The sequence below is a fragment of the Passer montanus genome, unplaced genomic scaffold, assembly GCF_014805655.1.
Source record: "Passer montanus isolate IOZ18808 unplaced genomic scaffold, ASM1480565v1 scaffold167, whole genome shotgun sequence".
Classification (NCBI taxonomy): domain Eukaryota; kingdom Metazoa; phylum Chordata; class Aves; order Passeriformes; family Passeridae; genus Passer; species Passer montanus.
This window is the reverse complement of record NW_024363938.1, coordinates 459181-599511: the sequence shown is the minus strand read 5'-3', so window position 1 is coordinate 599511 and position 140331 is coordinate 459181. Positions and strand designations below refer to the sequence as shown.

The 140331-nt window shown below is 47.7% G+C and overlaps 5 protein-coding genes across 11 annotated transcripts in view; 2 read left to right on the top strand and 3 right to left on the bottom strand.

Annotated features, from left to right (window-relative positions):
* The window catches only part of LOC120499697 (lipase member M-like), a 6144-nt gene extending 4538 nt beyond the window's left edge, over positions 1-1606 (bottom strand). Inside the window, exons 1-3 of one of the 2 annotated variants that reach the window (XM_039703697.1) lie at positions 1502-1606; positions 835-952; positions 349-547 (exon numbers count right to left, since the gene is read on the bottom strand). In XM_039703697.1, coding sequence (XP_039559631.1) covers positions 349-547; positions 835-952; positions 1502-1606 — 422 coding nt within the window. The remainder of the gene's footprint in view (positions 1-348; positions 548-834; positions 953-1501) is intronic. The other variant, XM_039703698.1, reaches the window with a different exon arrangement.
* Positions 1607-9642: 8036 nt separating this feature from the next.
* Positions 9643-15550, bottom strand: LOC120499700 (putative lysosomal acid lipase/cholesteryl ester hydrolase). Its single transcript, XM_039703705.1, has 9 exons — positions 15466-15550; positions 14833-14998; positions 13691-13889; positions 13374-13483; positions 12905-13041; positions 12374-12517; positions 11782-11853; positions 11138-11203; positions 9643-10712 (listed from the first exon to the last, which is right to left on the bottom strand). Exons 1-9 carry the CDS (start codon positions 15547-15549, stop codon positions 10479-10481), a joined length of 1212 nt encoding a protein of 403 aa, XP_039559639.1. The 5' UTR covers position 15550; the 3' UTR covers positions 9643-10478.
* A 9975-nt stretch (positions 15551-25525) lies between these two features.
* Positions 25526-28661, top strand: LOC120499701 (putative lysosomal acid lipase/cholesteryl ester hydrolase). The gene is made up of 9 exons (XM_039703706.1): positions 25526-25624; positions 25923-26040; positions 26458-26656; positions 26770-26879; positions 27097-27233; positions 27385-27531; positions 27999-28070; positions 28275-28340; positions 28428-28661. The coding sequence occupies exons 1-9, from the start codon at positions 25526-25528 to the stop codon at positions 28659-28661; spliced, it is 1182 nt and encodes a 393-aa protein (XP_039559640.1).
* Positions 28662-35197: 6536 nt separating this feature from the next.
* Positions 35198-46616, bottom strand: LOC120499706 (lipase member K-like). Its single transcript, XM_039703722.1, has 9 exons — positions 46344-46616; positions 40096-40279; positions 39288-39486; positions 38928-39037; positions 38652-38788; positions 38085-38222; positions 37898-37969; positions 36813-36881; positions 35198-35452 (listed from the first exon to the last, which is right to left on the bottom strand). The coding sequence occupies exons 1-9, from the start codon at positions 46614-46616 to the stop codon at positions 35219-35221; spliced, it is 1416 nt and encodes a 471-aa protein (XP_039559656.1). The 3' UTR covers positions 35198-35218.
* On the top strand, positions 46557-114021 carry RNLS (renalase, FAD dependent amine oxidase). 6 transcript variants are annotated; one of them, XM_039703712.1, is made up of 8 exons: positions 46557-46726; positions 46816-46912; positions 47543-47685; positions 48296-48454; positions 90686-90859; positions 95617-95792; positions 101531-101647; positions 113998-114021. In XM_039703712.1, exons 1-8 carry the CDS (start codon positions 46615-46617, stop codon positions 114004-114006), a joined length of 987 nt encoding a protein of 328 aa, XP_039559646.1. In that variant the 5' UTR covers positions 46557-46614; the 3' UTR covers positions 114007-114021. The 6 variants fall into 6 exon arrangements, with proteins under 6 accessions (XP_039559646.1, XP_039559644.1, XP_039559643.1 ...); XM_039703710.1 differs by lacking the exon at positions 113998-114021 and adding an exon at positions 113308-113882; XM_039703709.1 differs by lacking the exon at positions 113998-114021 and adding an exon at positions 111556-111829.
* Positions 114022-140331: the final 26310 nt, after the last annotated feature.

The following is a 140331-nucleotide window of genomic DNA, read 5'->3' as shown; positions in this document are numbered from 1 at the left end:
CTGGAGAGGCAGTAGCAGCTTAAAAAAGGGGGACAAATGGCAACAAGGTCTGGGAGCAGGGGAGGTGGCAATGACACTTGTGGACAGCTCAGTGGAGGCCTCTGAGACAGGGCTGATGTCTCTGTGTGTCCCCACGCAGGTGGCAGTGCCCCGTGCTCTCGGCAGCTGCAGGGAGGTGCTGGCACCGTGTCAGCAGGCAGGTCTGCTCATGCCCCTCCATCCTCCCTGGGGAAGGCTCTGCCAGGGATTAGGTGCTCTGACACACCTGCTCAGAGGCACCCACCTCTGCCTAGAGCCTGGTGACAGGCAGAGAGCATGGCCAGGCTTTGGTAACGCGCTCCAGCCCACCTGAAATCCCAGAATTCCACCTGGTCAGCTGAAAGGTGCTGGTGTCTCCGGGACCAGCTGGTCCCCCGGCTGTTTGCCAGCCACACATCGTAGCCAGAGTCTGCTAGTATGAAGCCAAGGCTGTTGTTAGCCAGATTTTCCACCCAGTGGCTGCCTTCTCCAAATATCCCATGCTGGAGAAACACGACTGGCTTGGCCCCTGGGTGCAAAAGAAACAGCACATTTCATTGAGCCACATTCTCTCTATTCACTCACCCCGAATTAAGGCCAGTAAAGCCTCTGCCTTGCACTGCCAGAGGACGTGCAGAATGTGCATTTTGACAATGTCTTCTGGTGCTCCAGCTTTGAGTGTAAATTGGAGAAATCCCACAGATTCTGTATTTTTGCTTTAACAATGACTATTCCCCTGCCTGTCCAGGTTCATCCATTCCCCTGCTGATGTTCAGGGCTTTTTTTTGGCTGGCTCTGAGTGAAATAGAGCTGTACCTCTGTTCTTAGGCTTTTCTCTTCCATGAGGAATTCTGTTCAGGTGGATGTAGTAGCCATCACGAGTCAGCACTTCATACTCCTCACTGGGGTACCCTCTGTGGCAGATGATTTGGCTCTGGGGGAAGAAAAACCCAGGTGGGAAACATGGAACCTGCCCTCCTGGGCTGACTGGAAGGGCACTGGGATAAACCCCACAGGATCCATTGCAGGGCTCCAGAGGCTCTGCCTGAGCTTTATTTATGCTGAAAACTCCACAGACTGAGCAAATCCAGCTGTGGTCCTGCCCACAGGTTGCTTTGTTATGAGATTGGCAGGAAAGATTAAATGCAGCAATTTTATCTCATAACCCAGCTTCAGAGCCTCGCAGGGCTCACCTGGACATGGCCCTGAGTGCTTTGCTGCTGCTGAAGGAGAGGAGCCATGCACAAATTTCTACCCTCTGGGGAGACACCTGATCAAATCCAGTGTGGGATTATCCCCATCTCTAACTGCCCTGCTGGTAATTGAGCTTAATTCTGCTGGGAGGAGGAGCTTGTTAATGATGGCGTGGAGGCAGCATCATATCGCAGCAGCTCAACAACACCAGCCCTCTCCAAGCCTCTCTCTCCTCCAGCTGAACGTGCCCAAGCCTTCAGACAGGAAATTCAAAGTTCTCCTGGCTTACAACGTTCATGAGAGCCTCGGGGTTTAGAGCCTTCTTCTGCTTGGTGGCACCTTCGGAGCTCGTGGGTGCTTGTACGAGGAGCAGGATTGCAATGAGCAGCCACATCGTGTGCCTGTGTAAATAATAATAGTGACAGCAACAAATGATGATAATGACAGCAATAATAGCAACAGCAGGAATGGCAACAGCGAAACCGGTAACACGGATGCTGTTGTTGTAATTATTGTTGATTGTTATTGTTACTGGAATTGATGTGAATGTTCCTACTTGGTTGGGATGTGTTAAGTTCCTCACATATCTGAAGATCACCTATCATTTTCTGGGCTGGGAAAGTGGAGGGATTCCCAGTTTCAATTTTCTTTGCAGTCCACATGATAATTTTTATATTGTACAGACAGGATCTGGTAGTAGGCAGGAGCCTTTTTAATGTTTTTAATGGCAAGAAGAAGAGAACCAGCTGTGCAAAACAAGAACTAAAGCAATACTGGGACAATCCCAGACTGGGCCAGTTGTCTCAGAGAGGAAATTAACCTAAAGGGGGAGTTTATGCTATGGAAAGAACATGTTTAGTAGGGCTGGGCTATGACTATGTCTATACTTTTCGTGTTTCTCTATTGATTAGCTTTTCTACTCAAAACCCACTGTAAACAGAAGGATCCTATGAGCTGAAACTGGTACAGCCTCACAGGAAGGCTATTGGTTAAATAAGTGTAGCCTGAAAAAGAAACAGAAACCTTTCTGATCACCTCAAATTCTCCTGGGCTGAGCAGAGGCCTATTTTTAATGCACACACTTAACATTACATATGATTTCTAATGTTTTGCCAGGCTCTCAAAAGTTAGAGCCTAACTTCAGCCCAGCAGCATGAACTGTGAATTACTCCCTGCCTCCCTCCTTCTGCTCCCACACCACGAGACTTTCCTACCCTCTGAAACACTCCCAGCAAACCTACCTGTGGTGTCACCACGGTGCCAGTTAAGACCAAAAATAAAAAAAAGATCGAGCGATGCTTTTCCCCCCTGTTGGGGCAGCTCCAAAAGGACACAAATCTGAAGGACACGGAGGGAAACACGTTACCAGGCAGAGCCCAGTGGCACGTCTGAGCAGGCTGGTGGTGGCAGGGCCAGTGGCTCTGTCATCACCAGAGTTAAAAGGACCACGCTGTGTCAGAGCCCAGCCACGCTGGCACTTGCTGTTCACGTGTGCTCCAATTAACAGGTGGGTGCTGATGGCTCCTGTGGCACCTCCCTTCATGGGAGGCTCCACGTGGCTTTCGTGCTTGCCGAGGATTGCGGTTTTGCAGAGGCAGCCGGGTTGGTGTGCTGAGGAATTCCAGCTATGGAGCTGCACCTTAAGCTCTTGATAGCCAGGGTGGAAAAGAAAAAAGCCAACAAGCCAGGGTAAAAAAAAAAAAAAAAAAAGGCAAAACAAAACAAAAAACTAACAGCTTTTCTTTGTAAAGGGTCATTTCCTAACTCTCAGGGTAATTTCCTATCTCCTAGGGTCATTTAGAAGAGTTCCTGGGGTAACAAAAAAGCTTGGTCTGAAGTGATGTCTTGAGAAGCTGACCTAGAACAGAGGCTGGACAGAGTTAAAGAATAAAGCAGGGATTTATTAAAAGGCCTCCATGGATCCACCTTGGGCAGCACAAGAGCCCAGCCAGGGCTGCACCCAGGATGAACCAAAATGGTCACAAAATGGACACCAGGTCACAGGATCTATCACTTTGATCAGTTCTGCTCCATTTGCATATTGGAGTTAATTGTCTAATTATACCTTCAGGTTATGAAGTCCCATCCTTCTTGTTTTTCTCTCTTCAATTCACCGTTGTTTGTGCTCTTGGGCCTGAAATTTGGATCATTTGTCCTTGGTCCCCAGCTGGAGCAGGAATTGTTTTGTCACCTACTCTGTGCAGGGAGCTCACCATGCCTTAATGTGAAGCTCAGAACTACACACCAAAGCAGAACAGAATCTGAAAAATATAAAAGTTAAAACTTAAGGCATCATTCTTAAGGCATCACTCCCACCTTTCCAAAGCCTCAGCAGCATGCTGAGCTCCCCAAGGACACCCCAAGGACAGGCCAGGCCTCACTGCCTGGATGGGAGACACTTGGGCATCCCATTCCTCATGAGAAGTGACAGTAAGGTCCAAGAGTGTTGTGTTATCAAGGGGCAATTCACAAAAGCTCTGCAGGGCTCTCTGGGAAAGCACCAGGCTGGAGGTGTCACCAGCAGCCAGAGGTGTGGGGCAGAGCTGGTGCAACACCCCTGCTCGGCCAAAGCCACAGGAATTGCCAGTGCCAAGGTGTTTGCACCCCACCTGCAGCCCGTGACTGCCAGCCCACACCTTTCCCTGCCCTGGTAGCCACCTGGGAGCCCGAGCCTGTGGCTGGCTCTGCTGGTGTGTGCCTTCCCTGGCTGTGGGTCAGGCTGCCTCCCGAGGCAGGGAATGTGGGTTGTGAAACACAAACCACCTTGCTCCATCGCTGCGCTGAAGTTTCCTCTGGCTGCCACAGCTGCTGGCACAAAGGGGCTCTGCGGGTGCCTTCCTCCTTATGGCAGGCCTGGCCACAACCTTCACTCCTTCCTTACCTCCCCTCTGCCTGATCTGGGCTCCTGGAAATGTCTTCCCTTGCCTGTGAGCACTAAAATCCCACTGCAAAGAGTCAGAGAGTCGTGGGATGTAGGTTGGAAGGACCTTAAAGCTCAGCTCATTCCACCTCTGCCATGGCAGGGACACCTTCCACTGTCCCAGGCTGCTCCAAGCCCTGTCCAGCCTGGCCTTGGGCACTGCCAGGGATCCAGGGGCAGCCACAGCTGCTCTGGGCACCCTGTGCCAGGGCCTGCCCACCCTGCCAGGGAACAATTCCTTCCCAAAATCCCATCCATCCCTGCCCTCTGGCAGTTTGAACCCATTCCCTGTGTCGTGTCACTCCAGGGACAGATCTGCATCTTTCCCGATGCAGGGTCCCTCTCCAGCTCTCCTGTGTCCATTCAGGCCCTGGAAGGAGCTGTGAGGTCTCCACACACCCTTCCCTTCTCCAGGCTGAGCATTCCCAGCTCTCCCAGCCTGGCTCCACAGGGAAGATGCTCCAGACCCCTCAGCAGCTCCATGGACCTGCTCCAGCAGTTCCATCCCTCCTTATGTTGGGAGCACCAGGACTGGGCACAGGTGGGGTCTCACCTGAGTGGGGCAGAGGGGCAGAATCCCCCCTCCCCTGCTGCCCACGCTGCTGCCTTCTAACTTCACTCCTTGTTCTCTAGTGGAGGTACTAAGTAGTAGTGATAGTAGTGATAAATTAATAGTAGTAGAGGTTGGAAAGGCAGCAGAGACTTCTCTGACATCCTCAGGCTGTGGAATGAGGCCATGGGAGCACTGTGTCAGTGCTGAGGTGAGTGATTCAGCGCCTGGGGTTATTCCACCTGTGGTGGAAGGACAGAAGGTTCTAAAAAAAAAAAAAGCTGCTGTATTTTTACTGAGGAACTCTTGTGTGGCTTAGTCAAAGGGAGGAATGAAGACCTTTGAGGACTTGAAGGAGGTTGTGTTTAGATGGGATATTGCAAGGAATTGTTCCCTGGCAGGGTGGGCAGGCCCTGGCACAGGGGGCCCAGAGCAGCTGTGGCTGCCCCTGGATCCCTGGCAGTGCCCAAGGCCAGGCTGGACAGGGCTTGGAGCAGCCTGGGACAGTGGAAGGTGTCCCTGCCTTGGCAGGGGGTGGAATGAGGTGATGTCTGAGGCCTCTTCCAACCCAAACCACTCTGGGATCCCACATTCCCAGAGGGATGTGTGTCCAGCTGGGCTGGTCAAGGTGTGACATGGAAGGCCAAGGTTTCCAGCCAACGAGTCATCCTGGGCTCTGCCTGACCCCCAAACCCCGGATTTTTCTTGGCCTCTGGGGCCCTTTAAGGATCAAAAGTTACATCTTCTGGTGTGGTGTGTTGCTTGTTAGCTTCACACTTCACAGACATTAGGCAGCATTGCTGCTGGATGCCTTTCATGTTCTCATTTGAGACATCACAGGACTGCAACCCCACCTGCTGCTGGCACAACAGGAAGGGATACAGCCCGTGGGATCAGCTGTGTCCCCACTGCTGTCCCTCAGGTGCAGGTCTGCTGCTGCTGAGTCACCTCCTCTGAGGCACGCCGTGGTGCAAGCAGCACGTTCCTCAGCTCTGGCTTGGGGTTAATCCTGTCCTGGGCTGTCCATGCCCACCTTCCCTGCAGCTGCTGCTGCTGCTTTCCACCAGGCTGTGAGCCCAGGGTGGTGCCTCCTGCCAAGCACGAGGGTAAAGCAGTCACAAATCACCTGCTCCTGGCATCCAGAGCTGGGAAAGGGAGTAGCACCCTGATATTGGCAAGAAGAGAATGCCAGCTCTTGTGCAATTCCTGCCAGATAAACACAACTCCCTTGCAGTAACCTTGGAGAACGTGGCTCAGGTTAAAGAACCTGATGAGGGAAGCAGTCCTTATCTGCTTGTGCTTCTCCTAGTTTAAAGTCCCTTTGGCTAGGCTGGGATATCTCCTTTTTACACATTCAGTAGGGGTTTTGCCCGTGCTGGAGTTGCACAGTGGAGCTTGAGGAAACAGCTGATCTTTTCACAACACCTTGTTAGGGTTGTTCATGCAATCATTCCATTCTCTATAATGAAATGGAATAAACAAAAGCATAAAGGTGGGTTGGGAAATAATGGAGATGTGGTCACTGGTGTTTCTTCTCTGGCAATTCCTCCCCTGTTCCTGTGTTCAGAAGAGCCCAGAACAACCCTGAACGTTTTGTACTTCTTCCCTGATCTCCTTCATTGTACAACTGGCTTTAAAGTGTATTCTACAGCTGAAAGAGTTTGGTTTGTGGCTGAACAGACCTGGGACAACCTGAGCAAAATGTCTCAGTAAACAAATACCTGCAGTTTTCAAACTTGGTGCCATAGTGCTCTTGAGATTATTTTCCAGCATAGTGGAGAAAAAAGCTGATCTGGCTCAGCTTTGCCAAAGCCCTGATCAGGGCCATGAAGGAGCAGGAACATGTCCCACAGGACACAGGGTCAGGGGTGATCACAGGACCACAGAATGAACTTGGTTGGAAAAGACCTTGGAGATCATCAAATCCACCCTAGGACCTGACACCCCCTCCTCAACTAAACCATGGCATCGAGTGCCACATCCAGTCCTCTTTTAAAGATGTCCAGGGATGGTGACTCCCTCCAGCACCTCCTTGGGCAGACCATTCCAGTGCCCAATCATTCTTTCAGTGAAGGATTTGCTCCTGATGTCTAAGTTAAACTTCCCCTGGCACAGCTTAGGGCTGTGTCCTCTTGTTCTGTCAGTGGTTGCCTGGGGGAAGAACCATCATGATCAACACTGGTTTGTGAAGTTTTAGAGAAAATAACATCTGATCTTGATTTCAGCTAACTGTAACTTTCCATGGCCTTATAGTCCCACCTGCTTGAAGTCCCATCACATGAAAATGCAAGTCTCAGAACCAGAGTCTCTCTCTCTCAGAGCTTCGTCCAACAAACTCAAAAGCAAATTTGAAAATTACATTGGAAATAACATGGAAATTGCTGTGAGTTCCTGAAATAAGAAAGCACAGTGTTTTCAACCAAATGAAACCCTGAATCTACTCAGAAATCAATGTCAGGCTGTAAAGGATCAAAAAGATGTGAAAAGGCAGCGCACCATCTGTCATAACTCCACGAAAACCTTGTCCTAGATTAACTCTGGGACAAATCAGTTTCTAAATAACCCCACAAGCCAGCACGTTGCTTAAAGCAGCCACCAGAGCAACCCTTGGATGACTTGCAGAAGCAGCGCTTCTCTTCAAGCCTGTGCCTGTGGGAAGGAGGCAGTGCCAGGGGTGTTCAGCAGCTCTGAGTGTGGGCACAGCCTGGGGCTGGCCCCGTGGCCCCTCCACGGCTCCTGTGTGCTGCTGAGGAGGGTGGCTCAGCCAGCAGGGTGACACTGCCGTGCCCTGAGCGGGATGTGACACAGCTCTGAGCCCTCATGTGACACCCTCTGCGTGAGCACACCTGCAACAAAATGGAATCAGAGGCCGTGACCAACATCCTCCCCACGTGTGGCTGAGGCTGGTTTGCCCACACAGGGAGGGGGAAAGGGTGGTGAAGGCTTTGTGCTGCCTGAGGGTGAGGGGTTGCATGGGTCACCATGGGCTGAGGTAGGTGGGACATTGATCTGCTGGAGAGGCACCAGGATGAGCAGAGGGATGGAGCAGCTCTGCTGGAGGAAAGGCTGGGACAGCTGGGGGTGCTCACCTGGAGAGGAGAAGCTTTGGGGTGACCAAATTGTGGCCTTGCAGGGCCTGAAGGAGATATAAGAGTCATGAAGAGAGACTGTTTAAAAGGGATGGAGGGACAGGACACAGGGAATGGCTTCCCAATGCCAGAGGGCAGGGATGGATGGGATAGTGGAAGTAATTGTTCCCTGGCAGGGTGGGCAGGGCCTGGCACAGGGTGCCCAGAGCAGCTGTGGCTGCCCCTGGATCCCTGGCAGTGCCCAAGGCCAGGCTGGACAGGGCTTGGAGCAGCCTGGGACAGTGGAAGGTGTCCTTGGGGTGTGATGAGATGGGCTTTGAGGTCCCTTCCCACTCAAACCATCCATGATTCCATGATTCTGTGATAGCCTGTGCAATCACCACAAACCTGTCTGGTGGTGTTTGTCTTGCCTGACAGACCCAGGCCTCCAATCCTGCCATGGCCATCCCAGGAAATGGAATTTCACAATATTTATTCTGCAGGCATAAGTCAATTTGCTTCCAAAACACACCTCTTAATTTATTATTGATCCTTTGACAGCAGAGGGGAAGCAAGTACCAGAACCTGATTGAGCCAGAACTTCACCAAAGTGCTCTGTCAGGGGAGAATGAAGATAATGCATTGCAAACACTGAACCAGATAATTGCAGGAGTGGCAGAAACTTCATAACCTGAACAGAAAGACACTAAACCCTTTTAATGAGTGTTTAGTACACTTTAAATGAGTTTTCAGAAGTTAAAAGTTAGTGCTTTAAAACTGAATTTGAATAAATGGTAGGTGTGGTTTGGTGGTGAGCATCGTTGGCTTTCATGACCTTGGGGGTCTCTTAAGGATTCTGTAATTCTGATTTCCTGCCAGTTTTTCAGAAGTTTGCAGGGGGAACATCTGGCCAGCATCTCTGTGTGTTTATTTTCCGAGGTGGAGAAGTCATCCTGCATTTTCATTGACATCCATGGCATGAGCACAGTGCAGTCCTGTCAGGCGCTGCTCCAGGGCACGGCCCTGCCGTGAGCACAGAGGAAAAGATGTCATTACAAATATCCTAAGTGAGGCAGCTAATCACTGGCAATCCAGGCAGATCCTATCTGACCTATAGCCTCATTCCTGCGCCCTGGGATTGCCTCACCCTGCCCTGTTTCTGTTGTGGTCAGTGAGGGTAGAAAGTGAAACACTTTACAGGTGGTAATTCGAGCAGAGCCAGCCCTGTGCCACCATCTCCAGACACCTGGATGAAACTCAGCTGCTAAAACCCCACAGCCTGGCTCTGGAGAGCAGCTGTGCTGGGCTCCATACCCTCCTCACCACCCACCCCTTCCCTGCAGGGAGATGCTGGTGGCACCCTGGGCATCTGCCAGCACAACCAGCCACTGGAAATGATCCCTGAGCACAAGGAGCATTGGGCAAGCAGCTCTCCCTCACCTGCACCTGCTAAAAGGTCTGTGCTGAAAACACCCACAGAACCCTGGAATGGTTTGGGTGGGAAGGGACCTCAAAGCCCATCTCATGCCACCCCCTTCCACTGTCCCAGGTGGCTCCCAGCCCCATCCAACCTGGCCTTGGGCACTGCCAGGGATCCAGGAGCAGCCACAGCTGCTCTGGGCACCCTGTGCCAGGGCCTGCCCCCCCTGCCAGGGGACAATTTCTCCAGAGTTTTAACCTCTAGTTAACAGTACAACCACACAGAACCCAGTAGACTCTATCTAATTTATTATTATTAATTATTATTATCATCATCATCATCCTCATCATTACGTATTTGTGGAAAGAGAACCTTATCCTTTTCCTTGCTTGCTCCCAGGCATATTTTAAGAAGGTAGTTACACAAACTGGCAAATTTACCATTCCTCCTCTGATCAAGGTATTATTAACAATTTAATGCAGAAGCTGAAAACAGATTTAGGCTCATTACTGCTTTCCACCACACTCTTCTTCTGTCTCTCTGAGAGGCAGCAAAAGATGGTTTTTGCAGCTGGGTTTGTGCCTCAGAATAGCTTAAAGTGGTGCAAAATGGTGTTTCCTGCTAGAGCTTATTGAAACTCCTTTGTGCATAAGTAAGATTATCCAAATCAGCGTGGATCTCAGAAAGATGTCCCCTTTGTTAGTAACGTGGGAGGTTCTCATGGATACAAACCTATGGGCACTCTTCACTGTCACCAGGCAGGACGTTTACAGCTCCTGCCAGCTGTGGAGGAAGGCACTGAGTGCCAGGATGTTGAGATCCTTGGTGTGGAGGTGATGCCAGAAGGTGAATCGAGCAGGATCCATCCACCACGTGGCTTCATCCCAGCAGACCTGCTCCTGTGGGACACCAGCATCCTGGAGGGCACGGAGCTTCTGGCCAGATGTTTGCAGCTGGGAACCCAAGCTCAAGGAGCCCAGAGTCCACAGTGGCCACCAGGAGCCAAGTTCCACTGAACTGGGTGTGAGGGAGGCACGTGGGAGACTCAGGGTGTGAGGGCTGTGCTCAACTTCTGCAGGGACCTCACCCTAGAGAACCTCAATCCAGAGTGCTTCCCCAGTCATTGGATTGCCTGGTTTTCCTCCCTGGCCAGAGCAATATCAATCCAGACCAAGTGTAGCAGTTTATTGAGCTTTTCCCCCCAGTTTTTCTTCTTCTTTTTTTTTTTTTTTAATCATTTCCCCCGCCAAGATGAAAGAAGCCCCAGAAGTCATTGAGAATCCAACAATCACTGCCACTGCTCCAGCTCTAGGTGCCCTTCTCCATCAGGTCAAGCATTTCTTTGTAGACCTGCTCGTAGACCTGCTGGCCCCAGAGGAAGTCGAAGTGCACAAATTCGGGGATGTACTTTTTGTAGGCCACGTTGGAGATACGGGGCAGGGTGATGTTCACATCCTCAGGGGCTGAAATCCAGTCCTTGCCCCCATACCAGGCAGCCAGAGGGGTCTTCATGTTCTCCAGCTCATAGAAGGGAGGAGTGGTCTGGAAGACAGGAGGGAGGTAAAGGGCAAGCCAAAAATTCAAAGTCTATCTGGTGGCTGCTTGGAATTTCTTCCTTATCCCAAGGGATAGAAGAGGAGCTATCACCAGGGAGCCTCACTGTGCCTTGGGCTCTTCTTCTTTTCACCAGAAGGTCAAAAACTCATCTGAGTGACTGAGTCACTTATTTTTATTAGAAAGTTACCAACCTGCTTCCTCATACAAAGCAAATTCCACAACTACCATGTAATTAATGGAATCATAGCATGGTTTGGATTGGAATGGACCTCAAACATCACCTTGTCCTGGCGTGGGCAGGGGCACCTTCCACTAGCCCAGGCTGCTCCATTCTCCAAATGCAGTCTCAGCCACTGCCATATTTTCATTGCAATATTTATTTTTCTCCTCTGAGCATGGCTCTCTCTTACCTGGTTGTAATGAAGCATGTTGTCACTGCCGTAATCATAATGCTTGAATTCCCCTGTCTGATAGAGCTGGAAAAGGAGAGTTATGTTTATTATCCACGCATTGGAGGGGGCTCTAACAAAGATAAAACAGGTGACAGGGGACTGCACTGTTCCCTCCTGCCACCAAGGCTCAGGGAACCCCTTTTTACACCTGGTGCTGGATTTTGGGAGGAGGGCCCAGCCCCAGGAAGATCTCAGTGAGGAAACCCACAGGGAAGAACCTGGTGTACAGCCAAGAGCCTCAAAGGAGACACGAATCATACCTTTGGGCAAGTTTTTTGTGTGTTGTGGTCAGTGCCAGCAGCAGAAGGACATGAGTAGAACATTTTCAGTTTGTATCATTAGTGGTCTTACTGACCCTCAGCCTTTTGGCATCTGACCCTCAGATGACTCTGGCATCTCCTGTCCTGGTTTATCACCAGCCTTTGTTCCACCTCCACCTCCTACAAGCCCCAAGGACCTCTTTTGTTGGAATAAATATCTTAATCTGCAGCGGTGTTTCAGGGCAGATTTCCTCCCTCTCCCTTACACGGCCCTGCAGGGGGAGCAGTGGGGGATTGCGCCCAGCCCCTGAGCAGAGGGAGGAGAACACGAGGTGGTGTTACCTGGCGCCAGTGCAACATGTTTTTTAGGGATGTGGAGTCAGGGTAGCGGGCCAGGTAGACATCCATGCGGCTCTGCAAGAAACCATCAGAGAGGTTTATCCTCTGCCCCCCAAAAAATCCACGTCAGAAATAAACCAAACCTGTTCAGTAACCACACCAGCCTCACCCGCACAGAGCTGCAGAGCCCCCTGCAGCAAGCTGGGCAATTCCCATGGCAGGAGCCTGCCTGGTTCCCAAGGCAAAGTAAGGCTCCATACCCCGTGCTCAGGATCCTTTTGCAAAGACAAAGCTCAGCTCGTGTAGCTCTCTGTGTTGTTCCTAATACATTTCCTTCTTGGAATAATAAGGAATACACCTATGCTTTACTTGAGATACTCCCACCCTGGTGCCTCCAGCCTGAATTTTTCTACCAGCCAAAGATGTGGAAGGCCATGTGAAGGAAGCAGATGGAGAGCTTGGGCTCGGACAGTGAGGAAGTGCATCTCTTGAGAGGGAAATGGATCTTTTGAGAGGGAAGTGGATCTCTTGAGAGGGAAATGGATCTCCTGAGAGGGAAGTGGATCTCCTGCGAGGGAAGCTGCAGTGTACATACCACGTTCAAGCTGTTGGTAAACCCGCCGGGCAGGTAAAAGACCAAAGAGCACACGGTTTTCAGCATGGGGTAGATGCACATTCTGGAAATCACTTGCTTCAGGACCTCACCCTTATCAAAGACCACTGTCTGTCCTAAAATGATCTGTGGAAGTCAGAGGGGTGTATCAGTGGGGTGTATCACGCTCTTTTTTGCCTCAAGGTGCTCCCCACCTCTTTGCTCACCCCTGAAAGTTGCTGACAACTTTGCTGTCCTTCATCATTTTGGCTTTTCAGAAAAGGCCACGGCCCTGGAAGAGCCCTGACCTTCCTAGGAGAAGTTTCTCCCGGGAGAAGGGACCCCAAACCAATTCCTGTTAATAGTTCTGTGATTAAGGCTGGGCAGGAAGATGATTTTCCTGCCCTCCAGGCTCACAGCACACACACAGACTCCCAGAGCGGGGAGGTGGAGGTGATGTACAAGCCCCGCGTGTCTCAGGTGACCTTCCCAGCCCCTCCTCCCCCTCACACTTCTCCTGTGGTGAGGACACACCTTAATCAGCACCTCGGGGAGGTCGAACACCCTCACCAAGGGGGACTTCATGTTTGAGTTCACCGTGATGGGAGCCAAGGCGAAGAACATCTTGATTTTGCGATCCAGTTCGGGAATGGATGAGAAGGCAATGAAACCTGCGTGAGGGAGAAGGAAGCAGACCCTGCCCTGTTGTTCCTGTTGTTTCTGAGGCAGCTGTTGACTTCCAGGTGTGTGTGCCCACCAGAAGGGCCCTCAGAGGTGGCTCTAGCAGGTCGGGCTCTGGCAGCATAAGATAAGCATGAGATAAACTCGGTTTGGGGCTGCCAGAGCTCAAAACTCTTCTGCTAAAGCAATTACCTGCTCTTTTCCCTTTTGTGGTTTGGGAATGCCTGGACATTTCCCTCCCTGACCAAGGTTTTAGGAACACTCCCAGACTGGGGGTGCACAGCTGATGTGACTCTGCCAGGCCTGCTCTCCTCCTCAGTACCTATGGTGGTGCCTTGGGAATAAGCCACGTAGTACAACTGCTCCTGCCCCGTTTTCTCCAGGATGTAGTTGATGGACACTGGAAGGTCATACATGGCCATCTCATGGAAGCTGCAGGGGAGACAGGCACATGACAAAATCACCCTTGCTGACCTTGCCACGGCTGCTTGGGTGTGGGCAAGAGCTTTGGCAGCAACAAGCAACCCAGTTTCTGCCCACTGGCAGAGGGTGTGACTGCCAGGAGCACCCCTCCTCCAGCCTGCAGACGCTGCTGGGGGTACCAGGGACCTGCCCACCCTCCAGTTTCATGGAAAATACCTGTAAGCTGAGTATTCCTGCTGGTGGAACTCAAACTCCTGGTGTTTCCGTGACCAGCTGTTCCCGCGGCTGTTCCCGATCCAGACGTCATAGCCAGCGTCGGCGAGGATGAAGCCCAGGCTGGTGTTGGGCAAGTTGGTGACCCAGTTGCTTCCCTCCAACACCAGGCCGTGCTGCAGGAGGACCACGGCCTTTGGAGCTGGAGGAAGAAGAGGAGGAATCATTTTCTGTGACCACGAGCAAAATCGATCCCTCACATCCAGGTATTGCTTTGGCAGCACCTCCTGGGAGGTGACACCAGGGCAAATGGAACTCAAACTCCTGGTGTTTCCGTGACCAGCTGTTCCCGCGGCTGTTCCCGATCCAGACGTCATAGCCAGCGTCGGCGAGGATGAAGCCCAGGCTGGTGTTGGGCAAGTTGGTGACCCAGTTGCTTCCCTCCAACACCAGGCCGTGCTGCAGGAGGACCACGGCCTTTGGAGCTGGAGGAAGAAGAGGAGGAATCATTTTCTGTGACCACGAGCAAAATCGATCCCTCACATCCAGGTATTGCTTTGGCAGCACCCCCCGGGAGGTGACACCAGGGCAGGGACACTGTCCCCTGTCCTCAGCCTCTCTGGGGAGGTGTTTTTGAAGAAGGCCAGGGCAGAGACTGGAAATATGAGGGTTTTTTACATTTATTTGCCATGTACATGACAAGAACTGGGCATCACCCCAGCACTGCTTTGAAGCAGGGGGCTCAGTGCAGAACAGGAAGATCCCCAGATGGTGAGAGGGCACTGAACTGGACACAGGAAGGATGCAAAATAGTGAGATGGCATTGGATTGGCCACCTGGTTTGGTTTCCTTTCCTGACTGATGGCTTTTTCCTGCTCCACTCTGGTTTTGAGCTGAGGTAAAACCTGGGGCAAGATTTCTCTGCCCCATTCATCCTCCTTCCTCTCAAATCCTCTCAGAACAAGGTCAGCATGGTGGGCACCTGCATTTCTTCTGCTCCTGAGGCTGTTTGCCTGGATTTTCCTACAGGAACAGCTGCCTCCTGGAGGACCCAGCCCAAGGTGAGGTAGCCTTGGCCGTGGCTGCTCCAGCCCAGCAAAGCCCTCAGGGTGCCAGGGCCAGGCAGAGCTCCCTGTGCCACTTACCAGGGCAGAACATGTTGGATGCCTGCGCCCCTGCCTTGTGGGAGAGGCTGAAGCTCTCTGGGCTGTCTCTGCCGTGGGGGATCCTCTGCAGGGTGAGGTAATATCCATCCTGTGTCACCACCTCGTGCTCCTCGTAGGGGTACCCGTGGTACCGCACAATTTCGCCCTGTGGGGAGGGAAGGACAGCATGGGACAGTGCCCAGGGAGGGAGGGTCTCTGTCCTCAGGGGTGGCAGGGCTTGGCTGGGCAAAGCCATGAGTGCTGGTGGTGACTCCAGGGGGAGGGTGGGCTCAGGACCTCCCAATGTCCCTTCCACCAACGCCGGGGCGATGCCATGACTCCAGCCAGAATTTTTGACAGGTCTGGCAAAGAACTGTCACTTTTTGTGTTGCAGTCAAGAGCAGGGCAGCACAGACAGCCAAACTCTGAGCCTGAGAGGGCTGTTCTGACCAAACCTGCTGACTTGGATTGAAGCCTCCCCCCCCCCATAAATCTCCTTGTATGTAAGAGCAGGGAGACAAATATCTCATAAAATCCTGGTGTCAATCCTCAGTGAAGACACACAGAGCCCGTGGGTCTTGCACAGATCATGTGGATAACTTGCTCAACCAAGCGGGAAAAGAATGGACTTACAACATCCATGGACACCTCGGGGTTCTCTTCTGACTTTTCAGCAACGAGCATGAAACAAGAAATGGTGAGGAACAGCCACATCATGGTGCTCTGCAAAACACAGTCAAAACAGTGAGAGACTTTGCTAGAACTGATGCAGAAGCTGGGGGGAGTTCTCTTGATGTACACTGCACTTCCACCAGAATATAAACCTGGCCCCTCCATGGGGTGAAATTATTCTAAACCAGAAGTCCTCTAATTGTGAAAATGGCTCATTTTGCTAATCTTGAACAAAGCCAGAGTCCAAATTCCATCACATTTTAATCCCATGTTCTCCATCAGGCTCTTGTATTCAGGAACATGCACAGGTACAGGTAAATCTGTACATGCCTGGGCAAACCTGGTTTTCAAGGAGGTGATTATAAATTATTAATGTAAAATAATTTCTTGGATAGTTGGAAGAATAGGTTGTTTTGTTCCACTGATAGCTGTACCAATGAGGAGTAAACCACCCAATTTTAAGTTGCAGGGCCATGATCTTAAGAAGAAATCAAATAATGTGCTTTGCTTGGCTTCTCCTTGTGGCTGAGAAGGACCCTGGGATACCCTTGGCTTGTTTTTGCAGACCTGAGTGAAACACCATCTCAGGACAGCCCTGTTCCTCCTGGGAAGGGTTTTGGTGTCTGCTTCGGCTTGTTCCTACCACAAAACATCTCCCTGCTATTTATCTCATGGAAACAGGATCACAGAGTGCTCTGGGTGGAAAGGGACCTTAAAATCATCTTGTTCCAACCCCTCTGCCGTGGGCAGACGGGTAAATTTGTTGGAGGTGACAAATTTGCAGCAGAAATACCCCCTTAGCTACTTAGAGGAGCAAGACCCCATCTGCCCCCCGGGAGATGCCACCGCCACCCTGAGCCCTCCTTGTGTCGCCTGTCGCTGGGCTCTGCACTTGTTAATCCAAGGGCGAGCCTTCAGCAGAGCCAGGAGAGGCTGGACACATTTTTGTGACGCAGCGTCAGGAGAAGGGCATGCAAATTCCAGGGCCTTGCCCGGGATGGATGGACCTTTCCTCCCGGCAGCCAGCCTGGAGAAACATCCCCTTTGTGAAAAGGTCATGGCAAATGCTGCTCATCCCAGAACCCCCGGCGACACCCCAGCGGTGCAGCAGGGTGAAAGACTCCTCTTTTAGCACGGTGCTGACCCCTCTGCAAGCACTGCCACCCTCCTCTCCGAGCAGAGCATTCCTTTGGAGCCGCGGCTCCCGGGGGAGCGCTGCTGTCCCATCCCCGCGGCTCTCCCAGCCCCGTCCCGCTGTCCCCGGGGAGGGATGGCCCCAAGCAGGAGGGATTACCGTGGCTGTCCCCGCTGTCCCCCGAGCAGAAGGTCGCTGCTGCCTGCGCACGCCGCTCGCATGGGGCTGCTCTTCCCTCTGCTCCGAGTTCGGGAGCGCCGGGAGCCGCCACCCCCTCTGATCCCTCCTCCCACGAAGGTGTCATTTACCTGCGGGCAGATTCCCTGCCTGGGAATGTTCCCGTGGCGCTGGGAAGAGCTGGGAGCTGTGACCAATGGGTTGGTTCCAGCCGAGGGAGTCGGCACCGGCCGTGACCTCTCTGAAGCGCAGGGTGGGCGCTCCGGGCTCGGACCTGCCCCGGGACCGGCCCTGGTGCCAGGGGATGCTGCTGGTGCCCCGGGAGCTGAGGAGGGCTGAGTGGGGCCAGCCCAGCTCATCCCACCAAACTCCACTGGGAAAGCTCCTTGTGGCTCCTCCTGGCACGGAATGAGCCTGAAAATGCAGAACCTCCCAGGCCCAGTAGTGACTTCAGGGGGTGCTCAATTAAAAAAGAAAGAAAGAAAGAAAGAAAGAAAGAAAGAAAGAAAGAAAGAAAAAGAAAGAAAAATAAATCCATCCCCAGACAGGGAAGGAGCTGAGGATGGCGATCTCACATCTTGCCAGGCTTAACCCTCTTGCCAGCTGGCGATGCCTTTGGCCAGGAGCTGCCTGCTGCCTGAGGAGGTCCCTGCAGGGATGGGGACAGGCCACACGAGCTCTGGGTGTCATTTCTGGCACCTCTGCACTCCTTGCCCAGGTGCCCTCTCCTTGCTGCAGGGCCGTGGTGCTGAGTGTGCAGCCCGTGGGACCCTGCAGCCCGACCTGCCAGGGCTGGTCCAGCCACGCTTGCTCAAACGCAGACAGGCTTTGGAAAGCCTCAGCAGCTCCACCTCTACCTGCAGCTCTCATGACTGCTCTTTACCAAAGACTAGCTGGAGGCAGTGCCAGAAGCCCTCCCAGCTGCCTCACCCTCAAATAAGCAGATGCTCAGAGAAGAATCTCATTTTTTCCCTGCAGGGAGAGGAGGAAAGGTGGAAGAACAGGATCAGGTATGCCCAGATGAGAAAAAAGCCACTCCCTCTTCCTCCCAGCACCGACAGAATTTGGCTTCCTTTTGGGGACAGGGCATCAGAAAGGCTCCTGTGGCCACTCCTGGTCCTGGCAACAAGTTTAGGGCCACATCAGTGGGCAGCCCCCCAGGGTGAATCACTGCACAGCCTATTAAGGCATGAGCAAATCAGAAAAAATAAAAAATCTGGATAAAAATTAAGAGATCTGAGCCAAGCTCATTCCATAGGTTTTAACAATTATTTTATTTCCCTGCAACAATCACCCACTGAAAGGCATGGGGAGAGGAGGGGATTGCTGGAAAGCAGCCAGAGGGGGACCACTGAGCTGCTTTCCCACCTGCTGCTGCCAGGACAGGACTGGTGTGACCAGGATGGGAGCCCTGGGAGGGAGCATCCCCCACACAAGGGACCTGAGACCTCCTGCCCCACACTGCTTTTATCTCAGGAAGCTTTTCCTAAATTTCCTTGCTCTTCAGCTTGCTGCTGGTGGGCCATGTGGGCACTGAGGTCTTGTGCTGGAACCCTGGTTGCTGGGAATTTCAGACTTTCTGTGCTGCCAGGCACTGACCCACAAGAGAACACTGCATTGACCTGAGGCCATGGAGAAGGCTTCCAGAATGGAATGATAGAACTGGGATTGTGGGTGTGGAGTTTGGATAGAAGTGTGTGATATCACAGGGTGGGAAACTTAGAGTTTAAAGGTCTAGAATACAGTAATATATGTAAAGGAAGATGGAGGTTTTAAGGTGGAGGCTGGTCCTCCTTCTTCACCACCTTCTTCACCTTCTTCTCCATGGGTTTGGGTGATTTTTGTGTAATTGGATACAAAAGTCCACACTGCAGACAATGAGTTGTTGGTTATTGGGTTAAAAGTAAAAATAATTCAGGTTTCATTTCTTAATTGGACAGTTTATCCTTAAAAAGCCTTGCAGAGAGAGAGATGGGGCTCCATTTTTAGTTTGTTAAAGTGCTGTAGAACTCAGGGTTTGTGAGACTGTAATGTAGGTAAGAGATAATAAACATCTGAGTCCAAACAAGAAATACCATCTCGGGATTTAATCCCAATCCTGGCAAAAAAGAAGTTAAGACTCAACAGTCTTGGAGCAGTCCCTGTCCATGGGATGGTGCTCTCCAAAGGAAACAGGACAGCCTGGGCAGCAGAGGGTGCTGTGAAAGTGCAGGTGAGGCAAAGGAGCTCCTGTCCAACCCCTCACAGAAAGTGTGGAGGTTTAGTGCATGGAGAAGCCCCAAACCCAACAAACCCCACGTCTCTTGAGCATGGGGTGGTATGTGTGGCCTGGCTGTGGCCACCCGGGGCTCTGGGGGGATGGAGCTCTCTCCTGGAACCCCTCACAGAAAGTGTGGAGGTTTAGTGCATGGAGAAACCCCAAACCCAACAAACCCCACGTCTCTTGAGCATGGGGTGGTTGTGTGGCCTGGCCATGGCCACCCGGGGCTCTGTGGGGATGGAGCTCTCTCCTGAGGGGAGATGGAAATCACTTTCAGCTGATTATAAAGGTTTTTGGTGTTCCTTCTCTTACAGAGCAGGTGGGATGTTCCTTTCTGTGTGTGCAATCAGTGCTGCTGAGTTTAATTTAGAGAGAAATATGGGCTCAGGTTTCCCTGCTTTGTCAGTAACAAAATGTAAAGTCTGCTGGTGAAAAAATCCCACCCAACCCCAAAACCCCAGGCCACCCCTGTCTCTGGTTTGCTTTTGATGCCTTGAGAAGGCTGACCTAGAACAGAGGCCAGACAGAGTTAAAGAATAAAGCAGGGATTTATTAAAAGGATCTCCTCAATGGATCCATCTTGGGCAGCACAAGAGCCCAGCCAGGGCTGCACCCAAGATGAACCAAAATGGTCACAAAATGGACACCCAGTCACGGGGTCTCTCACTTTGATAACTTCTGCTCCATTTGCATATTGGAGTTCATTGTCCAGTTCCAGCCTTAGCCCATGAAATCCCACCCTTCTTGTTTTTCTCTCTCCAGCCCACGTTGTTTGTGCTCTTGGGCCTGAAATTTGGATCATTTGTCCTTGGTCCCCAGCTGGAGCAGGAATTGTTTTGTTTCCCTGCTCTGTGCAGAGAGCTCACCATCCCTTAATGTGAAGCTCAGAATGACACACTGAAGCAGCACAGAATCTGAAAAATATAAAAGCTAAAACCTGAGGCATCACTTTCCTCCTTTGTCACCAGAGGGCCAAGCAAGGCTCTGTGCTGAGCTCCCTCCCTCCTGATCTTTTTACTGTTCCTGTCTCTAAACCCCTCCCCACCTTCCCTCTGGAGCTATTTTGCAAACCACCACAGGTCAGGGGTGGAAAGACTTCATGGGCTTCAAGAAGAGGCAATTGTCCCTTGGGTGCTGGGCTGGAGTGGCAGAGAAGGGAGAGGTGGCCGTGGCACTGCTGCTCCCAGCCCTGGACATGGATATTCCAGGCTCCCTTCCCACCTTGTGTCCCCTCAGTGTCTCTCAGCTCTCTTGTATTTTTGGGGTGCCCAGACGAAGGAAGGAAATTAAGAATCTGACTCCATGTTCTCAGAAGGCTGATTTATTATTTTATGATACTATATTATATTAAAGAATACCATACTAAACCATACTAAAGAATACAGAAAGGATACTTACAGAAGGCTAAAAGAATAATAATGAATGTCGTGACTCTCTCCAGAATCCTGACACAGCTTGGCTGTAATTGGCCAGGGAGTCAAAATAATTCACAGCAGAAACCAGTGGAACAATGACCTGTCGGATAAACAATCTCCAAACGCATTCCAAAGCAGCAAAACACAGGAGAAGCAAATGAGATAATTATTGTTTTCCTTTTTCTCTGAGGCTTCTCAGCTTCCCAGGAGAGAAATCCTGGCAAAGGGATTTTTCCAGAAAATATGACGGTGACACAGCTTCTGCTTTGTGGGGGAAAAACTGTCCTGGCTCCAGCTGTGGTTGTCCTGGCTGTTGGCCATGCCCATGCTGGTGAGGAGCTCACAAGTGGGATGTGCTGAGAGGGATTTGTGCCAACACAATTTGTACTGCCCTGACTGAGAGGAAAAGCAGAGGGCTTGATGTTTTCTGGAGGTTTTCTGGATCTGCCAGGCAAACATCTGAGCCTGTCCAGCCTGTGGACAGCTGGGGGATCCCAGCCTGCCCAGGGCTGCCCTGCTCACACTTTTCAGGCTGTTTCCTTGAGCACAGCCAGGCTTTCTGTGCCTCTGGGGCTCTCTCTGTGCCTCTCCAGCCCCGGTGCCTCTGGCACCCCTTTGGGCAGGGGAATCAGCCATTGGCTCTGTTGGACCAGCCCAGCCTCTCCTTGCACCTTGGCCTCGGCCTCCACCCACCTCCTCTGGGCTCCTCCAGTGTGGGGGTGTCCCTTTAGTCCCTGGAAACCCAAATCTGGGTTCTGCATGGGATGCAGCCTCCCCAGTGCCATGCAGAGAGGATTATCTGATGTGGGGGTGTCCCAGTAGTCCCTGGGATCCCAAATTTGGGTTCTGCATGGGATGCAGCCTCCCCAGTGCCATGCAGAGGGGATTATCCAGTGTGGGGTTGTCCCAGTAATCCCTGGGATCCCAAATCTGGGTTCTGCATGGGATGCAGCCTCCCCAGTGCCATGCAGAGGGGATTATCCCCTCCCAGGACCTGCATGTGCAACACATCTGCTGTCCTGAGTGGAGCAGAGGGCCAGATATGGAGTCATCCTTCCCAGAAGTGGCCCAGCCTGCCCAGGAGGAGAGGCTCAGGAGGTGGGACAGGGCTGGAGAAATAAAGGGGGAAGACCTAGGGAGAGCTGTGGGCTCGGCTTGTCCAGAGAGGCACGGAGGGAAACGGGGGTTTGGGGAGAGGAAGGAGCTCTGAAGGACCCAGGAAGGCTCGTCAGGCTTCCTGCAAGCCTCTGAGGGAGATGAAGGTGAGCCTGGAGGCCAGAACTGCTTGTGAGGACACGGGGGCCAAAGGCAGACCTGGCCTAACCTCTGTGGGCATCCCTGCCCACGTCCTGGTGGGATCTTTGCTGCATTCTGGGGAGAAGGAGAAGGTCTGAGCATCCCAGCAGCCTGTCCCTGCTCTGGTGGCAGCAGGGGACACTGGGGACAGCGCTGCAGGGAACCACAGCCTGCAGGTCATGAGCTGGGCTAGGGAGAGGTTTTGGGGAGCATCCCCCCAGCCACTGGGCTCTGGGGTGGAGGGAAGGAGCAGGTGACCTCCCAGGATCACTGGAATGATGTCAAAGGCCCAAGCTGTAGTAGCAGGGAAGCTGAGGGAGAAGACTCTCATCATTTCTGCTGGTGGAGGCTGTCCCTAGGTCAGCCTGAAGATTAAGCCTACTTTGTTCTCTGGGATTTCTCAGCAGGGTTTTTGCTCTCTTTTCTCAAAGGAATGCCCAACTTTGCCTCGTCAGGTCCATGCCTGGTGCTGCCTGAAGGGTCAGCCAGGGCAGGGAACTCCTCACCCAGCATTTTGCCACCTCTCTGTAGCTGTTACCAGACCACCTTCTTCCTCCAGGACCTCGGCTGGGTGTGGGGAACAGCACCCAAAGGCCCCAGAATTAAATAGAGCTCTTGCAAAGTGCCTCATCCTGCTCTTTCATGCCAGCATTTAAACCTGGGAAGAAGCCCAAACAATAATTCTGCTGGTGAAAACCACAACAAATGTGTGTCTATCCAATCCAGAGGTGTTTTGCACTGACAGAGGAAATATTTTGCTCAGCAGTGATACCACCCCAAACCAGGGTGAGCAGGAGGCTGGGATGGAGATGGAGACCCCAAAGGTCCCTTCCCACCACCACTGCTCTCCTGGCAGGAGGAGAGGTGGTGGGGCTGGAAAACGTGCTTGAAGGGGCCCACGGCCTCAGAGCCATCGTGGGGGGCTGGCTGTCACCCCTGCCATGGGAGATTTGCTGTGCACCCTGTGGATTTCCCCTCTCAGGATGTCCACACTGACAAATTCAGTCAGTGTCACGTGCAAGTGGCATTTCTTCCTCCTCTCCTGGGTGAGATTTGCCCCTTTCTTTTCAACCCAGCCCTGTCCCTGAGCCTCGTGCTGACTTGCAGAGCTGACAGGTTACCAACAGGCACCTGCACCTGCAGAGCCAGGATCAGCAGTGCCTGGAAACCCCAGAGCACAGACAGAGCAGCTGGAATCCCTCTGCCAAGGAATGCCAAAAATGCCGTCCCAGCTGGGGGACACCACAGGACCTGTGTGTTCCTGGCGATGGGGACACATCCAGACTTTGGGATGTGGCTCTTTGCTGCTGAGCTCCTGGGGTTTGGGGTGCAGGGTCTGAACCCCTGCACTGTGTGGCTGGGGGGGGACTGGCTGTTGATGGACAAGTCCCAGCCCCTCTGGGTGTCCTTATAAGCCAAGATCTGCTTCCCTCAGTGCCACCAACCCCCCTGGCTGCACGGAGGGCTCGAAGCAGAAGGTCAGGTTGGTGCTCTCCTGCTCTCCTCTTCTCCTTCTAGCCCAGGCTATGGCTGAAAGGAAGGATCCCAGCTGAGTTGAGAGGTGTTATTATCATTCCAGCTCTGCGTTTGATGCATGGAGAACTTGGTGGTTAGGCATTTTCCTGGGTCTTCATCCATTTTGGCTCTGTGACAGGGATGGGGTGCATTGCCCAGGGCTGGTGCCTGGGGAGCAGCAGCTTTGAGGACGAGCTCTGCTGTTCTCCACCCTGGCTGCCATGCCCAGGGACTCATCCTTCCCTCTCTGCCACTCTTGGGGTGCCAGGAGGAGCTGCTTCTGTCACTGCTGAATGCTGCCACTGCTTTCCTGACACCTTTGTGGCACAGCTTGTCACGGCCACCGTGGCATGCCACTGTAACATCTGGGTGACACTGGGGTGGGCAGCAGAGCCTTGGGCGTGGAGGTGACCTCCAGCATGAGGGACAGCTCCGTGCCACACCTCAGGAGATGAGAGAAGGGTGTTGAGAGGAGGAAACTCTCATCACGAAATGTGCAGAAACCACAGAAACCACAGGCAGAAAGGAAAGTCCTGCCTCATTTTTGGTTGACACACCACAATTTTACAGAAGAAAATAACCAAAGAATGACTGGAACAGCTGTATTTCAATTTTAAGATATTGATGAAGTGGCTTACCTTTGAAAGGTGCTTCTAGCTCTCAGCAGAATAAAGCTGCTAAAGAATAAAGAACGTATAACATTTATATTGCAGTTATAAGAGAGAATGCTTGAGGTTTTTTGCCTAGATGGATTTTCATCCTTCCCAACTCACTTAGAAAATACTTTCTTTTTCCTGCAGAGCCGACTGGATGTGTATATATCTAATTTCCCAGACTATACATCAGTAAAAATGAGTGTGGGCTGTTGCTGGCCATGGAGCAGTGGAAGGTCCCTTGCAGGTGGTGAAGTGCAGATCTAAGGGAGATGGACCATGGGCATAGAATTTGGCAGGGATTTGACTCCTCTCTGGACAGCCCCAAGGGAAAGAAGCTCTTTCCTAAGTGACAAGCTTGACCAGGGGATGAAATTGGTGTGAAACTCCTGTGGGTTTAGCAACAAGAAAACAGCGCTGGGGATCACATTGCTCTATCTGGCATCTCCTGATCCCTGAGCAGGCCTGGCTTCTCCATCCCCTGTAACCCCCAGTGCTCAGTGAAGTGTTTATTTCAGCAGTTGGCCAGGCTCTGATGTCCCCAGGCATGGCCTGCAATGCTTTCCCTGTGTCTGTGGGCAGCTAAGCTGGGTGAGGAGCTGGCCACTGCAGCTCCTGCTCCCTGCTGCCCTCTCCATCTTCATTCCACAGGCAGCTTGAGGGGCTACAGGACTAAAAGCCCCTAAAAGAGGTGATTTGCACTGAGTCCAGCCTGCAGTTGTGGTGTTGGGCAGCTGGGCAGGACAAAGGGAGATCAGGTTTAGCAATGTGGTTTGCTTGGGGCTCCAAGAGCAATCCAACCTCTGCTTCCCTCAGCCATCACAGCAGTTTAGTCCCAGGACATCCCTTCTCACCTGCATGTGGAGATGGAGGCACCGAGGTGCTGGTGGTGGGCTTGAGCTCAGAGCAGGGCTTGCGTTGGCACTTTGTTTTTGAGTGAGAGGGAGTTTTTGTTGTGCCCACACGGCGCTCCGCTGTTTTCCTGAGCAGCCCAGGAAAGCTTTCCATGCTATAAGGCTACTGGGAAAACACACTCTGGGAGGCAGAGAGCCATCTTTAGCTCCTGCAAGAGATCACCAGGGAACTGGACTTTGCTGGATGTGCCCTTGAGTCTGGAATGCCTTGGGCTGGGTGCTGTGGGTGGCACAGGAGCACCTGGTAGGGAGCTGTAAAACACCCAAGGCAGGGATGGAGCATGGAAGCTCCTGCAGGATGGAGGTCTGGCATGACCCCTCCTCTTTAGGGGAGCATTCTTGCCCTGAAATGCTTTATCTGAAAGCCTAAGGATTTCCCTGAAGCACCCTGATGCTTTTCCCAGGCAGGGGGTGGTGGGAAGCCACTTGTCCCACACTGCAGTTACAGCTGGACTAGATGAGAATGGCCACCCAGAGAGGCTTGGGGTGGGCTCCAAACTGCACAAGGGGCTGCAGACACCTGCTCCCTGTGGCAGCATCAGGCTTTGGCTGTGCTGCCACGCTGCTGGGGCTGCACAGTGCTCCTTGTGCCCCTGGAGCACCCACAGCCCTGCTCATCCAGCCCCCTTATCCCCCAGGTGCTGTGGGCAGGCCAGATGTGGCTGCTGCTGGTGGCCCTGTGCCTGGCCCAGGGGCTGGAAGATGCCATCCCAGATGCTGAAGCATTCCACAACCCTGAAATATTCATGAACATCGTAAGTGCTGGGGGAGCACCTCACATCTCCATGGGCATGCCCAAAGTCCTTCCTGAGGGACCAGCTGGGCTCACCCCTTCCCTGCATCTGCACCTGGCCTCTTTGAGAGGCTCAGGGCATCAAAAATCTCCCATGTTTACATTGCTGGCACTCACTTCATGCCCTCATCTTGAGCTTGGCCTCTCCCTGCTCTCTGATTCCTTCGGGTGTAGGTGACACCGGGGGACACCACGTGGGTGGCAGCAGTGGGTGAAGCTGAGGCAGGCACAGGGTCACTCTCTGCCCTCTGTCCCTGCAGAGCCAGAAGATCCTTTTCCATGGCTATCCCAGCGAGGAGTACGACGTGATGACAGAGGATGGCTACTTCCTGAGCCTCAACAGGATTCCCCACGGCAAGGGCAGCGCGGGGCTCGCAGGTGGGCTCAGCCTCACCCAGGGGCCACCAGCTGTGACCCTGGCCCCTGCCCAGGTGCAAGAGGAGTGCCTGTGCCTTCAGGCATGGTTTGGGCAGCTGGGAGAGGGGTGAGGAGTTTCTTCCTGGCTGCCTTCAGGAGCTCAGCGTTGTGTTTTAGTTCACCTGAGATGGGGCAGTATGATGCAGCAAAGCCCCAGTGGCTCTTTCCCTGCAGCAAACCCCTGCTCCAAGGTCCAGGCTCAGGGCCTGGGGTGGCAGAAGCTCCCCAAACACAAAAAAGCACCAGCATAACCAGGGATATAATAATGGGAGAAGGGAACATTTAATGTGCAGCCTGCAGAAAATAGCATCATGACGTACAGTGGTGTTTTATTTCCATATGGGAAAGGTGTCTTCTTCCGTCAACTCCCTCTTTCAGGACCCAGGACCCCCGTGCTGATAGTGCATGGGTTTTGCCTGGATGGTGGTGACTGGGTGGACAATTTGCCTGAGAACAGCCTGGCCTTCATCCTGGCGGACGCGGGACACGACGTCTGGATCGGGAACAACCGGGGCAGCAGCTGGTCCTGCCGGCACCGCAGCCTCTCCGTGGCCTCCGAGGAGTTCTGGGACTTCAGGTCAGGGGGCCACCAAGGACAGCTGGGCTGCAGGGCTGCCAGCGCTGAGCCCCTGGTGTCCCTGGGTGGTTGGGAGGTGGGAATCTCCTCCAGGCTCTCCCTTTGCCACGCAGCTTCCACGAGATGGCCATGTACGACCTGCCGGCCATGGTGGGCTTCATCCTGATGCAAACGGAGCAGGAGCAGCTGTTCTACGTTGGCCACGCTCAGGGCAGCTCCCTGGGTGAGTGACATCAATGTCCATCCCAAGCTGGATGCTGCTGGGAGCTGCTGTCCCCTCCTGCCTTCCCAGCCTTCTGCATGGAGGGGTTTGCCACGTCCTGCCCGTCCATCCCGGGCTCTGCTGGCATCAAGGAGCATTTTTTGGTCAAAAAACCCCTCAAACACAGGGCCTGGGGTGAGCTGGGGTTTGTGTTGTGTGCTCTCATGCTGCTTTTCAGGTTTCATAGCGTTTTCCAGCTTGCCACATCTGGCCAGGAAAATCAAACTCTTCTTTGCCCTGGCTCCTGTGTACACCTTCTGCCATGCCCAGGGCCCGGTGCTAAAGCTGGCCTTTCTACCAGACCTGCTGCTCAAGGTACAGGAGGTGTTTGTGGGTTGCTACTGCCAAAATCCTGGGGCTTCTGGCAACTCCTGCCCCCTGCATTGCTGCTGTGTGCTGCTCCTGCACCTGCGGCGGGCGCTGGAGCTCCTAGCATCATTCCTAGCATTTCCTTGTGCTCCTGCAGGAGATGTTTGGAACCAGAGAGCTGGTTCTGGTGCCAAGGAAGGAGAAACTGCTCCTGGTTGAGCACTGCAGCAGTCTTCTAGTGGCTGAAATGTGTGCCAACAATATCTTCCTTGTTGGAGGATTCGACAGGGACAACTTGAACATTGTGAGTGCACCAGGCTCTCCAGGTCACATTAACTATCACCTGGAGATAGTTAATGAGACACAACAATGAGTATAAACCCCCAAAATAAGGTGTGAAAGGCAGTGGTTATTTGGAGATTTCCTGCAGTGGGGTGGGGGTATTAAACCTCATGGTAAGAGAGAATCACTCATGGTCTTGTCTCTTAGGGAAACTGCTGCCTCATTTTTGGCTGACACACAACAAGTTTGCAGAAGAAAATAACCAAAGAATGACTGGACCAACTGTATTTCCATTTTAAGTGTATTTCCATTGATTAAGTGACTTACTTTTGAAAGGTGCTCCTAGCTCTGGGGAGAATAAAGCTGCTAAAGAATAAAGAGCGTATAACATTTATATTGCAGTTATAAGAGAGAATGCTTGAGGTTTTTTGCCTAGATGGATTTTCATCCTTCCCAACTCACTTAGAAAATACTTTCTTTTTCCTGTAGAGCCGACTGGATGTGTATTTATCTCATTTCCCAGACTATACATCAGTAAAAAATCTTCTGCACTGGGGACAGGTATAGATTCTGATTTTATAACTATTTTAACTTTCCTTTAATATGTGAAGGTGGCATCTCCAAATGCTGCTGGAAACAGGTCAAGGAGGTAGAATCAAAGCTAAGATATAAAAGGGCTTTTTAAGCTGCTGCACCAAGGTGTCTCTGTCTGGGGGGGCTGATCCGGGATTTTACCTGGATTAACCCTTTGCCTCTGCCTTCCAGACTGCAAAAACCGCCGAGTTCAAGCAGTTTGACTACGGGCTGAGAAACATGGAGAAGTACAACCAGGTGAGGGGGCTGGCTGGGATGGGGATGGGGGAGCACACCCCACCCATCAGAGCCCCCAGGTAACAGGAGTGCTTTCCCCCTTCCCAGCTGAGGCCTCCCTTTTACCAGATCGAAGCCATGAGGGTGCCGGTGGCCCTGTGGAGCGGGGGACAAGACTGGGTCACTCCCCCTGCGGAGACCCAACGCTTGCTGGCCCGCCTCACCAACGTTGTGCACCATGAGCACTTCCCTGACTGGAACCACTTCGACCACCACTGGGGCCTGAACGCCCCAGAGCACTTGTACCAGCGGATGGTGGCCATGATGGAGGAGAATCCATGAATCCATCCGTGGATCCATCCATGGGTCCATCCATGGATCCATCTGTGGATCCATCCATGAACCCATCTATGAATCCATCCATGAACCCATCCATAGGTCCATCCATGAACCCATCCATGAATCCATCCATGAACCCATCTATGAATCCATCCATGAACCCATCCATAGGTCCATCCATGAACCCATCCATGAATCCATCCATGAACCCATCCATAGGTCCATCCATGAACCCATTCATGAATCCCTCCATTAACCCATCTATGAATCCATCCATGAATCCCTCCATTAACCCATCTATGAATCCATCCATGGATCTCTCCATGAACCCATCCATGAATCGATCTATGAATCCATCCACGAACCCATCTATGAATCCATCTATGAATCCATCCATGAACCCATCCATCAATCCATCTGTGAATCCATCCACGAATCCATCCATAAATCCATCCACAGATCCATCCATCAATCCGTCCATGGATCCTTCGATGAACCCATCCATGAATCTATTGATGAACCCATCCATCCATGAATCCATCCATAAGTCCACCCAGCCATGAATCCATCCATGTATCCACCCCTAAAACCATCCATGAATCCATTGATGAACCCATTCATTAATCCCTCCATCAATCCATCCATGAATCCATTGATGACCCCATCTATGAATCCATCTATCCATGAATCTATCCATCTGTGAATCCCTCCATCAATACCTCCATCAACCCATCCATGAATCCATGAATCTATCCATAAATCCATCCATCCATCCATCCATCCATCCATCCATCCATCCATCCATCCATCCATGTGCTGCCCCAGGATGGAGGAGCTGCGTGTTCCCATGTGCCTTGGGTTTGTGTGAGGGATGCCCTAAGTAAAAATGTCCCCTGTCCCCCTGTTCCATACTGATTTAAGGCTTTTCAATGCAATGCTGTGATTTCTGCCTGCCCTCTGTGTCTGTAGAGATTGCAATAAAGTCTTGCATCGCAGCCCTTGGCTTGCAGGAGATCTGCTGTGTTGGGGTTTTCTTTCCAGTTTTTGCAGGCTCAGAGCAATCCAAGAGTGAAACTTTACTCCAGGAATCGAGCACGTGCTGTGGTTCGTGGGTTTAGGCACAGGAGGGGAGGAGAGTGACCCTGTGACAGCCACTGGTGGAAAGAGGAGGCTCTGAGCTGGGCACAGCTGGCAAAGGGCAGAGGAGCAGGAGATTCTCCTCACCAGATCCTCCTCACTGCAGAGAGTGGAGTTCACACCTGGTGATTTGCTGGTGATGAAATGTGCCAGGAGAGGCTGAGCCCTTTCTCACCTCACAAATCCACCCAGCTATCCCTCTCCAACCACATGGTTTCTTGCCAAGCTTTTCTTGCTCATCCTGTTTAGCTCCTTACTGTTGAAATGAAAAGGAAAGTTATGACTAGAGGAGTAAATTTCAGGCACTCTGTTTATCCTGGAGAGGTTAACTCCTTACTGACTCTCTGGAATCCAAGTTAGAATATTTTTTTCCTTACATTTGTGCTGCATTAAACAGGGCAGGAACTGGTAGTGCCATGACTTAGTTTCAGGTTCTGGGGACATCTGGCAAAACTGAGCATCTCACTTTCTGGGTTCCACCTTATCAGCAGGACTCCTCAGAGAAAAAAACCCCTGCAATCCCCAAAGCCATTCATCTGCCAGCTTGTAGGAGCAGAGCAGCCCAGCACCAGGATGGGTGAGTCCTCTGCAGGTGCCTTTCACCTTGCCAGGGATGGGAATGGCAGAGTATTGCCAGAGGCTGGCACCAGAAAACTCATCTGCATCCACAGGGCAGCCTTGGTGTGGCTCAGTGACCAGGACTGAGCTATTTCTACCTGGTCAGCAGCTCCAGGACTCTGGAGCAAAACCTCGGTGTGAAAACCTGACCGGGTGGATGATGAGAAACAGCAACTCAAGGTTTTCCAAGGAACAGACACCAGCATCTCCCCACCTCCCTGATGATTGCCCAGCCAGCAGAGCCACCCATCAGGTGAGGTGCTCAGCCTAGCAGCCCCATCTATTTATCACATGGGATTCACTTATTCTGTTTATTGCATATTATTTATGACAGACAAACCTCTGCCATAAATAACATGCAATAAACAGAATAAATGTCTGTTACATGTGCTGGCCAGCAGCTGTTTGTGGAGCTGTGCAGGATTCTGCCTGCAAGTCCCTGCACGTGGCAGAAGACACCCACAGCAGAAGGTTTTAGGACCTCCAATCCAAAGAAAATAAAAATGCTGACGATCTGGGAGGATTAAACCTCAGTGGGATTAATTTGCAACCTCTGCATCCCCCGCCTTTTAATAGAGAGATAAATATGTTTAAAGGATAAAGCATTGCTCTCTAACCCAAACTGACGTCAGCTGAGCAGCTTGTGGGGCTGCAAAGCTGGGCTCAGGGCATCGATCCTCCTGAGGAAGGCATCTGGTGGTGCCACCAGCACCAGCACCAGCCACACTGGGGTCTCTGCACAGCACTGAGCCCACCCAGGGCTCCTCAAAGATATTCCAACCCCTGACCTGCATCTGGAGAGGGAAAGGAGAAGGATTGAAGTCAATCTGTCAATAGATTAGTTAATTACAGGTTGCCAGAAGTAAGGAGTTGGCACACAGGGCTGTTGCCAGCAATTTGCAACACAATGCTGGGACTGGTGAGGGCAGGTCACGCCCGTGTTTGAGGCTGCGCCTTCAACAACACCTTCAAGCACCTTTTCCATGGAAAAGAAAGCCAGGCTCCTGTTCCACCCCCAAAACTGTGAGGACCTGGAGTCCTGGCCTCTGTTTTATGTTGCTTCCCAACGCTTTCACACAAGAGTCAACCTGCTCACGGAATCAGAGAAGCTCAGCAGCCAAGGGCCAGCAGGTCTGGCTGTCACTGCTGCCACACCAAACCTGGCCTGCTCTCCCAGGAGCCCGGTGGCAAAAGGCTGTTTGTTTGTTTGTTTGTTTATTTAGCCTTTAATCTGGGGACATGTTTGCCTGCCAGCCAAGGGACAAACGTGCTGACTCAGCAGGCTGGGGGGTCTGGCATGGCACAGCTCCAATGACCCTGTCCCACCAGGACAGCAGGGAATGACAGGGGGCATGGAGTGACAGGGGGCATGTGATGTCCTCATGGAATGACAGGGGACATGGGATGACAGGGGACATGGAATGTCCTCATGGAATGACAGGGGACATGGGATAACAGGGGGCATGGAATGACAGAGCGCATGGGATGACAGGAGGCATGGGATAAGAGGGGACATGAGATAACAGGGGGCATGGAATGTCCTCAGGGAATGACAGAGGACATGAGACAACAGAGGGCACAGAATGACAGGGGGCATGGGATGACAGGGGACATGGGATAAGAGGGGGCATGGGATGACAGGGGGCATGGGATGACAGGGGACACAGAGCGTCCTCATGGAATGACAGGGGGCATGGAATGTCCTCTCCCTCCGCAGGGTGGTGACGGCCTCAGTGCCACTGTCCCCTGAGGTTCCTGGTGCCTTCCCAGTGCTCCCAGCAAGGGACAACAGGCCAGACTGGGCAGGGTGGCAGCCCGTGGTGGCAGTGGCAGGGGACCTGTCACAGGAGCAGTGGTGGGGACAGGTGAGGGCCCCCTCCAGCTGGGATGGGACCATTGGGCTGCCAGGCACTGATGGAAAACAGCACATGGGAAAACCCTCACTGGGAATTTGGGATTTTTGGTGCTTCCCAGCTGCTTGGGTGCCCATTGGGGATTGCTGTATCACCCTGGGGTGTCCCCTCTGTACCCTCCTGACCCCAGGGGACGATCTGGGGCTTCTTCACTCATTTATTTCTACACCTTCTGGGCCCTGCCATGTGCCACGAGTCTCATCTGCAAATGTCTCCCGCTGCTGGCAGCTGATTTATTTTCATTTCAGCCAGGATTTGGGTCACAGCTTTGTTTCAGGGTTTTGAAAGGGAAAGAAAATATTTAGGCACAGGAAAAAGAGACAAAGCAGTCAAGGATATGCCCTTTTTCCCCATGGCAAAATACCAAGTGAAGCCAAATTTTAAAATTTTTTTTTGGCTTTGGGCAGATTGTTTCTGCAGAACTGGCAAGAGACTTTAAGGAAAAAAAAAAGGAGATGTGTTTAAACAGGATTAACTTAAGCAAGAATTTGTACTACAGAAAGATGCTTAGAGAATCTCTTAAAGACAGAAAAGCAAACAATATCCAAATCCAATAATCTGATCACCCGATAAAATTTACAAGCAATTTTCTTAGCAGAGAGAAGAGTATTTACTGGAAATGGATGGTCTTGAAGAAACTGAATAAACAGATTAGGTGAAGAGCATTACCTAAAAAGACAATTTTACAGAAAGCTTCTTGGAATGAGGCGGAAGCTACATACTTAGGAAACAAAAAGGGTGAAAAAAAGAACTACATAATGAATTATTTACAGAAACCAACGTGGCTTTGTGACAGGAAACTGTAATGAATGCAAGCTTCTTTTCATAAATAAATGCCATTAGATTTTCATTTTGCTGGCTGGCTTTGCCCTTCAGAGGAGAAAGGCTGAGGACAGGATGGTGAGGGAAGCAGCAGGGGAGCAAACACATCCTGGCTCAGACACCCGGGGAAGGTTCCCCCAAAGGCCACTGCAGGAGCCAGCAAGGGCAGCACAAGGACAGCCAGCAGCAGGGAGGAAGCTCTGTCCTGCGCTTCTGCCAAGCAAATGAGAGCCAGGAATTCTGATATATAGTAATATACCAACAACAGAAATTTATATTATATTATATTATATTATATTATATTATATTATATTATCTATTAATATAGCATATACAATATATAATATACTATATATAATATTATATATACAATATATTACATATTAATACATATAAATTATATTTTATATATTTTATAAAATATAAAATATAATTATATATAATATAGAATTATATATTATATTTTATATACTATACATATTATAATAGTATATATTATATAAAATACAATATATAATATATAATATATATATTACATAATATAATATATACAGTATATATTATATGACCATAATATATATAATTTAAATATAATGTAATATATGATATATCATATAATATGTAATATAATATAATATAATGTAGTATTAAAATATATAAACCCACAGCAACACTTGGAATGGCTGCTCTCCCCCAAATTTATTTCCTGGCCTCCCCCAAGCCTCTGACTGATCTACTCTGCTTTTCAGGGTGATGCAGATCTTCCAGGGAATTTTAAAGGAAGCCTGACAGACTGAAAATCTGATCGTACTCCAGTGCATGATTTTGAGTAATTTCTCCACAAAATATTGCTTTGCCTCACAGCTGGATTCTCCCTCCTTGAAAGAAGCTCATTCTTCTTTATCAAGATTTTCTGGGCCTCGGGATTTTAGCTGACAGAAACAGCCAAATTTGTTATTGCTGTAAAATAACAGCCCTTCCTTCAGGCTAAAAAAAATAACCATCAACAAATCACGGCATCTCTGAGATCACTGCTCAGCCTGATTCCCCAAACCTCTCAGATAAACCCTAAGATAAGCACTTTGTGAATGCCCTAAGCCCCTTTTTATTTGGATTTTACACATTCTCCACCAGAACCACACACTGGGCTGCCTGACTTGTAATTTCTCTTCAGGATTTATTAATTTCTCACCTCTCAGTCACTGAAAGGAAAAAAAAAATGCCCAAACCCAGCCACATTAAAAATGGGATTAATTACAGTTTTTATTGAATTCAAAACCACTAGGACTGTTTTTTTCCCTAGGGAGATGTCCTTCCAGAACCTGAAGGGAGAAAGATGGAGAGAAACTATTTACAAGGGGTGGAGGGACAGGACACAGGGAATGGCTTCCACTGCCAGAGGACAGGGATGGGATTTTGGGAAGGAATTGTTCCCTGGCAGGGTGGGCAGGCCCTGGCACAGGGTGCCCAGAGCAGCTGTGGCTGCCCCTGGATCCCTGGCAGTGCCCAAGGCCAGGCTGGACAAGGCTGGGAGCAGCCTGGGACAGTGGAAGGTGGATGGGCTTTAAGGTCCTTCCCACCCAAACCATTCTGGGATCCTAATTCTGGTGTTTTTCACCACAGATCTGCTGGATCTCTTTCTGATCCACCTTGATGGTTTAGGCGTAGCAGTGGCAGACCCGAGACAGCAACAATGAGCTTTGTGTCACTGATGAAGGCACAAAAAAATCCCCCAAAAACAAAAACCTCAAAACGAAACCCCCAAAAACCCCAAAAATAAACAAAAAGAAACCAAACCAAACCAAAAAACCAACCAACCAACCAAAACAAAAAAAAAGAAGGAGGGAAAAGGAGGGAAAAGGAGGGAAAAGGAGGGAAAAGGAGGGAAAAGGAAGGCAATGCAGTGCCAGCCAGGAACAGCACGAAGGCTCCTCTCCCTACCCTGTGCTCCAGTTAAAAGCAGAACATTTTAATCAACAATACTCATGTGGTCCAAACAGAAAGAAATTTCAAAATCCTCTAGAGACAGCACTAAAAAAAAATAAATCATATCAAGTAGAACAAGCATCTTTAGGGATACTTCTTCATGATGTCAAGGATTTCCCGGTACAAAACCTTGGTGGCATCGAGACCCAGCACAAAATCCATGTGGTTCCAGTGGGGGATCAGCTTGTGGTGCACCAGGTTCTTGACCTGGGGCAGGAGGAGGGCGGTGTCCCGGGGGTCGGCCAGGCAGTCCTGGCCTGCATTCCAGATGGCCGTGGGCACCTCCATGGTCTGCACGTCGTAGAACGGAGCCCCGGTCTGAGGAGAGGGAAAAGGGGATTCACAAAGTGGAGGTGGAAAAGGGGCTTCATGAAGTGGAGGTGGAAAAAGTGGTGCCACAAGGAGGAGATGGAAAAGGGGCTTCACAAAGAGAAGATGTGGAAAAGGGGCTTCACAAGGAGGAGATGGAAAAAGTGGTGTCACCAGGAGGAGAGGGAAAAGTGGCTTCACAAAGTGGAGATGGAAAAGGGTCTTCAGAAGGAGGAGAGGAAAAAAGAGCTTCACAAGGAGCAGATGGAAAAGGGGCTTCACAAGGAGGAGAGGGAAAAGGGGATTCAAAAAGTGGAAATGGAAAAGGTACTTCACAAAGAGGAGAAGGAAAAGGGGCTTCACAAAGAGAAGAGGGAAAAGGGGCTTCACAAAGAAGACATGGAAATGTGGATTCACAAAGAGCAGATGGAAAAGTGGTGTCACAAGGAGGAGATGGAAAAGGGGCTTCACAAAGGAGGTGATGGAAAAGGGGCTTCACAAAGAAGAGATATTGCTGGACTGCAACAAACTGTGCACTGTTGCTAGTCTTTGGGAATGGGGGAAATGAAATCTGGAACTCCTTTCTTCTGGAAAGGAAAGGAATTTTGTAGGGATGTAGCAGAGCCTTACGTGCTATGATTTAGAGAATTAATTTAATTAATAATTAACTAATTTAGTTAATTAAAATTAATTAGAGAATTTGTTCTGCCCAGCTAGAGATTCCAGTTCTGATTGTACAGATGGTTTGGATAAGGAGGCAGAACATTGGCTGCCCTGATGCTGTGCTGTTGGATCATCCTGACCTCCACAGGTCCCTCCCAGCCAGCCCTGCTGGGTTTGTGGTGACACTTCACCAGCACTTCCTTCAGTGACAGCAGGGAGGGGTTTGGAAGCAAGTTTTTGAAATTAAAATGTTTCTGGAGGGTTTGTTTCACCTCCACACCCTGAGGACTTGCCACGAGGTGATTTGTCAACAACAACTCTCATTACCTGCAGTGTAATTAATCCAGTTGAGGAGCATGCTGCTTTCTGAACAATTTTTTTGTTTGTTTAAGGAAGAAATAAGCTTTTTTTTTTTCTGTTCCAAGGCTTAACCACTATTTCAGAGAAGCAATTTTTCCTAATATTCACCCCGGTGTAACTTGAGACCATTTCCCCTTTTTCTATGGAAAGTGGAAAGCATCTAATTTAAAGTGTTTTATTCCATCTAAAAGCTATTTGCAAAATAAAGTTGAGAATGGAAAATGCTGTTGTTGCAGGCAGAGATCCTAACTTCCAGTTTGTGAAGGGAGGAATGCATTAAGGGAAGACACAGCAGGAATGCTTGGGAAGAGAGCAGGGAAAGGGAAGGCCACTGGAAGCACCTCACCTGTCTGTAATGAAGGCTGTTGTACATGTGCCCACCATCAAAAGCTCTCAGTGCCCCACCATGGACTCCCTGCAGCAAATTCAGACATGCAATAAAATCACAGTAAAATCTGAGTGAAATCACAGCTCTCTGGGGGTGCAGTCAACCCTCAAAAGTTAGTTTTCACCTCTGAACCAGGATTTTTCAAGTGTGTCTCACAGGTCTGGCCCTAGGCCCAGCACAAGTAATTATTGTCATGATTTTGGACAAATGGGCAGAGGTTATGCTTCTAATGTTTGTGGATAACATCAGGATGGGAAGAAATTAAAATGCTCTGGGAAATGGGTTTAGAACTCTAAGTATTCCTTGTGGGCTGGAGAGTGGGCCTGAAATGGCACAAAGATGGAAGGAGCCTCTGAACATCTCTTGTCTGACTGGAACAGGACTGGCAGCAATGCAAGGTCAAGGTGGCTTGATCCCTCCACTGGGCAGCAGCACTTTAGAAAATGGAGTCTGTGTTCTTGCTACAAACCCCACAGAGTTCTTTTGGGGTCCCTGAGCAGGAATTCCACACGGGGAAGAAGCTGTGCCCTGAATACAGCGTGTGGCACACAACTCAGAGAAGGGCTGAGCCTGCAATGTACCAAAAAAATGTGCAAATTTTTAGCTTGGGGAAGAGAAAAAGAGTGCAGCAGAACACAATTGCAGTGTCAGAGGGCTCTGGTGGTGACTGTTCTCATGCCCACGAGGGGAAGAAGGAGAAATAATGAACTTTATCGGAACTAAGCTTAATTGGCTGCTGTCCTGATGCACCTCTGCCACAGCCTGACCACTGATGGCACTGGGGCTGCAGGGCTGGAGCTGGCTTGAAATGAGAGCCCTGCAATGTGCCTGCTGTGGACGCAGGGCCCTCAGCTCCACGTGCTCCTCCTGACAGATCCACTCCTCTGGGGGCTCTGAAATCTGCCGAGTGTTTTATGGCAGGGTGGAAACAAAACCAACAAGCACCTGGCAAAGGTGTGTCTTGCAGCAAGCAGCATGGCAGGCTGCCCACGAGGGAGCAGGCACACTCTGCTGGGCACGGGAGGGAAGCTGGGAAGGTTTACCTGCAGCCAGTGGATGATGTTCTGGACAGAGGAGCCTGCTGGGGTGTGTCCCATGTACACATCGAATCGGCTCTGCAAGGACACGAGCACATTTCACATTTCACAGCATTCCCTTGGCTCTGCAAAACAGGGCTTTGCCAAGGTTTTGGCCTTCAGAAGGACCCTCTGCAGATTGATTCCCACATACCATGTTTGTGTTCTTCCAGTTAAACCCAAAAACTGTAGCCAGGACGTGCTTGCAGATCTTGGAGCAGACACAGAACCTGGAGAGGACCAGCTCCCCCAGGGCAGTGTGTGGCAGGAACTCCCTGGTGCCAAACAGCTCCTGTAAAATCCCAAATGTGCTCATCAAATACAAAGTCTGGTCATGCTTTTCCCCAAAGCATCAGCACTTTACAACTTCTATTTCATCCCCATGTTAAGGTTGCCCATAGTGAAGCCTCCCTTACACCCCGTTAAATGCTTCTGCTCCTTGTTTCTGATGGGCATGATCTCTTACATTTCATTAATGCTCTTGTGTTAAATTCTAGGGCTCAATTCACAGCCTCTGCATCAGTTTTATTCACCACCAAAATTCATTTTGGGGAGTGAATTCAGGACAAGACTGAAAGGTTCTGCAGTGAGATGTGTTTTCCTTCATTATAAAACAGAGCGCAGAGCTCCCCTCTCTGTAAATGACTTGAAATACTCCACAGATAATTTCACAATCCCTATGAAAAACATTTTGGCTGTGCAGAACATAGTGCAGACCAACCTTAAGCCCAGAGTCGGAAAAGAATGAGAGTTTTCTAAACGGGCTCTGAGAAAATATCACCGTGGTCACAGGTGAAAGAGCAAAGAACACCTTGATTTTCCGAGCCAGCTGGGGCATAGTGGAAAAGGCTATAAAACCTGGGGGGTGAAAAAAAGTAGGAAAAAAAGGGTTAGTCTTTCAAGACACTCATGTACATAGTTTAATTTCAGTGAGCAATTTTACAAATCTGAGAGGAGATGGAGACTTCTTGTGCTGTCGTCAGAAGGACCCACTCACCTATAGTGGTGCCTTGGGAATGGCCAATATAATAGAGCTGTTTCTGTCCTGTTTTCTGCTCAATAAAGTTGATCATGGCTGGCAGATCGTATTTAGCCATCTCATCGAAGCTGCAGAAGGAAGAGGAGATGTCCTGCTGAGAGGGGCAGCACGTGCACAGCCACCACCAGCAAACCACAAAACCAGCAGGGAGGGCAGGGCCAGCCCACAAACTCCTTCATCCTACTGAGTTTTCACGTGGGGTGTTCACTCAAAATAACTTGGATGAGCTTCAGTCCAGCCTGGTTCACTCATCCCCCAGCTAGGGCAGCGTGACCCTGACAGAATCCAGCTGTTTCTGGGACCCTCAGACCCATTTACCTGAACGCCCAGAATTCATCCTGTGTGGTAATCAGGACCTGGTGTCTCCTGGACCAGGTGTTCCCTCTGCTGTTTCCTATCCAGACATCATAGCCAGCATCTGCCAGGATGAAGCCCAGGCTGCTGTTGGGCAAGTTGGTGAGCCAGCTGCTGCCTTCTGCAAGGAGACCATGCTGCAGAAGTGCCACGGGTCTCACACCTGCAAGACAGGCAGCATGATGGCTCTCCTTATTTTTAATGGTTTTGTTGCCTTTTGAGACTGTTTATGAAGTGTTATCCCCATGGCAGCCAAAATCTGGGGAGGTTTGTGTTGGTGTTACTCTAGATTTCATTTAAAAATGCACCATTGTCTTGGACTTTATCCCCAAAATCTCTGGCAATGTTGGCAGAACTTGGGCTGCCCAGGGAGCTCTGTAGGCAAACGCAGGGGAGCCTGGGGATGTGACAGGAAAAATGCAATTTTCATGGATCTAACCCTCCTCAGAGGACAAGAGGATCCCCTGGAGGCTCCTCAGGGAGTACCAAACCAGTCTGCTGATCCATCAAATGGCTGCAGGAGCACTTTTTGGGAGCCAGGCTCTGGAGAGAGCCCAAGGTGTGCCAGCAGGGACTGCAGCCTGACATTCAGTGCTCAGGGGTCCTTGAAGGGTGAGGAAACATCCCTGGTAAGAGATCAGCCTTCCTGACAAATTCTGATCCATCAAAACTCGTGCTACAGATGCCAAGCCAGGGGGAACCCTGAGAACCCTCTTGCACCAGCCCTGGTATCCCAGTGAGTGGCTCAAGGTGTGTATGGCATCAGTTTTACCTTGGCACCCAGCATTTCCCCTCCCATGAGGAATCCTGTTCAGCTGAAGGATGTAGCCATCTTCTGTCACCACGTCATACTCCTCGCTGGGGTACCCCCAGAAGGAGATCATTTCACTCTGCAACAAGAAGAAAGCAAATTGTTGCAGTAAGGTAGAAAAATCATGGAGAAAGGCTCCATAAAATCAAGCCTGCTCTCCTGGAATCAGTGGCTGGCCTGGTCAAAGCCAGCATTTTACAAGTTCCCATGTGAAAGCAATCCTGGGGTGAGCAATTAGTTAACATAACAAGCTATTCATGGGTAAAAAATAACTTGCACCTGTATAAACTGCTTTTGCACCAAGATAGAAAAATGAAAACTATCTCTCACAAACAATTTCCCTGCATGTACACACTAGAGTTTAAGTGACCAATCAATACAGAACAACAATTGAAAACTATCTCTCACAAACAATTTCCCTGCATGTACACACTGAGAGTTTAAGTGACCAATCAATACAAAACAACAATTTGTTAATAACCAATAAAAGTAATTGGAAAAAAAGCTACTGACCAATTAGAGTCAATTACGAGGTCTGTAAAACTGTATAAAAAGGAGTTTATGAATAAAGAAGGGTGTCTTTTCCAGCATTAAGAAAATGGAGCCCTGTGTGATTTATTCCCATAAATAATAATATTTTCAAGGCTACTGCAAGGAAATCCCTGAATGTGATATTTCATTGTAATTATTTAGTGGTGGCTGTTTCCTGGGCACTTCCCACCTCCTCTCCAATGCCATCATACTTACAATGTTCATCCCTGCTTCTGGGTTCTTGGGAGATGGGGAATTCAAGAAGCATTCCCCAGACGCCATCCCGAGGAACACGGACCCCAGAGCTAGAGCCAGCCACATCCTCGCTGTGCCTGGAACAACACACCCACAGAGTCAGTGCCAGGGAGAGCAGGGCAAGGAGAGCTGAGGGCAGGGGAACACCCCAGGCAGGACTCGGCCTCAGTCTGGTGGCCTGCATGACCACTTAAAAGTGTTAATGCACACGGGGTGGCTCAGGGAACACATCTCAGCAGGGATATTTCCAGGGAGGTGGGGCAGACTTTCAGGAATTCCTGTAGGAGGTGAGGAAACAACGCTTGTGGTGCCGTACAAACCACTGGGAGCTGCAAGAGGTTAAAATCACAGAATCACAGAATGGTTTGGGTTGGGAGGGACCTTAAAGCCCCTCTCATTCCAACCCCCTGAGGTTGCTCAGACCTCCATGGAGCCATTCCAGCACACAGAGGATGTAGAGTGTTGCTTGTCATGTCAGTGACCATGCAGTGCCACTGCTCCAGTCTCTCTCCCAGAAAAGGGACAGCTCTGTCCCATCACCCTGCTGTTTGCACCACCTGTTGACATCACTGCACAAACCTCCCCCGGAGGGAAAGGGAGGATGAATAAATTCCAGCACTGCCTTCCCTCCCTAAATAGAAATAAAATCACGAGAAGAAAATCTCTAATTTCTCGCCCTTCTCCTTGATCATGGTGTAAAGGACAAGAACTGATTACATTTAATTCAGAGAAGGACATTTTAAAGTGCAAATCTATATGCAGAATGGGGAGAGATATATCTTCCAGCAGATCTGGACATCCCTCAGTGATACTGGGTTTAACACAGCTTTAAAAACTCCTCACTCAATGTGCTGGAGACTGCAGCTGCCACAGGAGGTGGGGGAGGCCGATGGGAACAGCAGGTTTTGCACACAGTTATGGGCAGGAGGCATCACAGACGGGTACTGAAAGGTCTGGCCAGGATTGCTCCCTCCAACAACCATAACACTGGACACCACAAGAAAAACTGGGCTGGAGCAGCCTCTAGAACCGACCCACAAAATGAGATTTTGGTCCCCTGTTCTGAGGCAAGCATGGGCTAGAAGTGCCATGAGTGGTAAGTGCCATTGACAGGCACATTTAGAATGCTTTCCCCACACTCACCTGCCCAGGCTCCAGCCATGCTTTCCCACACTCACCTGCCCAGGCTCCAGCCATGCTTTCCCCACACTCACCTGTCCAGAAGGGAAGGCAGCCAGCCCTGCTGAGAGGTGGCACAGCTCCTGCAGGAGGAGGCAGGGACGTGTCAGCCCCTGGAGAGGATGGGCAGTGCAGGGAAGCGATGCCCAGCCTGGAGGAGATGGAGATGAGGCAGTGCCAGAGGAGGGGTTCTCACCCTGGCTGGTGCACGGAGCACTGCTCTGCACCCCTCTGGAGACAGCCCTATTTGAACTAGCTGCAGGGTGGGGTGGCAAGTGTAAACACCCTGGGATACAGAACATATAAATCATTAGGTGACAGCACAATTTAGAAAGTGCAGTTCCCCAGAATTTGTTTGTGGAGGCCAGTTAAATATTGTTTAGGCAGAGTCAAGTGACTGTGGATGTTTGGAGGTGATTCCCATTGATAAAGTGGTTTAATTGGTATTGCTGAAGAAAGTTTCCAGCTTCCCATTTCAATGGTGGTTTTATTTATTTATTACAAGAGACATAATTAAGTTATTGCAAGGAAAGATCAAAATCTAAAATGGATTTCCCGTAGTTGTGGTTTAGGAATGATGATGCTTCTTGTTATACAAAGATGCCACATGTGAGATGGAGATTAAATCCCAGGCAACAGCCTGAAAACATCTGTACTGGGTCAGGCTGGGATGGAGTTCCCTTCCCTCATAGCACAGGGATGGGACCCAGCCAAGTTGCCATAGCAACACCCCATACCTTGTCTATCCCTTGACCCACTTTTTCACTTTTGCTCTCCCAGTTCCCTCCACCTGCCCCACTTTGGGCTGGGGATGGAGCTGTGCCAGCCCACCACAACACCCTTGTTCTTCACACCCTTACAGGGAGGTATGAGGAGTACCCGAGTGCCTTATCCTGCAAGTGTCCTGCCAACAGGGAGAGTTATCCCTCTCCATCACCCGTGCCAGGGCTGAGGCTGCCTCCTGCCCTTCTTTCCTAGATTGTTTTGCTGTGGAAATTGTGGTGAAAGGTCAGTAGGGAAAGGTGTCTTTGTCTGTCAGCCTGGAACGGGCCTGAGATGTGTCCAAGGTATGCACCTAGTTTGTCCCACTTCTATAAACACAGAGTAGAACAGGGGTTTGTAATCTGGAGGTTTGGAGGTGAAAGGTGACTTTGTTTTTGGGGTACTGAAGCTGAGTAAGACACTCTGGCTTTCACCTTCTGAGGAAACTGAACATGGAAACCTACACTCCAAGGAAAGGGCAGAGCAGCTCTGGCCACACTCATCTGGAGGCACCGGAAGGGGCAAGACAAAGGCTGCACCCAGAAGAGTCCTGCAGCACTCGGAGAGCAGGACATTGCCATAGCTCTTACAAGGAGCTCCAGCCTCCTGAGGGTCCTGTGCAGCTCCTGCTGAAGCACCACCACTGCAGAGGCTGAATGGGATTGATGCCTCAGGTTTAGCTTTTATATTTTCCAGATTCTGTGCTGCTTTAGTGTGTAAGTGTAGGCATCACATTAAGGGATGGTGAGCTCTCTTCACAGAGTAGAGAGACAATTCCTTCTCTAGCTGGGAACCAATGACAACCACTCAAATTTCAGGCCCAAGATGATAAAAAACGGTGAATTGAAGAAGAAAAATAAGCAGGGTGGGACTTCATAACCTAAAGCTGTAATTTGACAATTAACTCCAATATGCAAATTGAGCAGAACTTATCAAAGTGAGAGACCCTGTAACCAGTCATGCATTTTTTGTGACCATTTTGGTTCATCCTGGGTGCAGCCCTGGCTGGGCTCTTGTGCTGCCCAAGGTGGATCCATTCAGGCCTTTTATTAAATCTCTGCTTTATTCTTTAGCTCTCTCTGGCCCCTGTTCTAGGTCAGCTTCTCAAGGCATCAGGATCAAGGAGAGTCCCTTGAACTTCACTGCATGGCCAGACCCCCTCAGCTCCTTCCACCTCCTGCTGCAGGGTCACTGACAGCTCATCAGCCTCTGTGGAGGTCACCATCTTCACGTCCCTCCCACCAGCCATTCCAGACTGGACATAGCATCCAGATGTCACCTTCCTTGGCGGGGGTGACCACAGCCAGGTGCCCCTTGCCCTCTTCTGTGGCCCAGGCCGGGGTTCTCCATCCTTGCAGGGAGAGCACATTGCTGGCTCGTGTCCAGCGTGGTGCCTGCCACCCTTCCCAGATCATTTCCAGTAAGGCTGTTGTGCCACAGCTGCTAATCCGTGTCCCCGTGCCCTGCCCTCATCCAGGGCCAGCTGCCACCAGCACATACTTCAGGTAGGTGTTTAGCCCTAAAGCAGGCACATGTCACACCTCCAAGGGTTCTCACCCAGCTCCTGCTCTCTTGCACCACTCCTGCTTTTTTGCTGGCAGTCCCCACGTGCTCATCAGGTGAGCACAGAGCTTTTTCCATTCCAGTGGAAACTTCAGTGCTACCCATCACGCTCAAGTTTAATCATCGAGTTTTCTGTAAAACTACTGCCAGGGATTCTGTTTTAATTCTTGGTGTTCCTCTTTTGGCCTCAACTCTTTAAGTGTAGTAATGTCTTAATACTCTTCTACATCTAATAGGTGTTAGAAAGGATTCAAAGGAGATGATGGTGAGGGGTCTGGAGGGTCACACAGAGACTGGCTGAGGGAATTTGGTTTGTTCAGCTGGAGAAGAGCACACTGAGGTCAGACCTCACCAGGGGCTGCAGCTCCTCCCCAGGGCCGCCCTGAGCTCTGCTCTGTGACAGGGACAGGGCCAGGGAATGGCTGGAGATCAGGAAAGGTGCTTCCCTCAGAGGGTGCTGGGCACTGCCCAGGCTCCCCAGGGAATGGGCACAGCCCCAAGGCTGCCAGAGCTCCACACAGGGTGGGATTTTTGGGGTGTCTGGGCAGGGCCAGGAGTTGGACTGGTGAGCCCTGTGGTCCCTTCCAGCTCTGGATATTCCATGGTTCTGTGACTCTGTGACTGCTTTCCTGCCTGCTTCCACATGTGAGAGACTGCTGAGCTCACTGGCATGCCGAGCTGGCAGTGACAATCCAGGTGACCACTCAGAGCCATCAACCATTCCCAAGCACATCTCCCACACAGAGCCATTCGGTGGCCAGAGGGCCAAATATTGTGAGGTTTGAGGAATCTCCTTTTCATAAAGACACCAGCAAGGGTGGTGACAAATGGTGGTGACAATCCCCTGCTGAATTACAGCCCCACGGGTCCTCTGGGAGACAGCAGAATCTGGATGGATCCACAGCAGACAGGGAATAGGACAAGGTGCCAGCCCTGCAGGAGGTGCTGAGGAGGGGACACAACCTCCTGAAGCTTCTTTTGGGGGCAGCAGTGCTGAGGAGAGAAAACCTCCCACAAATGGGAATCCACAGCTGTAACCTCTCACATGTTGGACAGTCAGTTATACAGCCCATCCTTTATTTTTCTGAAAAAAGTGCCAGACTGAGCACACGTCCTCCTCTGTGACAGCCCCACAACACATGGGAAGGGGAGACAGGGGCTCCCACCTCTCTCCAGGAAGAGCCGATTAAACAACACCTGCCCTGAGGTCAGCTCGGAGCTCCCTTTGGGGAGAGGAGCACCACCAACACCTGCCTGTGCCTGGGGCACAAGAGCTTCACACCTCTCTGCAGATAAACACCAAAGTGTCGCCTTCTGGTGTCCCCCATACCACAACGATCCTATCGCCAGTTTTCTGGAACATCTCCCACCCACGCAGCTGGGTAAGGGTAGCAGCCCAGATCCTTCCCCAGCTGCCCACTCTCGGGGCTCCGGGCACGGGAGGTTGTTTTCCTGGGGCACAGGCATTGCACAGTGTCACCACGCAGTGTCACCACGCGGTGTCACCGCCCCTCAGCGCTGTTTGCTCCGGGCCCAGCATCCCGCTTTGCTCACAGCCAGCCGTGCCTCCTTGCAAAACAGCGGCCGGTGTTGGAAGGTGTCACCCCCCGGCCCCTGCTGGGAGCATCTCCGGGCGGGCAGGAGCGGATACGGCTCGGGCTGCTCGGGGAGGGGGGACACAGCCAGCTCCGGAGCGCCGGCAGGTGTGTGACACATGGGGGTGTGTGACACACAGGGGTGTGTGAGACCCACAGGTGTGTGTGACAGAGGTGTGTGTGGGACACAGGGGTGTCTGTGTGTGTAGCTGTGTGTGACACAGGTGTATGTGTGACACAGGGGTGTGTTTGTGTATAGGTGTGTGCACCAGGCAGGCTTGCACGTGCAGGGGTGTGTGTGCGTGTGTACAGGCGTGCACATACAGGTGTGTGCTCATCACAGGTGTGTGCCCAGGTGTGTGTCCGCGGGCTCCCGCGCGCGCACAGGTGCGTGCTGTGGGCGTGTCCTTTCCCAGCCCCGCCCATAGGCGTGGCTCGCCCGGGGGGCGTGCAGCAGCGTGTGATGCCCCGCCCGCGGAGAGGCGTGTCCGTGTCGGTGGCCGGGGCGGGCCGGTGTCGGTGTCCGGGGCGGGCCGGTGTCGGTGTCCGGGGCGGGCCGGTGCCGGTGCCCGGGTGCCCGGCTGCTGCGGCGGCCATGGCGCGGGTGCTGGTGGTGGGCGCGGGGCTGACGGGCGCGGCGGGCGCGGCGCTGCTGCGCGGGGCCCCGCGGGGACAGGTGGCCGTCTGGGACAAGGCGCGGGGCGCAGGTGGGTCCGGCGGGGCGGGGGAGCCCTGCCGCGTGGTGTCATGTGTGGTGTCATGTCATGTGTGGTGTCGTGTGTGGCGTGTCGCGCAGGGGGCCGCATGAGCACGACGCGCACGGACCGCGGCAGCGCCGACCTGGGCGCGCAGTTCGTCACCTGCGAGCCGGAGCTGGCGGGGCCGCGGCTCAGGTGAGACCCGCCCTGTCCCATCCCATCCCCATCCCCATCCCCATCCCATCCCATCCCCATCCCTGCTTTAACCCCTGCCAGCCCCCAAAGCCCCGCAGCCGCTCGCTCGCCGCCCTGCCCTGCCCTGCCCTGCCTGCGGGATTTGCGGGCAGCAGTGGAGGGGTGGAAGCCGGGAAAGGTGTAGGTTGGGATGAAAGGTGCAGGGGTAGCTCGCCTGTGCCATGGGGAAGGGGATAGAGGTGTAGCAGCGGTGCGAAAATGCAGAATTTGCCTGGAAAGCAGCGGAAGGGCAGGTGCGCTTCAGGCACCTGAATATTCCTGTGCTCCGCAGCGGGTGTGGAGGTCGTGCTGCTGTTCAGAGCTTTGGGGAAATGCTGTGTATTCCTCTGCCTCCGGGTCAAGCTGCTGACAGTTCCATCACAGGTAGCCTTGCTCTCAGGTAAAAGGCCAGGCCCAATGCAATAGCAAGGTAGTTTGTTCTTTTATTGCTGCATTTATGCATAACCTGCCTTGAAATGCAGCCTGTTAAAATTCAGGCTGGTCTTAACTTTGATTGTGGGAAACAGAGCGAGTTTTCATGTGTATTTCCGTGCATTCATCTGTATTTCCCGTGTGTTTCTTCCTTTCCAGCTTCTACGAGGAGCTTGTCACTCACGGCATCCTGCAGCCACTGACCGCTCCCGTGGAAGGAATGGTGGTGAGAGAAGGCTCCCGCAATTACGTGGCACCCCAGGGCATCTCCTCGGTTGTCAAGTACTATTTGGAGCAGTCAGGTAATGCCTTTGGATGCCTTTGTGTGAAGGGAAAGGTTTTAATGGCTGTGTTTTTGGCGGTGCCTTTGAACGGGGTTTCAGATTTAAATCCCTGATGAGGATGTTTACGTTCCTTTTGGTTTGTGTATGCCTGGAAGTCGCCTGGGTGGATAAACGTGTCTGTGAGCTCGGTGAATTTCCGAGTCCTGCAGGTATAAAAGTCCTTATAGAACATCTGCTGTGTAACTGGAGGCAGAGGGGTGAGCTCCACCCTGTGTTTTGGGGAAAGGATGTGAGCCTGCTGGGTGGAGAGTCCTTTGTGAAATGAGTTTAAACTCTCTAACTGCTGCCTTAGATGTCATGTGGCACAACCACGTGAGCAGTTCAATGACTTATTTAACCCTGTTTGGAAAAGATTGAGCTGTGAGAATAGTCAAGCTTTGGCATTCCCTGAAATTGATTTCATTTTTTTTTAATCAGCTGTTTTTTATACCCTAACCTTGTAAATAATTAGCTATATTCCTTCCCTCTGGCAGTGGGAAGCCATTCCCCCTTTCCCCCCTTGCTATAACTCTCTCTGAGTGCATTTTCCCTGTGGAATTCCCTGCTATAAGGTCTTTTTCCCACACAGGTGCAGAGGTGTCCTATGAGCAGCACGTAACTCACATCTCTCTGCGGGATGGCAGGTGGGAAGTCTCCAGGAAAGCCGGGCCCCCGGAGCACTTTGATGTGGTAATTCTCACCATGCCTGTCCCACAGATTCTCCAGCTGCAAGGTGACATTGTGAACAGTAAGTTCGGGCCCTCAAGGTGGCAGCTGTCGAATTTAAAATAGCATTTGAGCATCTTGTGAAGCAAAAAAGAACACTCAGCAGTCTGAGCTGCTTAATTATTCCATCAGGACAGGCTGGAAAATGATAAGAGGTGGGTAATTTCAAGGCCATACATGTTTTGACAGCATAAAATACCTAAATGGATGAGTCAGTTTTGAATCTGGTCTTTAATTTTTTTTGCTGACTTCTAAAGCAGGGCTTGTCTTTGTGCAGCTTGCAAATAGTTACTGAATTGCACAAGTTTTCTTGAGCATTTCTGTAAAGAGAAGGATCTTCATTACAACCTCTGATTTTAAGCTTTGTGCCTAAATAGGTGAGTATCCTGAAAGAACAGCACTTCTCTGCTAGTTGCTGCTTCATGAGGCCTTCCATTTACCCTGGAAAATAATGGTGGGTCTGGCCCATCCTGTCCTTACTGTGGTGGTCCGGTTAATAGTGAAAGAAATAAAAATAGAATAATAAATGGCATAGAAAAATAGAAATAAAAAGTAGAAGAGAAGTAGAGGGAGTGTTTTTTCAGAGCTTTCCTGAGTTTGTGCTGTCTCCATCTCAAGGCCTTCTCCAGCTGGCACTGATGTCTTTGCAAATTGTTTTTCTTGGGGTAATTAAATCCTTTCTTGTCCAGAAAGCGGGCAGCTCCCCTTCAGAAGGTGTAATTAAGGTGAACAGCTCATTTCACTTGCTCTTGAGTGAGCTGGAGCTGCCAGATGCTTCCCACAGCATCCTCTCTCCATACTCTGTGTAACTGCAGGATTGACTTTTATCTGAGGGAATCCAGCAAGTTTTGTCTTCTCCTCCCCTTCTTTCCTGTTTCTCTTCCCCTCTCTGCCTGTTCCCTGGGTTGAGACCAGCTTCCAGATGTCCATCCAGCTGTTCATTCTGCATCTCGGGCTGCAGGACTGACTCCCCTTACCCCAGAGCTCCTTGGCATTGGAGCCAGGGGCATCTTTACTCCTGGTTCTTTAGGCTAAGGGCAGGGAAGAGCAGCTGAGGAGGGTGTTTCAGAGCCTGAGCAGGGTGCAGTTTCAGCTCTGTTTTGACTTTCAGAGGCTCGGGTGCATCGCTGTGTGTAAATCTCAGCGTTGTTTTGGTTGTGTGTCAGAGAGCCGAGTTTTGCTGGCAGAGAAGGGAGCCTTCCCTGGATTCACCTCGCTTGGGATTTAAGATGCAATTTCCTGACAGCTGCTGGAAGGAATGGGTGTTCTCTCCCCTCCACATTGACACTTTTCAGTCATTTGTACGCTCTGGCCTCCCAAATCTAGGGGCAGAAATCGGATTCTAGCAGGAGCCATGTTTGTGCATTCCCTCCCGGTAGCGATTCCAGCTGCTCCTGGAAGGGGAGGTTCCTGCTGCCTGTTGGAAATTTCCCTCCGGCTGTCACTGCGGGTGCCAGGGCTCTGTTGCTGCCGTGGGATGGAGCAGGAGATGTGCAGAGCTGGAGGAAGAGGAGGGCTTCCTCCTGTGTGGCCAGCAAAGGGTCACGTGTGGCCACTCTGCCACTGGAAGGGGACAGGATTTGGGAATATTCCCTGCTGCCCTGGGAGGCCCTTATTGTATAGAAGGATCTGGAGCTAACTGAAAAATGTGCCTGGGCAGTGTTAATCCCAGTGGCTGTTGTGGTTTGGGATGAGGGGTGTTAGAGGAATGAGTTTTGGCTGTTCCTGCTGCTCTGGTGTCACATCCCTGCTTTGGCAGCTCCTTCATCAGGGGCGTTTATTTATTAAACCCATTTATGGGTGTAAAGCTTTCCCACATCCCCCGTGGTCTCCCTTCTCTTGCCCCATCTGAGCTGCTCCCTTTTTGGGCCAGTTTTGCCAGGGGTTGAAGTGCTTGGCTGGAGACCTGTGCCAGGACCCTCTTGAGCCACTTGGGTTAATTTGCCTCCCAGCTGAAATCCAGATGAATTTTTAAGTGGGTTGTGGTGAGGCATTGCTGGCATTAATGTGTGGATAAAGGCTGCAGGAGAGGAGAAGGAGCAAAGGAACAGCTGGGTGGGGTAGGGGATGCTTTGATCCTTTAGTGAGGGTTGGAATTAGCTTTTGACATTTGAGCCTGAATTGGAGAGTTCAAATGAGTTGCCAGAGGTAGGAATTTACCCCTCTGGAGTTCACCATTTTCCTGTTTGAGGGAGGAGGTCTTTTGCCCCCCACGTGTTTTTTTGAAAACAATTTTCACTTATTTACACCATACTTGGAAAATTAATATTTTGAAACAACCTCTCAAATTTTACATTTCTGTTTGAATACTTGAACTCAGTAGACTAAACTAGACTGGATAGTTTTTATGTCCTTTAACCTCTTAGATGAGCCTGAACATGATGTCATGGTGGAGCTGTGTGTGTTTAGGAGGAAACACAATTAAGTGGCCTTTGGCAACCTGAAATTACCATGTTACATGGGCTGTGTGAGAAATGAATGTTCCAGATTTACTTATCTTGTGAGAGAAAAAGCAAGTCTTAGATTAATGGAGAAATTAGTGTGTAAACATGCTCAATTTTTTATAAAATAAATAATGTAATAAGCAGTGTGTGTCTGTGTATATATACATATATAAATATAATTCACCTTAATTTTCAGCCTTTATTCATTCTTTCTACAATTATCACACCCAAATAGATGCTAATTATTCAGTTGCATATTTATCAGCAGCAGAGCCAGCATGAGTTCCAGTAGCTGCTGCATAAAGGGTTAACTCCTTGCAACATGTTTGGAACAACAATAGGTGGCAGCAATCAAATGATGTTTGGGACATTCAGCTTGAATAACTAAATTAAATTCACTGCACTGATTTGGGCTTTACGTATTCTGCTAGTAAATAGTGGGGTTGTGCAGCAGATAAAAGGGAAATTAATAAATGTTTCTGAGGTTTGTAGTGTCAGTTCAAGGAAAGGAATAAATTTACTTAAAAGTAGGATCTTGGCAAATAAAAGGACAAGATTTTGCAAATTGTTCATTGTCCAACAGTATTTCAAAGGTGCTGGACTGTTACACAGGCTGCTGATGTTAGAAAAATCCTAGATTTATAGCCCAGATTCCGTGTGATCACTGAGCAGTGTAGTTCTTTCTGTGCATTTTCATTTCAGTTGGAGAAGCCTTCTTATCAGTTCTGTTTTTTAGTTTAAGGCATTTGGCAACACGGCAATTTAAGGTTGCAGCAATTTGCAGGAGGTTTTTTTTTATTATTATTTGTGTGTTCAGAATGTTTTCATTATGTTGCTTTCCTTGGAATTTCAAATTACAGTTCTGCATGTTTAAGCTGCTAATAAAACAGGATGGCTTGGCTTTTGTTTCGAGCCTGACCTATTTTTTTTTTTCCATCTGTGTGAATGTCCCACATGTTTTAAATAATACAAGCTGATGAGAAGATACAAGTGAAATAGGGCTGTATTTGCGTGGGAAGGCTTTATAATGTGAGTTAGGAAAGCACAAAACTCTGATAATTTTTCACGAGTCACAAGTCCTTGCTGAGTGAATGTGTTTATTTTTGGATAGCACGACGATAAATTCGGAATTCTGTGCTTCCAGTTCCAAGCAATCTAAGCAGGGCTTATCCAGCTTGGAGCTCTCATTACCTAACAGATCTGAAATGTGCACTGTAAACATGTACACTGATTTGTTAGTTGCTTATCAGGGAGCTGAGGCCGCAATGTGGAAATATTTGGGCTTTTTTGGAAACATATTTGGAGGAGTTCTTGGTTGGGCTCCTTTTAAAACCTGGCTGGAGAGCACCCAGTGCTGCTGAGGCTGTGGCAGGGGAAGGGTGTGTGGTGAATTTGGGTGATCCCTGGCATGGGATTGCCAAAGGCAATACTGGGGCTGCAGCAGGACATGGAGCATCCATCCCTGTGCAGCAAACCCTCGTGTCCTGCTGGGTTTTGGGGCAGGATTCACCCCTGGCACTCGGAGTGAGCTGTTCCCTGCTTGGATGCAGTGCCAGGCTGCCGGTCCCTGTGTCCCTCTGCTGCTGCCAGCTCTGCCCCAAACCCTGCCCAGAGGAGATCTCACCATTCCAGCAGGGAGATGGAGATTTCTGTCATGCCATCCCTGAAGAGTTTGAGTTGGAAGGACTTTAAAAGCCATTGTGCCACCCCCTGCCATGGCAGGGACACCTCCCACCATCCCAGGCTGCTCCAAGCCCTGTCCAGCCTGGCCTTGGGCGCTGCCAGGGATCCAGGGGCAGCCACAGCTGCTCTGGGCACCCTGTGCCAGGGAACAATTCCTTCCCAAAATCCCGTCTAACCCTACTTTCTTCCAGTTTGAAGCCATTCCCCCTTGTCCACGCCCTTGTAACGAGTCTCCATCTTTTTTGTTGGCTCCTGCAGGCCCTGCAAGGCCTCATTTTTGTCACCCCAGAGCTTCTCCTCTCCAGGCTGAACAACCTCTCCCAGCAGAGCTGCTCTGTCCCTCAGATCATCTCATTCTTTTGGGAGGTTGTTTTTCCTCTTTTTTTTTTGTTTTTCTCTTTTGGTCCAGGGCTTGGATTTGCTCTTGGGATGGTGTGACAGGCGGGAGGGAGGGAGGGAGGCAGGAGGGAGAAGGTGGCACTGCACATCTGGGGAGCAGGGCAGTGTCTGAGGAGGAGCAGCTGCCTCCAGAACCTCTCTGGCAGCCTTCAAAGCAGGGCAGAGCTCCTCTGCTCCCTGCGTGCGGTGCAGCTCGGCTATGGCCTCTCTCAGGGAGTACTTCTAAAAATAAAGGCTGCCTGAGCTGGAATTGTACATCAGGAGGAAAAAAAATAAAAAAAATCAAAGTAGGCCGTGTGTATTCTTCAGTGTGTGTTTTTAGGTGGTTTTTTTTAATATCTACAGTGCTTATAATGGGCTTATTCTGCAGTTCTTGATCACATTGGAAACCTGTCAAACATGCTGATGCCAGTGACCCTCTCCCTCTGGGGAGTGTGGGGATTAAACCCCACGAGTGTGGGCAGAGAGGAGGCTTGGAAAGGAGAGTGAAATCCAGTCTGTATTAGATAAAGGGCTACTTTTCATTTTGGTGTTGTCAGCTGAGGCTGCCTGCCTTGGGTGGAGAGCTGAAACTCTCATTTGACAGATGTCAGGGTAAAACAGAAGGAAAACCAGATGCAATTTGCTGGAAGAGCAAAATATGCAGCTTTTTGTCTTCAGGCTTGGTTCCCCCTCCAGGGCTGCCCATCCTTTGGCCAGACCAGGGTGCCAGCTCTTAAAAAGTCACCCTGCAGAGAAGGTGAGTCCTGCTGTGTCACAGCATCACCTTTCAGAGCCTGGAGACGTGGCAGAAGCATTTCCTCCAGCAGTGCCTGCTCCTGTCCTGCCCCACCTCCAGCTGCAGCAGCACAGCTGTCTGTGGGACCTCAGACATGCTCCCCCCGCCCTTTCTCCCCCAAAAAAGGGTGGGGGAGTTATTTTTAGCAGGCTCAGTGGTGTGATCCTCAGTTCACCATGTGGCCCACAGACTTGCTGGCACATCCTGCTCTTCCAGCAAGGGCAGGGAGCAGCTCAGGGGCTGGGAGAGTGGTTGAGCCTCTGAATGCTGGTGATTCTGTGGTTTGAGTCCTAAGCTCAGGTTTCCTGTGCAGTCCCACGAGGGATTTCAGAGCACCTGCACGTTAAACTGGCAGCAGATTGTGCTGATTTAGCTGGGCTGGTTTGGAAAAAAAAGGGGTTTTTTTTGTGTGCTGACGCTTTCAAGTCTGCCTGACGTGGCTGTTTGTAATTTCTTAAACCTGGATGTGCTTCTCCTGCCACTGCAGCCTGGGCTGGCTTGGCAGGGTCCATCAGCACCCGGGCTCTTGGTCACAGACTTTATCTGATGCTTTTTTAGCTCTTTTGTGTCATTCCAGAACCCAAAATAGAGAATGGGACCGCAGACAGCTGAACATGCACAAAGATCAGCCGTGTGCACAAAGTGGGGTTTTATTTTCTGGATAATAAAGGTGATGGTATTTGAGCACAGGACATACTTGGAACGGAACAAATAAATGCTCTGAAGTTTGTTTATCCCAACAATAAACACAGATACCTCTCAGCTTTTTCCCAGTCTTTGGTTTTCTCCAGGGGTTAGGTTCAGATGGAGAAATCTTTCCAAAGCTGCTTTTTGCCATGAGCCCAAAAGGAAGGAGTGGGGGGGAAAAAAAAAAGTTCCTTGCCAAAAAATGAGACCAAACTGAGCAATTCTGAAACTTCTTTATTTGTGTCTTGTGGGACATGTGTTTATTGAGCTGCTGGTTTCTGTGTTGTAGGAGGCTGGGATGTGCTATAAGATCTTATTCTTCAGGAATTCCAGTTAGGGCATTTTTACCAGCCTTGAATTTTAAGATCCTGAATCTAAAATGGTTTTGATGGTTGGTTTTGGGATGTATGATAATGTTATGTGTCACCTCTCTCTTTGAATAAAATAATTTTTTTTTTAATTTGGAGTTTTTCACTCAGTTTTTTTTTTTTTTTTAATATATTTTGGAAAGCTCTCTGTCCATTCCTGTTACCAAACCTTCTGGGCACACTTGGGAGACAAAAAGGTGCAAAGGTGACCACAGGCTGATTTGGACTTTACAGCCTTCTTTTTGATGTGAAATCTGCGACTCAAACTGTGGCTTTTATAGAGCTGAAAACCCTTGAAAAGTCTGGTGCAGGTTTGCAAGCAGTCCTTGCATTTAATTGCTTGCTTTGGGATTTATTTATTTTTTAGTGCTGCAATGGAGTAGGCAGACAAAAGCCTTCACTGGACAATGTTTTTTAACTGCATTCTCATAGCTTAGGCAGTGCCTCTGGACTGGATGGGGTTTTGTGGATTTCTAGAGGATTTTTTAATAGTTGCTGGCCACTCCCATCACTGTAATTGAGACCATTCTTTACAAAGATTATCTTTACCTCCCACGGGCACGTCTGTGAACTCTTCAGTTATTTTTGCGGTCCACATCTGGATTAAAGCAGAGAAAAAATACTAATTTTAAACCTAATGAGGTTTTGGCTCCATTGAGTCAAACCTAAATTTTGTGTGGAGCCTGCTGTCAGCTCTCCACACTCGGCTTTGTAATTTCCAGGAATGCTCTTGGATTAAAGAAGCCTTAGGAATAACTCACCCTCAGACACCTTTTGTAGAAATCAAAAATGATTCCCTGAGCCATCAGGTGAGATGTTACAGATGGTTTTGGATTTACCTGTGCTGCCTTGGAAGCCAGGGTTCATTACTGGTTGCCTTGCTGTTCCTTAGGGTTTGGATTCCCTCCTCTACCCACCTTGTTAGGGATGCTCAAAGCACTGTAACTATTTAAAAAAAGAGAAACAAGCTCTCTTCGAGGGCTGGTGTAATTTAGGAAATGGGATGGGCTGGGTGAGGAGTGAAGGTGTGATTGGTCACCTTTATTGACTCTGCTGATGAAGCACCTCCTGTTGTAGCAGTGGACTCTGCTGCCACAAATTATTTGAAGCTTAAAGAACCTTACTGAAATGGATTAAAGCTATCTCTTCACTTGATTTATTCCACAGAACCAGGGACATGCAGATCAGGCTTTCCAGAGTCAGCCCTGATGCACCAGGAGCCTCCAGTTCTATTCCCAAAGTCATCCTTTAGAAATGCAGCTCTGCCAGGATGTGGCTGAGTGATGAGACTCTGCAGAGGCACAGAGGATGGGTGTACACCTCTCCTCAAAGAAGGATTTGCTGCTCCCTTCCCACTGGATTTATACGTGAGGGAGAGTGGGCTGCGTGCCTATGGAAATGCAGGAAAATAAATTTTATTCAGTGAACTGTGTGCAGGCAGCAAGTGGTTTAAGTGTCTCACAGTGACTGCAGAACAAGGAGGTGGTGGTGGGGTTTGAAAAGCACAAAAGAAATAGATTTGCTGTCTGTTTCCATGTCCTTTTCTCTCTGGCACAGTAGGAGATGTGTTTGGGATCACTGATGTGAGACCTTTTCATATATTCTGATTTAAGCCATGCTGCTTGCAAAACCAGGCATTCACATTTTCTAATGGGAATTATGCTCAAAACCAACTTAAAAGCAGGGAAAAAATATTAAATTTGAAACGACCACTTGGTTTCAAGTGGCTGAACTACAGCTAGGATTTGTGCCCAGCTCCTTGGAAAAGATACATCTTTTTCCCTAAGACGGAATTTAGCCAAAGCTGAGTTTTCTAGATGGAAGAAAACACCACATAATTCTTACTGAAACAAGGAAATTTGCCTCAAAATTGGGGTTTTTTGTGCAGACTGTCATAGGATAGTTTGGGAGGGACCTTGAAGCTCATCTCATTCCATGGGCAGGGACTCCTTCCTCGGTTCCAGGTTTCTCCAAGCCCTGTGAGCCTGGCCTTGGACGCTCATTGTAACAATTAAATATTGATACTTCTTCTTGTTAGCTTTTTACAAGGTGCTGGCCCTTTGCAGACATTTTGTAAGGCACCATGTGGTAAATGACACCTTTAGATGTCAGTGTAAGTCTGTTTGCCTCGTGCTGCTGCTGCAGGATCTGTCAGCATCTGCACACTTGGAAAGAGGTGAATAATTATATATATAAACATAGTATGATATTATATTATATAATATGATATGATATATTACTTTAGAACATATATAATATATAAAACATAATACATCATAATATATAATTAATAACATAATATATAATTAATAATTATATAATATGATATATGATATATAATATAGTATTATATTATATAGTACTATATTATATAACATATAATGTAACATATTAATTAATAATTATATATATTGTATCTTTATATAATAAATTATATATATCATATATCATTATATATTATATTTTATATTATACATGAATATAATAAATTAAAAATATAATAATATCAATAGAAATCAATAGAAATATATACATTTATAAAAACTTATATAAATATATAATATATTTAATTATTACATAATTATATAACATGTTATGTAATATACATATAATATATATTATATAATAATATATTATATATTCTATGTGCTGTAACTATTTTATATACTATTTATGTAACTATTATATATATTATTTTATTGTTATTTTAATTAATTAATATGTAAATATATATTTTTATATTATATATAACTAATAAATGACATATCTGTGGTGCTATCAGAATGCTTCCAGGAAGACATCCCAGTCTCAATTTGGATTCTGCTTAAAATCCTGGGAGAGGCCGTGGTTGTAGCAGGCTTTTAAATTTTATAGAATAATAGAAATATATAAATTTTTATAATGTATAACTATTACATAATTATATATTATATAATATATCGATAATAATATATATTGCACAACAATATTGTATAATTCTATATTATATTATATATAGGATGTATCTATTACATATATTTATATATATAAAATAAATGACATATCTTTGGTGCTATCAGGATGCTTCTAGGAAGGCATCCCAGTCTCAATTTGCATTCTGCTTAAAATCCTGGGAGAGGCCATGGTTATGGCAGGCTTTTTAAACTTCACTCCTCCAAGTTTTTGCCCCTTGGTTCAGAATTCCTTGTGATTTTCCCAGCTCTCCCCTGCCTGTTGATGACACACCTTTGCTGCTTCAGGGCCTGAAACTCTAATAGGTGTTTGGAAAATAAATGTAACAAATAAATTTATTTTTTTTTACCCTCAGGCAGTGGTAGAATGCCTCAGTAATCCACAGGGAAGGGGTCTGAGAGTTCCTTGGGAGCAGTTTGAGGCTTGTTTGGGAAAAAGTTTGGCTTTCATGTCTTTTAAGTGCTCAAAAAACTGTGGTGGTTCTGGATCCTAAGCGGGATTTCCAGGTGGTTTGCTGGCCTGAGCTGGGCTTTGCATCAATACTGATTTTATGGGGTTTGGCTTTGTGTTTTTTAAGCCCGCATCAATTTTCTGCAGTGGAGCTGTGCTGCTGATCCATGTGTGTTTATAGGCAATGAGAGACATTCTTACTTGGTGTAGTTTAAATTAGGATTTGTTCTTCTCTGTCATGTTTCTTCAGCCATAAATCCTATCTCCCCACTTTTCTGTGTGTGTGTTATCTCTTGTATTTTCCTGTAAAGTCAAATGTCAGGGTACTCAGTATTAATAACAATCTGTGGGGGTTTAAGGTTCAATTTTAAGTGAGTACCTGTGTGGGGTTTTTTTATCTTAATGGGATTTGCAAGGCAGAGAAGTCTGGGCAGTGTATTATGACATCACTATTTCTGCTTTGTTGTTTTGTTTTTTTTTTCCCCTTTGTTACATTTATCTATCAGAGCCAATAGTCACCATCAATAAAAGCATAAAAGCAGTTTTCTAAGAAACAGTTCCTTGCTGCAGGAGGAGGGCAGTTTGGCTTCAGAATCCAGCATTTGGTGTGATGCACTAATAGCAAGGATCTTTTATTCCATCTGGTATCTTTTTTCAGCCTCTGGTAGGTTGCAGCTGATCTGTCAATAACTTCCAAGGAATCATATTTTTGTTTTCCCCCCTCCACTGTGTCACTTTTTGAGCATTAGGATTTGTTAGCCATGGCTTCCCTTCTCGCAGGCTAAAAAAAGGAGAGTGGAGATCCAGGTTTTTAAGCTGTGCACTTGATTGCGTGTCTAATTTATGAAATTCTGGCAGAGGAGGGGCCAGTTGCAGTCAGGTACAGCTTGTTTAATTTATCTGTGCTTCCAGAACATGTGCTCAGCATGCTTGGCTGCCTGTCTAAATCCTTTGGAAAGTCGTGACAGGACTCAAAATGAAAGAACGTGTGATAAAACAAAAGAAATAAACCAGACAAGACACCCAGAACATGTGATCCAGTCGAAGCCACACGAAACTGATTGTGGGTGAAGCATTACAAATGTACACAGCTTTAATTGAATTTAATTTTATTATTTTAGCCGTCTCTGGTAGTGATTATGTCCTAGGTAGATCTGAAAACCAGGGGAGGAAGCTGCTTGAAAAACAAGCAAAAATCCCTGTTACTGATGGAAATTTAGTAATTTAACAACATTTAGCTGTCAGAGCTCTGAAGTGGGGCTGTGGTTTGCACGACAGAGCAGCCTCAGCTTGGGGTGAAGTTTTATCTTCCCTTTATCCGTGTCTGAGCCTGGGAGTCAGTGCTGATCACACAGATGAGGGTTTGATGAGGACTCCTGAACAACCTGGCCCTTCAGACTTGCTGGATTGCTCTCCCAATATTCCCTTTTTTCCATCATTCCATAACTGCAGCATTGGAAGGTGTCGCTTTTGGGTTTGCCCTTTTTTTTTTTGAGACCAACAGCTGAGATGCCAAAGTATGGGAGGAAGAAAGTAACACACTTTATGTCTGGCTTTATATCTGTCCAAAATACCTAGTGCAGACCCAGGGAAAAAAGCTGCTCGTGGGAGAGATCATTGCATAACCCAGAATGGGAAATTAAATATTATACAGAGAAGAAAAAGTGCTGGCACTTCCCCTTTGGTGTGGTTTTGATCACCAGAAGAAGTCCTGGTAGGAGGGAGAAATGAGGTGGTTTATCTTTGCTCCCCACGTTCCTGGGCCAGCCTCCCTGTGTCACCAAGGCAGGTATTTGGACAGAAAATAAGGAATGGAAAAGAAGAACGTGGGGTCACTTATTTCTGTGGCATGACAGGCACGCTTTGCAAAATGTTACAAAGAATTAACAGAATGGCTTGTTAAATTTCATAGCTGAGAGCCACACAGGGCATCATGAAAGTGTTAAATGTGAGGACAAACCACAGAACTTTCTAACCAGCTCTAGAATAAATCTGTTATTAAGTTTTTTTTGCTATAACAGTGGATTAGTGATTTTTTGGTTTTTTCCTCCCCATCATCATGAGATGATCTGGAAATCATTGAAGTTTCATACTAAAACATTACAGGTAGCAGTTGACACCCAATTCCCAGCTGTTTCAAGGGAGAGCACAAGAGAAGAAGCCAAATAATGGAATTCTTCTTAAAATTAAGTCTGCTGTGCATTCAACCTGCAGAATGAATAAAGAAATGAGTGTGTTTTTTATCAGTTTCTCATCAAATCTTTCTATAAATGTATTTGCATTCCCTCAGCCCTGCACTGGGGCTGACCTGAGCAGGCAGCAAAAGGGGAGAGAGATGAAATTTTCCTTCTGAGAGCATATGGTTTTATTTAGAATGTGTTTCACAACTGTGACGTGCAGAGACAGGGTTTACTTGTGCTCCACACTCCCACTCACCCACTCTGCAAGGAAAACTGCACTCAGGATTTTAATAAAAACAGGAAGAGTGCATGGATGGAGGTGGAGATTTATTCTATCAAAGTGAAGATAAGCATGGCTTCACTAAACCAAAGAAAATTAACTTTTAGGTTTATTTTTAATAAAATAACTTTTCATTTTAATTTACATTAACTTTTATGTTTTTATACTTCCTGAGCATGCTGCTTTGCATGGTTGCAGGTGATTTCTGGGTGTAGAATAATGATGTGTTTTCGTCAGAAAATTCTCTGGTGGGGAATGCTTGGAGAGGAAGAGTGACAGAACCTAGTCCAAACACAGATATTGCAGTGTGTGCATGGGACAGAAAAATCTGTCCTTGGATAAAGTTATAGCTGTCTTGCTTTTTCTGCCACATGGTTTTTAACTCTAAAATGCTGATAAACTGCAGCCTCTGGGTCTGCTCACATCCAAGTGCTGCATCTCTTGGTACTGCTAAAAACATATATTTTTTTTAAATTGATGGTTTAAAAGCTGTTTGTTCATGTTCCCCTTTCAGCCTCCTTTAACATTTATGCATGTGACAGAACTGATGCAAAAAGGGAAGTACCAGTATTTCAAATATAGATGTTGGTCTTAAACCTGGTGACTTTTATATGGTGACAATTTCAGTGTTGGGTTGTGGTGGAGGCACAGGGTTTGTCCTGTACCTGTGTCCTTCCAGAGTATTCCAGTTTATAAATCCTGCTATTTCCACATTTATTCCATGCAAAAAAGAATTTTCTCAGCTATTACAGTCTCACACCCATCTAGCTTTTCTACAAATTTATTTTTTATTTCCATTGAGTGCAGGAAACGCAGAGCCTTACCCTGGTCTCTACAGCTGATGTGGAGCAGGGTGGTGATCTGCAGTCTCTCCAAAGTGAGGAAATCCCCCACGGAAGCCACTGGAGCTCCAGTCACATTCCAGACAGTGAATTTTTGCTGCTTCCTGTGCAATATGGACTCTGTTTCTCCATGAAGACAAAAGCCTTTGTTCTGCTGAGTCACACTCCAGAAGAACAGACAGCCCCACAAGAGTTGACACGCTCTCCTTCTACTTCCAGTTTTCGCTTTGTACTTCTCCCCTCTACTCGCTTCTGCCTTTTTTTGGTGCTGCCCTGGGGTTTTTTCGGTTTGTTTCGGGTTTTTTGGGCTGTGGTGCAGCAGGCAGGTCTTCTCTGAGCTGTGCTGCTGTGGCTCTGTGGTTGCAGGGGTCACATTTACTGTCCCACGCCTGCAGGTTCTGCTCCTTCACCTACCCCTGCCTTGGGAAAGAGGGAAGTGGAAGACAAGGCTGAGCGTTCACAGCATCTCCCAAGGGGATGAGTAATACCCAAAAATTGTTCTTTTTGAGGTGCCTCCTGCCCTTGTTTGGTTGCCCTGAAATACAGCTGGCATGGGGACACACGTGAGGGGTGCAGGTTGGCAGCCAGCAGGGCAGTAATGGGATGTGATCCATGGGAAAGGCTGTGTGACAGAGAAAATACCCATTAAAATCTTTGGTAATTGCAATTAGAGCAGCTTAGAAGAGAGTGTGAGTGTGGGAAAAGGGCTGGGGGTGAGAAAAGGGGAAAAGGAAGGGCCCTGTGGGTATCACCCCCAAACTTGCAGCAGGATCAGGGTCTTAACGTGACATTCCTGTGCTGCTGTGGTCACTTCGGTCCTTCTCCCTTCCCTGGAAGCAGCAGGGAGGGAAATCCATGGTGAAATAAACCCAAACAAACCCCCAGATTAAGGTTGGTGCTCAGATGCTTTAATCCACCAAGTGGAGCAGATTGCAAATTATTCCCAGAGGGGATTTTAATGGGGTCTTGAGGGTTTTACCAATTTTTTTGGAACTTCTGGCACCTCACCTTCTTTTGTTACAGTGGCTGCTTGCAGCTTTATTATGTGTGTTTAGCTCTAGGAAAATCTATACTTGGAGAGGGTTTATTTCCCTATCAATGTTATTAGTGGGGTTTAATTAGAATTATTGCTCACAAAACTGATGGGCTAAGCTGATTGAAGCTCTCTGGGCTAGGTTGGAATAAAAAAGCAAGGTTTTCTTCCTGTGGGAAGGTATTTTGAGCCTCTTTTTTATCTCTTTGTCACTTAGAGCTCATCCTCCACCAGAAGAGTGCACTGCAAAGTTTAGCTGCAATTTGGGTATTTGTTTTACTCAAAAATTAATTTTAAATGGAGTGCCTTCAGTTGTCTGAGATGAAATTGGTAGGAGACAACTATGAATTCCTGGGTTTGGGGAATTATCTTGTGAGAAATTTGGTAAATGAAAAAAAATGCCCTCCGATAAAATTCAGGGACTGTGCATGCAAATTAAAAAAGAAAAAAAAAGTCCCCACATAAAGAAGAAGAGGAAATAAAATATGGAATGCTGAATTCAGGAATAGAAGGGAGAAGTGAGAAGCAGTCAGCAGAAGAAAAGGCTGGTTATTAAAATTGATGGAAAACTTGAGCAGCTGAAAAAAACCCAGAAGGATTTGCCAGTACATGCTGGACATTTGCGTGAACATGCAGCAATGCCTTCTCAGAACCCTGATGAAGTGGGGGTAAAAGAATCCTGGAAAAGTGTATTTTAAAAAAATAAAATCGAAATTTAATTTAAAAACTGTGCTGTCACAGTTTGAGCAAGGAAAGTGGATCCTTTCTGGCAGTTTGTGCAGCTCATCCTGCTCACAATTAATTGCCAAATTTCCACTGACTCTTTTATCATAAGTAGATTTTGCCTCAGTTGAGTTCTTCCCCCATAATGAGGTTTGAAGGGTGCAATTGCCTCTTTATCCTAGAAAGCCAAAAGAATGAGGGAAATGAGTTTTGCAGAGCTGCTGGGAATAGTAAGGGGATAAATAAATCCAGCTGAAGGTGGGGACAAGAAAAAAAATGTTGATTTTTTTTTTTTTCTCCCCCTCCCACTAGGAAAACAAGTAGCTAAATTAAAGTCCAGAGGCTGTGTCCTCTAAACCTGAATGTCACCTGTGTCACAGCTCTGCCTCCACAGGCAGGATTTCAGCCAGCTGGAAAGAAAAAGAAGAAAAAAAGAAAAAAAGTGGTGGATATCTGTGTAGTAAAAAGGTTTTAGCAAAGAGGAAGATGATGCATATATCAGCTTTGCAGAAGAGAAAGATAATTACTGTTAACCATCTCTTTTTTTCCCTTTTATTTTCCCCCCTAACTGTTACTTGATTAACATAATCAAGTTACAGAGGGAGCAATTGCTCTCAATTAGTCCTTGGTTTGCCAATTACATCTTCACTTCATTCTTGATAAAGGCAGGGGAGCTTGGTGAGCCTCAAAGTGTTTCTGTTTTCTCTGTGCAGGATCTGCTGAGCTAATAGAGGGGATGACTCCTCTCAGCAGCATTGCCAAGCTTACACCCTGAAATGATCAAAGGCACAGCGACACAGTTATTTAAGATACCTTCACGTCTGAGAAGATTTAGCACTTTTATTTCTTGGCACAGTTCTGAATCTTCCCTAAAAAGACACTTCAGAGTAAATTAAAAAAAAAAAAAAAAGCTAATTGGGTAGGCCTGACACAGCTGTGAACTGATTTGAAAAATCCCTTTAAAAACAAAACGTGCACAGCGTAATTTGGGATATTTACTAGGATGAGCCAGTCCCTTCTGAGTGACAACTCCTAATGTGTCAGATTTTTTATTGTTTGTTTTCCACATGGGTGAGGCAAGAACTCTCCATCCATTTGTTAGTCTCAGCCTCTGCCCTTGATCACTGTGAGATTCCCTGTGCAGGGAGTTGTTCATCACTGGGTGTTACAGCACCCTCCTTCCCAGGCTTATTTTAAATCACAAATGTGATGAAAATCACAGAACCACGAGGTTTGGGGTGGAAGGGATCTCAAAGACCATCCAGGAGTGGGATTCTTTGTCTTGGCTGATGTTTGCCTTGCCAGTACTGGCAGAGCCTTACAGGATTTAATCAGAATTTTAAACCCCCTCATTGCCTGGGTTAGCACTCTCTGCAGAGGAAAGGTTTCTTGTTTTTCCAGCATGAACCTGGAACTGGAGACCTTTCAGCCTAACAGGCCCAAAGTGAAATTCTCAGAACCTGAGGGATTGAGATTTTTTTTTTTTTCTTTTACAATAGCTACTGTTCAGTGAAATGCCTGTGCCAAGATACTGCCAGGAGCACTTATCTGTCCTCAACAGCAAACAAAAACTGGAGGCGGAAGAGTGAAATAAAAAAAAATATATATATTGTTCAGTCAAGATAGATTAATAGTGGTGCACACAAGCCACACTTCCTTGTGGGTTATATCAGTTCTTTGTATTTTTGTACAGTCTAAAAATGTCTTTCCTTGCCTTTTTATTTATTTTTTTTTCCGTTTGGGGAAACTGGATTGAGTGTTCCCTTTCTGTGGGAACAGTTGGTACCAAAAATGCTTCATTTTGCTGTGTAAAAATGTTCATTTCAGGGCAGTGCAAATGCTGTGCTTTGACTGAGTTTTAGCACTTCCTGAGGATTTTTGTCAAAGGTGGTGGTGGAGAGCAGGGATCTCCAAGGAAGCATTTAGTAGCTTTTATTTAGGTAGTAAAAGAAGAGATGTGGACCTCTGGAAACAGGAGCCCTGGGAATCGAAGAAAATTAGGGAGAATAAATTCAGCTTTGTGTAAATTCAGTGTTTTTAATGCAGAGGGCTGCAGAGCACAGACACAGGATGAGGTTCTTGCTGGAGGGGTTAATCTGGATGTGTGTTGACCTCCCAGATGGGCACGGATTTCCCACAGAATTCTGCATTCTCTCTGCTGTTTTCCAGCAGTGTAGGAAGCAAAGCAGTGCTGCTCGTGTGTGCTTGTGTGTCAAATGGCCAGCCCTAAATTTTAGCATGCTTTTACAAATGAATTGTTCATTACCACACTGGGTTTTGTGCTCCAAAACCTCTCAGTGCAGTTTACAGTGTGACATGTGCATTCATTGCAGGGCACATGAAGCATCTCCTAAAAGCTAAATAATGAGTTGTAAATCTTTCATGCTGAACAAAATACAAAACTGCCAGGTAGGAATTTCTTTTGTGGGGCCAGTCCTTAATTTACCTTTAAATACTCTGAATATTTTACTAGATTAATTGCAGTGGAATGGAAACCTGCTGAGTTGTCATCAATAAAGTTCTTTAAAAAAAATGAATCAGGAATCCTGGTAATTCAGACACTTCTAATTAGGCCTCATATCTCTGGTTCTATTTTTGGGAGGCATTTTGGCTAGCTGGAAGTGAGTGTGCATAATTGTCATGCCAGCTCACCCCTGGCACTGGGGTTGATGTCAGCAGTTTCACTCACTGGGCTGCAAGTCTGAGTCACCCTTTGCTTTAGGATCAGAAACCTTCTGCAGGCTTTGGAGAGGCTCTCCCTGTGATTTGTGACTTCCTCTAAGTGTTTTTGGAAGGATGGATGGGGAGGATGTTGTGTCCCTGTGCACAACCAGCATGGGAGATTGAGAATTCTGGAATTTCTGTGGGGTTTTTTAAATTTTTTTAAAAATTTTTGGTCTTGTTTTCTTTTTTTTTTTTCCCTGTGTTTTTTTTTCCTTTTTTTTTCCCCTGAGTTTTTTATTGTTTTGTTTTTGTTTTTTTCTTTTGTTTTTTTTTTCTTCCCAGTTTAGTTTCAGGACTGCTGCTGCCCAAGAACCCCAAAATATCTTCTGCAAAGTTTCCTCTGATTTTAATCAGTATTGTGTTATTTTTAATAATCTGGGGGGGAATAACAAGGGCAAATCCCGTCTGCTCTTTGCTAAATTTTATTCTGCCAATCCCAATATATGGAGCATGCCAGAAATGATATTTTTTAAAACTTTGTGTTTTGATTTGGCAACTTATACTACTTTTTTTTTTTTCCTGGCTGAGATGACTTTATTTGGTGATGTTATTTTGATTTTTTTTCCGTTCAGATAGGTAATAAATTCTCTCTTGTTTATCCCTAGCAGACCATTTGAGATGGAGCCCTGCCTTAAACCCCACACCACTACAATAAACAGTGCTGGTGGCTCTTGCTGGCTGGCACAGGAATGATGAGCAGGCAGAATCCAGCTCAGTATTTTGAATTTGAGCTCCACCTGTGGCTTTGGTTGTCACTGAGGCTTTGTTTTCATCCTTTCCTTCAAGTTGGTGAGGGACAGCTGAAGGCCAAACCAGATGTGGTTAAAGCAAGCTTCAGCTTTAGGTAATTCTGAGGAGAATGCAAGAAATTTTTGGAGTGGATCCAGCACTCAGAGTGCAGGCCTTAAACTTCATTTTCAGTAGTGTTTGTATCTATATTAATAATATAATGGATAATTAGCACAGTTATAGATTATAATTTATAACAATTAATATAATCAATTATTATTAATAGTATTAATTAATAATATAATTGATAATTAGCACAGTTATAGATTATAATTTATAACAATTAGTATAATCAATTGTTATTAACTATATTAAAATTATCATCATCATCATCATCATCATCATCATCATCATCATCATCATCATTATTATCATTATCATTATCATTATTATCATTATTAAATAATATAATAAATTGTTGTTAATATTATTAATTAATAATATAATGGATAATTAGCACAGTTATAGATTATAATTTATAACAATTAATATAATCAATTATTATTAATAGTATTAATTAATAATATAATTGATAATTAGCACAGTTATAGATTATAATTTATAACAATTAGTATAATCAATTGTTATTAATGATAATTAATAGTGTAATTGATAATTATCACAGTTATATATTATAATTTATAATAATTGATTATACTTATTTATAATAATAATAATTTAGTATTTATCCTTAAAATAGTCATAATAATGCAATAATATAATTATGATAATAGCAATAATACCAATACCAATGATAATAATGATGATAATAATAATGATGATAAAAATAAAAATAATAGTAATGATTATAATAATTATAATAATGATAACAATAATAAATTGATATTTATCCTAAAAATCTAACCAAGCTTTTGGAGTGGCCTGACAGTGTGGGGCAAGGCAGAAGAGCCACTTGGCCACCTCCACTCTGGCAAATCCACAAAGAATTCAAAGTGGTGGGAAGCAAGCTGGGAGCAGTTCAGTCATCAGTTGCATGCAAAGAACTGTTTGGCAAAGCTTGTGGTGTTCTGGGTGGAATCACCTTCCTACCGGGCACGGTTTTTTTGGGTTTTGTAGTCTTGTCCACAGCCAGTTTGAAAGCTGTGTCCTAAATTCCTCCCCTTGAAATTAAAAGGAATTCTCAGCCAAAGGCTGGACTCTGTTTTGGAGGCCTTTTCCAACCTAAATTATTTTGTGATTCCCAGTGTTCAAATTTGTGTTGTTGGTTGATGTGAAAACATCAAATATTTGAGGCTCTATTATTGCTGGTATCCCTCAGGTAAATGTACAATTTGTAAGCCAGGGCCAGAGTGACTCTTTTCACTAATTTAAGCCAAGTGCAAGTTTTTACAGAGAATTAAAAAGCAGGGGTTTAGTCCCTCTGCAGCTCTGCTGGATCTGTAGGAGAGGTGCATCACTGGGCGTTTCTCAGAATGGTTCTATAAAATCCATCAGTTATTTTGTTTTCCTTAGAGGGTTTAAAACCTTTAATTTGGAAGCTGGTAACTACCTCAGAGTGAGCTGTCTTTGTGACCTCTGTAACCACCAGGAAGATGGGGCTGTCGGGATTATCCTCCAAAATATCCCAAAATATCCCTCTGTGGGACAGAGGGACAAAATGGGCCCTGGCCCAGTGACCTGCTCTGTGCCACAGCCTGGTGGTGGAATCCCCCTCCAGGGCCTTTCCCAAAATCCTCCAATATGACCACAAAAAGCCCCCAAACAACCAAAAATCCCAAAAAACAACACAAAACCCCCCCAAAATCAAAACCAATAGTACTTATAAAATATATATCTTAAAATATGACATAAAAATATATATGATATATAAACTATATTTAAGATATAGAAAAATATAAAAATGTGAATATATAAATACATAAAATATAGACAATATATTTATATATTTTAGATGTTATAAAACATGTATAAATATAAAAACATGTTTTATATAAATATAGGAATATAGTTATATGTTTCCCTTCCCAGTCAGTCTTCCAGGAAGCTTGGGGCAGCTTGGGCTGAGTCCCAGGTTTTGGAGGTGCAAATAACCCAAATTCTCTCTGACTTTCACATTTCCATGCTCCCCCCACAGAGCTCTCTGGAGGAAACGTGGTTGGGGTGATGCTGCCATTCCTCCTTCCTTCCCTCACTTGCCAAACTGGATTTATTTTAAATGGGACTTGGGGTGGTTAAACAGCTGCCTTTGCACTTCTCTGTTTTCAGGAGGTTTGTTTTGAAAACTGTGGGATTTCTTATTCAACATGAACACAGCAACACAGCTCACAGCCTTAAATCCACTGCAGGGACCGTGGAAGTTTTTTAAACGCAAGTTTTTTAAATCACAACTTCACCACGGAGCAATCAAATAATGTCTGCTTTTCTGGCTGAAGTGAGAGAAAATAAATATGCAGAATTTGAGCGGCAGTGGGGTTTTTATTTTCATTTTCTCTTTCTGAGGCGGTGTTTTGGGGGGTGATTTGCATGAGTTTTTGGTGTTTTAGTTTCTCTTGGTTATGGTGGGGGAAGTTTGCAGTCCCTGGGAATCCCAGGCTGAGCGAGCAGAGGGTGGAATTGTTCTGCTTACTGCGTGAGGCTGGGATCTGTCGTACAGAAAAAGACCTGGAACCTCATAAACTCCAGCTTGGGATTATTATCCCAGTCCACCAAGCTCTTGCTCCGAAGGCTCGGCAGTAATGAACTCGTCATGTGTGGTTTTGCTTTATTAAAAATGTATGTGACTTTTTGAACTTGGAAATAACACGCGCACACACGCTAGACAAGCCTTTGCTGTGCTATCACAATCTGGCCTCGTTGTGCTATTTATTGTTTGTCTGGCTGTGAATTTGCTCTTTATGTGTGTTTAGTTCTTTCATGTTCCCTTTAAAGGAGCTCCCACTCAGCAGCTCACGAAGCACAGACATCAGGGGTTGAAAAGAATGGCTGTCTGTCCCTGCAGTGCTGTCTTCCAGAAAAGCTGAGAGGAATTACACATGCAGCTCCTGTGGAATGAAAATTGGGCACTTGGTATTTAATAAACAGAGATTTGCTTATCATATAAAAAGTAGGAGACTATTGTATTTGCAGAGACCCTCGTGGCAGGAAGGAATGATGGATCTGACTCCATGTTCTCAGAAGGCTAATTTATTGTTTTATGATACTATATTATATTAAAGAATACTAAACTAAACTATACTAAAGAATACAGAAAGGATGCTTACAGAAGGCTAAAGAGATAATAATGAAAACTCATGACTCTTTCTAGAGTCCTGACACAGGCCCTGATTGGTCAAAGAGTGAAAACAACTCACAGCAGAAACCAATGAAACAATCACCTGTGGGTAAACAATCTCCAAACACATTCCAAAGCAGCAAAACACTGGAGAAGCAAATGAGATAAAATTGTTTTCCTTTTTCTCTGAGGCTTCTCAGCTTCCCAGGAAAAAAATCCTGGGTGAAAGGGTCTTTCCAGAGAATGTGAATGCCACAGGAGACTGCTCATTGTTTTCATTTATACTCCAGAATTGCTCAAGATTTGATTTGGAATTAGTTGTTTGGGGTTTTTTTTTTAATGCAGTTTTTATCTAGGCTGTGAAATGTCCTATTAAAATGTTCATTAGTGTTTCTTTTCTGGAGCCCCATTGGATAAACATGAGCAAATGTTTAGTTTTGTCTGTTTTTACAAGTGACTTTGATCATTTCACCATTCCTGCAGTTTTCCACTGAGCTAACTTTGTATCAGCCAAATTTCTTTCTAATTACAGAATTCTTTTCAAGGAAACACACGAGACCTTCTTTTGTCTGTTGATTGTGTGGAAAATTGGAGAGAGAATAGGGCACTTAGGGAAAAAAAAAAAAGGCATTCTTGGGCCAGGTAGATTTATTATTTGCATTTATCATAAAAATCTAACCAAACTTTTGGAGTGGCCTGACAGTGTGGGGCAGGCAGAAGAGCCATTTGGCCACCTCCACTCTGGCAAATCCACAGAGAATTCAAAGTGATGGGAAGCAAGCTGGGGACCAGTTTAGTGTTGAGAGCCCATGCTCAGACAGGGTTATTTTTTCAGTTCTGTTCTCATTTTACACACCAGAATTCGTCAGTGGGATGGGGAGATCTGGTATGTTCTTAAATATATGATGTCACCAAACCTAATGTGAATAAATATGTATTTCACTGCCAGGCTTTGGGGGGAAACTGATGAATGGAAAACTGAAATCTCGTGGCTGGCTGAAGAGCAGGCCCTCCTCAGCCCTTCCAAACCAGTAGAATTACTGCATTTTCTCAGTAAATCTTAATTGTTTGATCCTTGTTCTGTTCCTCTTGCTGTGTCATCTGATGAATGCCATGAATTAAATATAGTACATTCATTTAAACCACCCACAAATAGTCCTTCCTCCCTATCTCAGCCCAGCCAGCTTTAAAAATAAGTGCTATGTGCTTTTATTTACCACATCCTGCACCGCATGACACTTCCAAGGATGGAACCAAGGAGAGCACACAGCAGTGCTGTTCCATGATTGGAAATCAGATTACAGATTAGAAAGCCCGGAGGGACCACTCTGACCAGATAAAACAGTGCCCTGGAGGCCAGAAGGCTGTTTTAATTGGGGCCAGTCTAGAAAGAAACATCCAGTCTTGGCATAAACACTTCCAGTGATGGATGAGCCAAAGGATGCTTGGTACATTTGAGTGGGGATCGCTCTGGCTTGTGATTTTCCAGCTTTTTGGGAAGGGCAAGAGGTCTTCCATTCCTTGCCTTTGATAGATTTATCTCTCCCTTGAAATCCTGCCTCGGGAGAAGCCTAGATTTAGCTGGCCAGCAGGCCCTGCTAGGCTTGCAAGTGAAAAGTGCTCTAGTGGATGTTTCCTTCCCAGATTTATGCAATCCCTGTGGGATTAAGCTGTTCCTTGGCCTCCTCTGCGTGGGCTGGACAGAGCTCAGCCCATGAGCTTTTCATCTGCAGCAGCGCTTTCCAAAACTCCTCGTGTGTCCTCACCAGGGCTCCTTGCACTGCCTTTCTCTCACTGGATAAACCTGGTTGTAAATAATGTGAAGGTGTTTTTTCTGTGGCTGCTTTTCCTGTGCTATTCTCCCTGCTGTCCTGATGGTTTTTTTGGGGGGAGACCAAGAAGATTGTCTTCTTCTTACAAAAAGAAGTTGGTAACGTGGTCAAATTGAGGGGAGACTCTGCCTGTGATGTACCCTGGAAATAAAAACACAAAGAAAACACCATCTATGTGATGGTGTTTCAGCAGGCTCCTGGCACAGCCAGCATTCCTTAAACCTGGAGGCAGAAGCCTCCTTTCCTCCCTCCTCCCCTGCACTTGGTTTGTTTTGTTTGGGTTTGTTTGGTTTTTTTTCAATCCAGAGTTAGAGAGTCACCTTAAATTCTGAGGTGCTTTGACCATGTCTGGAAAATTAAATATTTAAAAAAAATTAAAAATATTAAAAATTGAGTATTTCCTGTGCTAGTGAGAGAAGCTGAAAGAATCAGGAGGCAAACATGCTCAGTGACACTGAGGATGTGGCCGGGATCCCTGGCTGGCCCTGCAGGATCTTCCCACAGTTTCCCCAGGGACAGGCAAGTTCTTTTGCAATTAACATAATTGACTGGGAAAGAATCCTGTTTGCCTCGGGGTAAGGAACTGTGGGATTAAACCTAGACACAGGAGGGAAGGCTGCAGAAGGACAGGAGGCTCTGGGAACATTCCTGCTCGGAATAGGTGCCCTCAGTATGTTTTACACACAGATTCTGAATTTCTCTGAGAGAAGAATGCTGAGGTGCTTTTTACATTTACCAGACTCTCTCAGTCTTGACCCATTTTACCAGCATATAACAAATTCTTGTCATAATGCATCATTTTTCTCCTTTTTTTTTCCTAAAAAGCAGGTAATTCTCTGATTTACTTTGGGTAAAACTTGGGCTCTGAAGCTGTGAGCAAAACTGACTTGGGTGAGGCCAGGATATTTGAATGAAAATCATGAAACATTGCTGACTTGGGATCTTAATTCTTCATGATCCACACCACAGATCTGAGCCACAGCTGAATTAAACCTCAGACCTTAAAGATCCCTTTTTAACTTTGCAGCCAGCAGTGATTCTGTGGCATTGCAGGAGGTGTGGGCACCTTGGAGCTTCCACCAGCTGCTGCTCCAGGGATTCCATCCCAGGAAAAAGGAGGGGTGGGATGGCAGGAAAGCCCCCCGTGCCCAGTGGGTGCCTGGTGAGCTCTGCACAGCCCATTTGTTGTGGAAGCAGCTCTGCTGTTGTGGCGCCTTCTTTAATTAAGGCTCTGACAGTATTTCCATAATAAACCATATTTTAAAAGGGTTTATTACTCAACTGTAAAATCTGCTGCAGCCTGGGACTTGGACTAGGAAAGCTTCATTCTTTAAGTGTTTTCTGAACTTGAAAAGCTATTTAAAAAAAAAAAGTATGACTGTAAAGAAATCTTTTTTTTGATCATATAGCTGAAATTTTTATTTATAAAAAGAAGAGTTTGCAGTCCTATAAACAATTGAAGTGGCTGGTGTTGACTGCATTGTTTAGGGTATTTTTAACCATAAAATATCCATTATGGTCATTCTGTAATTTGAATACTGATGCATCTCATTGTGTGTGTGTGTGATGAAAAGTAAAAAGCCTCACTTAGGGCTGGGGCTTTAGTGCTTGATGGATTTCAAACAGCAGAGGAGAGAATTCCTGCCTGTTAATAACCTTCCTGTAAATCACAACAAGTGTAGGAAGGGACAGTGTGTTAATGCCAAGCAAAACTGCAACTTCTCCACATGTTTGGGGTACACTTGTCCTGCTGTGCTCTGTTTGCAGCCAAAGGCCAGAGTCAGAATAACATCTTTTAATGAGGGAAGTGCATTATGTATGAACTAAGAGAGCAGACCAGGACATGATTTTTGAAAAGGATTTTTTTCCAGATAACTGGGCAGGTTTTCCTTGTTTTGTTGTTAATTTTTTTTTTTTTTGGTTGGTCTCTTTTTTTTTCTGGTTAGTCAGGTGAGAAAATCCCTGCAGTGTCCTGCAGCAAGGACTGAGCTGTAATTGATTTTCCCTTCTGAACTGGTTCTTCAGAGACTTCTGTAGGACCAGATCCTGTGCCAGTAGGATTTCAGCAGATTTCAGCAGATTTCAGTAGATTTCAGTAGGATTTCAGTAGATTTTCAGTATTTTCCTGGTGTTTTCATTTCTCCAGGAATAAAAAGGTTTTCCTGGTGTTTTTATTCCTCCAGAAGAAGTTTCCTCTTTTGGGTTGGCTATTTAAGTTGAAAAGCTCTGCTGTTACTTACTATGAATGTGATAACATTTAGCTGCTTATTCTGGATTATATTTAGACATACACAACTTGATCCAGGGAAGAGACCTAATACCCTGGAAGGCTGGACCACTCACTTAATGGGTTTTTGTTGCCTTTGTGACAATCCTGAGTTCCACAGAATGAAGGGATTTGTCAAAAATAAGTAGTTTCCAATCCTAGTTATTGAGACTGGGGCTGCAAGAGTTTTTTTCTCTGGCAGTTTTTGTCAGAGAGCTTTGATTGTATCATGCAACTATTCAAAACTAGAAATACTGTTTTTACAGCTATCATGATAATATTTTTCATGTGGTTACAGTGGTATCAGTTTTATTCTGCAGCATCTGGGGGATTTGGTTTTGGTTTGTTTTGTTTGGGTTTTTTTAATCCAGAGTTCAAGAGTCACCTTAAATTCTGAGCTGCTTGAGACCATGTCTGGAAGATTAAATATTATGTTTTCTATGCTAGTGAGAGAAGTTGAAAGAAATTAAAAAATCAGAAGGCAAACATGCTTAGTTTCAAATCTTGACCTGGGAGAAGCTGAAGTTTGATGATCATGGAATGGTTTGGGTGGGAAGGGACCTCAAAACTCTGGGCACTTTGAGTGCCCCCATTGCTCCCAGTTCCCCCAGTTCCCCCAGTGCTCCCAGTGCCTGCAGTGCCCCCAGTGCTTCCAGTGCTCCCAGTGCCTGCAGTGTCCCCAGTGCTCCCAGTGCCTGCAGTGCCCCCAGTGCTTCCATTGCTCCCAGTGCCTGCAGTGTTCCCAATGCTCCCAATGCTTCCAGTGCTCCCAGTGTCCCCAGTGCTCCCAGTGCTTCCAGTGCTCCCAGTGCTCCCCGTGCCCCCAGTGTCCCCAGTGTTCCCAGTTCCTCCAGTGTTCCCAGTGCTTCCAGTGCTCCCAGTGTTCCCAGTTCCTCCAGTGTTCCCAGTGCTTCCAGTGCTTCCAGTGCTCCCAGTGCTCCCAGTTCCCCCAGAACTCCCAGTGCTCCCAATGCCCCCAATGCTCCCAGTGCTCCCAGTGCTCCCAATGCTTCCAGTTCCCCCAGTGCCCCCAGTGTTCCCAGTTCCTCCAGTGCCCCCAGTGCCCCCAGTGTTCCCAGTTCCTCCAGTGCCCCCAGTGCTCCCAGTGTTCCCAGTTCCTCCAGTGCCCCCAGTGCTCCCAGTGTTCCCAGTTCCCCCCGTGCTCCCAGTGCCTCGTGCCCCGGCTGTCCCTCCTGCAGCATTCCATGCCTGGCTGCTGTCCTGGCCTCAGCCCTGGCCCAGCCCATCAGGGCTGTGATTTTGGGTACATCAGGGATGGGTCTCTGTGTTTCCTGGTCCAGGCTGTGCTGCAGGAAAACCAGAATTGCTGACGGGGGGTGAGGGAGTCACTGGGCTACCTTAGACTGGGGAAGTTGTGTTTGGGTCTTGGCTCACATCCAGGCTGGGGAAGGAGAGACATTGCTCCCCACAAGCCTGCAGGGTGAAGAGCTACTTCCTAATATCTAATCTAAACCCAATATCTGCTTTTAACCTTCCCTTCTTCAGTTAAGGGCATTCCCCCTTGTCCTGTCACTCCATTCCCATGGGCAAAGTCCTTTCCCAGCTCTCTTGGAGCCCCTCTGGGCTGCTGAAATGGCAGGAGAGACTTTGCACGGGTCTCACAAATTGTTTAAAGTTTGGAAGACTGTTCAGTCGGTGTCTTTTCCCTGACCTGCCTCAGGCCATCCCTTCTGAGCTGAGCCTGGTCTCTCAGATGACAATAAATCACACGTAGGTTCCCCTCTGGCCCTTCAGCAGAGAAATTCATTCAGGGTTTGCAGAAGCCAGCAGGGATGGGACACCTGTTAGTTAACCACCTGCTTTTGAAAACTTTCTTTCCAGTTGGTGCCTCTTGAAGTGTTTTTCTGGGGCTGGCTGATTCTCTCAGAGGTGGGAATTCTCTGTCTAGAGAAGTGCTGAGCCTCTCTAATTATCCCATCTCCCAGACATCTTTTCCTTCCAGCTCCTTTTTAAGGTCAGAATTTGTCATTTCAGAAATTCAAGCTCTCCTCCTCCTTGCTGCCCCAGCTTCCTGCATGGAAGGTCCAGATGATGCAGGGCTGCCCACTCAGGCACACTTTGTGCCATTAGCAAGTTCCCATTGCCATTTACTTAATTGTTTGTGCACTTTTAAACTTCTTACCCATCTCTGCAGGAACCCACTAAAAATACCCATGGGCAGCTCCTCACCCATTTTATAGGATCAGAGAGTCACAGGATGGTTTGGGTTGGAAGGGACCTTAAAAATCATCCCACTCCACCCCCTGCCATGGGGCAGGGACACTTCCCACCAGACCTGGTTGCTCCAAGCCCTGTTTGAGCCAGCCTTGAACATTTCTGCATTTATTGTATTTTTAGTGTGTTTTAACATCTCTCAGCTGCTGGTGGGCTTGAATAATTTTTCAGGTTGTGTTTTGTGTTGTCTCAGCCTTTTCTGAAAATGTGGAATGAGCTCTGAGCTTGCTTGGGGCTGGTGGTGGTGCTGAGCATTCAATTACAGAACACAGCAACTTTTTAAAGTTATTATAGGGATTTAAGTTATTCTGCTTTCGGTGGAGAGATCTTTTATGGTTCTGCTGTTCAGAAGAGTAAATAAAACACACAGAGCATATTTGGGAGGAGAGCAGCAGCTCTCTGGATGCTTCTTGTCAGCAGTTGCAGTGGAAATCTTTAAAGAGACTTTCAGACATTTAGCACCAGCCAAGGCAACTTGAATTCCTAAACCGCGTAATCGAAAATAAAATTCCCTGCCAGTTCAGTAAAAGGAGCCATCCCATTGTTTCTTCTAAGCTCAGGGAGACAGAACATCTGGCATGGGACTGCACAGAAGTGTCTGTTAATCTCAGTTTTGAGCCTTCCTTCTGGGCTGCCTCCCTCTGGAAACCTCAGTTCTGTGTTTTCCTCCTTTGGTTTGGATTTCCATTACTTCATTTTTCACTTGCTTTTTGAAAACTCTTCTCTAAAAGTTTGAAACTTTTTTTTGTTTGTAAATCCATCACCTCTACTGTATATTTTGTTGTCTTTTCCTCCTGTCTTGTTGCCTTGCATTTAAAGTTATTTTTCCTCTGTACACACTGCCTTGGTTTTCTCATCTGCCCTTTTGCTTCTTTCCCTGCTCCTTTATCCAGTCCCAGTTTTTCCCTTTTCTCTCCTGCCTATCCCTTTGTATCCACTTCGTTTGCAGTGCTGGAACACATCAGAAATTATGTTTTCCCCTCTCCCTTGCCCTTTTAGTTACTGAAATATGCACATAAGAATTCAAATGGGCTTCTAAAAATAGCAAAAGGATAAAACTGTTTGTTTCAGCTTTTCAGTCTTTGCTTTATTAGAACTTCTGGCAGGAAAGGTCCAGAAAGTCTAGAACTAATTCAGCTGCAGGGGAAAAAAAAAATTTAAAAAAAAAAAGGCAAAAAAAAGGGAGCAAAATAAATCCTAGAAAGAAATATGGCCACAATTAATTTGTTTAAAAACCATCCAGAATAAAACAAAAGCCCCAAATTTCAGGTGTGCTCTGTCTGTGGACAGTGTCAGTGTGGCATGTGTAATCCAAAGTGGCATTTTATAGCCTTGATTTCTGTCTCTTGATTTCTGTGAGGTTTATTATGTTTTTCACAGTTCTGGTAGTTCATATGGACTTGGTGTGGGTTTAAAAAAGGAAAGGTTTGTCAGGGCCATTTTTAGAGGAGATGAGAGTCATGAAAAGGGTAAAAGATGTGATGGATGAGAATTTCTTCCTGCAGGAAATGTCTGTCCAGGCTGGCAGTTGTGAAGTCCTGGCATTTTCCATTGTCCAAAAGCTTCTTCTTCCCCAGCAAGAGGATTTGCTTTGTAAGACTGCTTAGATAATTCTCAGAGGAAAGTAAATGGATTTGATTTTTTTTATTATTATTATTATCATCCTGTACACAATATTATGAATGTTAAACTTTAAATTCCATCCAAATTTGGATCTGTGGATGTTTGTGACGTGATTATGAAGATCCCCAGCCCTGTGATGCTCGAGTGTTATGTAGTTTTATCTCGGGATGAGGATTCCTGAAATTGTGTGTCCCAGATTCTCCTGGACTAATTATTACAGTGCAGAAACCTCCTAAAAATAAACTTTCTTATTAACTACTAGGTTTTATAACAACTTTTCTCCTCAGAAGAGTTGTATTTTCCTCTTTTCCTCTTGAAAGAATAAACTTTATGGCTTTATTTCTTCCCCATAAGCCCCTGAAGAACTGGTAAGGCAGACAGGCACAAAAAAAAAAAAAAAAAAAAAAAAAAAGAAAAAGAAGTGTTTGGGGTGAATTAATTGAGACAGGGAGCTATTGGATGTGATTAGGCAAAAGATGATCATCAGAAAGCTTCTAGTGTCAGGTAGTGGACTTTTGTGTTTGCACAGGCACAATTGTGGTGGATTATATGAAGGAAATATTTGTTTTCTCTGGTGATGAGGAGGGAAATGAGTGTTTTGCCTTGTGTCACCTCTCTTATCCCCTGCTTTCTTCCCTTTAAACCTACTGCACCTCCCTCCTGCTTGTCTTGCAGGTGTTGACAAACCAAGCTCAGCTCTCTTGGCTGTGTCTTAGCAGGATGAGAATTTACCCTCTGAAATAATTTGTAAGCCTTTGGAAGCTTGAAAGCCTCATTGGGAGTTTAAATTACATTTAAATGGATTCAGTGCTTCAGTGATGAGATTTCTCCCAACAGTAGAAAATCACAGACTTCCTGCAAATATCATTTAGTTTTTTAGGGGTTTTTTTTGCAAATATTTACGTGTGATTTGTCATGAATTTTCTAGCACCACCAGCATGTCCCTGTGCCAGTGTCTTTCCTCCCTTTCTCTCTGGTGACTTTGTCATCCTTTTGCCTTTCACATGTTCCACAGCAGGTGGAAGGAACAGTGGGATTTGATATTTTGTGAGTTTCCAGCTCACCCATCCAAGGGAGAGCACAGAACTTTATCAGATGGGGGAAAAATATTCTTGCTGCTACTCTGCCCTCCTGGGGGGCTTCAGGATTGTCACAGAGAAATAGAACTTTAAGGAATTGGAAGGACCTTAAAGCCCATCCAGTGCCACCCCTGCCATGGGCAGGGACACCTCCCACTGTCCCAGGCTGCTCCAAGCCCTGTCCAGCCTGGCCTTGGGCACTGCCAGGGATCCAGGGGCAGCCACAGCTGCTCTGGGCACCCTGTGCCAGGGCCTGCCCACCCTGCCAGGGAACAATTCCTAATTCCCAATATCCCATCCATCCCTGTCCTTTGGCAATTCGAACCCATTCCCTGTGTCCTGTCCCTCCATCCCTTGCACAGAGTCTCTCTCTGTGTTTTTTGTCAGCTCCTCCAGGCCCTGCAAGGTCACAATTTGGTCACCCCAAATCTTCTCTCCAGGCTCAACAATCCCAGCTCTCTCAGCCTTCTATACCAAGACTGCCTTCAAACCCCTTTTCTCTTTGGGATTTGTTCTGTGCTGCATTTTTTCCCCCTTTCTTTGCTTTCATACTGGTCTGTGCTTTCCTGTGGTGGAAGCAGGATAGATTGGGTAGCTGATAAGGTATTTCCTGTAAGGAATCACCTCCATAAGGGGATCATTCTTTGCAGATTTAATAAAAAAAAAACCCCATACTAAATCCTATTTTCATTTGTACCATTCATTTTGCATCTCTTAGGGAAGTCAAGTGTCCAGCTTACTTAAAAATTGCAAAATCCCCATCAGCATGCACTGAGGTTCTGGTCAGAAGGGGGTGGAAATGAGCAGAGCTGGTAGAGGACCCATCTGAGGATGGTAAAATACAGAGGCAACTTCAGGCCAAACCCCTGGAAGGAGGAGAAGCAGCCTGGAAGCATTTAAGCTGAACTGTGTGACAGATAGAAACTTTTGATATTTATTAATAATATCAAAAAAGGGAGGCTGTTTATGATGAATTGAGAAAACAAAGCTTAACACTGAGAATGAACAGTAGAACAGGCATCCAGAATTTCCCTACAGATGTGCAAGGTCATTTAGTTCCCCAGCAAGCATTTTTCTTCACTAAGTAAGGCAGCAGACAGATCCTTCAGTGTTTAACACAGCCTCTCCTTACCAGCAAAAACCACATGGGAACCACAGCTGGACTGTCAGGGAGGAGGGGATGGCAGCAAACCTCTTCTTGGCTGTGCCTTCCACTTCAGCTCTGCCTTTTGAGGAGGAGTGGGATTGGTGATTCCCACAGCATCAGGAGGAAGAACATCATCATTCAGTTTTAGCAGCAGAAAAGCTGTGCCTGGGGAAGGTGGCCGTGGTGCAGGTCAGCGTGGGAGGAAAGGAGGTGGCTCCTGTGCAGGTTCCTGCATTCCAGGAGCTCCAGAGGTGCCATCCAGGTGGCTCAGAGGTAAAAATCCCCCAAAAGTCACCCCAATGGGGTTCTTTTCAAAGTTGAATGCACTTTCATTGACTTTTTATGCGCACAGCTCTACCCTGTGTATTCCTTCCTTCTGCTTCCTCCTGGTAATGAACCAGATGCACTTGAAAAAGAGAAGAAAATATGTTAATACCTCATCTTAAGTGGAAATTTCCAGAGGCCAGCTGAATCCTTCCTCAATAATTAATGCCTGAAAGCATTTTCCTCCAGTTCTTATTTAAATGGAAATAGCTTTGGTGTCTGATATTGTGAAGCTGCATTGCACTGCCTGGTATTGCTTTGCAGGGCTTGATGTGAGCTGGGAAACAGGGAAGGGTTTCCAGGAGTCTGCCTTTACTGGGACCTTGTGGGAGAATCCCAGTTGCTGTGTCCCAGCCCTACAGGCCTTTAGGGTCTTGCTGCAGCCCAGAAACCACAAACATCAGGCAGATCTGATTCAATTTATTTATGTGTTTCTTCTGCCTGAGTCACAGCACGGAGCAATAATCCAACCTCTTGCTTCATTGCCTTGAAAAGCTTTTAATGCTATTTCAGCAACTGGTGGAATATTTAAAGAAAATAAATCCTCCTGGCTTTATTATTCAGCTCAATGCTGTGTACAGTAGGTGAAGAAGTTATTTGCTAAATGTTTTATGATGGTGATTATGTAAGTAATGAGCTTTTACGTTTTGGCACCAGAGAGTACCAGAACTGTGTGTAGTACTTTGTAACTTGATGTAGGAAGGAAGCTTAATTTGCAAATTAATCCAGTTTCATCTTCCTGCTGTGCCCTGTCATTACAGAGGACTTAGAGGAGCTTCCTTCCTACATCAAGTTGCAGAGTAACTTCTGCAAATTAATTTGCAGATTAATCTGGGGGAAATGTGACAATGAGCTTTATTTTTATAGCCAGACTTTTCCAAGTCTCTTACCTCAAAGGTAAGGTCTTATATCTATGTAGAAATCCCTGACTAAATCAGATTTTCTCAAAGATGTTTTTGGTTTCTGTCAACATCAGTGCCAGCCACAGGAACTAGTGGGCTCTGTGAGAATAACACACTAAAAATGTGGTTTTGTATGGAAACTGGATTTGCAGTCCTGCTAATCTGCCATATGTATCATCTACATCTCCCTCTAAATGCTTACCAAGCAGGAAGTGGAGTGTACACATGCATTATATTTTTTATTTGGGCTTTATTGACTAATTTCTCAGGGTTCTTTCTAAGTGAATCTAATTTCCAGGCATGCCCAAAATCTCCTGGAAAAATCTGGGGATCTTAATTCCTTGCTGGAAGGAGTTACTCTGTACTGGAGGCTGCACAGCCAAACAAAACTGGAAGAAATCTCCCAGCTGAAATGTGGGCATTTTGAACCATGGCAGGACTGGCTTCCTTTCCCCAGGCAGGTTGTGCTGTAACCACAGGAAGGGTCTGGATGGTGAGAAACACTCAGTTATTGTCTTCTCCTCTAGTTCTACTTGCTTATAAATGTCAAATCCTGTTCCTCCCAGGGTGGAAGCTTAGCAGAGGTTCATATTTTCGACTGTCATTAATTTTGGATCTAAACCATGGTTGCAGTAACCCATGGGGAGCTGCATTTCCATGCTGTGGTGTGTGGGCATTGCACTACCAGATTTTGGGTTGAGAGTCAGCCTCTGCCCTCACAGCTCAGTCCTCCAAATAACCAGGCTGAAAAGTTATTTTCTTCATGAATACAAACACAAGGAAATGTGAATGTGGTGTCAGCATGTGCATTGAACACCTGAGAGTGAGCATGCTGGCTGAAGAGAGCAGTGTGGAGCTCCTTGGCTGGGTGTAATGCAGGGTAAAAATGTGGAATCGGGGATGGAGGATAGTGGTTTGCCAAATTAAAAAATTGAATTGTCTATTAAAAGTAACAAAAAATATTATTGCTTTGGATAACAGAGCTGGTTTGTTGGTTTTTTTAAAATATGAGTTGAGCATTGAAGTGTTTGGCAAAGATGCCATGGAGCTTCTCCCCTCGTTCCTCATCCCTCCTCTTTTCTTTTTAATTTTTTTAAAATGTTTTTGTCCTTCCTGCAGGAGCCAGGAGTGGGTGGCTCTCAGCCCCTGTGCCAGCTTTGCCCCTGTTCTAGGAAAGGTGCAGTTCCATTTCTCTGTTTGTTCAGAAGTCGCCTTGACCTCGTGGGTTTGTGCAGGAGACGAATGGAAATGTTTCTTGTGAAAATGCAAGGTTTTAGTTTAATACTGAGTGAAATGCTGAGGACAAGGAGCAATGGCCATAAACTTAAACACAGGAAGTTCCACCTCAACACGAGGCAGAACTTTTTTCGATGAGGGTGGCAGAGCTGCCTGGGCAGGGTGTGGATCCATCTCTCTGGATCCATCCCAAGCTCACCTGGAAGTGCTGCTGTGTCACCTGCTCCAGGTGACCCTGTCTGCACTGGATCATCTCCAGAGGTGCCTTCAGCCCCAGCTCTCCTGTGATTCTGTGAATTCCCAATAATCTCATCAAGAGCAGCTGGTGGACAGTTATGCAAGCTTAGTTCTCAAAATCAGAAACTTCATAAAAAACTACGTTGTGCTGCCTTTTTCTCCCCCAGCATCTCTTTTCCTCTTCATCATCTACATTTCTAAATGTGCTTTCCTTCATGTGCCACAGACTTGAGGTAATGAAGCTTTGTGCCAAGTGAGCCAGGGCTGCTGTGATTTGAAGTAATTATTTAGGTCCTTATTGTTGCAAACACACACAGGGGTGAGGGACGTGCTGGATCCCAGCAGGATTATTCCAGCAGCGGGAAGAATATCACAGCAATAACTGTATTTAGTGACCATTTCAGTGCAGGCACGGCCATGGCTGGCTTTAACTGTTACGCTGCCTTTTTAAAAAATAAAAAAACCAACAAATTTCTGAGCTGTTTGATAAGGCAGCTGGATTAAAACCGGAGCCTTTCCCACAACCTCTGCTCCCTCCTACGCAGAGCGCAGCAGGAACAGGCTGCGGCCAGCGCGGTGGCACAGGGCCAGTGGCATGGCCACTGCTGAGAGCGTGGCCTGCAAGGGCTGTCCTTTGTCCCCACGCAGCTGGGGAGCTCAGGGCAGCAGCTCCTGCCTCTGGAGAGGTCTCTGCTGGGCAGGGAGGGGTGGCCGTGCAGGGAGGCGTTGGTGTGTGAAGGTTGTGACAGTGTGCCAGCCTGTCACCTCCCGAGCAGAGCTGTGGTGATGGAACCCAGGATGTTCCTCTGGCTGCCCTGGAGGGCTCCAGACCCCGGCAGGGGGCTCAGAGACCTTGGCACAGAGTCAAAAACACCTGTACCTTTGATTTTAACCCATGGAGAAAATCACCAGCTTTGTGTGAAGATGTAAAAGTCACAAGAGTTTAAGTAGACTGATAGTGAATTTGTCACAGGATGAGAAAGTAAAACTTTGGGGTTTTTAGAATAGGGGTTCAAGAGGCAAGATGGAGGAATCTGGACGTGTCCTGTCCTTCTTCTTCTCGTCCTCCATCTTCTGCTGTGATGGTGACACTTTGGATTGGTTTAGAGGCAGACTGTCTAACATAGGTGATAGGCGATAGAAAATTATTGTAAATAAAGTACACATAGTTCTTAGTGGCAGCAGCTCCTGCCTCTGGAGAGGTCTCTGCTGGCCAGGGAGGGGCGGGCGTGCAGGGAGGCGTTGGTGTGTGAAGGTTGTGACAGTGTGCCAGCCTGTCACCTCCCAAGCAGAGCTGTGGTGATGGAACCCAGGATGTTCCTCTGGCTGCCCTGGAGGGTTCCAGACCCCGGCAGGGGGCTCAGAGACCTTGGCACAGAGTCAAAAACACCTGTACCTTTGATTTTAACCCATGGAGAAAATCACCAGCTTTGTGTGAAGATGTAAAAGTCACAAGAGTTTAAGTAGACTGATAGTGAATTTGTCACAGGATGAGAAAGTAAAACTTTGGGGTTTTTAGAATAGGGGTTCAAGAGGCAAGATGGAGGAATCTGGGCATGTTCTGCCCTTCTTCTTGTTCTCCATCTTCTGCTGTGATGGTGACACTTTGGATTGGTTTAGAGGCAGACTGGCTAACATAGGTGATAGGTGATAGAAAATTATTGTAAATAAAGTACACATAGTTCTTAGTATAAAATGTTAACACCACCCCAAGGGTGGTCAGCGTGCCATGAACCAACCTGCTGGACAGAGCTCAGCAGGTCAGACAGAGAAAGTTATAGATAAGGGAAAATAAACAACCTCGGAGAGCAGAACCGATGCATCTCGGCTTCTTCTTTGGTCACAGGGCTGGGGAAAAAGAGACTCTTTAATACCTCAGGAGCCATTCCAGCAGCACTAAACCCGAGACTCTGACAATAAACTGTCCCTGCAGATATTATGTGAGCTGCCCATTCTGCTGGGTGAATCTCTGGAGATCCCTCAACTTGATACCTGAGCTGAAAATATCTCTGTAGCCGTTTAACCACAGTTTCCTTTTCAGCTTTTAGAGCCGTGATGGTCACTGGGCACTCACAGATGCCCTGTCAGCAGCTGAGGCTGAGTGATGTGTGGGGATTTGCTGCAAGTAAAATCTTAAGCAGAGCAGTCTAAGGAAACCACAAAACCTTTTGAGGCATAGGGTCAGTGGTGGGGTTAGTGAGGGCATAGCTGTGAGAGTGGCAGGTGGTCACTGAAATCAAGTGGGACAAAAAATGAAGAAGGTGGAGGGTTTCAGATGCTGGAAGCTGCAGGGTGGCTGGGCAGTGACAAAGTCACAAAGTTCAAGCCAGGTTCTAATGCTATTCCTGTCAAAATGGAATTATTAGAATAAGAAGTTTACAGTGAAAGAAGTTAAGATGAAAAAGAGCCATCTTCTCCTGAAGTAAAAAGTCCAGCATCCTCATATTTTGCAGTTTTAATAGCACTTTCATTCCTTCAAAGTACTGCCAAAGGGTTTTTTTTTCCTTACTGCTTTGGTGGCTGGTCATGTCTATTAGCTCTAGATTTAGTCACCTTGGCAATACCTTAATAAGTGATTTTGAGCATTCTAGGCAGTAGCTGCTGTGCACTAAAGCAGAAGATAGTTCTGGCTGTTTGTTACCCTTTTTTGGAGCTGCTGATTGTCAGGGTGCAAAATCCCCTCTGCCACTCGGCAAGACTGGCTGGTGGAACAAAGTGAGGGTTTTCCCTCTCATCCCTGGAAGTCTTTCCAACCAGGATCTTGGTTCCTCTGCCCAAGTTTGCCCACACGCCCTTGGGGTCATGCAAGAGCTGGCTCCAGGCGTCCCAGCTGAGCTCTGATGTCATGGGGTGACTTCACGGGGACCTGAGTCCCCACAAGCTTTTAGCAGTACTGAATTAGCAATAGTGAAACTTTCCAAAACAAGTGTTCTTTTAAATACACCTCGCGTTGTAGCATCTGCTTTTCCCTGCAGCCCTGCAGTGGTTTCTCCCGGCCCCCAGCAGCCTGAGCCCTGCACTGAGCCCTGGTGGCTCTTGCCCATCTCTGCTTGCCCAAAGGTGCAGTTTGGGAGCCCAGCCCTTGCTGGAGCCTCTGAGAATTGCCATGAGCTGCTGGTGAGGGATGCACTGGGCACTCCTGCAGTGCCTCTCTGCAGAGCAGGGTGGCTTCAGACTGCCAGAGGGCAGGGATGGATGGGATTTGGGGAAGGAATTGTTCCCTGGCAGGGTGGGCAGGCCCTGGCACAGGGTGCCCAGAGCAGCTGTGGCTGGCCCTGGATCCCTGGCAGTGCCCAAGGTCAGGCTGGACACTGGGGCTGGAGCAGCTTGGGACAGTGGAAGGTGTCCCTGGGACAGTGGAAGGTGTCCCTGCCCATGGCAGAGATGATTTTTAAGGTCCCTTCCAACCCAAACCACTCTGTGATTCTGTAACATTGCAACCTCCTCCTGCACTTTCTGGCAGAAAGAGTAAAAAAGCCCAGGGTGAAACCGTGATCGCCCCAGTCAGTTCCTGGCTGCTGGAGCAGCTGGGTTTATTTTTGCCTCCCTGGCTCTGTGGTGGGAGGTTGGGCTCCCTCCTGGATGGCACGGTGCCCGTGCTCCCAGCCTGCCAGCTCCAGCCTTGGCTCTGCTCTGTGCTGCTGGCCCTGATGGCATCTCTGGGTCCTCTCCTTCCCACAGCGCCAGGGAGGCAGCGAGGTGACATTAAAGCCCTGGAACAGCAGATAAAAGGCCCTGGCTGTATTTATTGAGTGTTACAGATAAGTAATCCACTCTGCTGTCAGTGTCTGCAGAAACAGCAAATAAAGTATACATGGCCCTTGCTTTGATGTGATGAAATCTCCAGAGGACACTCACTTCAGTGGCGCTCGCAGTGCAGCTGTAGCTGAGGCTTGCAGTGGAAAATACAAGATTTTCATGTCTTCATGCATTGCTTTAAAAATATCACTATGGCTGTGTGCTGGGCAATTCTGTGTTCTGAAAGCTAGGGTTGTTTTGTTGGTTTTTTTTTTTCCAAAATGTTATTAAAATAATCTTAACCGTTTTTGTTGGAAGGGGAAAAATTAATAGTTATTTTGTGGTTTCATACCCAGCGTTAAAACAACAGTCTGGTTTTCATTTAAACCAATAAAAGTATGGAAATTCAAAATGAAGGTTCTCTCCATGTCCTTAGATCAACTTGTTGGCCTTGCTGAAATGCATAATGGATGGAGCAGGGGAAAAACCTCAATCCTACAACTCTTAGCTTTGTTTTTGCACATAGCTCAGCTTTTTTTGTTGCTGGATTTCAAATCTGACGTCACTTTCTTGCCTGTCTTCTCAAGCTATAAAAACTTCCTCGATTTGGTAAATGTGCAGCTGCTTAGAACCCAGTGAACCACAGATTTTTTTTTTGGTTTTTTTTTTTGAAGAACCTGAGCAGTAGTGAAAGAAATTAGTTGGCAAACACGCATCAGTAATTGAATTAACGCACTTTCAAATTTTGGGGTGTAAAGCTGACTGTTGGGGATGATGGGTTTTAGTCAGTTCTGGTTTATGGTGTGGTCAGAAAGAGACCAGAGGCACAGCTGGGGCACAGAAACCCGCAGCCAGCCCCAGGGGAGCAGCCCTGGGATGGGTGCTGGGGGATCCCCATCCCCAGGGATGCCCTGGGACAGCTGCCCTGAGCCTGGCCAGGCCTCCAGGGCCCTCCTTGCAGCCTGCAGGTTCCCTCCCAGCTCTGGCTTAGCCTGGGACAGGGCAGGGCTGAGTGTGGAGGAACCTTTTTTCACAGAAAGGGTGCTCAGACCTTGGCAGGGGCTGCTCGGGGAGCTTTGCAGTGCCCATCCCTGCAGGTGTCCCAAAAAGGGCTGGAGGTGGCACTCTGGGCTGGGGACAAGGTGGGCATTGGCACAGGGTGGATTTCATGGGCTGTGGGTGCTCAGACCTTGGCAGGGGCTGCTCGGGGAGCTTTGCAGTGCCCATCCCTGGAGGTGTGCCAGGAAGGGCTGGAGGTGGCACTCTGGGCTGGGGACAAGGTGGGCACTGGGCACAGGGTGGATTTCATGGGCTGGCAGGGATTTTCCAGCCTCAGGGATGCTGTGTGAGCTCCTCAGTGTCTCTGGGGTTCACATGTCACCAGGTGAGCAGCCTGTCACTGTCCCCAGACACCTGCAGGCACCGGGCACTGCAGCGCCTGGCCTCAGCCTGGCTGTTATCCCATCTCCTCAAGGCTTGGAAAAATCACTTCTCCCCCAGGCTATTCCTTCCCTGGCCACTAGGAACGAGCTGCCCTGGCTGTTCACAGCCCTTGGATCTGGGAAGTGCCAGCCCTGGAGCTGCCTGCCTTCCCTCTTCTCCCCTCTCCTGGCCTGCTCAGCTGGACTCATTTCCTTCCTTCCTGCACTTCCCCACCATCCCCTCGGGCAGGGGTCTGTTTACACCTGACAAAATCTCAGTTTATGCTCAATCCAGCTGTGCAGCCTCCACCCTGCTGACCCCTGGCACCTCCTGAAGCTCTATAGCTGGTGAGGCAGCTCCATAAGGACATGGTGGGTCTCCAAAAAAGTGCTTCAGGGCCAGCTGGCCACCCCAGCTCTGGCAGCATGAATGTTGTGAAGGTTGTGCCTGCTCAGGGGCTCCCTGTAATGAACCTGGAGCACATTCCCACCCTGAGGAGCAGGGAAGCTCAGCTCCTTCATGGAGAATTTGGAGGGGGTTTTGTTCATGTCCCTTTCCCCAAGGGAAACAGAGTAGCCAGAGCAACCTGAACAAAGGGTGGTGTCCTAGATGGGATGTTACAACTTCACATTTGCTTGTTTATAGGACTTTTCTGTTCTTTTGAAGCACAGCAGTGCAGTGTGGTTGTTTGTGGTGGCTGTAAGAAGGAGCCTGCTGGTGATGGACACCTGGGAGCCCGGCTGGGCACAGCTCCTTCCCGAGAGGGGACAGGGGGTGGCTTCTGGGTGAGGTCTGTCCCTGGGCCGTGTTTCATGTGTTCAGCAGCAGCTCTGCTCCCTGGATGGGCTCCTGGGGTCTGCCAGGAGGAACTGGGACAAGCCCCAGGGAAGTCACTGCTGGAGCTTGGAGAAGAGCCCCAGGATATTCCTGGATGCTGGCACCACGTTAAGCTCATGAGAACTTGGGCCAGGGAACACTTCCAGCAGGGAGGGATGTGCAAGGTCCTTTCCTGCTGGCATCCTTTCCTCCAGGGCAGCCCTCCAGCCTGCCCCACAGCCCTGCTTAATCCCTGCCTTCCCCTCCAAGCCATGAAATCCATCCCTGAGGGCTGCAGGAGTTGCAGGGGAGCTGTGGGAGAGGATGGAGGTGACAGCCTGCAGGGGACAGTCCTGCCAGAGCCTGGGTCAGCCTTTGAGCAGCACAGAAATTTGGGAAGGAAGCCAGTGCCCTGCCTGGGGCGTGCCAGGCTGCTCCGGGCCTTTGGCATGGCATCCAGGAGCCCTGGGTCCCAGGGGAGGAAGAAAGCAGCGTGACCTTGGAGTAAATCCTCCTTGGAAAGATCTGAGTGCAGGGGTGAGAGGCAGCTGGACCCCTCAGCTCCTTCTGGGAGGGAGAAATGGAGAGGGAAAGGGAGCTTCTTCAAAGCCCTTCGTGCTCAGCCAGTCCTGCTTCCTCCACTGCCAGGTGCCTGTTTTTCCTCCTTTCCTCTCCCCAGCTTTTGTGGCCTGGTCAGTGCTTCCTTCTGCTCTCCCCATTTCTCTGTGTCCCCAGTGTATTTGTGGGGAAAGTGTGCAAAAAACTCCCCAAGTTTTTTCAGGGTTTTTTTTTCCCTTGGGGACATTTCAGTGTGGGTTTCTGGTGGGATTTGATGTGGAACCTGACTTGTGATCCTCTGGTGTGCTGGGCATTAAGTCAGGCTGGTGGGGAAGACCCACCAGGAGCCCCTGAATGAGTTTGGTCAGCCTGATCCACTGTGGGGTGGGGTGCTCCTTTCTTCATACAACACCAGCTGAAGTGTTGTCTCTGTGTGCTGCTCCAGCTCACAGGAGCCTTGGACATCCACTCAGTCATGGAACTGAACTCCACAATTAGGCAAGTTGGTGGATTTCCCTGTGCCATGAAATGAAATAGTATTTGGATGCTCACCGTGGGGCTAATGCTACTTTGTGCAGCTTTTTATGAAGATTACGAAATTGCAGCAAAAAGCAGATCTTGCTGTAATTAGAAGATAGAAGAGTTAATCATGGGGAGGAATTAGGATTCATGCTTGCTCTGAAATTTTCTAAACTGCTTTAAAATTACTTCAGCTGAAGGAGCTGAACTTCACTATGAACCTTTTGTAGGCTGAAGTGCAGTTTTCTTCATTCATTTGAATTGCAGCACAGAAGTCACAGGGCTCTTTTCCCCAGAGGTTCAAGAGGCTCTGAGTTCATTTTGTTGATATGTGAAGTCATTTTGGTGCTTGTCGAGCCATACAACCATTTACTTGATGTCCTTGAGGCAACCCAAGCATTTTATTGCTATTTATTCACCCTTTGAGACAAAAAGTCACCAAAATCATCAAAGTTTCAAGTCAGAAGCAACTAAGGGAGAGCTGGGAGATGAACCCCCAGCAGCTGGGGGAGGGTCGTGTGTGAAGGACACACTCCACATAATACACCATTAAAACTTCATGAAGAGGTGTCCCAGAAAAAAAAAAAATACTACAAAGCACTAGGCTTAATATTAAATTCTTAGTTTTAGCAGTCTGGTCATTTTCAGGAAGGAATAATCAGCTTAACTGCAGCATTCCCATATTTAATGTTCTGAGCGGAGAAGGGATTGTCTGATTTTCTTTCTTTTTTTTTTTTTTTTTCTCTTTTTCACAGTAATTAATGAAAGTCAAAAGCAGCAACTGGAATCTGTGAGCTACTCATCCCGCTACGCCCTGGGACTGTTTTATGAGGCTGGGACAGGGATTGGTGTCCCCTGGGCTGCTCAGTACATCACTGATAATCCCTGCGTACGCTTCATCTCCATCGATAACGAGAAGCGCAATATAGGTCAGTGCTCCCATTATTTCCCTTAAACACAGCCACAATGGAGGGTGTAGAGCATGAGAAATGCTGTTTAATTGAGTGTTGCTGCTCTGAACAGAGCGAGTGTTTAACTCCAGGCTGCAGCGGATGGCGTTTCATGTCACTGCTGGCCTGTAGTGAAGCACACAATGAGAGCAGGCCGGCCCTCGGAAAATCAGCCCCCAGCACATGGTTTATGTTACTGCGTTTATAAAACCAGTGTCAGGGGATTGGAGACTTCAAAATGTTGCTATTCCAAGAAAGAGCAGGGGTTCCTTTGTTTAAACACTCGCCAGTTTGTCTCCCGTCACCCGTTACTCCACAACTCCTGCTCTTTCCTCAAGGCTTGGAGGCAAGAATGACTGGGATAACTGGAGCTGCTCAGCCCAGTTCAGAGTTAGCCAGGCTGCTCTTGTCATCAGGGAGAGCCCCTGCAATGGCTGCACGTGCTTGGTAGGGCTTGGAGAATATCCCCCAAGACAGAGCCTTCTCCAGTCTTTCTGGAGGATGGCAGCTGAGGAAGTGTGTGTTTTATTTATTAAATGTGTTTCACCTACCAGGAGTGGGGTGGCATAGAATAGCTCAAGAGAAAACACTTGCAGACCAGTTAGAGTCACCAGCATGGTTTGGCTTGCAAGGGACCTTAAAGACACAAAGTTCCACCCCTGCCATGGGCAGGGACACTTTACACCTGTCCAGCCTGGCCTTGGGCACTGCCAGGATCCAGGGGCAGCCACAGCTGCTCTGGGCACCCTGTGCCAGGGCCTGCCCACCCTGCCAGGGAACAATTCCTTCCAATATCCCATCCATCCCTGCCCTCTGGCAGTGGGAAACCATTCCCTGTGTCCTGCCCCTCCATCCCTTGTCCCCAGTCCCTCTCCAGCTCTCCTGGAGCCCCTTTAGGCACTGGAAGGAGCTCTAAGATCTCTCCAGAGCTTTCCCTTCTCCAGGCAGAACAATCCCAGCTCACTCAGCCTTTCTTTGTAGGAGAGATTCTCCATCCCTCTGTGCAAGCACAAATTTGTTGTTTTCCCTAGGAATTTAGCCACTTGATCTGACAAAAGAATGGCTGGACTGGCCAAAATAAGGATGTAGCCACCCTGATGTGCTTTCTCCAGCAGGGACTTGGGTGAATATATGAAAAAAGAGCCAAGGAAAGCCACATACAGAGTGATCTTTTTTCCTCTGGTATTATCACCTTGTTACTGGCAGTGTTCAGCTGGAGATTTTCTTGCATCTGAGATTCTTTTGCCATTGTGTTCAACAAAAAATATCTGATAGTTAGTAGGGCCTACTGATATTATCCTTACCAGTGTCAAGGGGGAGTTCACCCATACTTTCCCCACCTCTCTGCACGTGTAGTCTCAAAGCCCCAGCAGAAAGAACAGCAAATATGGAACTGTGATGGAATTATCAAACAGCTTTGCTGTCTGCAGATGCAATTGAACCAAGTACAAAGCACATTATTTGGGGCATATTGTTAATAAATACATAGAAGTACCAGGACATCAGAGTTGACACATACCTTTCTCACTGAAATTTCCCTGGAATTGTGGGAGAGTTCTGTTTACATGAGCAAATTTTTCCAAGAAGAACCAATTGTGTGTTTGTGTGTCTCTTCCTAGGAGACAGGCTTTAGACAGCACAGGCAAGGGAGGTTGAGTGTGAAATTTATTTACATGTGAAGCCCTGCAACCAAAACACGTGAATAAAAAGTTCCTTTATGCTTGTTTTAGCACATATGCGAGTGTTTTGCATCTGCATTTTTCTTCCTGTGCTTCTGACTGCGCTCCAGAAGATTTCAGTGGGAGGCACAGGAGCACCTTGCTGTCCCTTTCAACTCCACTCCACTCATCCTCTTCCCACTCTTTTGTTCTTCAGCCTTATTATTTGGACTCTTCTGAAGAAGAGGATGGTGACAACCAAAAAGTAAATATTCAGAGAAAGCAGAATTGCTGGGTGAGGCAGCTGAGATCTTCCAGGGCAGTCATCATTCCCAAAAAAACCATTAGTTTCTCCAGAAGAAACACCTCTACATCAGGTGGTTCTTCACCTGATGTATCCACAGTAAATGGGGGCTTATCTCACCCTCACTGCCACCTCAAACAGCAACTTTTTCATAAACACCCTTGAACAGTAGAGATCCAGAGGAAATAACTGTAGCTGATAGTTGTCCCCTGCAGGAGGTTTGGAACTGGATGGTCCTCAATCCATTTTATGATTCTATGATCCCGTGAGCTTTCTGCTGAGGGACTCAGATAACATCTCCCCTAAAGCAGGTAGTCCAGCCCTCACAGGCCAACAGCAAAGGCTGCTGGAAGCCCAGACTGTCCTTGTCACTTGTCTGAGACGTGGCAGTCCCTGCCTTGGCTCAGTAAAGCAGAGACATCCAACTCGGGGGCGTTTCACCAGTGAAACCCAACCCGGCCTTGCTGCTGTAATCACGCAGCGGGGTGGGTTTGATAAAGCAATTTCCCTGATGCCACCAATTCCTGGTGCAATCAGGAGCCTCCAGGAGGGAAGGCTTTTTCCAGCAGCTGGGGATCCCAGCTGCTGTGGGCAGAGCCCCATCCCTGCCTGCAGAGGTGATGTTATGTAAGGAAGAGCCCACCAGAAGCGTGTGCTGAATTCCCCGTGTGGCGTGCATGAATATTAAACACTTTGTGGGATTGGCTGCCTCAAACACCCCATCCATATTTATACCAGGTCGGGGGGGACAGTGGGAATTCTCCAGCATCAATTATTTCTGGAATACCGCAGTCTTTGCATCTCTCTGCATTCCAGGAGGACTAAAGATAGATGATACATCAAAGGGGAAGTGGTTCCTTTCTTTCGCTCCAGGATTGTGGGGTTATGTAATTTAAAGGGAAGATCTGCCTTACAGGTTTTTAAGCATTGTATAATTCCTGAGTATCCTCTTTAATTTTGAAATAGAGATTCATTTCCTTCCTGAATTAAGAATTTTTTAGGAAGATGAAGGAGTTAAAGAACTCTTTACATTTTTGCTTGTTATGCAGCCAGTTGTATTGCAATCCTCTGCCAGCCCCGCCTGCCTTTTAGAAAAATAATCAGAAACCGTTGGTAAGGCTAATGAGATGCTGGGTTTCTGAATGTGAAAAAGTTAGTGCCTTTCTTTCCATGACTCCTCCCAAAAGTGCCTTGTCAGACAGTAGATTTTATTCCAGGGAGAATATGGGACCTTAGGAACCCTGGGAATTTCTGAGGATAACTGGGGAAGCTCGCTGGCCCTCCTCCCAAACAGCAGCGTGGCATTTTGAAAGTGACCCTCCATCTCTCTTGCTTTCTAGGTGTAGTAAAGTAGATCACTGCTCTTTTTTACACTTTTAGGTAGGGTTTATGAGGCCTGCACATTGACTTCTCTTTTGGCACCATGTGAAAGAGCCATCCCAGGGAGCAGGGATGCAGTTCCAGCATGTCCAGAGGTGTCCAGCTTCTCTGCTGCCCTCCATGCTGACCCAGCAGCATTTCCTTCTTCCAGGGTTTATTTGGTGTGGCAAAAACCCTTCCCCTCCTGCTACCCAGGACCACAATGGGGTTCAGATGGCAAATCACATCGCCCCAGGAAGCTTAAAAATCCCTGAGGGTCAGGAAGCAAACGCATCGCGGTTTTTATCAGGATCTGTTATGGCTTCAGGTTTTGGACAGCAATGTAAGAAAAACACTCAATGCTTTTCTCTTAAAATGAGGAGAACACTCCTGTGGGAGATGTGTGCCTGTCACATCCGTGGATAGTTTTCTGCTGGAGGCCAGGTTGTAACCCTTTGATGACCCCTGAGATCATTTTGGAAAGTTGGAATGTGTCTTCTTCCTAGAGGGGATCTCTGCCTTGAGGAGCTGGAGATTTCTTCAGTGGCACAGCAGAGATAAGGAGTTTATCAAGCTTGGTGCCTAACAGCCAGAATGGCCAGCAAGTGTCCAGCCACCTCTTTCTTTGTGGATTCCTGGGTCAGAAAACACTCGTTTGCTGAAAATAAAATCTTCTTCTAAGAATGTGCTAGTCCAAACAAAGGTCTAGCCAGGAGAGGCTTCCAAAGGAAGGGGTAAGGGAGTGAGAGGGAATCACTTAATTGAACAACCAGCTCAGCTGAAATGTAGCATAACCCACACAGAGTCCTTGCTCCATCCTGCTCATCAGGGCACACGAAAATCCCCTAATCCAGCCAAATTCCTTGGATGCTGTTTGTTAGGCCACATCTGTAAGGTGACAAGCCAACATGCCAAGGGGACAGGAGTCCCCTGCTGCAGACAACCTGCAGCCAGCCCCAAATGTAACAAAGCCTGGCCCTTTCCAGGTCTGCTGGGATCATCGTCAGCACCTGAGCTGTGATTTCATAGATGAGAATAAATTTTTGTGATAGGACAAAGGGCGATGGTTTTAAACTGAGGGAGGGTTGATTTAGATGAGATAAAAACCCCAACTTTTTTACAGTGAGGCCTTGGCACAGGTTGCCCAGAGAAGCTGTGGGTGCCCCAGGATCCCTGGAAGTGTCCAAGGCCAGGTTGTTGCAGAGATTGTCCTCCCTGACAGAGGTTCAGAGATTGCCCTCCTTGTGTTGTTATTCCATGTGCTTTTTTCCCATCTGGAAAAACAGAGTGGTACCACGGATATTTTTGTTCTTACTGACTCCTAGGTCAGAGACACAATTGTCAGCATGTGGGGAAGGCAGATATGAATGAGCAATGCTTCAAAACCACCTCTGCTCTTCCTTCCTTTCTTCCAGAGTCTCCTGACATTGGGCCCTCGGTCGTGGTGCACACCACTGTGACCTTTGGAAGCCAGCACCTGGACTCAGACCCTGCAGAGGTGCAGCAGATCATTCTCAGCCACCTGAAGAAGATTGTGCCCTCCCTGCCTAAACCAAGCAGCATCAAGTGCCACAGATGGAGATACTCCCAGGTACTCAGCTGCATTTTCCATCCTCAGTATCCATAACACATTCCAGCACCCAGGGCTGGCCAGCAAAGCCAGGTCATTTTTAGCCATTTCTTAACATCGTGGGCCTGGCTCAGCAGTGAGTTAGGCAGCTCTCCTAGTAAGCAGGGGTAGGAGCAGTGTACAGGAAGGAAGTAAATCCCATGTAATTCGGTGGGATTTTCACTGGTATTTAAAAATCACGACTCAATACATCTCTCTGCATCCAAAAGTACGTGGCATTATTAGCAAAATTCCTACCCTGCCGCAGAAGAGCAGAAGTACAGAGCTACTAATTGTTATTATTTGATTTGGCCCAGCTCAATTTAACAGAATGTTATGCAAAAAGTATTTTAAAGTAAACTACCTAAGGGTAATAATAGCAAAATATGTGTATTTTGCAGTCTTCTTTTAAAAATCCAAGGAAATTGTTGGCGATTTCCTCAAGTATTGGAGTCTATCTCCATGTTTACCCAAAGGCTCTCAAGTTAATTTACATTGGTGAATTTGAATGTGGAGGTTGATGCAAAATATTTACTTTTAAAGCAGTCCCCTAAAAATTTTTCCTTTTTTGAAGTTGCTGTGGATAGCTGTTGTGGAGTCTGCTCGTACCCCTTGATCTGCATCCAGTTTGGGAACCTGGTCTCGTTAGCACAAAGTTTATTTTTCTGCAAGTAAAGTATTGGTGGATTGCAAAAGCAACCTTAGCATGGGTATTAAGGCTTACATAAAACCTATCAAAATTGTGGTGTCTTCTCTAAGTTCCTCTTTATCAGTTCAGGGGGGATTTTTTTGACAAACAGGTGTCACTGCTAAGGTTCCCTGGTTGTGACATCTGGTCTTTTCTCCTGCCTTACCTGCTGAGAGCTGCAGTGCTCACGAGAGCTGTGAGTGGGAGCAGGGAGAAGAGCTGGATCCAGCTCTGGAAAGGGTTCCCAAACCCCATCCAACTCCTGCTTCTGTTGCTGCTGCCAGCCAGAGCTCTGAGTCCAGCAGCTGCTGGTGCCACAGGAGGAATTATCACCAGCCTGTAATTTGGGGGATGAATGTCAATATGTCTTAGGTTGCAGATAAGTCCGTGTAGGTCAGACCCTTTATCTCAATAAAGAGATCTCTAAAGCCACCCTATAAAATAATCACTGCCTAAATGAAATATCTGGGCCACAGCTCCCTCTTTCTCCTAAAGCTCTCTTTACTTTCAATTATAATAAGCTGCTGCCACAGAGGCCAAGGGAACTGATAAGATGGGTGCCTGTTTCCCCTGACTCTTTTAGTTGGGATTTATCCTACTTGTTAATTAAATCCGGCTGTAACATCCTTCACATGGCCAAACACAATCCTGGGATTAAAATGCAGACATTACAATTATCCGTGGCAGATGAGGGATTAGGACTTCCAAAATTCTACTGACACTACTTAGCAGCACAGCTGCAGCTCTGGATCCCTTTGCTCTAATTATGGTGAAGGCACCATTAGCATTCAGAGCCAGCAGCTTCCCAACCCACCGTGTGTCTTTGGCAGAGTCACTTTATATGGAATTACTGAGGCTGGAAAACACCCCCAAGATCATCAGCCTTTGACCAAATATCAGGAGGGGTAGGAGCTGTTTGGTACAGCCAGCATCAAATAAACACTGGGTAGCCCAGAAGAAAGGACACTCAAAAAAGACTTTTTCTGCCAAGTCTTTCTGCATTGTTTGTACTCAGCTTGATCTGTGAGAAAAAATCAGGAATAAATTAAGTACTGACTTAAAATTGGTCTAAGGGAGAAGCTCTCTCTGGATTTGCCATACCTGGATAGACTCCTCTGTTAAGCTGAATAAAGGGTGAGGGGTTACAATTGGTTATTTCAGCTAGTTTCCTCCTTTGGAGAGATGCTAACACCCAGTAGCAGAAAATGCAGCCATCAACATAAATATATAATTGTGGGTGCTTTGCATCTCATCCACACATGGCAGTGGCAGAGAATGGCTCAGCAGTGGCCATTGAGGGTACATCTGAATCAGTGGAAAAATCCCTGGATTTAGCAGGATTCCTTGGTGGAAATCCATGGAATGGTCAAAAGAAAATTGTAAGAGTATCATGCTTTAGCAGTTTGGACAGCAGCAGGAATTTCTGCATGGAAAGGGTGCTCAGGCCTTGGCAGGGGCTGCCCAGGGAGCTTTGCAGTGCCCATCCCTGCAGGTGTGCCAGGAAGGGCTGGAGGTGGCACTCAGTGCTCTGGGCTGGGGACAAGGTGGGCACTGGGCACAGCTGGGACTCCATGGGCTGGCAGGGATTTTCCAGCCTCAGGGATTCTGGGATTTTGTGATCCAGAGAGAGGAGGTTCCCTTCCCTGTGTTGAATCCATTTGCAAGCCCCACTTTGCTGATGTGAGACCACCCTCACACCTTTTTGGATCTCTGCACCAGGGTCAGACAAGTCATATCTGCTGAGAATAAAACAGAACAGGCTGTAAAGTTTCTACATTTCCACACACAATCAAGTTTTACTGTAATTCTTCAACACCCAGAAGCAAGTATTTTACTGTGGTACTTTGATGGTTAATGTTTGGATCTACCTTTTGGGGTAGGAGGCCAGGCTGGACATGGCTTGGAGCAGCCTGAGATAGTGGAAGGTCCCTGCCCATGGCAGGGGTGGGAAGAGATGATTTTTAAGGTCCCTTCCAACCCAAACCATCCTGTGCTTCTGTGATGTGCTTCTCAGGAATTCAGATCTTTCTGCTGTGAAATTCAGGTACTTTCTCTTCCCACTCCCTTTATGTTTTTCATTCTCAGGTTACAAGAGCTGTGCCCAATTGTCCAGGACAGATGATTCTTCACACTCAGCCTCTCCTGATCTGTGGGGGTGATGGATTCACTCGCTCCAACTTTGATGGCTGCATAGAGTCTGCCATGAGCCTTGCAGAGGCTGTGAAGCCTCATTTACAGCAATTTCAAACCCAGGCTGCTAAAATTCCTCTAGATTTGTTATGAATTTTGCTGTGACGGATCGAATTTGAGTTTAACATCAACATCATCTTGCAAAAAACAAATAAAGGAAGATGTATTGGTGCACTGGAATAATTATCGGGATGGAATTAAATTGAATTTGCCAGGATCTGTGCTCAGAGTGGTTACTTTGATTAAAATAAGACTTTCCCTGGCTGTAGGCAGAGGCACAGAGCTCCAGCACTCTTGCCAGGTCTCCTGATACTTTTACAGGCTATGAAAATGATGTCAAGGAGAGGAGCCTGACTTGAAGCAGCACAAAAGTCCATGAAGCTGCAGAGTTTATTCCTTGGAAATGCTTTATTTTCTCCTTGTCCCAGTGACAGGACAAGAGGGAATGGCTTCCCACTTCCAAAGGCAGGGTTGGATGGGATATTGGGAATTAGGAATTGTTCCCTGGCCGGGTGGGCAGGCCCTGGCACAGGGTGCCCAGAGCAGCTGTGGCTGCCCCTGGATCCCTGGCATGCCCAAGGCGAGGCTGGACACTGGGGCTTGGAGCAGCCTGGGACAGTGGGAGGTGTCCCTGCCCATGGCAGAGGTGGAATGGGATGGGCTCAGAAATTACTCAGAAGTTAACCAAGAAATAATTTATTTATTGAAAATTGGATTTTAACTTGCTCTTCCTCTTCAATCATGTCTCACAAGTCTAATACATCTCTACCACAGCACTGAAAATAACAAAATATAGCAGACAGGATTTAAAACATTAGAGGAGTACAATTCAGCCTCTGTTTTTCTTATTTTACCCCTGCATTTCACCCAAATCTGACATCCTCTATCACACCAGCTGGCCACTGTGATTTACTGCTGCCCTTGGCCATTTCTAGTGGAGTATTTTAAGTGGCACTAAGAATTTAAGACTTGTTAATTTTAAAAGTAGGCAGAAAACGATGTGAGGTGTCTTTGGCTCAGTGGTTGTTCTCTGAAGAGCTGTGATGCTCTTTCAGGGGCTTTGTATCAGCAGCAGCCTCTGACACCAGCAGTGACAGACCAGTGCAGATGTCTCTGACTCCTCCTTCCAGCAATCTCTCAGCTTTGGTCACCCTGATGCCTCAAAGTACCCAAATCACAGATTCAGAGATGTTTTTTGAGTCATGAGATTTTCAATGTGGAGCTTTTTTGAATCCCTATGAGTCTCAAATTGCTCTTTCCTCATATCCCAGGATCCCTGAGGCTGGAAAATCCCTGCCAGCCCATGGAGTCCCAGCTGTGCCCAGTGCCCACCTTGTCCCCAGCCCAGAGCACTGAGTGCCACCTCCAGCCCTTCCTGGCACACCTGCAGGGATGGGCACTGCAAAGCTCCCTGGGCAGCCCCTGCCAAGGCCTGAGCGCCCTTTCCATGCAGAAATTCCTCCTGAAAATGCCATGCCAATCTACCAGTTCTGCAGCCCCCTCCAGGTTTAGGTAAAAGCTGCTTGGGGTTTTTTGAAGGTGGAGAGGGAAAGTTGTTGGATGTGTTCCTCTGGGCAGTGGGAATTCTGGGAGCAGGGAGATGTGGAATTCCCACACAGGGCGGGTGACAGGGTGATGTTTCAAAGAGCCCACTGTATCCAGAAGGGTGGCAACAGAAGAGACTTGTCTGGTTGATTTCCTGGGATTTTCCCTGATTTTTGATTAACTGGCAGATCCATCCATTCCAGCTGCTCTCTCCTTGCTCCCAGACAAGGGGGATGGCTGTGTCTGCTCTCATCTGTGCCATGAGCCCAGCCACTGCCTGAAGTGGGACTGGAGCCTTCCAGCTGCCAGACCACGGTGTTCTTGTCTTCCTCATCACAAGGAAAGCCAGGACCATGGGTTCTCAAAGCCTTCCAGCTCCCAGCTGTGGTAACTTCCACCCAGGGAACACCCCCTGGCAGGGCTGGCCCGTGGCACCCTGTGCAGCCACTGCTCTTACAAGGGGATCAGGAATATGGGAGCAAGGCTGCCATGGATGGATGTGCCATCAAAAGCCACATCCACCCAGGGAAAATCCCAGGAAATCAACCAGACAAGTCTCTTCTGTCTCCAGAGACCTGGGCCGTGGTTTTGCGCAAGCATATGAAAATAATTTAAGACATTAATTTAGTTTTGGAGACTTGGGGTTTTTGTGTTGGTTTGGTTTTTTGTTTGTTGGTTGTTTTTTTTTTTTTTAATTATTTTTAAAAGTCAGCTGCAGGTGGGATGTGCTGCCCAGCTGAAAGCACCCCTGTGACCACATTTCCTCTTGTGGAGGGGCAGTGTTGTGCTGGTGCAGCCCCAGACCCAGAGCAGAGGTCGCTGCTGCTGCAGTGGCACCGGCGTGGGGTGTGACACTGCCAGAGGAGCTTCCTCCTTCAGTCAGGGCAAGGAAGAGGAACCTGACCCTGTGCCACCCCCACCGTGTCTGGGTCACCAGCCCCAGCCTGGCACCAAGGGCTCTGTGGCTGCCTGGGCCAGGGCAGCGTTTGCTCAGCTGCAAATCCCAGAGTGACCAGCTCCAAGGGGCTGGGGACAGGCCACCAGGAGGCTGTGCTGGACCCAGGAGCCTGGCTGCTCCCAAGGGAGCACCTTGAGCCCCTGTGCAGAGATTTCCCCTGAGCCAGAGCTGGTTTTGCCTCTAATCCATCCCCTGGCTCAGCTGTGCTGTCCCTAAGCCGCTTTGTGTGGCAGAGCTGGAGCCCTGAAATCCCAGAGCCTTCTGCTGCTGCTGTGCCCTGATCACTGCAGCACCTCCCTGTCGTCCTCCCTGGGATTTGTGCTTCATTCCCACTTTCAGGTGGCACCTCCAGGATCAGCCCCACGGGGCATGGAGCAGCCCCTTTCCCGAGGAGGAGGAGGAAGAGTGACTGGCTTCATTTTCAAGAAGATCCAAGCAAAAATTTCTCCCCTGGAGGTAATTAAATGGAAACAGGGAGAGAGTTGTGGCTTGTTGGAATCCGAAATGCAAGGAGCTCTCAGAACTTTGGGCCTGTAAGGCTAAGCTTAGAATTAAACCCAGGATTTGATCTGAGACCTCAGAAAAGGCTTCCAAACTTAGGTGCTAGAAGGGAGAATGTGGATTTATGGTTTAAAGCATGTTTTTAACATGTTAAGTTAAACAGAAGAAAAGAGTTTTAAAGATATAAAAATACAAGTAGTTATGAAGGTAAACAAGAAGTTTAGAATGCAGTACTGTAGGTTTGTGTGTCATAACATGATTGGCTAAGAAAGCTTACACTGTAACATGAGTCTATAAGACAAAATATTTAAAGATTAAGTAAAAAACATAAATATCCTTGTTTTATTAGTCAATAAATCCTTAAGAAGTCTTGTAACTAGGGGTCTTGTGACCTTCTAAACCATGCAATAAAGATGTGAGCCACACTCACCCTTCCTACCCATGTAAAAGATAAAAAAAAAAAACAAAAAACCACACCATCAAAACCAATTTAGAAAAAAAGATCATTCAAAAATCCCCATAATGGCTCAACCCCAGTGCAGAAATTTCGTGTTGGGTGAAGGGGGTGCAGGGCAGGTTTGCTGTCATCTTGGTGGCTGTGGTGATGAAACCCCTGGAGACTCTTGGGAAGCCTGGTGCTTGTTCTTTCCCAATTTTCATCCCATGGGAAAACCCATCGGGGTGTTTGTGGCTGTCCCCCTCATCCCCGAAGATCCGGGGAAGGGTTTTTAGTGCCGAGGGCTCGCAGCCAGCCCCGCTGTGGGAAAGCGAGCCCGTTCCGCCGCGCTCTGCCAGCCGCCCGCCGCGCCGGTCACGGGGACTCTGCGGTCAGCCACAGCTCGGTGTGACATTATCTGCCGTGCACAGGGTGCAGCCCAGCCCGGGCACCTCCTCCCTCACCTGTGCCGGCCCGACATCCTTCCTTTCTCAGCGCTATCAGCCGCTTGCATCTCCCCTGCGCCGGGGATGCTGCGGGCGCTGCGGGGATGCGAGCGCCCCGGGCAAGGGTGGGACCGTCCTGTTGCAGCCTAAATTTGGGGGGAAATTATTTTAAAAAAACGTAAAAACGTGGTGGGCAGTCAGAGCTGGAATATAGGTCAGCCTCTGTCCCCAGAGTGCAGGGAAATGGAGAGGAGAGGATCGGCCGCTCTCCTTGGCTGTCGGATTATATTCTTCTCTGACCCAGAGGCATTTATTCTTTTATTTTTATTCTATTCTTCTATTAAACTTTTATTCTATTTTTAGTTTTATTTTTTATTCTATTAAACTTTCATTCTATTTTCAGTTTTATGAGAAAAGTGGGATGATACAGATGTTGTAATTCACACTATTCCAATCAGAAACTATTTCTTAATTACAATCCACTATAAGTGTTTCTTAGCCTGTCACTATGCTGCAAATACCTTAAAACAAACAATCTAAAATTACTTCTCGTAAATCCTACTAAAATGTATCTTTCATAATTCTATTTCTCTAAAGTGTCTAATCTTATTTATAGAACTGTCTTTTAAAACTTGTTTCTAGTTCTATTCTTCTCTTAACAATATCTGTCTTATTCTATACTATTTCTAAGTTAACATTTCTTATCTTAAAGTTTAGATACAAATACACACTATATGAGCCTTCTGTTAAGTTTTAAAGAATTTGTATAAATCCATTTCCCACACTTTTCCACCTTCTCCAGGCTGAGCACCGCGAATTTAGCCAGGCACGGCCGCCGTTCCCGTTTGCAGCAAACCATTTACACATTCCCCGGCACGGGAGGGATGCAGCCTCGGGAACACGCCGGGACAAAGGGATTTTTGTTCTCGAGCTGCTCCCAGATGTGATGCTGCAATAGCCACGGGCTGTGCGCGGGTGTTGCTCTGCCCAGGGGGAGCTGGAGCGAGTCTGGTCCAAATCAGATCATCAGCACCCCTCATCCCGTCATCTGGGGTTTGCTGCCTCCCTCAGCACACCTGTGCAGTGCAAATCCCACTTTCCTGGGATTCAAAAGGCAGTCCTGGGCTGCAAGCACAGCAGGGAGCAAGTGTGAATAATCCCTGTCATGCATCTCAGCTCCTGCCGGCCCCCTCAAAGGATTTTTGAGCAGCTCTGGGTTGAGGAGAAACCCAGGGCTTCTGCCCCAAACGTGGCTGGAGATGGTTCCTGGCTGTTTCTCCAGGGCTCATCTCAATTCCACTCCCTGCATCGTGTGCTGGAAGTGGGAAGTGAAACAGTAAATGGAAGGGACCCATCTGCTCATGGTCCTGGTCCTTGACTGACCCTTTATCAACCTCCTCTCTGGGTGGATTTCATTTAGGTGTCCTGGGCTTTTCCCTTAGACCTTAACTCACAGGTGGGATTGCTGCTGAGAGAGCAGCTCAGCTCCAGAGAGAGGAATTTGGTCGTGCAGGCAGAATTGCAGGAACATGCAATTGCAGGCTCATGCCCCAGCCACACGGTCAAGAGATCCTTGGCCAAGGAGGGGACATGATTTGCAGGAGTGTGTTTTTCTTTGCTCAAATCTGCCTAAAAATAGGTGAATTTTTCTTTTGTGGAACTTGTCTTCTTTTGTCCTTCTTGTCTACAAGTATTATTTTTTAACTTGGTCAGTAAGAGAACGATTTTTTTTTGTATGGATAATTTAAAAAAAAATTTTTTTTTTTGGTTCTGATTTTCCCTGGAGGTCATAAGTGGAGATGAAAATCCAGAGCCATATTTACTGAGGCAGTGTACACACAGAGGGCTTCATGTGGGGGTGCTCAGCCTGGCCTGGGTCCAGGTAGTCATTTTGAGAGGAATTAGATATCCAACTCCTAAACTAGTGAGAAAAACAGAGCTGGGACACCGTGAGGCAGATTTTCTGCCTGCATCTGTGAGCACAAGGTGCTAAAGAAATCCCTGCTTCCAGGGAGCGGCCAGAGGGTTAATTTTGGCTCCCTCTGCCTCACTTTATTCTTTGAATAATGAAATTAGTTGTTCCAGAGTCTTTTGAAGGGCTGAGCTGAGCCTTCTTGCAGAACAATACACGCTGTGCTCTCGATGTGAGTGCCCTTATGGTGAACTTTGAGCTACACATCTGCTATAAAGAAGTAACTCTTATTCCCAGTTGGCCATGGCTAGGAAAGGATTCTGGCTCCATCCACGCCTCGGCACAGCTCTGTTTGCTCCATGCGAGCCTGGCCTGGGAGCACAGGGGTAGGAACCATTTGGAAACCTCGTTAGAACTCCCTGGCATGTTCAGTGCTTTCCCCAGGCCAGGAGAGCTGGAGATGAGCCCTGCAGGAGCTGAGCACGCGACTGAGCTCCAGCCCAACCCCAGCAAAGCCCCTTAAACCCGGCATTAACTTCCCAGCTGAGCCAGGAGGCTGCACCAGCAATTCCCTCGGGGTGCTTTTGGTTGGTGATTAGAGAATCCCAGGATCCCTGAGGCTGGAAAATCCCTGCCAGCCCATGGAGTCCCAGCTGTGCCCAGTGCCCACCTTGTCCCCAGCCCAGAGCACTGAGTGCCACCTCCAGCCCTTCCTGGGACACCTGCAGGGATGGGCACTGCAAAGCTCCCTGGGCAGCCCCTGCCAAGGCCTGAGCCCCCTTTCCATGCAGCCACAAGGTGTGGTGGCATCTCCCTGGAGACCCTAGCTCTCAAATGGACATGCCATTTGTTAGTTATTGTGGGCAGCACTGATGGTATCAGTGAAAACCACCAGTGGCAAAATAAGTGGCGAGCTGTGGGTGTCACAGTGTCACCTTTAGCATCACCAGGTGTCTGTGTGGGATGATTCATGCAGTCACAGTCACTTGGTCACACGAGATGTTAGATCAGATGGTTTCTCACACCATCTCGTAGAGTTCAACATGAAAAAAGACAAACTCTGTTGCTTTTTCCTCCTTTGCTTTTAGGGTTGCTCTTGGCTGTGGGTCAGGATTGTCTCATTTGAAATGATTTTCCACTTAAAAGCCTCACTTTTGGCCCTCATCCTCTCAGCTCCTTTTCTTCATGCTGGTGGCACCTCCATCCTACATCAACATCCCTCTACACCTGCAGTGGGAGGTGCTGTGGCCAAAAACGAGGTTTTCTCTCCAAAACCAGCCCTTGACCACAGGCTCTTTATCCAGGCCCCTAAATCTGAACTTGTTGAGTGGAAGTCACAGTGAAGAGCACAGAAACACAGATTTGGGGCAGTTCAGTCCTCTGGAATTGGGGACTGTTATATTTCCCTCACATGCTGCAAGAGGAGCAGCTTGGGTTCATCCCAGGATGCTGAGAAATGGTAAAACCAGGATTTCATGCAGTGCTTGATTCATTCCTGTGTCTTTTTCCCTAATGGGACTGACTGCAGCTTGAAGCAGCAGGACTTGACAGGCCTTTTGTCCCTGCCCTGAGGAACCCACGGAACTCAGTAATTCCCTCTTCACCACACGGTGAGAAAACCGCTTCATAATCTTCTTTTCCAAAGCAATTATAGGCCAAGCATCTTGATCCTTTCCTTTTCAGCCTGGATCATGGTGGAGATGCTGGACATGGCTGCAGGATCCTGGCCCTGGGATGGCCAGGAGCGTGCACCCTGTGCTCTGCAAGGATCAGACCCATGCCCAAATCAGAATCCTGCTGCAGCACCTGCCTTTGAAGGGCAGGATCTGAAGGGGCTCCAGGAGCTGAGCTGCTCCAGTGTGAGCAAAGCAACCCAATGGGGTCTTTTTCCCTGGTGGAAAAACCACTGGAGGTGGCTGCCGCGGAAAAGCAGAGTTATTGCCAAACACGGAAACGTTTCCCGATCTGTTTACTAATATTTGGTGCTCCTTTCTGGATGGTGTTCAAACCCAAATCCAACCACCCGCGTCAGCAACTTCCTGCCCTCCTCCCCACCTCGGCCCCTGCACCCGGGGGAGCAGCAGGGATGGGAAGGGCTGGTGAGAGGCGAGGAGGGAATTTGGGTTGTTTCCATCTCCCAGGATCTGTCCCAGGGGTGCTGGCGCCAGGAGGGGCTCGGGGACAGCCCAGAGGCCTTTGTTGCATGCCATGGTGGCCGTGGCAGGAGGGCAGGGACAGGCCCGGCCTGCCCAGCCCCTCGGGCAGCCCGAGCCCCGTGCCAGGCCGGTTCCTAATGGCAAATAAATAGGATCTCACAATTGTGTCTTTATGATGGGGATGTTTACAGCTGTCCCAGGCTGTGGGGGAGGGATGGGAGGGACGGCGGGTTCGCAGCTCCCGAAAGGTCAGCGCGGCTCGTGGGGCTACCGTAACCCTCCGAGTACAGCAGGCCAGCCATCCCCAGCCCAGCCTGGACAGCATTCCACGTGCCTCCTGGTCTCTGCCGAGGGCAGCAGCTGTGCTAAAACCAGGGTTTTTTACCTTCTACTTTCACTGCAGGTTTGCCTGTATTTGAGGTTTCAGTGTTTTCCGATCTGGCTATGAAGCAGTGGGATCTGGCGTTTTACTTCCATGCTCGGCTTGAATAATGAAATTGCAGATGAAGAGAATGGTTTGGGTTGAAAGGGAACTTAAAGACCATCCAGTTCTTCCCCCTGCCATGGCAGGGACCCCTTCCACTGTTCCCAGGCTGCTCCCAACCCCAAAACCCAACCTGGCCTTGGGCACTGCCAGGGATCCAGGGGCAGCCACAGCTGCTCTGGGAATCTGTGTTAAGTCCTGCCCACCCTGCCAGGGAACAATTCCTTCCCAATATCCTATCCATCCCTGCATTTGGAAGCCATTCCCCTGTCCTGGCACTCCTGTCCCTGATGCAGGATCCCTCTCCAGCCTCCCTGTGTCCCTTCAGACCCTGGAAGGAGCTGTGAAGTCTCCACACACCCTTCTCACAGCCCCAGCTCTGCTAGCCTGGCTCCACAGGGGAGGTGCTCCAGCTCCTTCAGCAGCTTGGTGCCTTCTCTGGACCTGCTCCAACAGTTCCACATCCTTCTGGGAACACCAGAACTGTGCACAGGATCTTCCCTGCCCAGTCACGCTCCTCAAGAGCTGCTGGCTCTGAAAACCCATCCTGAGCGCTGGTCAGGAGGGCAGACACCCTTCCCAAGCTCACTTCAGCTCAAGTCCACACCACTGGGCAGATCCATCCTAATCCAACCTGTCCCTGCCTGCAAGATGAGCAAAGAGCAGCATTTTGCCAGGGACACTCGTTGCTCCACAGGTATCAATTCTTCCAGGGCAGCTCCCAGTTTCGATGGCTTCAGGTCTCTGTTTAATAACTTAAAGCTCACTGTGCTCATCTCATGGTCTTATTTATTTGTGGCAGAAATCAGCTCTGAGTCCCCACAGAAATTGTTTACTTTGCTGTTGTCAATAGAAACTAAAGGTCAAAGAATCCAAGCTGAGCCCTCGGTTCTAACTCAGTATCTGTTTATAGTTTTGCTGATGAGTATTAATAAAAATATTTGTTTGGCCAAGGCGGCTTCATGGCTGAAACAAAGGTGGCCATGTAGTTGAGAAGTGGGGGGAAATAAGCCAAAGCCTCCCCTCAGCAGAAAGCACAGGCTGAGGGAGAATTCACAATTTCAGTCACCTCTTAAATCTATCTACACTGATCAAGGTGGGTGATTTTCCCTACAGCTGCATCCCAGCCAGGCTGAGGCACCACAGTCCTCACAGCAGTATCTGTGATCCCTCCAGCTTCTTGGGCAACTCTTTACACCCTTAAAAACACATCTGTGCAGGGTCCATTGTAGCTTTTTAATTGGAGAAGGGCAAAGGAATACACTTGGGGACTTTGAAAATAGCCCTATCTGGAACAACAAACAATTTTCTCTGGCTTCCAAACTTTGCATTTACAAGAGTTTTGGATATATGGCTTAAGCAAGGCTTGGGTTTTTTTTCTCTTTTGTTCTTGTGTGTCAGATTTAGTTTCCTTGGGGGAGAAATTGAGGGAGGGGAGGGAAAAGCATCTATGGAGTCACAAGAGCCCTCTCACTCCACCTTGCTCCATCTCTGCCAGACCACGCCCAGGCCCCCAAACAGCCTGCACCAAAGCCTTTTCCTTCCTTGTGTGAGCTGGATTAGAAAAGACAGGCTCTGGGATTTTGGAAGTGGATTTGGGGGTAATGGTTAAGAGCTCTGTGTCATCCATAATTGAAGCCCACTTGTCCCTTCCCAGTGAAGAACTGAGATTGTTTTGTTGAGGCTCAATCAATGCCAGCCACCCAGTCTGAAACAAGGACTCACTGGAATGAAACCTGCCTCAAACTTTGGGGGAAAAAATGAGCGTTTTTAAGTTACCTGCTCAGAACCTCTTTGGGTTCAAAGGGTGCAAAACTTCAGTAGCATCACACGACCTGCTCCGTTAGCACGGGGCTGTGAGTAATTCCGAAACCCTCACCTCTGAGGTGGAGCCAAGTGACACAAAGTGAATCACCCACAAGCCCAGGACCCTTTTCTGCTGGCAAAAGAAACTGAGAACACGTTGCAAGTGGCACAGGTTTCTCTGCTTATTCAGCAGTTTGGTTGACTTGGCTTTTATCCTGCCAATATTGCTCTGTGGTCGGATCCTGAGGCAGCCTGTAAGTAGTTCTTTGACTCAGAAAGCTGGTGGCACAGGTGTTCTGAAACAGAATGGTTTGGGGGAGTTGAGTTTTTCCATCCCTCAGTCTCTGAGCTCTGGGCTTCATCATCAGGTCCTCAGCTTGAATGAGGATGTAAAGCAGAAATCACTTGCTCATCACATCCGTCCTCACAAGGGAAGGTCTCTTTGATTTCCTGTCTCAGGAGAGCGTGACAATGTCTGCATTGTTGCAAATCCCCTGAGGCCAGTACCCCGCCTTGAACTCTGCCCAAAAACCCAGGGAGAGGTGTAGGAACAAGGAAAACATGCAGGGAAATTTCACCTGGGGGCTCTCTCAGCTTCTGATACTTTGATGCTCAGTGATTTTATGAAGTTGGTCCTTTTGGGAGCCACCGGCACCTTGCTCATTCATTAACTCATTCATCAACCTTTTAAACTCACAAAAACTCCTTACATCCCCAAAACCAGGGGAAATATGTGTCCTGAGTGCAGCACCCTTCTCCTGCCCAACCTGAACCTGTCTCCAGCTGAAGCTGGTGCCATCTGCCACACTCTAATTTCTTACAGCAGGACCTGTCACAGGCAACCTGGCTTAAATAGCTCCTCCCACAGAAGCCATTCCAGTTCTTCCATCCTTCCCCAAGCTTTCCCAGCTCTGTTACTTCCCTTCTGAGCTGAGGAGACTAAAACTGCTCCCAGGACATGGTGGATTTGTGCTGCAGCATCGTGGTGCTCTCCCTTCCTCTACGGTGAGGTAATTCCTCACAGCATTTTGGCTTTTTTTTTTGGATGGTCCTGAGCAATGGACTAGTTCTTTCCAGAGACCATCTCTCTTGGTTTGAAAGATAGGTGTCTGCTAATGAAGAGAGGAGCCTCTCCTGAAATGCAAAATGTAAAGCCCTCCCTCCAAATTATTATAATTTTGAAATTAAGGGGCTCTCAGGCAAACATATGGGAGTAGGAATAACAGTTCTTTACTAGGAAAATTAAAAATACAAATCCAATACATCCAGTACAAAAAGATAAACAGAGTCAGAGCAGGAGCTGACCCCTGTGTGTCAGGGTGGTGGCACAGTCCCATCCCATGGGGGCTCAGCCCTCCTGCAGTGCCAGCTGTGGTTCTGCTGGAGCAGGGACCCTGTACAAGGCTGCAGTTTTCCTCTGGAGCTCCAGGGCTGCTGGAGATGGGCCTGGTGTTCCTCTGGGAATGCAGGGCAGGAGAAAGCTGCTCCTCTGGGAATGCAGTGGGCAAAGGCTGCTGTGCTGTTCTAGGCTCAGATTGTATCCAGGTAGGAATGCTTGGCTCCTCCCCTGGGCAGAGTATCCCCCCGTGGGATGATGGAATTTTCTCAGCCATGCAAGGACACTCACTGGCCATGAACAGAAGAGAATTAATGATTGATGGCCCATTAACAAAAGATATTTCCTGGAGGGAGGGTTGGTTGTAGAAGAGATAAAGGAAACTGCCCAAAGAACAGAAGAGAGCTGCCCCAACTCTGACAGATGGCAGTAAAATGCACACCCCCAGCCACATCTTGCAAGCTAAGACACCATCCATCAGAATGTGAGGATGTCATTCTGGAGTGCTGATAGCAGTCAGAGCCCATCACCTCACTGCTGGCGTTTGGGTTATTTTCCCTTTGTGAGTCACTTTGCACCCAGTTAACAAATGGATTATTTCATATTGTCCCTCAACTCAATCCTGCACATCCCTTTTTCTCCAGGTAGCCAAGGAATGGGCTGAAAAGCCTGGATTTCAATAATGTTGGGGTTCCCCTGCTGCAGCTTCTGCTGGTGAATCTGAGGCTCTGGCTGTGCCCTTCTGAGCAGAGTCCAGACCCCAAATCCCTCTAGAATTACCTACATCCCCACTGAGCTCCATCCACACTGGCACCACGGCCTCCTGGTGTCCCCAGGGCATGGCAGGGACACACCTGGAAATGGGGATGGAAATGGGGATGGTGGCACCTGCAGCTGTGTTTTGAACATTGCTTAAGTCCTGAGGAATGAGCCTGGAGCTCCAAAAATCGGCATTGACAAGGAAATCACATGGCTGTGCCTCACACAGGGGCAACGGGCCAGGGGCTTGCCCTGGTTAATGAGCTAAAATGCAAATAAAGTAAATATCCTCATTTGTGCAGGATTCATCCAAATATCCTGCAATTTTGCAGGATTCCTTCTGTTTTACATCAGGGACAGTTTGGTCTCTGCCCCTCAGAGGGCTATAAACCTGTTAAGGCTAAAATAACAGAGGGAACATCAATCCATCGAGATGAGGATTCTGTATTTTATTTTATAGACAGTGTTGTGTCCTTATATCCAATCTTGGACAGGGGGTTTAACCACCCTATTCCTGTGCTCTTCTAGGAGCCTGCCTGGGAAGAAGTTGGAATTCAGCAGCTGGAAATTGAAATCCCAGCACCTTTTCCTGTATTAGCCACTGCTCTGTGCTCAAGGAGAGGTGTTTTTGCAGGGACACTTTGGAAAACCCCAGAAAAAGCAGATTCTTTTCTCACCCACAGTTACACAGGATATTTCCTTACATAAAATATCTGCTAAACACCTGCTCAGCTTGAGCTCTGCTCAACATTTTTGAGATCCCAGGAGGGCCTGACATCTCCAGTGGCATCATCAGAGATTCTCCTGCCCCCTTTGGCAGGCCCCATGGATGTGAATTTGGCACTGGGAATTAAGTTCTTGGTGGAGAGACCAGCCCCAGGAAGGAGAGAGGGAAGCAAATGGAAATTATCAACTCTCTTGTGCCATCCTTTGCCTGGGCTGGTTTCCACCTGGGTCTCCACGGACACAAACTGAAGTTCTCACTGCAATGCACTGAGCAGCAGGAGGGCAGCTGATAGCCCAAATCTGGGGGGTGCTGTTTTTGTCCCTTGGAGAAAATTTCTAGAGGATTTGCAAAGGGGAAACAATAATGGAATCCCAGAATGGTTTGGGTGGGAAGGGAACTTAAAGATCATCCAGTGCCACCCCTGCCATGGGCAGGGACACCTTCCACTGTCCCAGGCTGCTCCAAGCCCTGTCCAGCCTGGCCTTGGGCACTGCCAGGGATCCAGGGGCAGCCACAGCTGCTCTGGGCACCCTGTGCCAGGACCTGCCCTCCCTGCCAGGGAACAATTCCTTCCCAAAATCCCATCCATCCCTGCCCTCTGCCAGTGGGAAGCCATTCCCTATCGTCCTGCCTCTCCCAGCCTTTGTAAAGAGTCTCTCTCCATCTTTCCCTTCAGGCCACAATTTGGTCACCCCAAAGCTTCTCCTCTCCAGGTGAACAGCCCCAGCTGTGTCCAGGGCTGCTCCAGCTGCTCATCCCCTGGGTTGGTCTGGGAGTTGCCCTGACCCAGGGGCAGCACCAGCACTTGAGACCTCATGAAACATCCTCTGTTTTAATCCCTGGCAGGGCAGTGTTACTCCCACTGCAGCCCAAAGGAAAGGATTCACTCAGAAATCAGTAATTTTACTTCCACTGTGCCATTATTCTGACATTCCACCAGCTGAGGGTTCCTCAGCAGGTCTGGGGGTGCTCTGCCGCCTGTGGCTGGGATTGAGAGGAGCAGAACCTCCCCTCCTCCTCCCTGTGAAAACTCCCTCATGAGACTGATTATCAAAATCAAAGTCATGACACAAATGTGTTTGAGAAAGCCTTTCAAGTGATGGGGTGGGGGAAAGCAACAATCAGGGCTTGCTAGATCAGCAGGCTCTGACCTTGCCTGCAAGGTGAGTGGGCCACAGAGAGGAACCAGGTCTGTAGCACAGCTCTGAGCAGAAAACTGCTCCACTTTTAGGCGAGAAGAATGACTCTGCAAAACTGAACCAACGAGCAATGGAAACTAAACTTCAGCTTTTTGGGTTCCCACACTTCATAAAATGTAGCTGGGGAGGGTAATGGTTTGTGAGAATGAAGAAATGCTTCCCATCAGTTTCTGCTTGCCATGGAGGATTTTCAATATCAGTTGTTGAAACACACCCTCAAGGGCAGGTGCAGCTTGCCCAGGAGCCTGAGGGGTTGGAGGAGATCTGCACCCAGATGTTCCCTGCCCCTGCAGAAGCTGATAGCATTTTGCAGCCTGGCACCATCAGCCAAGGGAGGTTTTTTATAATTTATAGGTGGATCTTAGAGTTTGGACCACCAGTTTGCTCTGCAGTCTGTACCTGTTTCCTTCACCTGGGTTTTCTTCAGCTGATGCTTAAAGAGGACTCTGACTCTAAATCAATGGATTTATGGCCATGGAGTCTTCCTGACTGGATTTTTTTATCTTCCCTGTATCCTCTTTATCCTGTGCTCTGAGGCATTCACATGATCAGGACAGGCAGGTGGAACAGTGTCTACACTCATTCTCTATTAGGTAATTTTTAATTAAAAGCCATTTGTTTTGGGTGTTTCCAGAGTAGAAACCTTGTAGACCTACCTTGACTTATAATGGGATAATACTCAACAATTCAGCAACCCAGATAAGCAGTGTGATAAAGAAAATATCATGATAAATAAAATAACAAAAAATCATTGAATTAAAAAAGAAGAAATAAAAATATAATGATAAATGGAAATATAATGATAAATAAAATATTATAAAAAATAAACTAATGGATATTCTGAGACATGGCAAAGGTTGGCAACCCTCAGATCACAGGATCAAGACAACCTCAGTTTGTGCCATAAATCTCCATCCCTGGCTGGAACTGGGCCTGATTTTGGAAATCAAGTGTCCTTCCCCAGAGAGTGGTCTGGGTTTATTCTTCTATCAAACACTTTTAATAAAAAAAACCCCAAAACTGAGTCTTTTTTCTCTCTTACAGGATCCATGAATACCTTATATGGCCAATAAACAGAGATTCTTCCTGACCATAAACACCATCTATAATTTTTGCTTGTTGTAGCTGTGTCCAGATGCTGGCATCTGTCACACATCTCTTGTGCCCCTGGAAATCAGGCACTCTCCTCTTCCCAGCCTCTCTGAGAACCTCAGCACCCTGACTCACCCTGAAGGTGAGGAGGGGAAAAAAAGGAATGGGAAGAACACAAAGCAACTGCTCGTAGCATTTTATTTCTCCTGGATCTAGTGAAAGGGAAAGAGAACTTTGAGACTGAAGACAATAGAGATCTAATAGTGGTGCTGAAGTGTTATTTCTCCTTGTATTTTTCTGTTCCTCCTTTTCAGCAAGCAGGAGTCTGTGGTTTTGGTTCAAACCACTGTTGGGAGGAGCTCTGAAAGCCAACAACTGAGGGTAGAAATAAAAACCAGAGGTGAAGGTTTCTTTGGAAACCAAAGAAATCTCTCTAGATTTCAGATCTCAAAAATTTGCCAGAGCTCAAAGCACAAGAGGCAGGTTGTTTTCTGCAAGGCTGTGTCACAAATAGCCCAAACACACATACCTCCCTGAAAGTAAAGATCAGTAAAATATCATCTTGTCCTAAACCCCTGCTGTGAACTGGAACCCCTTCCAATAAACTGTCCAACCTGGCCTTGGACTCTGCCAGGGATCATGGGACAGCCACAGCTTCTCTGGGCACCCTGTGCCAGGGCCTCAGCACCCCCACAGGGAAGGATTTTTTTTCCAATTTCAACTCTAAGCCTCCTCTCTTTCAGTGTAAAGCTGCTCCCACTTGTCCTATTACTACACATTCTTGGAAATAGTTGTGTGGTCTCTGCTCCAGATACCCCAAACCAGGAGCTGCTGATCCTCCAGGTGTGACTTGGATTGGCACAAACCCCTGGTGCAGGCAGGCTACTCTGCCATCAGCTCCAAGAAAATTCCCAAGCATCACCACTCTGCTGCTAGGGAATTTAGGATCAAGGAGTCCAAATCTAGAAAGAAAATGAAGGTTAGAGCTCAGATCCTTCACTGAGTTAGAGCTGATATCACCATAATTGTGGTTTTCCATGCAAGAGAAGGAAGCAGCCAGAGGCACGAGGTGGGACAGGCAGACCTGGAACACCATGGATGCTTTGAGAAGGCTGACCTAGAACAGAGGCCAGACAGAGTTAAAGAATAAAGCAGGGATTTATTAAAAGGCCTCAATAGATCCACCTTGGGCAGCACAAGAGGCCAGCCAGGACTGCACCCAAGATGAACCAAAATGGTCACAAAATGGACACCCAGTCATGGGGTCTCTCACTTTGATCAGTTCTGCTCCATTTGCATATTGGAGTTAATTGTCCAATTACAGCTTTAGTTTATGAAGTCCCATCCTGCTTGTTTTTCTCTCCTCAGTCCACGCTGCTTATGCTATTGGGCCTGAAATTTGGATCATTTGTCCCCAACTACAGAAGGAATTGTTTTGTCACCTACTCTGTGCAGAGAGCTCACCCTCCCTTAATGTGAAGCTCAGACCCACACACTAAAGCAGCACAGAATCTGAAAAATATAAAAGCTAAAACCTGAGGCATTGCATTTTCAGGGTGCCCTGACAAAGGAAGGAATGATGAATCTGACTCCATGTTCTCAGAAGGCCAATTTATTATTTTATGATACTATATTATATTAAAGAATACTAATCTATACTAAAGAATACAGAAAGGAAACTTACAGAAAGCTAAAGAGATAATAATGAAAACTCGTGAATCTCTCCAGAGTCCGACACAACTTGACCCTGATTGGCCAATAAGTCAAAATAATTCACAGCAGAATCCAATGAAACAATCACCTGTGGGTAAACAATCTCCAAACACATTCCACATGAGCACAACACAGGAGAAGCAAATGAGATACGAATTGTTTTCCTTTTTTTCTGAGGCTTCTCATCTTCCCAGGAGAAAAATCCTGGGCAAAGGAATTTTTCCAGAGAATGTGAATGCCTCATTGAGGCATCACCACCACGGTTTGTAATGAGGGTGGGGGTTCTGCTGGGCACTCCCCATCAGCAGCACCATCCCCAGCAAAGCCCCAAGCTCTGTGCCAGCAGGAAAACAGGCACCAGCACACTCCCCCACCCCATGGACCTGAATCATCCTTCCCTGAGCATTCCAAGGGGAGATGCTGTGGTGCCAGCCCTTGGATCTGGGGAATCCAGGTGGCACAGCCAGATCCAGGGGCGTGGTGCCAGCTGCAGGCTGTGCACAGGGCTGGCAGCACCATCTCAGATATGGAGTGCTCCAGGAAAGCTCCCGAGCATCAGCCAAGCAGGATGGGCTCCAAGCTCCTCATCCATAATCCTCCAACGCTGGGAAAGGTAGCTCACCTTCCCTGAGCCAAAATTGAAATGGATTAGCACATTTTTCATCCCACAGTGGGAACAGGAGACTGTTTTACCTCTGGAAAATGGGTTGTAGTCACTGACTGCTTCCTAGGGGATCACATTGCCCAGAATTCCTTGCAAGTGGTTTTTGGGAGGGATCCCCATCCGAGCACTCCATGAATAATTCCCCAAATGCAGAGAGCCAGCACAGCAATCCTTCTCCCTGCGCTTTCAGGAGGTGACATTTTGCCAGGAAACACAGTGCTGGGGAAGCTGATAACTTGTCCTGGGCTCTCCACAGCTCCCAAAAGAGGAGCTGCTCACAGCCAAGGCCCTGGAGAAGCAGCTGGCACAGGGCACCACGGCAGCAGCCCCTGATGCCAAGGGGATCCCCAGAGTTCATTTCCTTAATCCTCCTTCAGCCATGCCTTTGTGCCACTCTGGGATCACAGGTGCCCAGCTGAGGGTGAGGCTGGGAGCCTGCTCAAAGTTCAGTGGCAAAATGACCTTTGCAATTCCAGCAGCACACCCAGCAATGGGGCAGGCAGTGAATATTTTTCCCTTTCCACATCTTCCTCTCTGCCCACAGCTTTTTTTGGTGGTTTTGGTGGGTTTTTTTTGAGTATCAGCTGTTTCAAAGCACAACGCAGAAGAATTTCCCCTCAGTTTAAAAGCTACCCCTGAGTGCAGAAAGCTGAAATTTGGCAGAAAAGCTGAGAGAAGTTCCTTGGAACAGTTTCCTTTGAAAGATGTGGGAGTTCAAAGTTCCACATCAAGGTTGCACAGCACATTTTGTACCTATTTTGTTTCAAGAGCCCCATAAACCATCTGCCCAGGGAGATTTCTCAGCACATTACCCATGCTGGGAGACCCGAGGTTTGTGGGTGTTTCTCACCCTTTGGGCAGAGAAGCCAGGTTTGCCCAATTTCCCTGTGGCCATACACCAGAACCTGCACCAAGGGGGTTTCCAGTGACATTTTAAATTTCATGTCCACAGCAACACCAACAGGAGTGGTACAAGCTCCTAAATTCCCATGAATGGGAAAATCCCTAAAAAAAGGAGCTCTAACCAACAGTCCTTGGAGGTCACAACAGCTCAGTCACAAAGAAGAGAAGGTCTGGGGTCTTTCCTGCCTTGGGTTGGGGTTGGTTTTATGCTGGGTTTTAGACTTGCCTGTAGGCCTTGAGTAATCAAAAATAGAACTGTAAATTCATCATCTGCTTTGTTCTGTGCAAGTAATTCTCTATTCACAGCTCACCCTCATCCTGCAGAGCAACTCACATGCTCTGGTTTGTTACGCCAGCATAGTCTAATTCCAGAGATCACAAAAATAATATTCCAAGTCTAATCCCAAAGAAAGTATTACCAGGGATCAAATCCATTATTTCACAATAAATCCCTTTTATGTCTTTTTTTTTTTTCTCCCATCAGTGATCAAAGCAAGTGGATTTCAGCTCTAAAATGCTGCTGCTGTACAGCAGAAGAGATCCTTGCTCAAGGCACAAGGCTTAACATTTACTTGCTTCTTTTTTTTTTTTTTTTTTTTTTTTTTTTTGCACAGTATCAAAGGAGATTTATTTTTTCTCCCTTTGCCAAAAATAAAGTCTGGTCTAGATTCTCAGCTGCAGCTGAGAGCACTGGGAAAGAAAGTAGCTACAGCCCATTTGTGCAGCTTCCTAATCTTGTAGGACAGTTTCTAATCTTCTCAAATTGTCAGCAGCCCATCAGAGCTGTTTCTTCCTTTGAGAGTCCAAGCTGAGGAGAGAAGCTCTGGCTGTAGTGAGGGGAGGTTTAGAGACCACCAAAGGGGTTTTTTTCCCCTCTAAACACAAGGGCAGGCTTAGCTCACCAGTTGCAGTGTTTTTGGCATGGCTGCTGCCCCAGTTTGCTGTGTGAAGCTACAAAGTGGCACAGGAGCCTTCAGCATCCCACTGCCCAGGGGTGGGACACTGCAGGACCCTCAGCCTCCTGTTGTCCATAAAACACAGCCAGAGCCACCAGCCCCAGCACTGCAGAGCTGCTGGGGGCAGAGGCAGCCACCTGCTCCCCCTGCCTCACATCCCATGGAAGACAAAAGCAATCCAAGCCTGTGTCAGCCTCCACCACGTGCCACAGGTGAATAGCACAAAGTGGGAAAAATTCTTGGAACCCTGGCTGCTGAGAATTTCAGACTTTCTGTGCTGACAGGCACTGACCCCCAGGAGAACTCTGCATTTGACCTAAGGCTGTGGAGAAGGCTTCAAAATTAAATTATGGAATTCAATTCTATCTGAATGAATGGTAGAATTCAATTCTTGCCATAATCTGGGATTGTGGGTGTGGAGTTTGAATAGAAGTGTGTGATATCACATGGTAGAAAACTTCAAGTTTAAGGTTTTAGAATACAGTAATATATGTAAACAAGATGGAGGTTTTGGGGCAGAGGCTGGTCCTTCTTCTTCACCTTCTTCTCCATGGGTTTGGGTGGTTTTGTGTAATTGGATAAAAAAGTCCACATTGTGGGCCGTGAGTTGTTGGTTATTGGGTTAAAAGTAAAAATAATTTAGGTGTCATTTCTTAATTAAACAATTTATCCTTAAAAAGCCTTGCAGAGAGAGAGATGGGGCTCCATTTTTAGTTTGTTAGAGTGAAGTGCTCCAGAGCCCAGGGTTTGTGGGACTGTAATACAGATAAGAACTAATAAACATCTGAGTCAAAACCAGAAATACCATCTCACACATTTAATCCTGACCTTGGCAGAAAAAAGAAGCAAAGAACCTGCACCTCCTCATGGCTGGGAAGTCATGGCTCCTCCACTAACTGGGCCATATTTTCAGTCCTAATCTCAGACTGTTGGAATTAGCTCTGCTAAAGCCAACAGGATGATACAGGTCAGATCAATTACGATGAAAAATTCAATTCTGGTTGTGCCATATGCAGCACTATAAAAAGGACTGAGCTGTACATATGGCTGGAGAAACAAACAGCACAAATGCCCCCACACTGTGATGCCCTTTAGTCTTTCAGCACTTTCTACACAGGCCACGATGAGAGGAGGGAAAGTGCCATCACTTGTCCTTGTGAAAACTTAGCAGCCTCCAAATGTCCCTCTCCACCACCCTCCAAAGGATCAGGAATCATCTCCTCGTGGAGGCTGCTTGGAGCACTGAGAGCCTTTGAGGAGGTGGAGCTGGTCGGGCTTGTGGCATGAAAATTTCCACCAAAAATTATAGAAACATTAAGGTTGGAAAAGAGCTTTAAGATTATCCAAGCAAACCATCAACCCAGAACCAGCAGCATTGCAAAAAACCAGATTTCCCCAAAATTTCTCAAAAAAAAAAAAAAAAACACCACCAAAAAAACCTGCCTTGTTTCCCTAGGGATGCATCAACTCCAGGGCTGGGACTTGAGCACCTGAGGATACAACCTAAGAAGAAGAATGCTGTCTGTGCTGGAGATTCATCCCTTTTCTCAGGAATGTGGGCAAATTTCTGCCCATCTCTGGGGGGCAGAAATGAAGCAAAGCCTGCTGATGAATGCATCAGTCCTGCAAAGTCCAGCAGATGGAAAACTTCCCACTCCAGGCTTTGGAGTCACAGGAACCAGACCTCTCAAGACAAAAAATAAAACAAAATGGGAGGAGGAGCAAGGTCTTGATAAAGAGGAGATGGTGTGAAGGTTGTGCCATCACCCCCTGGCTCTCCTTGTGCCATCATCCCTTTTTGATTCCAAAGGGGGATGCGTGAGATGATCCAAAGTGCAGCAGGAGGAAATAAGTACCTGGATGGCAGCAGCATGTTATGGAATTTATAAACACACGCACAACTGAGGTGCACGCTTAAAAATGGGTTTTGCACAGAGGGGAGCATAATAAAAAAAAGCTAGGAGACCTGGAGGAATAGCCAGTCCCAGCTGGAATTTCAGCCCAAAACTCAGCTGGGGGAGGTTTTGGTGCCAGTCATAGGCTGCTTCCAGGGAGAAACAGCGTGTCCCAAAATTCCCTTTCAGCCTCTCATGGACTAACCACCAGCACTGCAACATGCAGCAAAAGCCTCTGAGAAGTTGCCATCAACTCATCACAAGCAAACAACGATAAAAAAAGCCCTCGGTGGATTGACCAGTGTTCAAAAATACATCCAAAGGATGCTCTTCCACATCAGCCTGCTCTGGCACGCTCCTTCTGCACAGGCTTCCAGATGGTCCATCTTTTTAGCCCTTCCTTTATTTTAAGTGGACAGCCTGAGGCACAGCAGGACCTTATCACTGCTTTATTTGAGAGCAGGGAGAAAATGAAAGCTCTCCCAGCAAAAAGAAATTATTTTTCTAAAAATAATTACAAGACAAATAATTTTCAGATTTCCTTTTATTCTTGTTATTCTTCCCCACGCAAGGCCACAGTTTTCAGAGAGCCCAGCTCAGCAGAGATTTCAAGGAGCCTCTTGGTGGTTGATAGTCCCTGTATTGCAGTCACTGATTCACAGATTAATTTATTTTTTGAGTCTAAGTCATGCACTCCATGCTGGACAACTTCAAGTGCAACCAAAGAAAGCCTATACACTACAGATCTATTTATTAGATAGTTTTCAAGGTTTTCCAAAAGGAACCTGCTAAAATGATTTCACACCCTCTTTCCGTTAAAAAAAAAAAAAAAGTAATTAATTTCTCAGGGTCTGCTGTGGAACCAATTGAGTTCAGGAGGCAAACCTTAAATCTTGATAATTATGTACTGTGTAAGTGGGATACTATAGCAGGCTGGGGAAAACCCAGCCTTGCATCTCCAGGAGCTTCAGGGCTGTGAATTGAAGAAGTTGCTTTTCCTGCCACCCTGTCCTGAAAAAAAGGAGGGGAAAATAATCAAGAATAGAAGCACATACAGTAGGAATCCAACTGCTTCTTGCCATTTCCCTCTTTAGCAGGCTGGGGAAAACCCAGCCTTGCATCTCCAGGAGCTTCAGGGCTGTGAATTGAAGAAGTTGCTTTTCCTGAAAAAAAGGAGGGGAAAATCATCAATAACAACAAGCACATACAGTAGGAATCTAACTGCTTCTTGCAATTTTCCTCTCTCCTCTTTCCAAAGCCTGCTTGATGGGAAATCAGCAGAGGGGAGGGAAGGGTATCCCCCCGATGGTGCCACCAGGTCCTGGCTGTCACCTTGGTGTGACTCTCACGTGCTACAAAAAGATGTGGCTTCAGCACATACCCAACAAATCCTACACTCCCCAAGTTAAAGAATCACACACCCAACAAGTCCTACACTCCCCATATTGAAGAATCTGTTGGTTTGGGAACCCGGATTGAGGCTTGACCCTCCCTTGTGCCTCCTGTCCCTCTGTTGAGAGCTCATCCTTGGGAGATGCCAAGGGGAACAATCCGAGTCAATCAGAAACACAAAGCCTCTCAGCCTCCAAAAAAACCCCTGGATGGGAGTCAAACAATACAAGTTTTGAGAATTATTTTAGACTAAATTCTTCCTCAGGACATGATCTCCGAGGGTGAAAGCTTGGCCCCACCGAGGCCAAGAGCAAAACTCCTGCAGACCTCAGCAGGACCTGGCTCCCACCCAAAGCAAACTTTTCAAGTCTCAGTCAAGCTCTTCAGCTGCAGACGTTCATTTCTATTAATTCTGCAGCCTTTTTGTCTCACCAGAAGGATCCTTCCGCAGTGGCCATCCAAAAGCCGTTGACAAGACTGAAGAAAGCTAATTTGCAGCTGAAAAAGAAGCCTATAAATTTCTTTTTTGTTTTCCCAACTAAAATCAGTGTGTCTGTGACACGGTCTCCAAGCGTGGTGGTGTCAGTCTGGCTGGTGGAGGAGTCTGACAGCCCTCAAACCCTTTGGGGACTGGGACTATGCCCTGTTCTATTCCTGCACACCCCCTCACCCTACAGGACCCTGCCATGGGAGCCTTCCAGGGACCATGGTAAAAGCAATTATGAACACAAGCATTTTGATTTTAGCCTTGTTGCCTCTCCCTGTGCCAGCATTGTTTGACATTCCCAGCAGACCCAGGGCATTTTCTCCTCCCAGGGAAGAGCACTGTGACAATGATGTTGGAAGAGCTCGCTCCTTTGACGTTTGGAGCCACGGTAATGAGTAGAACATGAAGCCTCCACTCTACAACAAGTTCTGCAAACTTCTGATGATTTGCTTTAAAGCTCCTTTAAAGGAAACCAGAAGTCGCACCAGTCTCCATTCTTGCTGTCAGAAGGAAACATCCACGTGGCCACTGGGGATGGCTCAAAAACACGGCTGTGAGCATGCCAAGAAGCTGGAAAACAAAGCACAGCCTATGCTGGACTAGTTTTGTTCTTGGAGATCACCCTGGTCACCCTGTGGCTGGCAGGGATGAAGACACATCTCAGGCCAGCTCTGTGGCCTGTGACCTCATGAGCAGAGGTGACCACAGACAGACACCTCCTTCAACCAAGAAATCAATGCCAACCACCACAACCAAACCCTCTTCTCTCTGCTCCCAGTGTTAAAATACAAAGAAGTTTTGTCACAAGAGGAATCCCCCACCCTGAATGCCATGGGTTCAGACCCCAACTCTTTACCAGAACCCCAAAATTTTCCCTGTGTGCTGGCACTTATGGAATGGTTCTCAGCAACCAGAAACACAAGAGGCTTTGGGAGGAAAGAAAACAAACCAGGTCTTGCTTCCACCTTCATCTCCTCTCCACAGGCTCTGACATTTTTTGTGCAACGGGAGCGGGGCCGCGCCCTCCTGGTTCCTATAGATGCCAAGTTGGTGACTTGCCACGTTATTGGAGCCCACAAACCTCGGGCTTGGTCCAAGGAAGGAAGTCAGGCTCCGGCAGAGGCAACTGCATTGAACTTGCTCAAACACGCAGACTTCCAGAGCTCTCTGCTCCCACAGCCCAAAGGACATTGCAACACCATCCCGAGAGCCTGGCCTGCCAAAACAGGGCTGGTGTCCAGGTTAGATCCAAGCCACTGCAGGAAAATGGGAATTTTAGACCCTGGGAAATGCAGGGCTGCAAGAACAGGTGGAATTTCCTAAGATTGTCCCACAGGACATGGGGGAATCTTGAGCTTTCTTTTCTTCACTCACATTTTTCATGGAAAAGCTGGGAGAGTTGAGATTGTTCTGTCAGGAGAGGAGAAGCTTTGGGGTGACCTCACTGTGGCCTTCCAGTGCCTGAAGGAGCTACAGAAAACATGGAGAGAGATTCCTTACATGGGCCTGGAGTAGCAGGATGAGGGGGAATGGCTTCCCACTGCCAGAGGGCAGGGATGGATGGAATTTTGGGAAGGAATTGTTCCCTGGCAGGGTGGGCAGGCCCTGGCACAGGGTGCCCAGAGCAGCTGTGGCTGCCCCTGGATCCCTGGCAGTGCCCAAGGCCAGGTTGGACAGGGCTTGGAGCAGCCTGGGACAGTGGAAGGTGTCCCTGCCCATGGCAGAGGTGGCACTGGGTGGGCTTTAAGTTCCCTTCCATCCCAAACCATCCTGAGATTCCATGGTTCCATGTTGGCTTGCCTCAGAAGCAGGGGATGTGTGTGCTCTACCAAAATCCAGATGCCCTGACAGGACCACAAAATGAGCTTGAGAAACCACAGCAAGGGGGGAAATGCAAGGTAACATCAGCCAGAGTTGTGATTTCTCTGGAGGGAACAGACATTTTCTCTACTCACCAAAAACCAAACCAAACAAACAAATGAACAAACAAAAAAAAAACCCCAAAAACACAACAACAAAAAACCCCAAAAAAGGTTATTTATGGGACACTCCTGATGAGGAGAATAAGAATAAGAGCAGTTCATAAATCTCCAGAGAAGGCAGCAGACCAACCCAACTGCAAAACAAGTGCCCAGGAGACCTGTGAGGACTGAAAATGGCCCCAGGCTAACAAACTGTCACACCAAAACAACCCACTGCATTCTACTAAGAAGTCTCTCCCTTCTGGAAATAATCTGCTTTTCCTTAGCAAGTTTATGATTTCAGATATTTTTGAGGATTTTTTTCACACCAAAAAGTTGTTCCTGGAAAAATTCATATGTATTAAAACTGAAGCTTTTCACAGAAGCCTATAGAAACAAGCCTGATTCTTGGAAGACTTCTGGGATGACACTTAAATTCCTCCTATTATTCAGCCCCTGGATCTGAACTCAGATTTTCCACCCTCAATTTAGTACCTGATCTGGGATCTCTTCTCTTTGGGATCTCCTCTTCTTCCCAGACTGAGATCCCCCCTCTTGAAGCCTGTGGTTGCATTTAAATTATTTGGCTTGGCGAGGTGAAATGACCTGGTGTTAGAGACATTTCCCTTTGCAGGATTTTCACATTGTGAGGCCTTTGATCACCACAGGGAAAGCTCCCAAATCCTTTTGGCTGGTGATCCTACTTCCAGTTTCACTTCCAGGCTTGTGGCCTCACTTCACAATCCCTTAGGCTTGCTGCCATCTGCAGAGGGCCATCAATCCCACTAGGCTCTGGATCTTCTCCTTGGGAAACCACTTACACTGAATTGTTTTGTCACTGCTCACCTGGAAAGCTTGGAGCACAGTTTTCCTTGACCTGCTGATGCCTCAGGTTTAGCTTTTATATTTTTCAGATTCTGTGCTGCTTTGTGTGTACTTCTAAGCTTCACATTAAGGGATGGTGAACTCTCTGCACAGAGCAGGGAGACAAAACAATTCCTGCTCTAGCTGGGCACCAAGGACAAATGATCCAGATCTCAGCCCAAGAGCACAAACAACATGGGCTGGAGAGAGAAAAACAAGCAGGTTGGGACTGCATGGGCTAAAGCTGGAATTGGACAATTAACTCCAAATTGATAAAAGTGAGAGACCTCATGACCAGTTGTCCATTTTGTGACCATTTTGGTTCATCTTGGGTGCAGCCCTGGCTGGGCTCTTGTGCTGCCCAAGGTGGATCCATGGAAGAGATCCTTTTAATAAATCCCTGCTTTATTCTTTAGCTCTGTCTGGTCTCCGTTCTAGGTCAGCCTTCTCAAGGCATCATTAGTACTAGCAGTTAATTCCTTTTCACCCAGCCCAGGTTATAAATTGTGTTTCTGATCCCAGCCCTGAACCTTTGTGGTTTTTCTCGCTGTGGCATTTGCCCATCGTGCGTCAAATGCGGCAGCGCTGCACCCTGAGCATTGAAGCGAGGGTTTGACGAGCTCTTCTTTCCACATTCTTTTGGCCAGGGCACAAATTCTGGTTTGTGGTTTCAGATTAGGTCTCCAGCATGTGATGTGAGCAGGCAACACCCACACTGCTCTCCAAGCAAAGTACTGATGCTGAACCACGGAAATCCCAGGATGGTTTGGGTTGGGCAGGAATTTAAACTCATCCAGTGCCACCCCTGCCATGGCAGGGACACCTTCCACTGTCCCAGGCTGCTCCAAGCCCCAGTGTCTAGCCTGGCCTTGGGCACTGCCAGGGATCCAGAGGCAGCCACAGCTGCTCTGGGCACCCTGTGCCAGGGCCTGCCCACCCTCCACATCTGTGATAAATTACTGCAAATTCAGTACAACTGTTACACACAGAAGGCAGTGCAGTCCATGTAACTCTCTCATCAGTGCACACATTTCAACACCCTGCTAGATCACAATCTTACCCTGTATCTTTGTGGCCATCTCTTCTTTTGACATTGCAACCAAGCAAAAAGAAAGAATTGCGTGCTCTGACTAATGCGTGTTTAATCTGGAAATCATTTTGTTCTTACAGTGTGCAAGAACTGTAACTGTCCCAAAAACGAGCTAGGTCCATGGGGGAGCATCTGCTCTGCTCTCTGGGCTAGGGAGGATTCAGTAGAAGACCACAGTGTCACCTTTGGAGCAGCTGGTGACAGCACCAAGCAGCCCCTCACTCTCTCCATGTGCTGCCCAAGGCAAGGCACCATCAGGTTTCCATTAGATGATTCTCCCCATGCTCAGCCTGGAGCTGAAGTTGTCCTGCCTGGTGGCTCTCTGGAGCTCCCACAGCATGCTCATCCTGTAACAACAGCCATCCCCTTTTCCTAAATCCACAGGCAAATGACACCTTCTCCTACAACTCCTTAATCCAACCTGGCCAGGCAGCAGCAAACGTCAGCCTGGGAGCCCCAAGATGGACTTGGGCAACCTCCCCATCATCAGAGTCTGCTCCTGGCACAGAAGCAGAGCAGCTGGGGCATTTTCCACCCAAGCAGTGAGGGGGGACAAAGATCCCCTTGGTCTCTGCATGACCTGTGCTCTGTGCCCACCCTTCCTCCATGGACAGCTCGAGGTCTCTGTGTTTTTTCTCTGTGTTCACCAAGAGGTGGAAGTGGAGCCCCCTGACCCTGGGGGACTCACATTAAAAAATGCCTTCAAATTAGGGTCTCCCCAGTGAGGGAGGCTTGTCTCAGCCTGCTCAGATGAAACTCCCCACATCCTGATGTCTGCACAGGCAAAGCTGGGGGTTTCTTTCACAGAAAGCCAAGCACAGCCTGTACTTGCACCCTCCAAACCCTCACACTGGAATGATGGGCAAGGTTATTCCCTGACAATTGTTAAAAACATTGAACTATTTTTTTTGTTTGTTTGGTTTGGTTTGTTTGTTGGGGGTTTTTGGGTTTTTTTTCTCAGTAAATGATCTTGAAAGGAACACGTGCCTGTCACAGGTACTTCCCTGTGGTGTTTAGACAAACTAAACAAGTGAGTGCAAGAAACAAACCTGCACCAGAAACAAACCCTGTCATTGCTTCATATTTTTTATCAAAGGTTTTGTTTGCCTTGCCCCCCCTCAAAAAAAAAAACAAACGAAATAGCCACCAGAAAGTTTCTGTACCACACAGAGCTGTTTTCCAGAGCCAGTTGGAGGAAGAGAGTGGGCCTATTTTACTCAGCCTAGGAATTAACAGCACACTGTTACTACAGGTTTGCACACAGGGCTGAGGCTGCAAAACACACCTTTTTTGAAAAAAGAAAAAAAAAATTATAACCAGAAGCTTTAGCTGCCACTGAACATTGAGGTTGCAAAAGTTTCAGTTATGCAAGCACACATTTCCTGGGTGTGAACATCTGACAGGCAGTAAATGAGGTGGAGAAGGAAGTTAATAAATGAGCACAACCAGCACAGTTGGAAAGTAAGTGGATTTGAAACTTTCTAAATAAAATCAGTCATTCAAAGCTCCGTGCTTGCAGCCAGCCCACGAGGCATCTCTACTCCACAGCTGTGCACAAATCCTTGCAAACACCTCTGCAAGGCATTGCAAAGGGGGGAAAAGGCATTTACAGGTGCCTTGGATTTTGTGGAGGAGAAATTGGCATTGCAGGGAGGATTTCCTTATGTCCCTTTCAAAACACCGTGCCTCTTACCTGAGAATTTAAACCCCCAAACATTTACTCTTCCCTTGAAAGAAAATCCTGGGCTGCTCTCCCTCCTCTCCATTCTCCACAGGACCCCACACTGGACAGGCTCCAGTTTGCAGTTTGCCTCTGTGGCACTGGGGGCACTAAAATGTTCCCAGTATCCAGATGTGGATCCCCATCTTGAGCAGAGAGAATTATTTGAGCAACCTGGCCTAGGGGGTGGCCAGGGAGATGGAATGAAATGGGCTCTAATGTCTAAACCAGTCTGGGATTCCAAGGCTCTGTGATTCCCCCCTGGGATTCCAAACCCCCTCCAGCACCACCCTCCTCCTACCACCTCCCCATCCCTTTTGTCCTGTCAGTATTTCCCACGTGAGTCCGTGTCTGCCATAGGAGCACATTCCATCTTTGCCACCTTTCCCTGGGTGTACATCACCCCCAGCCTGTCTGTATCAGCTTTCCCTCTGAAGACAAACTCTTTTGGGGAGCATCTCAGTGGAATTCAGACCTGCTGGCTTCCTGGAGAGCAGGGCCAGTCTGCACCCTCAGTGCCAAAACCAAACCAGAGGGATGAGCCCCTTTACATTTTAGCAAACAGGGAGATAATTCTGCAGCCAGCCAATGATTTACTATAAATTACCTGAATATTTTGTGATTTTTCTGTGTGCCTGTAGCTCTCTATGATTTTCCATCCCCAATCACCACTATGTTTGAAAGGCAAACCCTTACTTTGCCCCAAATTCCCTCTGAGAGAAAATATTTCAGTGTGTTGGTTCAACACTGAAGCTCTGAGTGCCTCAATTTGGCCCCCATTATCAAATTCAGTAAAAAACATATCTCCATGGCCAAATCCACTCAGGAAAAAGTGACAACAAACCAAGTAACAGGAACTCCCCATCCAAAAATAACCACACGTCCATCATTAGTGGTTTGGTTGCTCGTAGGGAATCCCAGTTCAGCAAGGTCGTGCTCTGTCACTCCATGAGCTGGATTCGATTTCACAAAGGGAGAACAGATTCAAGCAGGAATTTTAATCTCTTCGCGGAATACAAACCACAAATTCAAGTGCTGACACTTGATTTGTTATTACCTGGGACTGGAAAAGAGAGATTTCTCCCTTGGGTGGGTTTCCATCCTCAGGACTCACCTGCTGGAGATGCCAGGTCAGAATTAGGGGCCTCCAGGGAAGCCCCCCTGCCCAACCTTCTTTTTCTTTTGAATAGAAAAAAAACAATTTTTGATGATTTATTTATTAATTGTTGTGTATAGTGAAGTTTATAAGGTACTATTATTAATATTGTTATTATAATAATTGATGCATATGAATTTATTTTGTAAAGTTTTTTTAGTTAAGGTGTAAAATTTTATTGTTTAAATAAGTTGCTTAATTATGATCTATTTTTTCCTTAATTTGATTTGTTAAACTTTTTCATTTTTGAAGTTGTTTGTGGATGGATTCTGAATGGATATAATATGATATGATATGATATAATATAATATAACATAACATAACATAACATAACATAACATAACATAACATAACATAACATAACATAACATAATATAATATAATATAATATAATATAATATATATTATTTTAATGTAATATAATTTTTTAAAGTTTTTATAGTTATGTGTTGGCAAAAGAAATTTGTTGGTGGTTTTGTTTTGATAGTTGATATCAAAACAAATAGTTTTGATAGTTTCTGTTTGTTAGTGCAGTTTGATAGCTTAGTTTTCTGATAGTTTTGTTTGAATGTTTGATAGCATTAACATTTGTTATTATGTACTTAATTGTAATGGAAGTAGCATTGATTTTTTAATTTAGTTAATATTTTAATTGGTTTAATTGTTTTAATGTTATGTTTGAGCTAAGTTGAGGTAGAAATAAATTTGATGTAACTTGTTTTGTAGGGCTTTAGGGTTTGAAAATATTATTATAGTTTTGTTTATAATGATGGGCAATTTTTAACAATTTTTAAAAATGTTTTTTATGTTGCTCCACATTGGCCAACCCAAAAAGGCTCATTCAGTGTCCATTTAAAGCTGCTGTGAGGGTGGGATAAGGCTTAAACAAAACCCAGGTGGAAGTTCAGCTGAGGGCACCCATCCCACCACAGGAACTCTTCCTTTTTCCCTGCTTAATTAATTAAATATTAAATAAATTATCATCAATGTAAATTTAGTGTAAATTATAGTATATATAATGATATATATAATGAAATATATAATATATAATATATAATATATAATATATAATATATAATATATGATATATGATATATACAATACATACTATAATTAATATAATATACTGTTATTGATATTAATATAAATATTTTATATATTTAAATATTATATTAATTAATGTTAAATAAATTGTAAGCACTTAATTTAAAAATATCTTGATTTTATCAGGCAACCTCTTATTTACATGACCACTTCCATGAAGCTTTTTTTTTTTTCTTCTCCCCTCTCAGTTTCCAGAGGACTTTTTGCCATGGTGTGGTAAAACAGAAGCAGCAACAACCACCACCAGTTGTACAACAGGATGGCCAAGAACCTGTGAGGTCTGGACACCAGCAGCACTTCTGCCATGGGGCTGGGACCAGGAAACACCCAGGGACTGGGAAAAGCTCAGCAGCACAAAGAACATCCATGAAAACATGACAACCATGGCTTTTCCCCTCTATAACCGCTGATACCACCAACAATTTTAATTTTTTTAATATTTCTTTTTAATAAAAAAGAGCATATGGCCAAAACGATCCAGAGCAGACCCTGGCTGTGGGAATCACATCCTGGGACAGTTTTCAATTGGAGGGATGGCCAGACCCAGCAGCCAATTCCCAGCCTGTTGACGTGTGCCTCGCACACTTTTAGATGTGTCACGTTCAGTCTGTCTTGAAGGACAGAAATAGGACCTTGAGAGGTGCCAAACATCTCATCTGCATGGGATTCAGTGTTTTAGACCTGCCAGTCCTGAGCAGAAAGGGCTGGACAAGGTGTTTTCCTGGGATTAATGTTTCCCCTCAGTGCTGCCAGGCCTCAGCTCAGCCTCCATCTTGAGCTTGTTATTACCTGGGACTAGAAAAGAGAGATTCAGCCTCTCTGAGCTGCCACCATCTCTCTCCAAAAGCTCCTCAGCCTTCTCCAAAGCTGCCAGCAGCTCCTTGTCCAGAAGCCTGAGGTGTTATTTTGGCTGGTTTCCATTCAAGCAGTGACATGGGAGGCCATCGCAGCGTTTGCCCACCAGGCCTCTCCCCCACGGCGTCCCAAAGGAGATTTTGCTCACTTCAAGAGCCTCCAACACCTTCCTGGTCAATTTATCCCACAGAATGTTTAAACTGGAAGGGACCTTCAAGCCCATCCAGTGCCACCCCGTGGCATGTCAGGGACAATTTCCACTATCCCAGGCTGCTCCAAGCCCTGTCCAGCCTGGCCTTGGGCACTGCCAGGGATCCAGGCAGTTTCTCTGGGCACCCTGTGCCCACCCTGCCAGGGAACAATGCCTAATTCCCAAAATCCCAAAGCAGTTTCTCTCCTAAGGTTTCTCTCTCCCACAGCCATCCAGCGCTCCTTGTTTCTATTTCCATCCCCTGCAGGCTGTTTCAAGGCCTGCTGTGGTTTCCATTTTGAAGGCAAATCAAACCCTCTTGTCTTCCCCTCCACACCAGCCCAGCTCTTTCTGCCAGCACAGCCTTCCTGACCAGGCTTGGACCTTCCACTGGAATGTCCTCGAGCAGTTCCCCAGGAGCTGGGACCAAAGAGCAGCTAATTCCTACAGCAGTGCCCAGATTCATTTGGTGCCGAGCCCTCCTGTCATGGATTTCATTTGCACTGGGAGGCTTTCCGAGGTGGAATTGCTGTCTATAACATTTACCAATTCCAAGAATATTTTATAATTCTGACAGCCTGCATCACCCTGGAGCCTGCCATGGTAAACACGCTCTCCCCTGTCCCTCTCCTGCAGATGGCAATTTAGGGGAGGTTTCATGTTTGTTCTCGAGCCTGAGCCAAATTTCCAGCCTCCCTTTTTTTTTTTTTTTTTTTTTTTTATTTTCCTGGAAGGACATTGACCTGCAGGCATTGGAGAGGCAATTCTCCCTTCCTTCTCCACATTTCCAGTGGTTTGGTGACAGGCACTATTTGCAAGAAGCAGAATCCTGAAGGCCAAGTGCCTTTCTAGGCAGGGCTTTGAATTTGGCAGTGGGACATCCCAGGAAAGCCATCCCACCTCACCCCAATAATCCCAGGAAAACCATCCCTCCTGGCCCCAATAATCCCAGGAAAGCCATCCCATCTGAACCAAATAATCCCAAAAAAACATCCCACCTGACCCAATGATCCCAGGAAAACCATCCCACCTCACTCCAATAATCCCAGGAAAACCAACCCACCTGAACCAAATAATCCCATGAAAGCCATGCCACCTGACCCCAATAATCCCAAAAAAATCATCCCTCCTGACCCAAAAATCCCAAAAAAGCATCCCACCTGACCCAAATAATCCCAAGGAAACCATCCTTCCTGACCCAAATAATCCCAGGAAAACCATCCCTCCTGACCCAAATAATCCCAAGAGAGCACATCCTTGCAGCACTGGCGCCACGAAGCTTCACAGCTGGCATGGCATTGGGTAAAGCTGGACTAGAGACCCCCAGCAGGCTCTCCTGACCTAAATTATTCCCTGATTCAGAGCCCCATCCTCTCCTGCACTGGACACTTCACCAGATTACTCCTTCTTGTTCTCTCCCCTCATGGGGGATGTGCCAAAAATCCTCAATTATTTTAAAACCACAACTGGTTAACTTAATTTAACTGGTTAATTTAAAACACAACTGGTTTTCTAGAGATTTAAGGGGTCACAGTACTGTGGCACTGGGTGAAAAAATATTTTTGAAGGTGCCAGAGATTGTTTATGTAAAAAACAAGTTAGACTTTAATAACTTCTTTCTCTTTCCAGGAAGACAGTGTTTCACAAATTCTGACAGATATTGGTTTTCCATGGCAGGACAAACCAGCGGAGATTCCTGAAAAATACAAATAGCACAACAAAGAGAGCTCATAATTAATGGTAATAAAGAGCAGTTTGAAGAAGCAGAAGCAGCAGTGGTGACTTCTGTGAGGTGAGCAGCTCCAAGGGGTTTCATCTTCCTGTCTTTTTCCCCCACACCCTGCAGTGCCTCGGCTGGATCCCATCCAGAGCCATCCACAGCAGGTTCCAGGGACACTTGGAAGAGCAGCATCCATTTTCACCCCCAAAAGAAGCATCTGTTCCAAGAGCAACCCTTCAGCAGGCAGCACAGAGAGACAATGCATTCCTCCCCAAACCCTCTGCCTGATCATGCCTTTGGTTACTGCACCAGCCCAGGAGATGGCTGGGGATCCCCTAATTTCCCCAAAGTAATTAACACCAGTCCCATGGCCGGGCTCTGGCCCGTGACAAACGAGGTGTGAGGATTTATGGCTCCAGGAATAGCTGGGCTCTGCATCCAGCAGCCAGACAGGAGATCCTGGCTCTTCCAGAGGGGATTTGTGTCTCACTGAAGTGGCTCCAGGCAAGTTAAGTCACTGCTAACCGACTTCAGGTCGGCTGCTGGAGCAGAATGGGAAAAAAGTGTGGAGAGAACAGGACTGGGGGGGTCAGAGGTGCAGGGGAATTAAATGAGTTCTACTCAGAAGCTGTTCCCAAATTCAGAGGGAGCAAAGACTCCTGCCAGGGCTAGGATTCTGTGCTGTGCATTCACACACACCCCCTCCATGCTCCTCCACCACAGCCCCATCCAGCCTGTGCTTCCAGGTCAGGGAAGGAAATTGTCCTTAATCCATGGCAGGCACGGCGTGGGCTGGGGGCCAGCAGAGGAGAGGCACTGATGGGCAGAGCAGATGTTGCTGCAGTGGCTGCAGGAGGCAGGCCCAGGGCAGGGATGAGCAGGAGGGATCCAAGAGGGACAGAGAGAGGTGCCACAGGGTGGGATTTGTCCTCCAGCCTCACCTCAGGAGGCACTTCCAGGAGAAAGGCACCGAGGCTGCTCGTGCTCCCCAGGGATGGGGACACTCCTCGGTCCTGTGAGCCCAGGGCCTCCTGCCACTGCTAACTGGGAAAACTCCAGCACACACCCAAAAATCCACAGCCTCCACTGGCCTGCCCTGTGTTTACAGCTCAGCCTGGGCCAGACATTCTCCTAACAGCTCCCACAAAGCCCAGAGAGGAAGAGCAAGGAGCAATGGGAAAGCCTGGATATCTCCCACTCTTCCATGATGGAGCAAGTCATGGCTTTCATTGTGTGACTCACACATGTGCATTCCCCAATTTTAGTTCCCACTGTGTGACCCACAGATTTGCGGGGCCTCCTGCCACTGCTAACTGGGAAAACTCCAGCACACACCCAAAAATCCACAGCCTCCACTGGCCTGCCCTGTGTTTACAGCTCAGCCTGGGCCAGACATTCTCCTAACAGCTCCCACAAAGCCCAGAGAGGAAGAGCAAGGAGCAATGGGAAAGCCTGGATATCTCCCACTCTTCCATGATGGAGCAAGTCATGGCTTTCATTGTGTGACTCACAGATGTGCATTCCCCAATTTTAGTTCCCAATTTGTTACCTACAGATGTGCATTCCCCAATTTAATTCCCAATTTGTGACCCACAGATGTATATTCCCCAATTTTAGGTAGAATGCATTGAGCTAAAAGAGGTGGGAAGCTGGGAACCCCGTTGTTTTATTTTGCTTTATTTGTTTTGCTTTCTGCAGACACCAAAATAATTTGACTTTTCTTTTAAAATCTATACCCAGACATTGGCCTTGCTTAAGATAAACCCAATGTGGGCTATGACTGAGGGAAGCAATCTGGGATAGGGAAAGGTGTCCCTGGCCATGGTAGGGGGTGGAATGGGATGAGCTTTAAGGTCCCTTCCAACCCAAACCATCCTGTGATTATACGATTTTATTATTTTAAAAAAAAAAAAAAGGTAACAAACGTAAGAAAAACCAAGCCATAAGAATATGGCCTTGCTTAAGATAAACCCAATGTGGGCTATAACTGAGGGAAGCAATCTGGGATAGGGAAAGGTGTCCCTGGCCATGGTAGGGGGTGGAATGGGATGAGCTTTAAGGTCCCTTCCAACCCAAACCATCCCGTGATTATACGATTTTATTATTTAAAAAAAAAAAATGGTAACAAACATAAGAAAAACCAAGCCATAAGAATCAAGATCAACCAAAAGACAAGAAAGGAGGATAAAGGTTGCAGCTGCAGTGAGGAAAACCTTTGGAAGAGATGTTTATTTTCCATGACAGAGCAGCACATTGCCAATCAGCCATTACTCACCACAGCAAGAGTTCAGTTGAGGATTCTCCCCCAAGAGGGTGGACCAACAGGGTCAAAACCTCTGCTTTTGGGCTCTTTAGAGGTTCCTCACCACGAAGAGACAGCTTGAACCTCTTCACTGCAATGATTTCTCTTTAAAATATCCTGGGAAGTCATTTAGATGTGAACAAGCCGTGGAAAATGTTAGCCTGCTGGAGGACTTGGGAGAAAGACAACTGAAAACAGAAGTGAGAAACGGGGAGATTTCAGACTGTGGCTGCACCACCCCAGCACCAAGGGATTTCTTTTAAAAAAGTATTATTATTATTATTACTACTCTAAAAAGAATTTTACAAGTCACAATCAATAAAGTTTGGCCGTTTAATTTTCCCAAATCTCTGTAAAAGCCAGTTTGAGCTCTCAGGAAAGAAAAAAGCAGCCATGCCATGACACACAGAGGAATTTCAGCAGGGGCAGCGTGGACTTTCAGGAGCACAAACCAAACCACGCTCTTGCTGCTCGAGCTGCCTCCAAAGCAGCTGTTAAAACACGCTGGAAGATATCAAAGCAGCTCTAATTAACTTCCTGCTTCAGCCCTACTTCAAAGAATTTCTGAGAGTTCTCAAAGCAGAGCTGGCACGGGGCAGTTTCTGGAGGAGGGTGGATTTTTGGGGCTCGTTCACCGCCGACGCCGAACGCGCCTGAGGTTCTCCAGTTGCTGGTTTTGTTTAAAAAGTGGGCAGAAAAAGGCTTCATCTCTAAACCGCTTTAACACAGGGCATCACCGATCAGGGGAGCAAACCAGCAAAACACCAAATCAGCCAAATCCTTCCCTAAGCCAGCAGCTGCTAAAGGGTGATCCAGGCTGGGCCTTCCCTTGAGATTCCAACTCCATTTTACCTGCAAAGCCTAAAGCAATTTTAAACCAATTAGATCCACAGAATCCCGGGATGGTCTGGATTGGAATGCACCCTGAAGACCCAACATTCCACCCCTGCACCTTCCACTATCCCAGGGTGCTGCAAGCCCTGTCCAGCCTGGCCTTGGGCACCTCCAGGGATCCAGGGGCAGCCACAATTCCTTTGCTCACCCAGGGCCACCTCAGGCTCTGGAATGATGCTGAGTTTTGATCCAATCTCTTTTTTTTTCTTCTTCCCCCCACCCCAGTCTTGAGACATATGCTCCTGTGTTTATTTACCCATTTGTTTTGATCTTTTTGGTTTTTTTTCCTCCTCCAAGAGACATTTTCCCACATATCCACGTCTGCCTCCACTCTGGCACGCCAGGGTCTCCATCACCATCCACTTAAACTGTGAGGAGAGCAGTAATAGATTCCTCCTGTCCCTGCCTGAAGCTCTGCCACGCTCCAGCCCCATCCCACACCACTCAGACCTATACAAACCCTTGCCATGCTTTGTTTGAATCATTTGATTCCCAGAAAAAAAAAGGAAAAAAAAAGTTGTCATGGCCAAAAATAGAACATTTTTCCGCTCTGAAGAACAAGCAGCACATTCCTGGGAATTCAGACAAATAGCATTGGTCAGGAGATGTCTCACAGACACCAGTGACATCCCAGAGCTGCTCCAGTGTCCTGTGAAGCAGGAAAGTGTTTGGGATCTCTCTGCCTCCCACTCTGCGGGGTGAAATCAGAAGTGACGAGCCTGTTTCTGCTCGTGCTCCATGAGAAAGGGTGGCTGCTCTCCACGGGGACTTCTTCATTTATTTATTTTTTTTATTTTAAAGAGAAAAACCTCCTGGCTAAGATGTGATGCTGTTTAGAGCACAAGCCTTCACTAAGCACAAGCAGCAACACTGATATTTTTACCAAGGTAAAAACACCATTTTTGATTTCCTGTTACAATATTTGATACAGTATTTCCCCTGACTGTATGCAGTGCAGGTTATCTGTAAGAGTGATTCTATATATAATAGTGAACAAAATTGTATATAATTATGAAACCATGTTCAATGGTTTGTGGAGAGGAGACTTTCAGGGAAATTTTCAGAGAGCTTCAAAACTCAATTTGATCATTGCAGGTCCCTTCCAGCTGAACATACTCAGTTCCAGTCAGTCACAGATCACCCAATTTGAATTTCACCAGGAGTTGCTCTCAGTTTAATTGAATTTCTTTAGCAACACGAGCTCGGGTTACATCAAGGCAAATGGGGAGCTTTGTTTTTCAAAGACATCTGCAATGTTTTGGGAGCCTTTGGGCTCTTTTCTGAGAGGGAGAAGAAGTGCAAATCCCAAATTTCAGCGACCCTCAGCTACGCTGAAATCCCTCCAGGCAGATTGGGTTCTCAGGACCTGCATTGGAAACTTCATCAATGGAATGTGGCAAACCTCTGGCACAATTTACACTCCCTGGGCAGAGCCTCACAAGCCCATGGCACAAATTTGTCACCTTTGAAAGAGCAAAATCCTGCCCTGGCAGCCAGGCCAGGTGTGGGGGACAGCTCCCACCTTTGAGCACTGCCACATCCCCAGAGCAGGAGCAGGCTTGGAAACCTGAACAGGAGACCTCAGAGTGGCTCGAGCAGATGTGCTTGGATAAGCTCCTGTGATTTCCAGCAGCACCAGGTCCCCTCAGGCCACTCTATTGGATTTAATTCCCAAATAATCTCCTGCTGCATCAGCTCCCAGCCCTTCAGCTGGAGACAGTGCTCTGCACACTCTGGTCCCTCCTCATCTGAGCTGAATTTGGAATAAAAAGTGTACTAGAAAATGCCTCCAAATGCCTCCTGAAAGTATCTCCATTCACTGGGAGAAAAAAAATCTTTTATTCTATCCAATAGACTTGTGGGCAGATCTTACAGCACAGCCTAGGAACTCACTGCTGTTGAACTGAACAGGTGAGGAATCTTTCCAGCTCAGGATTTATTTTTCTTTTGATGGGGGGGGAGGAAAAATCACTGATTTGGCAACAGTTTCTCATGGGAAAACATCCATTTGAGCAGGGATTTTCTGTGCAAGCAGCGGGGTCATTGACAGTGTGTCACATGGAGAGGAGGGCAGGAGGGAGAGGAGAAAAAAAATTCTGCTCAGGCCACTTATTTAGGGTCTAACTCATTAAATTATTAATGATGATGAGCTACCAGGAATCCAGCTAAATCAGAAAAGCAGGAAAAGCAGCAAAGGGGAAGATGGGAAGGACACCAGCCCTTGGGAGCACCCACCCTGTGGTGGGAGATCAGCAGGAGTGGGAAGTGGCTTTGTTTTTGGGCCTTTGCTGCCACATCAAGAAGCACAAACCATGTGCTCAAGTGGCATGTCCACGGAGGAGAGAGCCAGGCTGTTGGCATTCCCTGTGGATTTAGGATTTGCTGTGGATCTGCACAGGTTTGATGTCCACAGGCACAACCTCAGGCTTTGGCTCCTGCCATGAAAGCCCTTGGATGGAAGCCAGGTGTCTGCCACCTCCAGGCTGAAATTGTCCAATCTCAGCATATTTTGCCTATTTGGGAAAAGAGAGGAAAAAAAAAACAACCTTTAAAAAGATGCTGGAGCTCAACCTGAGGATGCAGCTCCAGCTGGGGGATGTCAGATCCCAGGGGTGCAGCTGATGACAAGCCCAGAGGGATAAATACCGAGGTGAGGAGAGTGAGAGCAGCACCCGTGGCACCGAGTGGCTCTGCTTTTGTTTCTTGGTGCTGCAAAGGCTGAAGGAGAACGGGCTCTGGGAGACCACAGCTGCACCGAGCACAGGCACAAATCAGAGTAGGGACCACATCAGCTCGTGGTGAAAGACCACAGATCAGATAAAAAGTCAGCTTTTGGCAGCAGCTGGAAGAGAAGAGCAGAAAAGCTGCAGCCCTGGTGAGACCAAAGTGTCCAGAGGTTGTAGCTTGTGCACAGCCTGTTTGCAACTGAGGACACAGAGAGAAAAATCCTCGTTGGGGCTTGGCTGACAGCTGAGAGCAGAGCACAAACACCACACCTGTTTAAGACACCTCTAAAGGGGGGATTTACCCTTCCCCAGCCACCTGCACAGTGCCACACCACACAAAAGGAATGATGAAAGCCTGGGTCACCTCCCAAATGCAGCAGAGGGAGAAAACAGGTGAGGAGCGGGAGGTAAAATATCCTTGTGAGGCATCAGCACAGCTAAAGCAGCTCATTAATTCCAAATCCTCAGTCAAGAGCTCCTGCCTCTCAATTAAACTACTTCATGGGCTTCAAAAAAAGGAAACACATGCTGGAGATGCTGCAGATAGAAAGTGCTGACTTTGATCTCGTGATTTAAAATCCAACACACGGGACAGAGAGGGAAAACGCTCCAGCAGTGAGGGCCAGGGCACTCACAGAATCACAGAATTCACAGACTCACAGAGTCATGGAATCACAGACTCACAGAATTCACAGAATTCACAGAACCACTGGGATGGGCTGGAAGAGACCTCCAAGATCATCGAGTCCAACCCAGCCCCAACACCTCAACTAAACCCTGGCACCCAGTGCCACATCCAGTCTGTTTTAAACACATCCAGGGATGGTGACTGCACCACCTCCCTGGGCAGACCATTCCAGAACTTTATCACCCTTCTTGTAAAAAACTTTTTTCTTTCTAATATCCAATCAATATTTCCCTTGGTGCAGCTTGAGGCTGTGTCCCCTGGTTCTGTCAGTGCTGCCTGGAGAAGAGCCCAGCCCCAGCTGAGCACAGCCACCCTTCAGGAGCTGTACAGAGTGATAAGGTCACCCCTGAGTCTCCTTTTCTCCAGGCTGAGCCCCCCAGCTCCCTCAGGGGTTCCTCACAGGGACACCCCTGGCCATGGCCCACACAGGGTTTGTGCCACGTGGGACAAAACCCCTGGGAGAGCCATCCTGGCCTGTGCTACCACCAAACTCGTGTCACAAGGATGGTGACAAGCTGAGTGACCTCTTGGGGATGCACAGGTCCAGCAGCCACAGGAACCAGGGGGAAACCAGCCTGGCTGCTGGAAGGGGGATTCTGCCATGGCAGAAAACCTGGAGATGTCTGAAGTATTGCATTCAACTTGGAGACTTCAGCCTGGAGTGGCTTTGCCAGAGATCTCCAAGAGGAGGAGGATGATGATGATGAAGGGCTGTCCTCTTGCAGCACAAGGACAGGGAGTGACTGGCTTTGCCAGAGATCTCCAAGAGGAGGAGGATGATGATGATGAAGGGCTGTCCTTCCACTGCCTCTTGCAGCACAAGGACAGGGAGTGGCCGGCTGAATTCAGGAGATGTTCCCTCACTTCCCCCAGTCAATCCCCTTGTCCCAAGAGGCAGAGGAGGCCAAGGGTTTCTGCAGCACTCTGAGGGGACATGGAGCAGTGCCTTGGAGGTTGCTGAGCACACAAAGCACCCCAGGTTCAGGAGGTCCTGGCCAGCAGCTGG

What these genes read in the sequence shown, in the direction of transcription:
- LOC120499701 (XM_039703706.1), top strand. Translation starts at nt 25,526, where the DNA reads ATGTGGCTGCTGCTGGTGGCCCTGTGCCTGGCCCAGGGGCTGGAAGAT. An exon ending in GAGGAGTTCTGGGACTTCAG is followed by an intron (nt 26,657 to 26,769) that starts GTCAGGGGGCCA and finishes TTTGCCACGCAG; the next exon opens with CTTCCACGAGATGGCCATGT. An exon ending in TACCAGACCTGCTGCTCAAG is followed by an intron (nt 27,234 to 27,384) that starts GTACAGGAGGTG and finishes GTGCTCCTGCAG; the next exon opens with GAGATGTTTGGAACCAGAGA.
- RNLS (XM_039703709.1), top strand. Translation starts at nt 46,615, where the DNA reads ATGGCGCGGGTGCTGGTGGTGGGCGCGGGGCTGACGGGCGCGGCGGGC. An exon ending in GCAAGGTGACATTGTGAACA is followed by an intron (nt 48,455 to 90,685) that starts GTAAGTTCGGGC and finishes TCTTTTTCACAG; the next exon opens with TAATTAATGAAAGTCAAAAG. An exon ending in TAACGAGAAGCGCAATATAG is followed by an intron (nt 90,860 to 95,616) that starts GTCAGTGCTCCC and finishes CCTTTCTTCCAG; the next exon opens with AGTCTCCTGACATTGGGCCC.
- LOC120499700 (XM_039703705.1), bottom strand. Translation starts at nt 15,549, where the DNA reads ATGATGTGGCTGTTCCTCACCATTTCTTGTTTCATGCTCGTTGCTGAA. An exon ending in TTCCCAAGGCACCACCATAG is followed by an intron (nt 13,042 to 13,373) that starts GTACTGAGGAGG and finishes TCCCTCACGCAG; the next exon opens with GTTTCATTGCCTTCTCATCC. An exon ending in TCCCCGAGGTGCTGATTAAG is followed by an intron (nt 12,518 to 12,904) that starts GTGTGTCCTCAC and finishes TGACTTCCACAG; the next exon opens with ATCATTTTAGGACAGACAGT.
- LOC120499706 (XM_039703722.1), bottom strand. Translation starts at nt 46,616, where the DNA reads ATGGCCGCCGCAGCAGCCGGGCACCCGGGCACCGGCACCGGCCCGCCC. An exon ending in ACTGGAAGAACACAAACATG is followed by an intron (nt 37,970 to 38,084) that starts GTATGTGGGAAT and finishes GTGTCCTTGCAG; the next exon opens with AGCCGATTCGATGTGTACAT. An exon ending in ACAGCCTTCATTACAGACAG is followed by an intron (nt 35,453 to 36,812) that starts GTGAGGTGCTTC and finishes CCCTCTCCTCAG; the next exon opens with ACCGGGGCTCCGTTCTACGA.